The following is a 144,179-nucleotide window of genomic DNA, read 5'->3' as shown; positions in this document are numbered from 1 at the left end:
TTCTGGGATACCAAACAACATTGGACTCCTTCGACATTAATTGTATGGATAAAAATAACAGACATTTATCAAAATATCTTCTTTTATGTTTTACAGAAGAAAGTTAGTTTTGTCACACTGGTTTTGGAAGATGAGGGTGAGAAAATGGTGACAGTATTTTCATTCTTGGGTGAACTATCCCTTTAAGGACTGTGTGCAAATCATGAACCAAAAGTCAAGTAAATATATTGAAATATATTGATTTTCTTTTCCATAATATTTTATTTGAATATATATATCTGTGCTTTGGTAAATTTTTTACCCTAGTAATGGTCTTTAAGATGATGCAATAGGTAATGGTGTATGAACATGAAATGAATCGGTAATCACCGGTATATAATGCCTTTGCACCAGACCACCTTCACCAGCTCAGCTGTTACTTCCTCTTCCTGATCCAGCAAATCAGGACTCACAGTGTCATATCTCCACCTGAACATCACATGGTCGATTTTGGGGATGACATATTTATTTGGGGATTAAATATTAGCCAAATTAGATTCATCCGTAAATAAAGCCAAAGACAGAGAGAGATGAGATGAGACTGTATGTTGTGTTGTTTGGAGTTCCTCACCTGTGCTGATGAGGAGAGGGACATTTTAAAGGCAATGGTTTGGGAAGATGAGTCTTCAGCCCTGTTTGAGATGTTTGTCTATCTTCGCTATTTGTTAAACCTTTTCTACCTGGCCCATTGATAGTATTTATTTGAGTTTTTTGTGATTCCCAATGCTTGACAGCCAATGACAGAGGATAGCACCACATCTGTGGGTAAAGCACTCGGGAATACTGCTGGATCACTCTGGTGTACACATGCACCTTTTCAAACTTCAAGCTTGTTGATTCCTGTCTTTCCATATTGGGGGCTTTTCCGACTGACCCAGGATGGTCCAACCAAGCACCAGCTGAGGAGGTTAAACCCTTAACCGTGGCAGATTTGAATGACGAGCCACTTAATAAACATGTGCTTTTGTGTTGGTGACCTTGAAGCTGCAAATACTGCGACTCTACTTCATTTTGGCTGGACCGACAGATAAACTCCACCGTGAACTCTTCTCCAGAAGAGGAAAGAACCAGTTCAGCATGTCCATCAACAGAGCAAACTGTGATCTCTCCATGCGACCCAGTGGTGCAAGAGTCAGACCCTGGCCACTCAACCTCAGTTATGGCACTGTTGAACTTCTGAAAATGAGCATTTGGTTAAGCAAATAAGCATAAATGAGAAATTAAGCTGGATTTACATGATTTCAGTAATAAAAAGTAAACCTTTACTACAGCTTTAGGATAGTCTAACCTTGTTGAATTCCACTGTTATGAGCTCTTCAGGCAAATATGGATGAGTTGCATACTTGTTTCTGAATTCCAAAGCATTCACTACCAGTGCCTAAACAAGAGAGAAAACAAATAAGTGATTTAATTTTATACTGTGCATCCATATTAACAGCAGTAAAATACTTAAGACAAACAAAAGACAGCTCATGGATGGATGAACGGATGGATTTGGTATAACAGCAGATAGATAGATAGATAGATAGATAGATAGATAGATAGATAGATAGATAGATAGATAGATAGATAGATAGATAGATAGATAGATAGATAGATAGATAGATAGATAGATAGATAGATAGATAGATAGATAGATAGATAGATAGCAATGCAACAGTCAGACACAACACGTTTAGCATTACAAATGGCAGTTTTGATAGTTATACAGATGAAAGGGTGATATGTGTACCTTATACTCGCTGATGGCGAATCTTGTTCTCTGTCTGACTCTCTCTCTGGGCTGTAGCGGGTGTGCAGAGGGTGACAAGTGTTTCTCTATCATGAATTCAGATCCGCAGGGTGAGAGCTGAAGTCTGCACCCGTCTGCGTAATACACATCCACAGACTCATCCACATACATGACCATAAACCTAACCGAACACATGACTCACTCAACATGACACTGAAAACGCTACGGCTGGAACTCAAAACAATTTACATAATTATTTGACTGCGACAGTCTAAACATAAACACTAACAATCACTGAAGAGACACAAACAAACTCCACAGGCGCGAGTCAAATTGCGCTGTCCGATTCCCAAATAGATCGTTCTTGGGAGTCGGATCTTTTGAATGAATCGACAGAACTGGTTTACAATCCCGGGACTGGGAGTGAAGAGAGGATTTCACTTTATGGGACGAAATATAAGTTAAGTAAATACCCGAAAAGCAGAAATGTTACAAATAAAACGTATAGGAAATTTACTATTTGATTGTATGACTCGGTTCAAATAAATAGCATTACATCAAAATGTGGAAGTCAAAAGTTTTCATGTAGATTTGAATTATTTTTAAAAGCTATATCAAACTGAAGTGCGCAACGAAATTACAACACTTAACACTGATTAAACTTGCTCGAAAAAAAACATCATAAACATGTGTTCTTAGATTAGACTTTATTGCAACGTCAGGATGTCATGGACCAAATAATCGCCGAATCGTTTTTTGATTCATTACTTTGACATGACTCTTCAAAAGAACCGATTTGCAGAAATGAATCGGACTGTCCATAGTTGCCATGTAAATTTTCGCGGTTTATGAAGAGAACGACGCTTATTGGATGAACCACTTCTTCTACAGTACTCATAAATCTGTGCGCTCTGTTGTCGCCCCCTTGGTGCAATGTTTTAACCTGAGTTATGAATATGGAATAAGATTTTATTTAGATATATGATTTTCTATCTTTTTCATTATTTTCGTGTGAAATATTCACCACTTTTTTGCATTATAATTGCATTTAAATAAACGTTTTCATTAAAAAAAAAAGTTTACTGAATATCAGTATAATTTTGTTTTCTTTGTAAATCATCATCAGTTTTACAAAAGCCAAATAAAGGGTCATAGTTAATGTTATATTGTATAATACATTGGCGTAAAATATACTTTCATTCACTGGTCTGCAACTGAGGACACCATGCATGAAAGATTTAACAGATTGCAAAACAAGTTGGACGGCATCTCATCTAACAGTCCATTAGCTAAAAAAAATACAGGACTAACAAAAACTGCTCAGTTCTGACCAACAGAAACGCAAAGAGACAGTGTATTAATAAAGATTTATTGCAGGCAAACAATGCAGCAAATAATATTTACAGCTATATTAAAATAAACATTCCTTTATCTGGGATCCATGAGATGTTGGTGATGAGAAAACCTCTGTAAATCACAGTGGCGGATGAATCTGTGTAAATCCCCAAACCTGTACTGAGCTTTTCCTCTGATTTGACACGCTTATTTAACATATGTGGAAAATGTATCCCTGCATTCAAAAAACCAAACAGACTTTAAAGTTGGGGTTCCTCTTTTCCTCACAAACATGTGAATAAATTGAAAGTAGAACTCTAAGAAAAGATTCGAGGAGAATCTGTGAAAGGAAGAACAGTAGTTTTGTTTTCTTAAAACGTTTTCGTCTTACTGTCTGTGCTCTGTAACTTTATATGGCAAAGCCTTGAGGAGTAAAACACAAACCGATGCGTCCCGCCTCATTTCTCCTACATTTACTGAGCAGTTAATCTGCAAACAAACCACACGTACACGATGATGCTACTCTTCGGCTCATATTAAAATCTCACTGCAAACTTTTTTTTTTGAGGTGGGGGGGGATGTTTGATAAATCAGAACACGCATAAAATAAACCTCACATCCCAAATGCCAAACCAATGGCTTTTTTGATGGCCTGACGGACTTGCAAATTATACTGCATTTCAACTAAACGGTAATCCCAGCCATAAATCCAGCGACGTTGTAGCCAAGAAGTGCTTGTTGAGAAATGAAACGAGAATCAACCGAAATGTTCTTGGTTCCTCCCACTCTGAAACATTCCAGCTGGTCGGGTAATGTGTTAACATGATAACCTCACAGTCTCTCATTTCTTTCTTTTTGCGTCCGACTCCATGCAAAACTTCTCAAACGCCTCCTCGATCTCTGGATCCATTTCATCATCGTCATCACAGGAACTGAAACGGATGGAACAGTGAAAGCTTAGATATTTATTTACATGGCTTTTTATTTGTGCATTCTCACGTCTAAGCTCCACCCTCCTGTCCTGAGGATGGAGAAATCGAAGCAAAGCTGATTTGTAAATTGGAATATTCTTGGTCACTTAAGCATCTCTTAAAACATATTTATTTTCAAAAGTTTTTGATTAAAGACTGTGTTTTTATATGTGCTTACATGTTACTAAAATATAAAGTTCCTTATTGATTTGTGAGTCTGTGTGGAAAGCACATTGGTCAACAGCTGTTGTTTTTAATAGTGCTATATAAATAAATTGTCATTGTCATTAAAAGGCGTCATCAGCTGCGCTCGAGGGATCTGCCCTTGTGCTGTTAAAATTTGGTTATTTAAAGCTGCAGTCCGCAACTTTTGGCGCTCTAGCGATTAAAGGATTAGTTCACTTTTAAAAAAAACTTTTGCTGATAATTTACTCACCCCCATGTCATCCAAGTTGTCCATGTCTTTCTTTCTTCAGTCGAAAAGAAATTAAGGTTTTTGATGAAAACATTCCAGGATTTTTCTCCATATAATGCACTTTACTGGGCAGCAAACGGTCCAAGGTCCAAAAGACAGTTTCAGTGCAAACTGCAAACTGTTCAAAGGGCTTTAAACGATTCCAGACGACGAATAATGGTCTTATCAAGCGAAACGATCGGTCATTTCAAAAATAAATAAAGTTTAAGTTTTATAAGCTCAAATGCTCGCCTTGCTCTGTTCTGTGATGCACGTTCGTGACTCTCCTGTTCGAACTCGTTCATCAAAATGAACAAACCTTTTTTTGAGTCATTTGATTCATTTAACGACCAAAATCAACGAATTGACTCGGAAAAAGATTTGTTCATTTTGATGAACGAGTTCGAACAGGAGAGTCACACAGAACAGAGAAAGGCGAGCATGTGAGCTTATTAAACTTAAACGTTGTTATTTATTTTTTAAATGAGCGATCGTTTCGCTTGATAAGACCATTATTCATTGTCTGGTGTCGTTTAAAGCCATTTGAACAGTTTGCAGTTTGCACTGAAACTGTCTTTTGGACCTTGGACCGTTTGCTGCCCAGTAAAGTGCATTATATGGAGAAAAATCCTGGAATGTTTTCATCAAAAACCTTAATTTCTTTTCGACTGAAGAAAGAAAGAAAGACATGGACATCTTGGATCATGGGGGTGAGTAAATTATCAGCAAAAGTTTTTTTAAAAGTGAACTACTCCTTTAATAAACAGAACTGTATGCGTCTTGCGGATGAACATTGTTGTAGCAGGAGCTCCTTCTCTCTGTTTATGTCCATGACAGGTACTGGGCTACTCCCCAGCGGTACGACCCGAACCAGTCTAAAATACTCTGAATACAAACATTTATTATATTATACATTTTATTATTAAATATTATATTACTATAAAAGTATGCCCATAAATGACTGAGTATATAAAGTTGTTTCCGCTGTTATCAGGAAAAAAAATACAAGTGATTGTGCAGATCGCCTCGCGCACACACACATATCAGTTCTAGCATTGCTAACTTGACATTGCAGCCTGTTCATTATCAAAATAAAATACAGTCAAACAAACATATAAAAAAATGACACTGCTCACCTTAAATAGTGACCACCGCCTCACTGTGCTGTTATGCCAAGCACATTTCTGCACACGTGAGGGATGATGTTTTATGTGGATATTGGAATGCTAGTGAAGTAAAAAGCCTAGTTTACATAATAAATAATAATTTAGCATCCAAATACATCCCGAATATGGAATCATTTGGATTTGTTGCGCAATGACAGAGTTTTGCTTTAAATGGATTCATTTTGGCTTGAAGTTTAAATAAGCTAGCTACTTTTATTTTGTATTCTTGTTCAGTTCTGAATAAAGTTAAATTTACAGGATTTATCACGGAGTGAGGGGAACTAAAATAGTCTTTAGCTATGTTTATAATGTTTGTTAACATTTAGCTTTATTTACCGGTATTTCACATTAATGCAATAATAAAATGACTTTTCTCTCATAGAAAGCCAATTTTATATGTATAGGCATTTTTTAAAACGTACAGCAAACATTTTCAAAAAATCTTGAAAAATGACTTTTTAAACCGTTTAACTGATAGTATTAATAGTCGGTTAACCAGTTGATTTAGACAACTGCACACATGTATTATTAATTATCAATATAAGATTGAATGACTGCACTATGAACTATACATTTTTATTATGTTCATGGATTCCTTCATAGTAAGAGCCTTACTGCAACAACACTATTTTCTGTCGTAATGTCTCCTGCATGCGTGTAGAGTACGCGGGGGATGTGGGAGACGTGTCTTTGTTAAAGACCCTAAAGGCACATGTGCATCTGTTCATGGCTCATCCAATGGGCTGAAGACTACGCTGAATATGACTGGCAGGTGTTGCTAAGCCCTCCTCTCTCCCTGGACTGCTGACTTCACTCAAATTTGCTCTTTGACTCCACCAAGCATCATTGTGATGAGGACAATTACTGGAGTTTGAGCAGAGGGGATGATCACACCAGGGTTATTATAGTAATAACTAAAACCATAAAAAAAACTTTTGCTATTTGAAATAAAATTAAATTTAAAGGGATAGTTCACCCAAAAATGAAAATTCTGTCAGTAATTACTCACCCTCATGTTGTTCCAACCCCGTAAGACTTTCGTTCATCTTCGGAACACAAATTAAGATATTTTTGATTAAATCTGAGAGCTGGATCACTCCTCCATAGGCTTCTTAAGGGATCGAAACTGGCCGGCCCAAAAGTTATGAAAGACATCGTTAAAATAGTCCGAGTGACTACAGTGGCTCAACCTTAAGTTTATCACGCGACGAGAATACTTTTTGTGCGTAAAAAACAAACAAAAATAACGACTTTATTCAACTATTCATTTCTTTCTCTGTTGGCCTTGAGATTTCACGCAGTGGAACTGCGCAAAGCTTCTAGGTTGTACGTTGAAATGAATAGTTGAATAAAGTTGTTATTTTTGTTCGTTTTTTACACACAAAAAGTATTCTCGTCGCGTGATAAACTTAAGGTTGAGCCACTGTAGTCACTCGGACTATTTTAACGATGTCTTTCAAAACTTTTGGGCCGGCCAGTTTCGATCCCTTAAGAAGCCTATGGAGGAGTGATCCAGCTCTCAGATTTAATCAAAAATATCTTAATTTGTGTTTCGAAGATGAACGAAAGTCTTACGGGGTTGGAACAACATGAGGGTGAGTAATTACTGACAGAATTTTCATTTTTGGGTGAACTAACCCTTTAACTGAAATAAATTAATATTTAATAAATATAAAAATATATATATTTATGATTTCAGTGGCAAAACATTTCTCGTTTTCATTTAGTTTAACTTGACTAAAATAAAATAAATAGCTGAAAATAAATAAAAATTATATAGACACTTTTTTATGTCAATGATATTAAAATAACACTAGGCCACGCTAACTGCTGCTGCTGGCCTCACTATCCTCTCAGAATCACTAAATTACTAAGTTAAGTTGTGCATTAAACAGACAGTTTTTGAACATAAATATACAAACATCTACTCACGATTCATTTCCATTCTCTTCATATGCATCAGGGAAGTAGTCTTCTCTGTCTAGAATCTCCTGATATTTTTCTGAGTATTCTGTGGTGAAAGAAAAAAGGACAAACAACACTTTAACATGCTCATTGTTTCTGCCTAAATTAATACATGATGTTAGCTTAACTGTATGATTTGTATTATCTTAGAACTGTACATTTCTGCCATATATCAGTCACCACAGATTACTCTTAATTTACAATTAGAAATTACAATGTATTTTTTGTAAAGCTGCTTTGAAACGTTATGCATTGTGAAAAGCGCAAAACAAATAAATGTGAATCGAATTGAATGTTAACAAAGTAGTAGAATCCTGTCAAAAACATATCATATTTTAAACCAAATATATAAAATAAAAAAAATTGAGAAAATTGAGAGAAAATTCAACCAGTATGAGCATTGTGGCATTTGTCATAACAAACGAAATACATTTCTCATTACCCTAATGCAAAAAAAAAAAAAAGCTCAAGTATTTAGAAAGCCTTAAATTGATCATGGCTGCTGAAAATTCATCTTTGCCATCACAGGAATAAATTACATTCAAAAATATATTCAAAAAGAAAACAGTTATTTTAGAAGACTTCTTTTTTTTTTTTTTTTTACATGAAACATTTTAACTGAAAAACAAAATAATTTTAGTCTAATGAAGTAAAAAATGACAACAAGACAGTAATTATTATTAATCTAAAAAACTCCAAAAACGTTATGTTAATGAGAATTTGGTATACTATACATTTTTATATTTATATAAAAATATGTAAAAAAAAAAAAAATGCATGTATTAATTATTTTTTTGGACTCGAACATGGTTTTGTGATATTCAGCCACTTGATGACGTCTGTCCACGTGTCATACCAGCAGACAACACTCACCAGGATCTGCTGCTGTGAAAGGCGTCCCATCCGCTGTGTAGAAGGTTGGTTCATTCTGAGGACATAAACATGAGACACACACAGTGAGAGAGGCTCTCTGGAGATACTGTCATTGAGTACTTTTTTAAAGAAATTAATTAGTTAATTAAAACTCAGCTTTGCCATGACAGGAATAAATTACATTTTAAAATATAATCAAATAGAAAACCGTTATTTTAAATCGTAATACTATTTCACAATATTATTGTTTTCACTGCATTTTTTTATCAAACAAATGCAGCCTATGGGAGCATAACAGACTGTCACAGATGACATATTTTACTCCAAAACCTCATTATGTGCATCTGAATGAATTTGATTTCTTGTGCATATACACACCATAAAGTAGTTGGGGTCATTGTCAGGTGTAGCATCACTGGACACAGCGGCTGTGTGAACTCGCCCCCAGTTACTGGACTGTAACTCCACCAGTTTCAATAGCATCTGTCTGACGTCTCTACAAAAGCACAGATACAATAGACTTCTCAATAACACAACTGAACTGCTCTCATCAATATAAAGGCTATTCACACTGACAGTCATATGCAGCAACAAAGCAACTAGAAGTTGAGTTTCTATTGTCATGAGCAACAATAACAACTGAAAAGATGTGCAAGTGTACAGTCAGGGATGACCAATGTGAGTGCAGACAGTGCTGTTCATAAACCTCAACACTACATACATTCAGTAGTGACCATAACTGATGTCCGGAGGGGGTATTTGTACTTTTCATTGACCCAACTGGTCCGATTACTATGGAAGCTTGTTTCCGCCACTGAATAAAAAAATAATAATTGCGACTTTTTATCTCACAATTGCGAGATATGAAGTCAAAATTGTGAGAAATAAAGTCGCAATTGCGAGAAAAAAGACAGAATTTAGACTTTTTATCTCACAATTGCGAGTTTATATCTTGAAATTCTGACATCTTTTCTCAGAATTGTGAGAATTGCGAGGGCGAGTTATCAGGCCAATTCTAAGGAAAAAAAAGACTAACTTTTGTCTCCTCAGAATAGTTTATATCTCACAATTCTGACTTTACAACACGCAATTGCGACTTTATATCACGCAATTCTGACTTTATATCTCGTAATTGCAACTTTATATCACGCAATTCTGACTTTATATCTCGTAATTGCAACTTTATATCACGCAATTCTGACTTTATATCTCGTAATTGCAACTTTATATCACGCAATTCTGACTTTATATCTCGTAATTGCAACTTTATATCACGCAATTCTGACTTTATATCTCGTAATTGCAACTTTATATCACGCAATTCTGACTTTATATCTCGTAATTGCAACTTTATATCACGCAATTCTGACTTTATATCTCGCAATTGCAACTTTATATCACGCAATTCTGACTTTATATCTCGTAATTCTGAGATGTAAACTCGCAATTGTGAGAAAAAAAGTCAGAATTGTGAGATAAAAAGTCGCAAAACACTAAAGAACCAACCTGACAAAACTATTAGGCAAAAAAGGAAAATGACAGCTACAGGTTTTTATTTTACCATGTAAAAAACAAAAAGCATAGATTGACTACACAATTAATTACAGTTATTATTATTTCATTGGTTCTCTCTTGGTTTTGCAAGTGTTCATAATTTCTTTGCATGACAGCCTGGCAAAAAATTCTGTTGGTACAATTATGTTGCGTTATCACAAATAAAACAAATGACTTCAAACCCAACAATCCAATATGCTTACAAATTTATAATTCATTTAAAAAAATTAAACAAAGAGTGAAGATGTCAACATTTCTAAGCAGGACATCACTTTTGGCTACTACTCTATATACTAAATCCTCTGTTGCCCGACTCACTCACCGGCTGCATTTGGCGTCCAACAAAATTTCTTCAATCTTCTTGATGATCTCACTCATGTCCGACTGCCCTTTCTCCTTCCATGTGTCATCCAGAATGGAGCCGCTCAGCTTGTCGGATCAGTACAGTAAAACAATGCAAGTCAGCGCCAATAGCTTAGTAGTGCCTTATTATCTGAGGATTGATTAAATTAAAGGTATTATTCCATTTCAGCGTTTTAATTTGTCTAGAAATTTCAAGGTCTTTGTTTACATCAGGATTACTGTCACTAATGACCTTAAGTTGAGTCCTGAGATCACTTGATGACTCCTGCAGAGTATTGGCTCTACTGAATCTCACATTTACTGCAGTTACACTGTATAAGAACAGAAATATTTCACACCTTGAGTAATCTGACAGCACAAATTAGATTTGGGTCATCTGGGTGAGAGAATAATGTGTTCAAAAGCTCCTTTAGCGCTCCCAGTAAGACATTAGCTCGTCCTGGTGTGTCTTTCCCACTTTTCACCTGAAAAACATTAAAGAATTGATATTTAAAATTGTAGCAGTTCATATTTTGGGCAACTGAATAAATGAACCGCTACATTTGAATAACCAGCTACAAATATGAAAGACATTGAAAAGACAAAACTTGACATTTGAATTCAAGCAGATATATATGACAGGTTTTATATGCTTGATTATGCAAAGGAATAGACAAAGGGTTTTAATTGGTTTAGGCTTTAGCATTATTTGCTAAAGCCTATAAGCATTTATAATTTGCTCAGACGTAGCAGGTCAAGCTCTGCCCTGGGGTTTATTTAGTAAGGATGAACGGCTGATTGTACCAGGGTTAGTTAAATTAACTAAATTTAACTAGACTAAAACTTTTTTAAATGGTTAACTGAATAAAAAAAAGAAAAAAAAAGATAATAAAAACAAATAAGAGATGAAAAAATTTAACTAACTGAAAAGGAGAAATAAGTTTAACTGAAATAAGTTGAAGTTGAAGTACAAAAATGACTAACCGGAAATAAATAAAAACAAACTTAACTTAGATAAAAATACATTTAAACTAAATAGTAATATTTAAAAATAATATAAATAAACTGTCCATTATCTATATTTAATCATTTTGCAGATGCTTCTATCCAAAGAGACTTATAAATGAGGATAGTTTATTAGACAGATATATAAAAACGGAGATATATAATTCTGACTCGTCATTATATAGTAAATATAGTAGTAGTATAGATTTGAATGCCAGCATCTGATCTTGCATAAATAAATAAATAAAATTAAAAACAAACAAAAAGAAAAATACAGTAGCTAAGATTATGTATGATAAAAATGTAAAACTTTCAGGGATATCTTACTGTCCTTTAGTGTTGTCACAATACTGGAATTTCTAACTTCGATACGATACCTTGAAAAGTATCGATATTTGATATTTTCAATATCACGGGGAAAAATAACGCTGCATATACTCATACAGATTTTTTTTTTTTTTTTTTTTTTATTGAAAGTCTTGGCATTAAAAAATGTCCTCATGTTGAGATCACTTTATATGATGAAGCTTTTAAGCTTTTTCATATATAAACGTTGATCAATTACAATTATCTCACAAATATTTTCTAACTCAATGTATCTGTTTTTACAATGGGATAATTTTGTTGCAATAGCTTCACAAAGCACAAGGAAGCTTGATTTCAAATGATAAATTGAATTTAAAAAAGACAAGTAAACAGTAATAAAATAAGAACAAATAAACATTACTAACAATATCACAAATACATTTTTTTGGTGTGTGTTTGCCGTCATTCCCTCAGCCATTGTATTAGAAACATGGACAAACCATTTTAATGTTAAAATTGTTTTATTAAAAAAATTAAACCAACGGTTGGGTTTGTCCATGTTAATGGCTGGGTTTGTCCATATTTGACCCAAACTTGGGTTGAATCAACCCAACACTTTTTAGTGTTTACTGACAAGGTAATATAACACAATATATAGAGTTCTGAATGTACATTACATTTTATTTAAATTTACTAGACTTGCGATGTTGATAACTGCGCATCATCACAGTATATAAAAAGGGTACATTGGTTATTAGACTGTATTCCAGAGAGCTGTGTAATAACCATATTTGTCATATTTTGTGGCAAGAAATGAAAAGCATTGGTTGTGAACTGACCTCCAGGTTAAGGTAAAGCTCCCCCAGAAACAGCACATATGAGTGAAACTTTTTCTGGGTCTCCTGATCTCCTCTCATGGACTGCTCCCTCCGCTCATACTCAGTTCGACACCTACACAAACACCACAGAATGGAGTTTAAGGATTAATGAAACTTACAAAAATTTGAGTAAACAAAACTGAAAGTAAAGGCTAAGATAGAAAAAGGAAGAAATCAGTGACTTATCAGTGATATTATTTAAAAGGGACACTATGTAACTTTTTTTTATTCAAAATTAATAATATTTTAAATAACGCGTCAATAAATTATCAATGCTTCTTACGAAATGTGTTTTTGTCTTACAAATTATTGTGTGCATCTGTTTTAAACAAACGACGAACAGAGGAGAGTCTGCTGGCAAAAAGAGAGCGTGACCGAGCTCGTATTAAAACAAGAATCAACATTGGCTTGGCTTTTCGAAAAATGCGAGTACTGACGAATTTGAAACGTTGTAAAAGTGACACAGAGAGGATGGTGTTTTTATCACTCAACAGGTGAGTAAGGTGTTTAATTGGACAGATAAATGGCCATATGTATCTCTCTAACAGAGTTCATTGTAAAGCATTATCTATTGTGAAGGCTCATTTCATTATGGTTGTTGTAGCTGTGCTGGAATTTATTTTCAAGGAAGTAACGTGTCAATTAATGGGTAAAGACACAGTAACGTCTTCAGATAGTCAGCTTGAGATCCTTTCCATCTAAACTGGTTTGATCTCTTAAGTCTAGTAGTGAATGTTTTATGAGCAGTATGATAATCATATTCATCCTCACAGTCAGAGCTGAAGCACAACCAAAACAATGTTCTTCTGCAAAATGCATGAAGTTTTGTTTTTTAACCGCTAGAGGGAAAAAAGTTACATATTTTACCGTGTTAGGAGGCTTTTTTTATGGTTTACCTCATCAGCAGCAGCTGTCGGAAGTTACCATTGGGTGGAGTGAGACGGATGTGATGAGAGAGATGGTTACAGAGCCGCGCACCAGTGTAGGCGAAGTTAGGGAGAGACGTGGACTGTGGAAAGCAAATGCATGATTTGAGATTTACCAATAACAAAATTTAATATAACTGATTATCCATAATATAAAAATACCCAAGGTGTTACAGAGGCCGTCTCAGGTTACATGCATGCTTTTTCAACAGAACACACAATGAGCATGCAAAACTAAATAAAAAAAAGACACAATTTAGAGTAAAATTCATGCAGCTTTTTGTCATTTTTATTTCATATTATTCACATTTGTGTCCACTTGATAAATGCATGCGTGTGTGTATATATATATATATATATATATATATATATATATATATATATATATAAACCCGGAAACATTGGAAACATTACTGTTTTTATTGTTTTTAAAAGAAGTCTCTTATGCTCATCAAGCCTGCATTTATTTGACCAAGAAATACAGAAAAAAACTAATATTGTGAAATAATATTACAATTTAAAATAATGGTTTTCCATTTCAATATACTTTAAAATAGTAAAATGACTAAATGTAAATGTAAAATGAAAATGTAAAATATAATTTATTTCTGTGATGCAAAGCTGAATTTTCAGCATCATTACTCCAGTCTTCACTGTCACATGATCCTTCAGAAATCAGTCTAAAATGCTGATTTGATACAGTAGTGTATATTGTTACAAAAGATATAATTGAAAATGCATTTGGAAAATATAACTTAGTATGGTACCAAAGTCAAAAAGTTTGGTATGAAGTCAACCCTAATTTTGATAGTTCACTCAAATTTGATGATGCTTATGGAACAACATGAGGGAGAGTAAATGATAACGAAAAATGCATTTTCAGAACTATTCCTTTAGGATGCGCTCTTTGACAGGATACCACACAGATCCATTCTGAAAAACTCATCACAAGCACACCTGTACGTAGATGAGCTCTACGAGCTCCTGCAGTATCTCCTCTGTAGTGACCCAGCTGTTCAGTGTGTCTGTGATATACTCGATTTCTGACTCAAAGGACCCCGGAGACGAGTTCAGATGGCTTACAAAATCCTGAACTAATTCAGCCAGTGAGGGCTCAGCGTAGTTTCCTTCAGCCTCATCCGAATACACATCTTCCTATAGAGAGAGAATATTAGACTAACATCCGGGTAAAGAATTATTATTATTTTTTTAAAAGAGCCACATAGACTCACTTGGAATGATGCATAACATCCTGGGACAAACTCAGCTGCGGCAGCAGACAGTTTGGAGTTTTTCACCAGTGCATCTGTAACACTGCTGCTATTGTGTCCTGAATTAGAAAGTACAGGGGATCCACTGCTGTCTGAAAGATGAAGCAATGACCACCTTAATTAATCCATTTAACATTTTTAGTTACAACATGACTATTCTAAAACTTGGGAAATAATAATAATAAAGACTTGTAGTGTAGATGCAAAAGGAACTCCATAAAGATGACTTCTCCACTCAGGTCAAATGACAGATTTGGCCAGATTAACCATCTCGCCCACTAACTCCTGGTGACCGTTTAACCAGCTTTATTTCGAAGACTGCAATAATCTATCTATCTATCTGATCTGTCTGTCTGTCCGTCCATCGGTCTATCTTTCTATCCATGCATCCATCCATCATCTATCTACCCATATATCTATCTATCCATGCATCCATCTGTCTATCTATCCATGCATCCATCCATCCATCCATCATCTACCTATCCATACATCTATCTATCCGCTGTATATCTAACTTCCTATCCATCTGTCTGTCTTTCTATCCATCTATCTATCTATCCATCTATCCATCTATCTATCTATCTATCTATCTATCTATCTATCTATCTATCCATGCATCCATCTGTCTGTCTGTTCATGCATCATCTGTCTGTCTGTCCGTCCATCCATCTGTCTATCTATCCATGCATCCATCTGTCTGTCTGTCTGTCTGTCTGTCCATGCATCATCTGTCTAACCATGCATCATCTGTCTGTCTGTCTCTGTCCGTCTATCTATCTATCTATGTGTCTGTCTATCTATCTATCTGTCTCTGTCTATCCTTCTATCTATCTATCTATCTATCCATTTATCTATATCTATCTATCTATATCTATGCACCTATCCATCTATTCATTCTTTTATCCATCAACTTCTATCCATTGAATATATCGAACTTTGCATCCTTCTGCGTATATCCATCCATATATCCATTTATGAATCTATCTGATTGTCTGTCTGTCTATATATATATATATATAGGCAACTCTACTGAAATTGTAAAAATAAGCTTTACATTGTCAAAACATTATTAACCTCAGACATTTACACAAACATGGACAAGCATATTCAGGTATCTCTACTGGCATTGTAATAAAAAAGCTTTGCTCTGCCAAAGCATTAGTCTATAAATCTATATTATAAGCATATACATACAAACATATTTACACCCATATAAATATAAATACATATATCAGTCTGTATACAAGTCAAATCATGATAATCCACATCTAAACAGTGATTAGCATTAACTGCCGTCGATTCGAGTCAGTCATTCACAGGCTAATTAAGCCACATGTTCTGCTTTGTTTAACCGAGGCTGACTCAAATAGAGGACTAGACAAAAAAGACAAAGAAATGTGCGAATATATTCCCCTCAAAAGCCTCTGACACAGTTAGCTACTTCACAGAGGAGGTTATTAGCGGACTAGCATGTCAGCTAGCAGTGAACTTCACTTCACCTGAGATGCCGTCCGACACCGGAGGAGTCGTTCGCGGTTGTCTGAGCGGCTCTCCCGGGTTAAACTGCGAACTTCTCCATGCATCTCCAGCCTCGGATGAGGAGGAGGAGGATGGTGTGCTGTTGTTGTTGTACATAATCTTCTTCTCGCTGATCTTCTCTGTCCCGTCAGGCGTCAGACACGAATAGACACACGGATCAGATCTCAGGAGGCCGCTGAACACTAACGTTACAGACACAGACAGCTTTAATCTACAGTCTGCTTCTCACTTTCATGTTTACTATTTCTGTGTCTGGCATCTGGCCCTAGCCTAGTCTATAAAAGAACTAATCACTTCCTCAGTCATTCTCCAGAAATACCTGCTCATCAGAGGAGCACTGCCATCTATTGGCAATTTAAAAAAAGCATCCTAGTAAAGATAAAAAAAAAAAAAAAAAAAAAAAAAAAAAAAATTATTGAACAATATCAATTTACAAAACCAAATAGGGAACAATACAATACCTATTACAAAATATACACTTTTCCAATCATATCTCCATCCTAAATTTCCATGTGTATATATCACATAGGCTACAACAAACAAAACAACATTCATTAAGCATTGTAGAGGTGCAAGAAAAATAAAATAAATAAATACAGGTTTAAATCTTACCAAAATTAAAAGGAAAAAGACTCATACATGGATTTATACAATTCTCCAAGGGTCATGCTGCTAGTAAAGATGTTGCAGTAAATCATGTCTTTTCAAATGTAGGGCATTTTAAGCTTTAAGCATGATTACACTACACTTTATGATTACACTTCCGACGAAAATACCACAATTATTATGTATTTATTATTGTTATGTATTTTCCATAAATAGGGTACAAAGTTGGTCCTACATTTTTTTAAAGAAAGCATTTTTCTTTAACAACAAATGAACAGTGAAAAAAAAGTTGCTCAACCTTCATTTTATGAGGTTTATCACTTTTAGTGTGTTACAGTGGACATACATACAATTTAAAACAAAAGATTATAAAACTTTACATTAAACACAATGTCACTCAGCTAGTTTGGCACCAAATATTTTGTAGCAGTGTTATTTTAGTATTATTTATATACTATTATAATATTTATAATAGTATGATTTTTTTGTTCTATTTAGCTTTATTTTTATTTCAGTGTTGGTTTTAATAATTATTAAGGTTATTTCAGTTAGTTTACAAGGCAACATTTATCATTTTCTTTTTTTGTTGATTAACCAATACAATGCGTGTCAAAAATGTATCAAATGTAACAAATTATTTCCATCATGCATTAGAAAGGGTCCAAATAATGTCATCTCTTAAGTGTGACAATTTTAATTAAAGTTGCACACAAAACATTGGATGCAGCTAAATATTGTTGGTCATTAAAATATTTGAATATTGTTTTTAACAATTACTTTTTAAATTATAAGAATCTTTTTTACAACAGTTAATTTAATATCAATTTACAGTTGAGAGTAAAACACAAATATTTGATGGCATGGTCCAAATCTACTTATCTGACCGTTATCAGTTTGTAGCCATTCATTGTAGTAAATGAAGAGATGTCACACCGATCACAAGTTCAGTATGTACTTGTTCAGTATGTATGTGTACATGCTAACCCGATTCACTTTTTTGCGTTAGTTGTACAAAATTGTAAATGTCTGATCTGTGGATCTGCATATAATTTTTCTATGTTTACTGTGTACTTCTTTGTCTTGTAAATTACATGTGTAACTTATGTTTTTTGTACCTCGACACTTTTTATCTTGGCCAGGTCTCCATTGTAAACGAGAAAGTGTTCTCAATGTGCTTACCTGGTTAAATCAAGGTTAAATGAAAAAAGTATGGAGTACCTCAAGGCTCAATACTAGGACCATTGCTTTTCACCCTGTACATGCTACCCTTGAGAGATATCATTACGAAGCATGGCATTAGTTTTCACTGTTATGCTTTTAATTGGAACACAACCAAATTCATTTTCAATTACTGATGGATCCATCTATCCATCTAATTATTCAGCCATTCTCCATTTATCCAACTATGCATGGATTTACACCATTTAAAATACTGTACAGTATTAAACATTTATTTTATAGCTTTTACAGTGTAACTGAAACACAGCACGTCATTTTCAATTACTGCCACACACATACAGTAAAAACACTGAAACCACATATAAAGAATAAAATACCTTTTAGTATTCCACGTTTTGCTTTTACAAAAATTGTATCATGCAAGTAATCACACAAAGGCAAATAATACAGATATCTGAAACAAAAACAATTTCTCTCTTTACACTGGCTGATTTCTCTGAACAGAACAGCTGATCTTGAGCCGTTCATTAAAATCTCAGAATTATGATGACCAGGGCCAAAGTTTGGACCGCATAGGACAAACAGCAACCCGTCCTGTATTCATCACAGTTCCATAACATTATTGTCCAATTATTTCCCATCATCTCCCTGCTGCCCTCCTTTCTTTTTTTTATTCTTTTGTTGCGGCTGTGTTTTGGTTTTCTTAGTGGCCGGCTGATCTTGTGTCTCTTCTCCTCCTTGCTGTTTCCTTTTCTTGTTTTTCTTCTTCTTGTTCTTCTTCTTCTTTCCCTCTCCTGACACTCCTTCAGGGGTTTCTGTGGAGGCTGGTGTTTCTTTCCCCTCCAGTACCACGGGCTTCTTGCGGTTCTTGCGTTTCTTCGTCTCAGGAAGGAAGCCCTTCTTCTTCTTTGTGTTCTCTTCTGTCTGCTTTTCCTCAACAACTTTCTTCACCTTTACCATCTTTGGTTTTCTACATAAAGAGAAGGAGCATAGAGACATTGAATACAGGTTCATTATCAGATGGGCGGTACTAGCAATATAGCTACATTTTCTAGAACTTCTTTACTTTGATTACTTAAAAACATATTTGAAAGGAACACCATCTATTAGATTATTATTGTCTATTTTTATTTGTAACATGGACACAAATCAAGAGATGATTATTCATGGCAAACAAATTATGTATGATTATGTACACACACATACATGCATGTATATATATATATATATACCGTATTTTCCGCACTATACAGCGCACCGGATTATAAGGCGCACCTTCAATAAATGACCTATTTTAGAACATTTTTCATATATAGGGCGCACCGGATTATAAGGCGCATAAGATACTGCAGTCAAACGTTTGACTGGGTTTGCGTTATACATCCACTAGATGTCAACAAATGTCAACAAAACAGTCAGATAAAGTCAAACCTTATTAAGCGTTCTGACAACTCCGTTCACTCCCATGGTAACGTTGTTCAAACGTTAAAAAGGAAAACTCCGGTCAATTTTAACATTGAGCTCATTTTTTGTAAATTTGGAGTGCTGTCAGTACAGATAACAACGACAAAAACCGGTGTTGCCTACACCTAGTGATGTTAGGTCTGACACCGACGCTCCGAAGCTTGCTTCAAACTCGATCGGTCCTTGCAATGAACCACTGCTTCGGAGCTTGTATCATTACGTCACTAGTCACGTGAAAATGACGTCTGAAGCAAACACACTGGTTCACTCCTGTAGTGAACCACCTGACTGCTTTGACAGCCCGATCCAGTGTTGACAGATTTGAAACCTGGCGGCTGTATTTCTTATAAAAGTGAAGCCAAACCATGGCAACACCGTGGGTTGTAGTAGTCAGTGTTTGGATTGGCGTTATTGTTGAGGAGAGTGGATTTTATTTTTTATTATTAATTAGAGAACATATGAACATTGTTACATAAAAACATGCATCAAAGACAGAAACTTCAAAAACCCTCTGCTACATTATACAAGTACAACCAGTTACACAAGCACCTCCTTTTCAACATACAAAAATATCAGTCCCACCAGTTAAGTTATAGAGTTCTGCTTCCCACAGCTAAACAAGATAAAGCTTTCACACATGATGCTGCCCTGCTAAAAAAAAAAACTATAGAAAACATTACAGAAATTCTATTGGATTTAATGGTTTACATTATGGAATTTTATTGGTTTTCATAGGAATTTTATTGGTTGTAATGGTAATTATAGTGATCTCTGTGGGTCTCTACTGATATGTGTTGGGTTATTGGTAGGGGCATTAAATCCTAATGGAATATGTCCCAAACACACTACAAAAAAGAAATTCTTTTATTTTATTCTTTTATTTATTCTTTTATATTTTATTCTATTATCATTTTAATAGAAACCATTAGAATTTCTGTGATGGTTTCCAACTTTTTTTAAGCTGGTCTGATCTTCTGTCTTTGTCTAAAGAAATAATTACACACACACATTATGCTTAATGTTTTATTATCAAGGTGAACACATGAAATTCATCAGTATCTGTAAAATTCACCTACATAAATGAGTTTCACAGCACTAACACTGTTTCAGCTTTGATCGCCTCGGTAAACACGTAATAAACGGGGCGTTAACATAAGCCTACTGGCATTTTATGGTTGTCAGCTTTGTTGCATTACATTTACTTCACCAGGAGATGGTGCTGCAATTTCTCTCTGAATGAAGCTTCGAGTAATGAACCATTTTCGACACAATTGTATCAGAAAGCAATAATGCTTCGAAACGCTTCATTTGGCCATCACTACCTACACCCACCGTGTTATCCTCTTTAAAATTTGCACCCTGTTAACTTAAACGGGACAAGTTTTAAACCTGCTTTTAGCCTCTATAACAACCTTAATGTGTCATTACAAGTGCACAGCCATGTGAGTGAACACGGTGAATCTGACTGCACATACCCGTATTTTCTTCCTGTTTTCGGTCGAAGTCCACAGTAGGCGATTGTCGAGTGCGCGCGCGATCATTGGTAGCTAACTAAGCAACAGTGGAGACTCGGACTGTCAGCCGATGACAGTGCTTTGTGGTGTTCTGAGAATATCAGCTCAAATGGATAGTTCATCCGAATCAGATGTTGAACACACGGAGGAGGTTTGATCGCGCGGGCGCGAACTCGACAATCGACTACTGTGGACTTCGACCGAAAACAGGAAGTAAATACGGGTATGTGAGCCGGCTGAATAAAGAGATGATTCCTGCCTTCGTGAAAGCTCGGATCCCAGTTGAGACTGATATATCAGCCTGGGCATCTACGATCCATTGGCAGATAGTGGCGTAAGTCGCCCGGCGCTGTCTCCCCGTCTTGGTGAACGTGTGTTCACCATCCATATATAAGGCGCTCCGGATTATAAGGCGCACTGTCGTTTTTTGAGAAAATTAAAGGCTTTTAAGTGCGCCTTATAGTGCGGAAAATACGGTATGCTCAAAATTAGAATCCCAAAAAAATTTTTGTAATGTGACTCACAGAATGCCAAATAATTTCATCACGCTCCAGTACGTGTCCTCCAGCTTCCCTGGTTTCTGCAGGATTCCTTCTGCGTTCATGGACTTGAGAATATTCTGAAGGGGCTCCAGGTTAACTTGCATCTTCTGCTCAGAAAGAAACAAAATTCCCTTTTCACAAATCACAACTGAATTGACGTAAGCAAGCACAAGGTTTAGTAAAAACAGTGATTCATTACCTGTTGGTGAATGGTTTTGACAAGGTGCTGACAGAGCTCCAGCACCTTCACCATCTTTTCATGAACCGTTTTGTTCTTACACTGTACATTTTCAAAACTCTGGAAGATAAGGATTATTTATTAGTAATATGCACATGTTCCCTCAAGAGCACTCAAGGAAAGCGTCTTGGTCAAAATGGTAAACATTAATGTATAGTGAATAAACAACTTTACTATTTTGTAGATATATTTACTTTGTTGAAAAATTACAGCCTTCTACAAGCCATTACCTTAATGTATTAATCATTCAAAAACAGTAATTTTAAATAATGCTTGTTATTCTGCAATAAATAAAAAATACATAAAAAATAATTACACTACCGTTCAAAAGTTTGGGGTCAGTAAGTTTATTTTTTTTGTTTTGAAAAATTACTTTCATTTAGCAAAGAGTCATTATATTGATTAAAAATGACAGTAAAGACGCTCACATTATTGATGATGATTAATAAAAAAAAAATTATTGACCATTAAATCATCATATTAGAATGATTTCTGAAGAATCATGCGACACTGAAGACTGGAGTTATGATGTTGAAAAATCAGCTTTGATCACAGGAATAAATGATTTTTTTAAATATATTTAAATAGAAAACAGTTATTTTAAATTGTAATAATATTCCACAATATTACAGATTTTACTGTATTTTTGATCAAATAAATTCAGCCTTGTTGAGCATAAAAGACTTAATTCAAAAAACAATAATCCTACTGACCCCAGATTTCTGAATGGTAGTGTATTCAGTTCTTATTGGATTTCACTGGAATAGGTGGAAAACATTGATATTTTAGTACCATGACACACTTGTATGTTAAGGCTACAGACACTCTCAACTGTTAAAACATTTTGCATTTTGAGAAATTCAAGCTAAGAGCTGAAGGAAGCCTACATTTGCGAGCTGATCCGCAACTTTCTGATGCAGCTCAGTTGTCTGGACATCAGACATCAGGTTCTTCACTTCTTTAGTCTGCAGGGCCTGCAGCACCATGACACATGCCTGACCCTGAAAAAAACATTGAACAATAACAATCAATTATAATTCAATTACCTAGTAAATAATCATACTTCAATATTCTTAGGTTTCTTTTTACCTGCTGATGTTCCCTCAGTCCTCCTGTGATGTTCTCCACAGCTATGTCCAACAGGTTCACACACAACACCTTCAAACACATCACAAATTATCACTTAAGAGTTTTCACGAGATAGAGACTATATTTCTAAATTCTTTTTGAGTGGTGTTTTCCAGTGTAAGGTGTTCAATCAAAGTTTAATTCTTTGAACAATTCCCCTTATCAAGTATGAGCAATAGCAATAGTGATGTTTGTTGGCCTTATCAAATCTCATTAATAATGAGCCGTCTACGTTTAAATAGGGCTGAACAATTAATCAGAATAAAATCAAAATATCGCTTATTGTGATTATCATATCATAAAAGCTGTGATTTAAGTAACTAAATACATTTCAATTTCACAGTGAAGCTTGGGTTGCTTATATGTGCATCTGGGAACGTATTATGTGTTACAATTTCACCAGATTGAAGCGCTTAAAAAATTGCTGCCAACTAAGGAAAAGCTTTAAGGCCTCCATGTGGAAGATGAGCAAGAGGGCGATTTGAAAAAAGACTGTAGAAAGAGAGATGGCTGAGAGACATTACAAAAGAGAAAAGCTCAGAGGAATTTCACTGGAAAAAGAAGGGTTACGGATCAGGAATTTATTTGCTATGATAAAATAGACTCTTGCCTTGTGAGTTTGTGCATTTTGGGGATAGAGCAAGGAAAGAGAGTGGTGTGTTTGTTTGAGTTGATTTTAAATATCAACAGTGTATCTAAGAACTCGCTTACTGCACCTTTAACCATACAATTGATATTTACTATTGAAGCGGTTTAGACTCACAGGGAACCTGATGAAGAGGTCGCTGAACATGGCTCCAGTGAAAGGGCTTTTCCTTCTCGTCATGAAAGACGTCAGCGCACTCCTGAAGCAAGTTGTGACCCTCTCAACATCCACTTTACCCATAAACTTTGCCTGCAATTAGCACAAAGTTATTCCATCAAGCTCAGTACTTGGAGATTAGCAACGCTTTATCAATTTGAGATTGTAGATTACCTCTGACGGTGCGTTTGTCGAGCCCTGTTCGCCGCTCACAACGCCTCTCAACACCTTCAGCAAGTAAAGACCAGCACTACAAAACAATAACGTAATTTGAACACATAAATATATTAACAATAAACATAAATGAGAGTTTGTATACAACAGATAGAAGTTTCGCCTGCAATATGTGAATAAGCATCAATATCCAGAAGTCATTACCTGAAGTAGTATAGACACACAGACGAGTCTGTCAGTTTCTGGGCTCGACCAATCAGACGCTCAAACATTTCATGAAGCTCCGCCTCTCGCCCATCAACTTCCCTGCAGTAATACTTGCCACGACAGAGTCGGTTCCTGCCAATCAGAGACAGAGCGACAAACTATAAGAACTGCATGTAAAATAAGTAAGCGAATCTCAAACCAATTAAGCAACATAAAACTGAAAAAAAATATATATATAAATATTTTAAGTTGAAGTACGAAAACTCCTGAAACTCAATTAAAGCTATATATATATATATATTGATGAATAAAAACAACAAAAGCACATAAAATTTCTAAAACTTAAAAGGTAGGGTAGGAAATGTTTTTCATAAACACCTTTTGCTATACTGGCTCTATAATACACTCTTCACATTCTGAGAGCAATCTATTATAGAAGTGGTCTTAATATTGAAAAATGTACATATATCTTCTGTGGAAGTCACAGGACCAAAAAATGTTCGTCCAATCATTGTGTCCGGTCCAATGCTATGTAGAGTTGTAGACGCAGTCATCGACCGGCAAAAACAAACAGCAGCCGCCTTTTACAGTTCCTCCTGAACCAAAACAACGAGCTTATGCTGTGTTCATGACATCATAACCGTAATTATGAGATGGCAACCCGTGACGTTCACATCCTCAGATTCGGATTTATGCATTTCTGTGTCAACACTATCAACACTGAAATGAATCTGCAGCAGTAAGGTGGTACAACTAGAGCTCTGTAAGTTGTTAACGTTCATTATTATTCTGTTATGAGCTTTGAGACATGGGGTAATTTAACTTTGCAGACTCTACTGTGTGTGTTCATGTGTTTTGAAGGAGGCATGGCTTTGGTGACGCTCTGAAGGGAGGGTGGGATCTCATGCTTTCAAAGCTTGCTTGCTATTGCTAGACTCTCTGAAATTGCCTACCCTACCTTTAAACAAAAGTATACAAAAAAACAAAAACAAATAAAAGCTAATTCAAAATATAAATAAATACTATAATAGTAAATAATACCACAATAACACTGCTCACCTGAAGATGTCTGCGGCCTTGCGCAGGTAGTCCTGTTCCTGTTGGCTGGTTTCAGAGCTCATCCCGTTCTCGATCACACTAAGCAGCGGTTCCACCATCCCAAGAACCAGAGCACTGCTTCCCTGTTTGTTCAAGAACATCTCCACCATGTCCAGTACCTGAAAATAACACCCCAAATTACTTGAATTATCCACTGAGAGAGAAAACCTGCATATTTCAACTACATATTTTTTCAAAATCGACAAGTCACTAATCAGTCTAATGATTGGGCTGGTTTCAGTTTCACCTGACCCCAATCGGTCATTTTTACAGAATGATTTTTAAAAAACCTGATAGATGCAATACAACAGCCATAAGACATCTGTGTGACTATATATGGCTGCAGCAGCGGAGTATATATATTTATATACTGCAGCAGCAGATTATATATATATATATATATATATATATATATATATTAGGGCTGTAGTCAACCAAAGAAATCCTTAGTCGACCAAAGTCTTGTCCTGCGCAACGATTAGTCGACTAAAAAAAAAAAAAAAAAAAAAAAAAAAAAAGACGCGATGTTTTGATTTACATTTTTTTTAAACAATTGTCAGAGCATTTATAAAACAACAACGAAAAAACATCAAAAATACATAAACTATAATAATAATACAATTCGTTGAAAATTAAGTGATTTTTTTTAACTGCAAAAAGTGGAGCTCTGTCCTAGGTCTATAGACGGTTTCATCGAACGCATGCGCGTTGCCCGGGTAACGCGCTGGCCCGAAGTTAACTTCCGGTCTGTGTTTGTTAACCGGTAATATCATAATATCATTCTCTGGTAATATGGCGCCGACTACAAACGCAGTGAAAATTAAGGTGATGAGTAGACTGAAGTTGGGCTTAGGTTGTTGTGTTGTGGGATGCAACCTGAGGCTCTGGGACAAATACCTTATCAAAAATAAAAAATGTCGGTTTCCTAAAAACGAAGGGAGACGGCGAGCGTGGATCACCGCTGTGCGATGAGAGGCTTGGCAGCCAGGCAAGAATTCAAGGATCTGTAGCACTCACTTCGTTACAGGTAACAAACTCATGATAAGCAACAGATAATTATGGACAGGGGCGTAGGAATGAGCTTAACATTGGGGGGGACCAGGGTTGATTTTAGGATTTTCATTTTAGGGAGGCTCAGCCCCCAATGAGAATACGCAGGGGTTTTTCTTGGCTCAAAACGAGGAGGAAGACATGAAATCCTGATCATGTACGTATTTATAAGATAATTTGAATTTTATTTTTCACATAGGCCTACCATATAGGCAGTTATTCCCACTGTATTTTTGTGGATGTAGCCCAGTACCTCTAGGGGGGTCCGGGGGCATGCACCCCCGGAAGAAAATTTTGTACATTTTAAAGATAAATTCATTAATCTGGTGCACTTTGAGTCATCCAAATCCACTGTTGAAAATAAATAATCCACCCGCCAATCGACGATCTATGTTCGTGCCTGCGCGCGCACGCTACGCGGTCGAGCACAGTCTCTGTCTCGCACGCTCACTCTAGATTCCGGGAGATTTTAACTAATTTGCGGTATATCTAGTCGATCACGAGTGGCTCAACAGGGAGATCTATAGATAAACTCATCTTTCAGGCATTTGACCGACCGGGTTGACACTTCTGCGTGAGAAATCGGGGGGTGGCGTGTAAAAACCAATCAAATACGTGTGTCTCACGGCCAATGCGTGAGAGTTGGCAAATATTTTTGTCTTTCGCGGTGTCATTTTTGGGTGGGACAAATGCGACTGTCTCCAATATTGGGGGGGACACGTCCCCCCCGTCCCCCCCGGTTCCTACGCCAGTGATTATGGAAGCTTGTTTCCGCCACTGAAGAAAAAATAATAATAATAATAGCGACTTTTTATCTCACAATTGCGAGATAAGAAGTCAGAATTGTGAGAAATAAAGTTGCAATTCTGAGAAATAAAGTCGCAATTGCGAGGAAAAAAAGACAGAATTGACTTTTTATCTCACAATTCTGACTTTTTTCTCACAAAAAGTCTATGATGAACTCTGTTGTTATTGACTCTACCGGAAGTTAAGTTTGGGCCACAAAAGCGCAGTAACGTTTGTTTATGTTGTTGCCATTGAAACCGTCTATAGTAACAGTCACAATCGCGCACCTGACCACACCACACGCTACAAAAAATATAACTGCTATCTGCCACAATGAAAAATCCTAACAAAAGCTCTCGTTTATAGACGGTTTCAACGGCAACAACATAAACAAACGTTACTGCGCATGCGCGCTTTTGTGGCCCAAACTTAACTTCCGGTAGAGTCAATAACAACAGAGTTCATCATAGACTTTTTGTGAGAAAAAAGTCAGAATTGTGAGATAAAAAGTTAATTCTGTCTTTTTTTCCTCGCAATTGCGACTTTATTTCTCAGAATTGCAACTTTATTTCTCACAATTCTGACTTCTTATCTCGCAATTGTGAGATAAAAAGTCGCAATTATTATTATTATTTCTTCAGTGGCGGAAACAAGCTTCCATAATTATCTGTTGCTTATCATGAGTTTGTTACCTGTAACGAAGTGAGTGCTACAGATCCTTGAATTCTTGCCTGGCTGCCAAGCCTCTCATCGCACAGCGGTGATCCACGCTCGCCGTCTCCCTTCGTTTTTAGGAAACCGACATTTTTTTTTTTTGATAAGGTATTTGTCCCAGAGCCTCAGGTTCAGAGGTGTAACGTTAGTGGTAAAAAAAGAGGTGGGTAAACTATAAATTCTGGTGGACCACGACGTGGTCACCCGGTAAGGTGGGCCACTGCCTACCGGTGTATGTGTATCCTGATGACATTGCTATATAGGGAGGGCTCGACATTAAGCCTTTTCATACGCTTAATCTGTCATTCACTTGTCCGAGTAAAAAAGTTTCTCGTCCGGATTTTTTATTATTATTATTTTTATTCTGAAACAATATATTCTCATCAGTGTTCAATCACCTTTGATATTTAAATCGGCATATTATAATATCTGCACCTTTAAAGGGCATCCCCTCCCCCAATCTTATTAAATTTATGCTTCATCTTTCATTTTAAATTCCTAAATTTGATCAATAAATTCAATTATTTCGATTAATAAGACACTATAGGGCTGATCAAATTAAATCATTTACACTGAAAAATTCCAATTGCATAAAATAATGTTATGAAATTGATTTAAATTTACAAATAAGAAACGTTGGACAGAATGATCTACTTTTAAACATAACACGAAACCGCCAGTAGGTGGCGGCAGGCGACCGTCTTAATGAGCGAGTCATTGATTCATTCATTCAAACGATTTGTTCAAACGGTTGATTCATTCAAGAATGAGACAGATGTTTACGAATGGGTCATTGAATCTTTGACTCAATCGATTCCTTCAAAATGCTGAATCATTCAGTAATGAAAACAGGTCGAGTGTTCCTGTGAGATGCGCCGTGGTTCTGCTGTGATTTTTGTTTGGAACTATTTTCGCTGCTGAAATAGAACAAAAACAGCCAATATTGCATCTAAAATGTAAGTGACTTAATTTTAACTGTTTATTGAACTGTTGTAGGAAATCAATGTCACATTTTCAATCGTGATGGTGTTCAGGAAAAATAATTGAGGTTGCTTAACATATGTAAAAAATATAAAAACTCCACATTTAGATTTTTTATAGGCAGTATATTGTTAACTGAGTGTGTGTGTGCGCTCATTTGTGTAGATTTCTCCTCGAGAGGCTGCGCGAGCATAAACAGCGCAACCTTACCGTCAGTAAAAGTCAACAACACTGACAGTAATGCAGCGCAATATGAAAGAGTTCGTCTTAGGTTTAACAACCTATGAAACTAGTAATGAACAATATAAAACTAAAACGACATAAGCTTAATTTATAGCTATTTAGAGGAGGATAAACGCAATTTAGAGGTGGATAAACGCACTTTGGAGGTGGGTAAACGCTATTTCCGAATATTGGGAGGTGCGTAAACGGCGTTTACGTGCGTTTAGCCTCCACTACATCCCTGCTCAGGTTGCATCCCACAACACAACAACCTAAGCCCAACTTCAGTCTACTCATCACCTTAATTTTCACTGCGTTTGTAGTCGGCGCCATATTACCAGAGAATGATATTATGATATTACCGGTTAACAAACACAGACCGGAAGTTAACTTCGGGCCAGCGCGTAACCCCGGCAACGCGCGTGCGTTCGATGAAACCGTCTATACAGGCTGTATATTCTTCTTTACTTTCAAAGCTATGGGTTAACTTTTGTCCAGCTGATCTAGGACTTTTAAAACAAGCACACAAAAAAACCCAAAGAGCCTAAAAAACAATCCTAATAATAATAGGCTGTATTGTAGGACCGTAAATAGGTTTATTTTCATTTTGTTACATTATTTAGGCTATTTTTAAAATGCGTCAAGTGTACAAATAAAAACAAAAACATATCAAGGAAACACAATCTATTGAGTCAGCATGATAAAGCCGTTAAAGGGACTGCTCACGTCTTTTGCGCGCTCAAGTTCCATTTCAAATGTAGGCGCGCGGTGTGCACGCTCATGATGGAAGCAACGCGGTCGCGGTGCGACGCGCTCTTTTTTTCCAAGTGCGTCCACGCCGCATCGAGATAAAAACATATAGTCTATAAAAACATAAAAACCGATATATCCCTTACTGAGCACGTATATAACATACACTCACCGGCCACTTTATTAGGTACCCCATGCTAGTAACGGGTTGGACCCCCTTTTGCCTTCAGAACTGCCTCAATTCTTCGTGGCATAGATTCAACAAGGTGCTGGAAGCATTCCTCAGGGAGTTTGGTCCATATTGACATGATGGCATCACACAGTTGCCGCAGATTTGTCGGCTGCACATCCATGATGCGAATCTCCCGTTCCACCACATCCCAAAGATGCTCTATTGGGTTGAGATCTGGTGACTGTGGAGGCCATTTTAGTACAGTGAACTCATTGTCATGTTCAAGAAACCAATTTGAAATGATTAGAGCTTTGTGACATGGTGGAAGTAGCCATCAGAGGATGGGTACATGGTGGCCATAAAGGGATGGACATGGTCAGAAACAATGCTCAGGTAGGCCGTGGCATTTAAACGATGCCCAATTGGCACTAAGGGGCCTAAAGTGTGCCAGGAAAACATCCCCCACACCATTACACCACCACCACCAGCCTGCACAGTGGTAACAAGGCATGATGGTTCCATGTTCTCATTCTGTTTACGCCAAATTCTGACTCTAACATCTGAATGTCTCAACAGAAATCGAGACTCATCAGACCAGGCAACATTTTTCCAGTCTTCAACTGTTCAATTTTGGTGAGTTCTTGCAAATTGTAGCCTCTTTTTCCTATTTGTAGTGGAGATGAGTGGTACCCGGTGGAGTCTTCTGCTGTTGTAGCCCATCCGCCTCAAGGTTGTGCGTGTTGTGGCTTCACAAATGCTTTGCTGCATACCTCGGTTGTAACGAGTGGTTATTTCAGTCACTGTTGCCCTTCTATCAGCTCGAACCAGTCTGGCCATTCTCCTCTGACCTCTGGCATCAACAAGGCATTTCCGCCCACAGAACTGCCGCTCACTGGATGTTTTTTCTTTTTCGGACCATTCTCTGTAAACCCTAGAGATGGTTGTGCGTGAAAATCCCAGTAGATTAGCAGTTTCTGAAATACTCAGACCAGCCCTTCTGGCACCAACAATCATGCCACGTTCAAAGTCACTCAAATCAACTTTCTTCCCCATACTGATGCTCGGTTTGAACTGCAGGAGATTGTCTTGACCATGTCTACATGCCTAAATGCACTGAGTTGCCGCCATGTGATTGGCTGCTTAGAAATTAAGTGTTAACGAGCAGTTGGACAGGTGTACCTAATAAAGTGGCCGGTGAGTGTACATACACACATAATAATACATATATAAATACATGTTTTATTTTTTAAAGCATAAAACTAATTTGTTCTATACAAGCAGAGAAGAACTACTGCTAAAACAATACATAATCTTCAAGACACATAGATAAAATTAGATAAGGATAAGATAACAAAATCCAGTATATATTTATAGATGAGACAGAGCCCAATGGGCAAGACATACTTTAATCTTGAAGTCCCGCACGAGGACCTTTTCCTTGCTGATTCTGTCCTTCTCGTCTTTCTTGGCCTGGATCCTCATCTGCTGCTCCAGAAAGAGAGAAGACAGGCTTCCGTCCAGCTTCATCATCGCCGCATCATCAAGATCCTCATCATCACTGCCATCCTGTTCAGTGGCCTAAATGAGAACAGGACATCTGCTACTGTTGCTCCACACATGTAGTTATTTTTGTTTAAATTGTGAATGAGTTATAAAACAGAAAGTGAGCAGAGAGCGCTCCCTTTATAATCACTGACTAAGCTCGGCACATTTGCAGAACCTCGCTTTATGATCAATGAAGTTGCCTACACTGTGCAATGCGTTTTTAGCAGTACTGAGTGGATGCGTCACTGAATAACTTAAACGCCATTGATTGGTCATTGCGTTCCTGTGTCTGTGATTGGCTGCAAGGTTAAAAACGTTGTAAATAGAAACCTTTGAAGCTCTTCACAGAGCGCTCACACACACTGGATTACTGTCTTCATAAACTAAACTTTAAATACACAATATTACAAAATGTTATATCGTCAGAAAAGATATTGCAATAATATCTGTGATATTCATTGTATCGCCCAGGCCTACGTTTTAGTAGTGAAAATTCATTCATTTGTTCATACCAGAGCATTCTGACCCTGCAGGACCTTCATCAGCTCCAATCGGAAGTTCTGATCAACCTCTCCTCCTTCCTCCATGGCATCATCATCATCATCATCATCATCATCATCATCTGAGGAATCAGAACCCTCTTCATCCTGATGTAATAAAAAAAAAAAGAGGCGAGAAAATGTTTTAATTTGCAGATTTTTTTGGTTTGATGCGATAAATATTCATGTTGATCAGTCTCACCTCCTCTTCTTCCTCTTCTTCGTCATCTAGCTCTTCCTCATCTTTTTGTTTTCTCTTTTTGTCTTTCCCATCAGTAACCACAACACCACTTTCATCCTCATCCTTGTTAGGGTCCAGAACCTAAAAATCAACAAGAAATCGAAACAGACCCCATTTACTTTCTTAATAAATTCTCTGCATCTTGTTCTGCACAGATAATCACAAGTACTCGGATGAGGAAATGTAGAATTAACCAATAAAAAAAAAATCAGTTTAACATCCACGATACAATCAAATCCTTTTAAAGTAAAGCCCCGCCCTACATTATTTCCTGCAGAATATTCACTCAGAAACACATCACATTATGTAAGCTAAATGCATTGTGGGTCAAATTAAAAATGTAAAGTTATGAAATCTGTTTATTATAAATGACACTAGCTAGCAAAGACAATGAAGCAGCTCTTTTAAAGCTACAATTAAAACAAACTATTAAAATTGGGTCACACTTTTTTGCCTCAAACTCTTAATTACTGCTTATTAATAGTTAGTAAGGTAGTTGTTAAGTTTGGGTATTGGATGTGCTTAAAGGGATAGTTCACGCAAAAATGAAAATTCTGTCATAATTTACTCACCCTCATGTCGTTCGAAACCTGTATGAGTTTCTTTCTTCTGTTGAACACAAAAGAAGATATTTTGAAGAATCTTGGTAACCAGATGATGTTAGCCCTCGACTTCCATAGTATTTTTTTTTTTCTTACTATGAACGTTAATGACTACCTTTAACTGTTTGATTACCAACATTCTTCAAAATATCTTCTTTTGTGTTCAACAGAAGAAAGTTTTGGAACAACATGAGTATTATGTTTATTTTTAGGTGAACTATCCCTTTAAGGGATATAGAATATTGTCATGCAGAATAATAATATGTGCTTTATAAGTACTAATAAACAGCTAATATCCTAGTAATACACAAGCAACTACTTGGTGAGAATAGGACCCTAAACTAAAGTGTTACCAAAAGGTGTTTTTGCTAATTTAAATAAAGATGAATTAAAAGATAAATTAAATAAAAAACGCTTTAAAAAAAAGATAAATGTTGCCTATAGAATAATATAACAATAAGTAAGATATATGTAATAAGTAATATAACAAATAAAATAAAAAGTAATAAAATTACTCAAATAAATAGAAATGAAAACTAAATAGAAATATAAACAAAACGAATAAAATGTCAAAACCACATAAAAACTCAAATTAAAATAAAGCTAGTTCAAAAATATGGATAAATACTATAATAGTATATAAATAATACAAGAGTAAAAAAGTGCTGTTCATTAGTCAAAAGTCTCTTACATTCAGGATGGAGCTGAGAGCTCCTTGGGTGAGGTGAGGGCAGATACGGTTAAACACCGCTTTACACACAAAACGAATGAGTCGACTGGGCTGAGACAGGAGTGACAACAGGATCTCAACAACCACCTCCACCCAGTGCGGCTCCTCCTCCGAGCCCTTGCCACCTGTAATACACACACACCATTAGTGCATAAACACAACAAGCACAATGAACAAACACACAGGAATTATTGATCACAAATCAATAACAGAAGCCGAAACAATGGCCGTATTTCATTAACTGCATTGAACTGCTCCAACTTACTCGCTTTCTTCTTTTTGGATTTCTTAGCTTGAGCTTTCTCCATGCAAGTCCGCAAATCATTCAACAGTTCCAAACTTTCTTCTGGAGCCTGGAGCGAGGAAAGAACATCAACACTTCTGTCAGGATCACTAAATATAGGCAGTAAAATCTATACTTTCTGAAATCAGTCCACAATCATTCTGTTTGGTTTATCTGGAACAGGAATGTAAAGCACAAGATCTTTTATTGTACTCAATATCCCAAAACAATTTTCAAGCAGCAAAATGAATATGTATTAACAAAAAAGAGCTTCCCATGCACAACAAGGATATAGAAAATAATTAACAGATGAATAAATCATTAATATAGTGGCCGCTTGAAAGTGTCAGTTGCGTAGCTTTTAAATTTTATTGCTTAAACAAATTTTTTATTTGTTCACCAGCATGTCACGTGACAATTAATCGACATCAGAGAAACATGAACGTGAATGTGTTGTTAAAGGCACACTGTGGAACTTTTCAACCTTTATAATATATTACCAAAACCCATTGAGATGGTACATCGACTTACAATAGGTTGAATGACACGTCTGCCGAAGCCTGAAGGTGTCTGTATCGCTTTTACTAGCACTATGTAACTTCGGGTTTCGGGTAGGAACCCGAGCACAAAAAGAACTACAAAATTCGACCGCTTTACGGCATACGTCACTTCCCCCACCACCCCAACTTCCTCAAATTCTAACGTGAGAGCTCAACTCGCGTTTGATTGCCGGCGTCTGTATGTTGTCGTCATGGCTGAATCAACAGCTACTCGGAAGAAAGCAAAGATTTTGTCAGAGGAGACCAAAAAAAGAAAAAGGGAGAGTTTAAAATAAACATCGGCATAAAAGTGTATATAATGTAATATTTACTGCGAATTCGTGTAACAAAACTGATATAAGTCACAACATACTGCCGTATACAAATGTAAATGTTTTTTTTTTTTTTCAGCTCATATATGTTTGTATTTGTGTAAAAGGAAAAACAAACTGAAGACTACAAATAACGGAAATATGTAGTGAGTTATATCAGTTTTGTTACACGATTTCCCGACTACTCGATTTCATCTCCAACCCATTGCAAAGAGATCCTGAAGACGTTAATTGTTTGCTTCAGGTGTGTTTGATTAGGGTTGGAGATGAACTGTGCAGGACAGACGATCGGCAGGAGCAGGATTGGGCAACCCTTGTCAATGCGACTTACCTGATCAGACATTGTTTTCTGCGTATGCTACTTTTATTCAATTTGTTTTCTTTATAGGATTTATATTATTAATCTTATATTTATATTAATATTTTGGTCAGTAGTGAATCGATTAACTTTCTCCAACATACAAATCAAATGCCGTCTGCACACACATAAAGACACGGGAGGTTGACCGGTTGACTGTTTGTTGACTTTTGCGACAATGCTGCGGCGCTTGTGGCCTCTAGGGGCACTAGACGTGAAAATTACAGGTCGAGCGCACCCTAGTGGCCAAAAGTTCCACAGTGTGCCTTTAAATATTAACTAAAAATATATTTTTCATCAAGGGGGATTGGGTGACAAAAACGTTTGGGAACTCCTGATCTAATACACCAGGCGTTTTTTAAGCCAGAAAGATTCAAACCTTGAACATCTGAACCCCAACGAGAAGGAAGAGGTGCTGGAACGCTGTGTGTTCAGGTGAAGAAGACTTCTTTGCTTTTTTCCCCAAGGCTTCCACTGATTCCAGCATACTGAAAACACACACACACAGACAGAACACAAACTCACTAAAAGCACCTCGCTTTTGTTTGCATTTAATCGCTCATATTGTGGAAAACAGCTTTTTTCTTTATATTATAAGTAGTGTTTTATAGGATACGTCACCTGTCCCAGCCCCGTCTCTGCTCTGAACTGAAGGTCTGAACGCTCTGAACGTGTTTGCTCTGGTTGAGGAGCATGGCGGCGTACTGCACCACACAGTAAATCCACATGGTTCCGTCTGCTTTAACACCCAGAATCCTCCTGGGTTTCAGTCCCTCCACCTCAGGCGAATCTCCTAACGCAGCCATTGTGTTCAGGCCCTGCAGAAGACTGGAGGAGATGGAGTATATGTACATTCATTTAATTTAAAGGTGCAGTATGTAATATTGAAAGCTAGTGGTTGAACTGGGTACTGCAGTCGAAATTATAAATATTGGAAAAAGTTGTTTCGCCCGCGACAATCACCGTAAACTGATTTATCAGCATTTTTATATGACTCCGGGAATAGAGCTGTTTAGATGGATGGCGATAATCTATTTTTTTATTAAACATGCTATGGTATTTTTATGCTTTACTACAATACAAAAAAAAAAAAACATACAGCACCATTAATTTAAATACATTTATTAATTTAATTAACATTTAGAAAAAAAAGAAAGAAAAAAAATGCTCTTTATGACGACTTATTAATTTCCAAAATTGTATTTAATTCCGATATTGCCTTTTTATTGGTTATCACAGCCATAATTACTGGCATCAGCAAATCACTCATTTGGAACAAGACTAACATAGCCAGAGGTACATAACATTGGAAGAGTTCTAGACAATTAAACGTACTAATAAACCATGTATGGTGAAGAACTGAACTCAGACCTGTAGAAGGCTGCAGAGAGGGTGGCTCGTGTTTGTTGATCTATGGGCACTGAAAAGGCTTGCACGGTCTCAGGGACTTCTGGGGTGGGTTTCTTCACATCAAAGAAGCCGTGGAAGAAAATAAACCTACAGGAGAAAGATAAAACATTACAATACCATCCATTCATGCCAGGTGGAGACCACTGGTGAAATATAAATATAAAATATAAATATACCTAGCCATTTTCATGACGAGATCCTCCTGTTTCTTAATCTGATGGTTTTCCACAATGAAAGTGAGGCGTGGAACGATCCATTTACGAAACCTGGCAACACAGCTGTCACTCCTACAGAATGAGGTCAAATAGAAGAAATATGAAACTGACATAAGGAAAATGCCTGAACGCAAACAAAAAATAAATAAAATTACCCTTGAATTGAAAATTAACATTGATACAAAAACTATCAAATAAATTGTTAAAACAAATAATTTCACTTCATTTATTTAATTAATAATAACAACAATAATAATAAATATATGCTATTTTAAACAAATAAAAACTATTACTGTTATTAAGTATAATATTTAAATTTGATAAAAAAAATACTATTATTACAGTTAACTAAAACTGAAACTATTAAAATTGGTTTCTGTTAATTGAAATAAAATACAAAATTAGATTAAAAAAATTATAACACGGCGACATAAGTACTAAAACTGAAATGTAGTAGAAATATTAAATAAACTAATAAAAATATCAAAAGAACAACAAAACTACTAAAACTAAAATAAAAGCTGAAAATATCAAAATAAAAGCTAATTCAAAATAATAGTATATAAATAATACTTAAATACATCACTTCTGCTTTGTCGAAGTTGAAGCTTCTAATCTTAATTCTTGTAAAACACAGTGTAAACTCACTCTGGTCCAGACTCTTGGTTTCCTTTCTGTCTGCGGGTGCTGAAGTCCAGACACTGGTCCAGCTGTGGCTTGCAGAACGCCTCCATTAGCCACTCCACGTACCGCTCCAGCGCCGCCGGAACCATGTGCTCCAGAACCTTCCAGTAGGACGGGACCACTGGGTAGCCCTGGTTGGTGAGCTGGGTGAAGCTGAGCATCACTGCAAACTGTTTGTCAGCGTCAGGGCAGCCCTGCATGAACTCGCTCACGTACTTCTCCATTTCCGGAGCAAACTTGAATCGGTCTGGCAACTGAAGGGGGAGACGAGCAATAAACATACAATCTGATGACACAAGGAATGCAGGGCTCTCAAGTTTTAAAGACAGGCAAGAGTGACTTTATTTAGTGCTTATAAAATTATTAAGCCTATTTGGAGAGAGAGATGATTATAATGTGACAATATGTCAGTCATCGTGTGATAACGAAAATATAACTAGGCCTAGAGTACTTGTTCTGAGCAGGTGTTGTCAGTGGACAGGCTGTAAAACTGTTGGCTAAATTACAGACACTCATGAAAAACTGATCCTAATTATCTGGGAAACATTCTCTAACAGCCGTCAAGTTGTCATTGTTTGTGTCAAACAAGTTGAACATTTTTTGTAACATTAAAACAGGAGATCATGACTTATCTTGAATCTTACCCAGCTACAATAGTGCTATTTTCTGATTGGCTATTGTGTAACCCCTTTCTTTTTTTTGATTGGCTGATAAGTGGCAGGCTCGACTAAGAACTCCATAGTGAGAGCGGCACGGCCTGATAAAATTTGGGCGCAGCGGAATATTAAATATATTATAAATAGTTTTTCAGCGTGAGAAATACAATGTGTGGCGGGAGAGCGTGACAAAAGACCGAAATGAGTGACTATCACGCTGAATGCGTGACACTTAAGAGCCCTGAGGAATGGAACACAAACTTATTATAGAGCTGGACGATTAATCGTTAAGAGATTGAACTCTTGATTCAAACACCCACGTTAGCTTATTCCTAAATGACAACGATGTCTATTCGCCCCAGCGGAACATTCAAATCAGTACGCAAAAAATCCTGTAGACTGTATGCAAAAATTAAGGAAAACCTTTTCCGTTTTTAGTACATTGTTGTCGTTTAAACGTACCCTAAGATTGCATCAATTACATCATTACACAAGTAGGTATTGACAAGTAACTGTTCAAAAAAAATTATTTGTCATTGAATGTGAAGTGAAGTCTTTATGATCATTGAATGATTTATTCAATTGCTTTAAAATAATTAAAATCTACTGATTTTCCTCTTTAAAGTAAAAATAGTGGATGTCATCCATCACATGAAAGATATACATAACCAAACATAAAGACAGACCTGTGCGGACAGTATGTGTTCACCGTAATGTCTCATCACATCACCGGACAACACAAACTCAAGCTGAGGGATTGACAGCAGAGGCAAGGATGCTGCCAGCAACCGGAAACTCAAATAACTGAGAGAGAGAGAGAGAGAGAGAGAGAGAGAGAGAGAGAGAGAGAGAGAGAGAGAGAGAGAGAGAGAGAGAGAGAGAGAGAGAGAGAGAGAGAGAGAGAGAGAGAGAGACTATTATTCAAGTCAATTCAATTATTTAACTTAAACTACATTTTAAATAAATAAAATTAATCAACAATTTAACACACAAAAAACATATATATAAATTAGTGCTGGGCCGTTATCGGCGTTAACGTGCTGCGTTAACGTGAGACTCTTATCGGGCGATAAAAAAAATATCGCCGTTAATCAAAGTTGGGTTGGGATCATAAATAGCTTTTTCGAATATCGTTATATTTTCGCGCAATTCTAATGTGTAGTATGACGCCGCGCCTTCTGTCACAGATCGCGCAGTAGGGTATTTTCCTGTCAGGGACACAAGGTGTACTTTTACTTTGTTACGTTGGGCGACGTTCCTCTCGTTACTTTATTTTAATGCAATACGTTGTTAAATGAGTTTATTCCAAGCGCGCTGTGTCCTTTGTATGGGCATGAGCGATGCTCATTTACAAATGAATCACTCTTTTGAGTCGATTCTGTTCAAAGACTTCATCAAACAGGTTGTCAGATGATCTGTCTAAATCGGTTCGCGAATCAGTTGATCTGTTCAGTTCCTCGCGCACTGAATCGTCTGAAGCGCTTTCAATTCACACTCGGAGTCGAAACAGGAAGATTTAAGAGCATCAAGAGCGTTGGATGAAGTGGCCGATCTACAGTCTAGTCTAGTGAATGCAAATGCATCATATTTTTGTGAAGATCTTTAATAGTTGAACATCTTCGTAAGCTGTCTGTGAATGAATGATTCCACAGGACGATACATTCGATTTCATTTCATTCAGGTAATACATTGTGTGTGTATTGCGCAGTGGCATAATCACACGAATAGTTTACATTGATTGAAACTAATTTGTTTAAAAATGAGGCTATTGCAGTAACAAGGCAGGTTCACATAAAATTCTTATGACATATGATGACATTATTTTTTGATCTAACGAGCATTGGCGATGCAAAAACGGACTGTCGTGCGTATTGTTTTTCTTCTTCTTCCAATTAGCCTACTATGTTAAAAAAAAAGGACGAAAACATGTTACTTGTTCAATTAATAAACAGTTTGTTTGATGACAAATCGCTAAAGATGAAATTGGCCTCCCTTTCTGTCATTGCGTTTTTGTTTTGTTTTTTGTTTTTAACGATATTCGACTTTTGCTCCTCGATTGTCGAATGGCATTTTTGGCAGAAATGCACATCCCTACGCAAGGCAAACTATTCTCAAAGACTTACTTTTAGTCATTATTTGGGTAGCACACATATTCTGAATGCCTTCGGGAAAATTCAAATGAGCCATTTTAATCTAGATTAATTTCAATATTAATCTAGATTAATCTAGATTAAAAAAATTAATCTATGCCCACCTCTAATATAAATACAATTAAACTACATTTTTAATAAATAAACATGCATACATAAAAATGTCAAGCGAGCAGGGCAAATACATTCCCAACAATACAAAAATGTTATTATTATTTATTATTATTATTATTATTATATATATATATTATTATATATATATACATTATTATTATGCAGTTGGTTGATTTGAAGAACAGTCGACACCAACCCAGATCTTGAAAACATTCTAGGCTGTTTCTCCCAAAAGCATCATAAGCCTAAGTTGATCGTATTGGTGGCAATTGTTCTACGATCATTTTAGGCTTAATAATGCTTTTGGTAAACGCAGCCAACACATTTACATTAAAAAAGGATGCATTTGCATATCAATATGAGTCATAATAAATTACGTGTAAAATAACCTTTCATCACATGAAGTGAGGCGTGTCCATATCTGGCTGCATATTAAACAAACTAAAACCAGCAGGTTACGCTTTGACTACACATGTAAAACTCACTGTGTGGGTCCAGGCATCTCTGACATCATGCCTCTGATGATGGCATCAGTCCAGAACATCTCGAAGTTATCCTCTCGCAGAGACGCCTGCAGCAAGTCCAGAGCGACCGGGGGCAGAATGTTCTCCTTCTTCACAGAGCGAGCGGCCATCTTTAAAACCTCCACTAACCTGGGAGTGCACATCAACGATATTAACACAACAATAAAGCACACAAAATACGAGCATGTTGTCAACCTTCCTAGCCTGACTTCGTCATACTCATATTCTAGTCAGAATGTGAGTCTGATACTGCTCCATAGGGCTTTGATTATGAGGCGTGTCTTAACCGAACCAGGAATAAAAAAAACTCTGCACTCAATTGGATAGACCTACAACCAATCAGAGCAACGCAGTAAGTGTTTTTTTTATGAGCTACGCAAAGTTAACAGAACTCAACTGCACGCACGCTGGAAGAAGTAAAATAATGAGTGTTGCTTCTTTTACTTGGTCCTCCATGAGTGCGACCAAAGGGCTTTCATTGCGTCCCATCTTCTTAGTGACCATCGGAGCCAGCTGATAAATTAAACTTTTGCCGAATCCCGTAGGAAGGACGGCAAACACATCTTTCTGATCAACAAATGCCTTGATTGCAGTTCTCTGTTCGTCTTTTAAAATGAATGCGCTGTCGATTTCTTTTACGACAGACGCGATAGCGGAAACTATACATCTCAATTCTCCAGCTGCAGTCATCTCTGAGGGAAACCAGTTTAACCCAAGCGCTCTTTGATAACGTGATGATTACGTAACTGCAGATCATCTGTCCATCATCGTATAAAGCCCGCCCTGGCAATTTGATTGGCCCGACTAATTCTGAACCGATCATAATTACTCCTCAATGGATCGAGTCCAGACCGAACTTCCCGACCAAAAAATGTTGTGGGCGGGGTTCGGGCTGGCATCCAGGCTACAACCTTCCATGTGTAAAACAACATTTTAGCTCTTTCAAATAGAATCAACACAAAAAATAAATAAATAATAAATTATATTATAAATTAATTAAACAATTAAACCACATCTTAAAGATCTCATTTAAAGGCGGCGTATGTGATTTCCTTTTTTGACCATTTTTTCAAAATCCTATTCCTAACCCACTTACAGCCACTGAGTTAGAAGCGCTGAAATGAAAATTAAGCAAGTTAATCATCTGTGGAACGGGCAGGACTCTAAAAACTCCAGCCAATCATTTCCAAGACCACCTAGAATCATTGGACAATCAGTGCGTCAATCAAACGGTCGTACCATCCCCCCTCCCCCCATCCCATCCCCCTCGCGCGCGCGTGTCCTCTTCATGCGCATACTCAAAGCTCGTGACCCAGTCACAGTAAGTGCAAGTCGCCCCGGTACAGAGAGAGAGAGAGAGAGAGTAAGTGCATGATTGCGCGTCCATGTTCTTCGAATGGGTGGAGTCAGGGCCAGCGTTGGAGGAAAGAAGGTAGGACCTTTTGAGTTGTGTATTTTCAAAATCTGCCGGCCGTTTTGCAAATCAAAAAACTTTTTTTTTCTTTCTTTTTTTGCATATTGAAAAATCTCTGAAATTAAAGGCAAAACAACACGTATAGAGAAAGCAAGTAGAAAAGGTGAATTCGACACACTCACTTGGGCATGTTCTCTTTAGTAATGACTGTTGTGGTTCCCAATATTTTCTTGAGTTTTTTGGGCTTGAGCACCGAGGGGAACTTGTGCAGGGCCACTAGGAGGAGCTCCAGCTGCTCGGGGGTCTGGAGGGCAGAGGTCAGGTCAGACTGTAGGGCGCTCAAGAGCACCTCTTCAAACACATCCTTCGAAGTCTAAACAACAAAACACAGCGCAGATTAAACATAACATGTAATATATGCATTCTATTAGTAGTGTGTATAATGTACACTACCGTTCAAAAGTTTGGGGTCGGTACGATTTTAAATACTTTTAAAAGAATTCTCTTCTGCTAACCATGGCTGCGCTTATTTGATTAAAAATACAACAAAAATCAGTTATAGTATTAAATATTATTCCAGTGTAAATCAGCTGTTTTCTGTGTGAATATATAGTAAAGTGTAATTTATTCCTGTGATCAAAGCTGAATTTTCAGCATCACCAGTGTCAGTGTCTTCAGTGTCAAATGATCCTTCACAAATCAGTATAATATGAGGATTTGATGCTCAAGAAACATTTATTATTATTATCAATGTTGAAACAGTTGTTGGTCTGTCAGTTGTACAGTTTTTTTTTTTTTTTTTTTAGGATTCTTTGATGAATAGGAAGTTCAAAAGAACAGCATTTGTTTGAAATAGAATCTTTTGTAACATTATAAATGTCTTTACTGTCACTTTCGATCAAATTAAGTATTGATTTCTTTCCTCCAAAAAATAAAAATAAAATTCTCACTGACCCCAAACTTTTGAACGATAGTGTATATAATACAAATGAATAGTATTAGTATTAACATTTCGGTAACACTTTACAATAAGGTTCATTTATTAAACATTAGTTAATGTATTAACTAACATGAACTAACCATGAGCAATACATTTGTTACTGTTTTTGTAAATCTTTGTTAACGTTAGTTAATACAAATCCAGCTGTTCATTGTTTGTTCATGTTAGTTCACAGTGCATTAACTAATGACAACAAGATTTTAATAAAGTATTAGTAAATGTTGAAATTAACATTAGCAAAGATTAACAAATGCTTAAGAAGTATTGTTCATTCTTAGTTAATGTTAACTAATGAACCTAATTGTAAAGTGTTACCGACATTTCTATATTAATTTGTATAATAATAATACTTTTTATAATTATTGTTTTAATATGAATATTGTTTAAAATAATATTATAATTATAAGTGTATTATTAATGCTATAGATATTTGTACTGCTATTGGGGAGCCCAAAAGCACCTCTTCAAGAGCTATTATATTCAACTGCAATTTACTTCCTTTCCAGATATAATATTTACACTCAAATAAAAGCTGAAATGTTTGTATACAACTCAGTTGCACATAAACACTTCATCCTGGCAAATTTATTCAAACATACATATATAATTACCAGTAAATAAGCTGTTGTCTAGTGTTTTTAATAGCTAGCGGAACTGTGGGCACAGAATGACTTTTCTGAGTTATGCAACATTAAGTGATATTGTGCACAAGCCGTTTTATTGACGTCTTTCGCAGATGAAACGCATATTGAGTGATTGCATGAGACGTGATACGGATTTCGGTAAGTTGTACGTTATCTTTCAACATACTTTCTGATATTCATGCATGTTTTTCGAGATATGACTTGTATTAAAGTGGAAGAAAAGACTCATGTTTGAACTGAGGCGCTACAGCGATCTGTCACGTCACATTTAAGAGAGTCAACTCAAACTTCACTGTTTGAATTTCGTGATAAAATGGACAGAATTTGAAAGCTGAGACTTTGTTTCTTATCAGAAGTAACCGAGCACAAAGCTCTTTGCGATTACTGGATGAGAGACTTGCTACAAATAATGGGAGCTTTAATCGGCCGATACCGCTTATTGGCCAATACATGATTAGGATTACTTTAATGATGTATTTACTACCTTTCTGGGGCTTAAAAGTGTCAGTTGCGTAGCTGTGGGACAGAAATCTCTCAGATTTCATTAAAAGATCTTTATTTGTGTTCCGAAGATGAAAAAGTCTTACGGGTTTGGGCGAGTAAATGATGTCACAATGTCATTAATCACCTCTGACAGGATGTCGACCATGGTTTTCCTGGGCAGGTCTCTCAGGTGTTCTCTGTACTGCGACAGACTCTGGAGGACCTGGACACACTCCAGCATGACCTGCGGATCCTGAGAGGTGATGAGAGACAGAAAAAGATCATGAACACAAATGATTGTTTATATCCATCCCAAATAATATGCAAATTAAGAATTAGTGATGTAACACCATCCTCAGCGTCTCTCTCACCTTATGCAGACGTGTGGACTGAGACAGCGCGAGCACCCCGAAGAAATTCCCAAATGCTGCACTTCTGATGAATTTCTGTTAAAAGAATTAAAGCACGACAAGATCGGTGATCGTGATTATGATAGATTGATGATTAAGATAATAAAATATGGACTAATGAGGGTTCCACGCTAAAAAAAAAAACACTCACCTTTTTGGCTGTCTTGAGGTTGTGCTTTTCTTTGACGCAGTCTAGTGTGGATTTCAGCGAGATCTCCTCAAATACACTCAGCAGCTTCAGACAAGAAACAATAACAGTCAATTTCATAACTAATGACTGCTATATAAGGAAAAACATGAAGATAAAACTTGAATGGCTAAAAATACCTGAGCGAGAGCCACACTGTATCCTGATCGAGCATCTTCTCTTGTGTGAGAAAGTCCATCCACTAGTCTCTTCAGTGAATACTTCAACTCATCCGCCTAGAAGAAAGTACAGAACAGAAACAGAGGAAACATATAAATACACACCATCAGCTGGAATCCACTGACTTTATCACACAAGGTCATTTGATCTGTTTTACATTCTTCAATTAGGAGCATTTTTGAAAACATATGTGGGTATCGAATAGATAATGGATGGATGGATGATTTTAAATTGATAAGGTAGATAGAGACAAACAGGTGGATGGATTTTAGATATATTTTAGATTGATGTATGGATGATAGATAGGCTAGATGGATTTTAGATTTAGATACAGAAGGATAGATGGATGGAAGGAATGATTTTAGATAGATAGATAGATAGATAGATAGATAGATAGATAGATAGATAGATAGATAGATAGATAGATAGAAATACGTGACAGAATAGGAAGTCTTCATATTTGTCATAGAGCAACAAACTAAAACCATTTTAACACTCTAAATAATGGGAAAATGTGATATATTTAAACCGTGAAACTCGATTTTTTCTTCTTTCTCTTTAAATCATCTTGTCTGGAGTCTGTGGACATTAAAGTTTTCATAAATAAAAAATCCCCCATATTCAACAGCCCTATGAAACCCACGTGTTTTCACGTCAACAACCAAACCTGAACGGATCACAGTATGCAGGTAATGACAGCTTATTACATCGGGTGATAAAACAGCACTAACAACCAACTCTAGCTAAGAATAGTATTGATCAACAGTGATCAGCCAATATTAATATGACCATTCACTTCATACCTTCTCGCTCTGCTTCAGGTGTTCAATCAGATCCTCTATCGCTTTGAGGCGGATGTCTCGCTCGGGTTTCGCGATGTCCCAGAAATAATCCAGAAACTCTCGGTTCTGTTTGAGAATGCCTTTAGCATCGGTAACTTTGGGTCGCACGGTGTTGTTCTCGATCTCTCCCATCTCTCCCTGCATCACTGCAACCATCATGAGAGTGAGTGTGGCGCACACGTGTGGGGAGGTCGCCACGACGTTTTCTTCCGGGGTTAACTTCCGCGCCGTGAATTCAAAATAAAAGTCTCAATCCAGAAACTGAACAATACAAGCTTTATTCTCCCAAACTAAATAATAAAGGTCAGGAATCGGAAACCTTTTGTTATTTTTATAATTATTTTATTTTTAAATTAAAAAATAGTTTACTTAAATAATGCCACAAAAGCATCTCTTTAAAACAGAGCTGTTATAGTATAAATGTTATTTTATTCCCAGTTTTTTATGATATATTACCAATATAATTTAGCATTTTTATATACAATTATATATGAATATTATTACAATACTATTAAAATTTAAAAATGTAACCAAATTGCAATATCTTTATATAACATAATTGATTTTAAAATATTTAAACTATTAAAGTAAGATAAATATTACATAAATAATGCCTATATTTTGTGATAAAATGAATTGTATACTTTTTTTCTGTTTTATGTAATATAACCAATATAACTTGGTATTTTGTTTTTGTTTCTGTTGTTATTTAATTTAGATATACAGTCTGCAATGAAATTCTAATGGACAACTGCCTTATTTATGTATGTATGTATGTATTCATTTATTTATTTTTACAAAAGTTTGGATACAATAATATTATACATTAAAAATGTAACCAATTATAATATCTTTATATAATATCATTTTAAATAAGATAAATTAGCCTACATAACTTCTGCCTAATTTTGTAAATAATTTTATTATCAGTATTATTGTATCCTATAATAAATACAGATGTATATATAATAAATATATTATTTATATGTAGATTACAAATATATAATATAATATGTAATAATAATATTATGTTTTAATACATACAATATTTTATATATTTTAATCTATACATATATAAAATACATTTTAATACATCTAAAAAAAAAAGTCAAACTGCTGAAGTTAATCCACTTAAAAAGCATTATAGCCTTTTCTTTAAATTTCCATTAATGACTGCTGACAGTCAGATGATACACTTTTTTTAACCGGAATGTCAAGACAGATTTGGGTGTGATGTCTGATGACAGCAGGAGTGATTCAGAGAACCTCACACACACGCTCGGCCCCAGACTGAAGCAGCATGGCAGAAGGGCCCGGGCCCCTATAAACCAGGCCTGACCCCCCCATAAGGCTTCAGTGGGCCAGGCCGGCCTCCCCACCCGAGTCACTGGGAAGAAACCATTAACACCCTGTGTGTCAGAGTCGGCCGCTCCACATACGCATTCATTAAGACTCGCCCCAAGTCTTTTTCCACTTGTTTCTTCAAGCTGGATCACATTATTTGAGTGAGCGCCTTTCGCTCCCCCAATTATCCAGAACTATTTAGATAAAAGATAGCAGGATTCAGTTCCCGTTACTGAATGTTTTTTTTGTCTGTAAAGGACACGGAAACAACTGCTTTTGCAAGTGGATGCAATAGATAGGTGTGAAACTAAACAAATGATTTGATGGAGTCAAGGAGCGAGTGGAAAATGTAATGGTTAGTGTGTTTAACTTTGTTTTGTATGTGCGTCAGTTAAGCCAAACTTCTCTCTGGGCTGTTGTAAGTGTTGTTGTGACCAAACAGCATCCACGACGGTAATGATTTCCAACTGTTATTACGGGAAATTCAATCATCCCACTGCATATCTTTACCATTAAAAGATACATTATTATAATGCAAAAATAAAATAAAATCCCTCACTCACACTGCTGTAAATGATTTAAATGTAAAATGTTTATAGATTGCATTGATATTTTTGTATTATTTACATACTATTTCACTTTTATTTGTATATTTTCAGTTTTTTTTTTTTTGTAATTTTAGTTTAATTTTTAGTCATTTTATTGTATGTGCTTTTGTTATTTTTATTAATTTGTTATTTTTTATTAATTAATTAATGTCATTTATTAGTTCATGCAAACTTTATATGTACATTTACATTTTTTAGGTTTTTTAACAATTTTTCATACTTTTATTTATTTCCATTTTATAAAAAAAAAATATTATCCATTATTATCTATTTTTCGCTTTTATTATTATATTTTCCATTGTTATTTTAGTAAATTTTCTCTGAATTTTCTTGTATGTGCTTTTGTCATTTTCATTAATTTATGTAATTTATTAATTCATGTGATTTTTATTTATGTCTTTTTGTTTGGTTTAATTTTAAAAAAATTATGTGGAACCCTCATTAGTCCACATTTTACTATCCTAATCATCAAAGTTTTTATTTATTTCCATTTTATTTATTAATTTTAGTGCTTCATCTTATTTTCCAAGACAACATTTCTCATTTTCATTTAGTTTAATGTTAATATTTATTACATAGAATATTTATATTTCAGTGAATGAAAATATTTTTAATAGTTTTAACATTAATAACCCTGAGGGGGACTTTAATTTACAGTAATTTTGTAATAAATGACTGGATTAAGAAGAGTCTAAAGAGAATTACTAATATGAATAATGGTAATTTTTTTTAATGAAACTTGTGCTTAATTATCAGGAAAATTTAAATATGTTTTATTTACTTTTCAAATATTTCTTTTGATTTTGGGTTGACACCCACATTTCTGCTTGTTATTCCTCCAGTCTGGGACGTGAACATGAAACACGGCACAAGCTGCTCTGCAGGAGGATAACAAAATAGATTTTATTTCACAGAAAGAGGTTATCCATTTGATATGCTTTTAATATGTTTTTTAGAGTATTTTATTTAAATACAATACAAATAAATAATATAGTTATTTCAAAGCAGTCCAAAACTGAAGATACAAATTCCCCGTATACTGTACATCCCCACTATCTTTCCCCAGCCTTCAGAGCCGCTCCTACAAGATCTTCATGTCCATTAGAAATAAATGATCTTAGAAATATAATCCTATTCAGGAGAGCTTGAAGGAAACTCTTGCACACATAATCCACAATAACAGATCACTGGAATAACGCACAATGGAAATGAAACATTCATGCTCTTTTGAGAATGTTGACCACTTAATTTCAGCTGGCGTGAGCATAAAGTTATAATGAAGGAGCAAAGCAAAGAGAGGCGCGTGCGGACAAAGTGTCTCTCTCCATCCCGTCAGCATTGCGTCACAAATGTCACAGCATTATGGGTAAGAAGTGTGTAGCTGTGTTCTTCCTGCGGGTTTTTCTCCCACGCAGAGACCTTCCATGAGCGCTCAGACCTACAAACATCTGTCGTTTCTTGTTCCTCCACTCGGCGGATGCGTATGTGTTATACCCGTTCTCCTCGATGCGCTCCTTCAGACGGCAGTTTACACCATAGTTCCTCTGAAATGCAAGAAACGAAGAGTTGATTACCTTTCCTGCGAGGAAAACCAGGCCATAGTCACGCTGGTGTTTGAAACATGCTGGTCCAACATCAGCTCTGACCGAATAACCATTTAAATCTCATTCTCAATCACTTATCGCTTTATCATACGTGGTTAAAGGGTTAGTTCACCCAAAAATGAAAATTATGTCATGAATGACTCGCCCTCATCTTCATCTCTAGACCTCCGTTCATCTTCGGAACACAGTTTAAGATATTTAAAGCAGCGTCTTACGTCAGCGGCGGCACTGAACGCGGATCCACAACAGAACCAGAATACACACACACACACACACCAGACACACGTCAGCAGCGTCTTACGTCAGCAGCGTCACTGAACGCGGATCCACAACAGAACCAGAATACACACACACACACACACACCAGACACACGTCAGCAGCGTCTTACGTCAGCAGCGGCACTGAACGCGGATCCACAACAGAACCAGAATACACACACACACACACACACACACACACACCAGACACACGTCAGCAGCGTCTTACGTCAGCAGCGGCACTGAACGCGGATCCACAACAGAACCAGAATACACACACACACACACACACACACACACACCAGACACACGTCAGCAGCGTCTTACGTCAGCAGCGGCACTGAACGCGGATCCACAACAGAACCAGAATACACACACACACACACACACACACACACACCAGACACACGTCAGCAGCGTCTTACGTCAGCAGCGGCACTGAACGCGGATCCACAACAGAACCGGAAGACAAAACAATGCTGAATAAAGTCGTAGTTTTTGTTATTTTTGGACCAAAATGTATTTTCGATGCTTCAAAACATTGTAACTAACCCACTGATGTCACATGGACTACTTTGATGATGTCTTTATTTCCTTTCTGGACAAGGACAGTATACCGTACATACATTTTCAATGGAGGGACAGAAAGCTCTCGGACTAAATCTAAAATATCTTAAACTGTGTTCCGAAGATGAAGGTCTTACGGGGTTGAGACGACATTAGGGAGAGTCATTAATGACATCATTTTCATTTTTGGGTGAACTAACCCTTTAAGTCTATCACATGTTAAAGGTGATGTGTGTTTATTGTATTGAATACTAAAATAAGTGAGCTATTTGTACATTCTCCCTAAAAAAAGCATTGGCTGCATCTTAAATCGCATACTTCCCTACTATATAGTAGGTGAAAAAAACAGTATACGACAAAATAAGTATGTCTGAATTCGCAGTGTTCATAAAAGAGTAGGCAAAAAGTACCCGGATGACCTTCTACTTCCAGCGAGATTCTGAAGTGTGTATATGATGGACACTTTACTATCCCATGAGGCCACGGGAGAGGATTTGTGAATGACTGGTCACATGATAGTGACAGCATGGCGGATGTAGTACGTCCGGATTACATTCATACTACACACACTGACATACCATACTTTTTAGCGGTCGTGAAGTAATTACTTATTCAAAATAAGTATCTACTCAAGAGCGTGTGGGATTTCGGACGCAGCCTTTGACCCGTCTGACACAGCAACACTGACTCAACCAATGGCGTGAGTTTGGGGCGGGGCTACGTGTTTGTTTGACCAATGACAGACAGGGCTGCAGAAATTACACACAACACCTTATTTTTTTTAGCCTAAAACAAGGGTTTTCAAACTTGTTGGTGTTATGGACCCGAAGATATGAAGATTCCTTTGTAGAACTCCTAAAATATAAGCTATATATTTTCATGTATAAAGCCCTATTTATACTGGGATAAATAACAATAATAATAGTATGTTTCAAATATTATATTTCTATTAAGTAACAGAAATGTCAACTATGTAAATAAATTGTCTGACAATATAATTAAATATTAATTAATAAATCGAATTAATTTAATTATGAAAATAATTTAATAAATTATTCATTGATAGTCTTTTTTAATTTAATTGTATTTAATTGTATTTAATTGTATTTTATTTAGGCCTATTTAATTTAATTGTAGGACTATTTAATTTAATTTGATTTTATTGTAGGCCTATTTAATTTAATTAAATTAAATTTAATTTAATTGTAGGCCTATTTAATTTAATTTAATTTAATTTAATTTAATTTAATTTAATTTAATTTAATTTAATTTAATTTAATTTAATTTAATTTAATTTAATTTAATTTAATTTAATTTTCCAACAGCACCCACTTGAGTCTCCCTAAAGATCCCCATAACCCCATAGTTTTAACTCCAGGTGTATTTTGCTGGAGATTTGGTGCAGGACACTCACCGCTCCGTACAGTTCTCCTCTCTTACTGAGGGCCAGGTAAAGGTTACTGCCGAGACCTTTGACGGCAACGATCCCAACATCCACTGACGTGATCTCCAAAATACCTGAAACACACAACACATTAACAGTTAATACAGAGGCTTTCATGTGAAACTGAGCTGCTTAAATTAGTTTTTATATTACTATTTAGGTTTAATTTGAACTATTTTTAAAACCATGTTTAGTTTTAGTTCAGTTTTAGCTTGCAACAACCTTTTCTTCGGCAATTGTAAAAACATTATTTAAATTATTCAGTTTTTGCTTTAAAACCTCAATAAGGAAAAAAAATTGGGGGAACAAACCAAAGGATGTGTGCATCTGCGTGTTTCTGTGAAGAGGTCAGAGGGGAAATTGCAGTTTTGTTTGACCTTTGCTCACTGGCAGGTTTTAATTCAGTTGTCAACACACACACACACACTGACGCTGGTTATCAGACTGTGATAACCTCAGTGGCAGCGAGTGTGAACCCTGGGGCTGTAGTTGCGGGGGGTTTGTCCGGCTGCTCTTTGATCAGAGTAAAAGTGTGGAAAGATGCTTCTATCATGACAGTTGTGTCCCCCCCCCCACCCACACACACACACACACACACACACACACACCCCACGAAAAGGAACACTGGGTGTGCACAGGATACATGCTTCCTCAGTTCAGACACACAGATCTAAAAACACTCCTGTTCACTTTATCCACTGAGTCTGGGTTGTGTTACATGTGATCATGAGCACATCACTATCAGTCAATATTTGTGTTTTTCTTAATTGTGGATATCAGTTTGATTAGGCTGATGCTGATGGATGCAGATCATCAGAGGAAAATCAACTCTGTCCTGCAACTTTGTTTTGTTTATATACACATATTACTGAATAATACTGAATTAATGAATAATGATTATGAATTTATCTTTTAAATATGACAGATAAAATTAACATTAAATATAATAAATTGTAAATACACAATTGTAATTTATAATATTCAATATTCATTTTATCCAGGATTTATATTTAAAGGATAAAATAATATATATTCAGTATTTATTTTGGGGGAAATCAGAGGTCTAACTATGAAAATGAAATGAAGGAATTTAAAAAAAATATATATTATGACATTATATAATGTCATAACCTAATGATAATTGTTTGGCCAAATTTTCTCTAATTATATGTCAGGATTTCTCCATTTGTTCTCCCTTTAATCCCCCTGATGTTTATGAGAAACAATTGAGATATTAAAGAGAACTCATTTGTGATTATTTTTGTGATTATCAATAAGCAGTTATCCGTTTTCAACTGTATATTGTCTAATTTCACTTGTGTATTTCACTTGTTGTTTCATACATACAATTCTAGAACGTTAGTGGGTTTAAAAAAAACTTTTATTTATTATTTATTTATTTGCAATCAATTGGTTTTCGGCCATAACATAAAAAAAAAATTAAAACAACAACAGCGAGCGAATATGTCCGCAGGTAGCGTTCGCACTCCTCTATCCGTGTTTGTGTGTGTGTGTGTGTGTGTGTGTGTGTGTGTGTGTGTGTGTGTGTGTGTGTGTGAAGTGGCTCCATTGGGGTCTCGGGTTGCAGGTATCAAGTGAGACGGTAAAACTATCTGAGTGCTCTGTGTCCTCTCAGCGCTGGGATGAAAGCATGAAAGGAAGGAATGACACAGACAGGATGACAGTGAGACGGATTAGAGAAGCTTCAATGATCAGTGATCAAAGATGAGAGCGACACCAGGCAGAAGCCTACTGCAAAAAGCTAAATGAAGCTCCCACACACACACACACACACACACACGCACACACACACACACACACACACACACACACACACACACACACACGTTTACTTAGCTAACTAAATGGGGAGATTCCACAGACGTAATGGTTTTTATACTGTACAAACTGCATATTCTCTCCCTTACACTAACCCTACTACATCACACAAACCTTTCTGCATTTTTACAATTTTAAAAAACCTTTAATTACTTTATTTTTTATACCAGATTTACAAATGAGGACGTCCCTTTTGGAGATTTTGTCAGGTTTTGGTCACCTCTGGGTACAAATTTGTCCCCAAAATATAGAATCCCTCCTAGTCAAAAAAGTAATAAGTAGGCTGATGCTTAAATACATGCTAGAAAATGTTATAAATTGTGGTTACATATGAAGTGCTTTATACAAAACTACTTTTTATGGAGGATTTTGAGAGGAGAGCAAAAGAAAAGCAGCCAATAAATGTCCATCATACCAGGGTTTTTAGTTAACTAAAATTAAAAGCATATGTTAACTGAAATAAAATGTATACAAAATTAAACTTATTTTATTTTAGCTAGTTGGCATGGAAACTTTTCTCAGTTTCATTTAGTTTTCATTGATGTACTTAAATAACTAAAACTAAAACTGAAAAATGAATAAAAAAGCCATTAAAATGGCAAAAACAGACAACCAAATTGGGGAAAAGTAAAAATAAAATTGAATTCAAACAATTAATAAAAACTGTAATAGGCTATGTCAATAACATCATAATGTTTAAAAAGCATCCCAAGATGCACCTCATAAAGTTGGATGATGATGAATGGCAGGAACGTCCTGATTTTGCCGAGACGTTCCTGGGTCAACATATTTTGTTGATCCTGGAACAACATTCCTGTCCGAAAATTACCCTATCCATAACGTATCCCTAAAATCAGAGGGAAAAGATAGGCACCTAACCCTGGTTGTAACCCTAAACTTGACATAAACTGTAAACCTTTCCCTCAAATCTGATTGGTTGATTGGAATCAACAGGATCAACAAAGATTTTGTCTTGGTGAAGTCTTGGAGTTGCAGAGCTAGAATCTAGTCAGAGAAGAAGCTCAAATAACAGTTTTTGCATGTTTTGGTCCCTATTTATTTCCCATACCTCAATTTGTGTAATTTCACAGTTTTGATGACTGCACTATTATACTAAAATGAACAAAAACAGCACTAATTTCTACACAGAGCCTCACTTTGAAGTTCCATATCAGTGAGGCCACACTTAAGAGAGATGGGAGAACAAGCCAAGCCATTACAGTAAATGTGTTTGTAATCCCACCTCCATTGAACGCATACGGGCCAAACACCTGCGAGAGCGACCGACCGCGAGTTCGCCCTCAGCACATGTCGAGCAGCGCACCAGGAGGTCAACTTTAAACGGGGTCTCTGTCTTTGCACGCGGTTGTTCTCCCTCGCGCGTCATGCTCTCCTGCACGTTACTAAACGCCGCGTCTTTGGCTTGCAGTTGTTTGCGCAGACGTGCATTTTCCACAGCGCTCTGCCAAAACTGCCCGTGTTTTTTTGTGCCGGGATGATGATGTCTGGTGCCTAAATAAAGCTAAATAAACAGTTGTATTTTCTGAGATTACAAAACAGCATTGCAGCAGTCATTGCATCATGCCTATTTGTCAGTGATATGGAGGCGCTTGCGTTGGTTTTATTGTGTTGGTGGAGTTGTGAAGGCATCTGTGGCGCACATGGCAGTGATCTCGCACCGTACTGGTGGTCTCCTGTACGTCCGGCTAATGCCTGAAGCGTCCCGACTGCTTCCTGAGACAACTACACTGAGGATGTTTGAAGACATGATAGCAGACGCAACAAATAAACCCTGTCATCGCTGATATTTAGTCTTTAGAAAAAAGGAATACACAACTGGGCTAAATAAGTCCTTCAAAGAAAGCCAGTATTCAATAAAACATGCACATATGAACATAAAATATGTATACGTTGAAAAAACAACAACAACAAAAACATGGTATTTCTATGCTACTCCAATGCATTTCAAAAAATACCATGCGTACGCTGTAAAACTTGGTTTTTCAAAGTTGTAAATAAGACTACTGGAGTATGTTTTACATGACAAAACTATTTCAGTCTTTCTACTTCATAATTTCATATTCAATTTGTTACTTAATAGAGTGCAGGTATGATGTCAGAACCCGGAAGACTAATTCGCCGCTGGCTCCTTCAAGATTTTCAAGTTTTATAATGGGGTTTTTCGATTTATTTGACTATACTTTGACGTTTCCCTGTTTACACCTGGTGTTTTAATCCGTCTCTTTTGTCCACTTCCAACCACTTTTGATTTCTTCGAGGGGAGGGTCTATGGGCGGGGAAATGTATGGACTTTTTCAGATATTTCGATCTTATTGACTAAATAAGCTCAGCTCAAGCAACTTACATATGAAAGCGAGAGAATACGAAAAACACACGGAGATCATCAGGTTTCATTTCTGCTCTGACAGCCATAAGACCAGCCGAACACTGTGAGTGTGTGTTAGAAATCATGAAATGATGAGAGAACATTGTGATTGGTATGTTTTTCCTCTTCAAAACAAACTTGGGTCTTCAGCCGACAGTTTAAATCCCGTCTGGCTAGAGCTCTTCCCATGTTACTCATTAGTTCAGTAGACGGTCTTTTGTAGTTGTTTGAACACATTCGATCACATGAGCGTTTACACTACGAAAGCAATCTGAACGAATGCGTTTTCGACTTCCTCTACAAGTGGTCAAAAGTAGATAAGCTCAAAGCGTTTTAGACCCGTTTACAGCTGTGTTTACCATCGTCCACTTGTGATCCGATCGACCAAAACACATCTTAATACCAGGTGTAAACGGGATCTTAGTTGGAAGTTAATCTAATGTTTGATAACGTTACAACTGCACTCACTACTTTAGATGATATACAAAAGTCACATTGGTAACACTTTATATTGATGGTCCCCCTTTTAGACATTCTGTTGGCTCTAAGTAACGTTGCACATCAACTCACTCTCATTAAAGTACCGTATTAGTAGACTGTCTGCTCAATATCTGCTAACACTTTACTTTGTTGGTCCCCCAACATATATTCTACTGACCATACTACATGTCAACTTATTCTACTAACCCTAATCCCTTATTCTACAAAACCTAACTATACCCTTTCAGTCTACTAATACTGAACTAGTACTCTAATGAGAGTTAGTTGACATATAGCTGCAACATTACTTATGTCAAAATAATGTCTAAAGGGAACCATTAAAATAAAGTGTAACCCTAACGTTCCCATTATACTTGCAAAATGATCAAATCCGCTTAATGTTTTCTCCAAAACTCACATAAACAAGACAAAAACGCCTTTGAAACAAACATTCAGTAAACATCACTGTCTGTTTGTTTTGCTAATTGGCCTTTTTAGCATGTTTAGTTAGCATGAGCCCTTATTAGCATCAAACCCTGTTCCAGTCAGACAGACAGCAGACTTCTGCTTTATCAAACAGGATCAGGATACACGTGGGACAGCTTTACACCGGAATCCACATAAAAGCTCATAAATCTGTTGGGAGTCTCTCACAAGGACAGAACAGACGCTGAGTTAAACACCCCCACTGCGCTATAATCATCAGTCTGATTCAATTCCACAAGACTTTTACGTACAATTCAATTTGCCATACTCAATGTAGGGCACGTCCTGATTTCGCCAAGTTAGACGCGTTCCTGGGTCAATATATCTTGTTGATCCTGGAACAACATTCCTGTCCGTTAAAATAATCCTAAACATATCCCTACCCCTTAACCTAACCCCATAACCTATCAGAGGAAGGTGAATAACACTGATGTAAGCACCTAATGCCGAGTTCAGACTGCACGATTTTAGCCCCGATTTTGGCTCGCCGACAGGTTTTGAGAAATCGCCGACAAATGTCCGAAATCACAGGCAAATCGGTGCTCGTTCACGCGAATGACAATCACGCAGTGTGAATGAGCAAAGACGCGATCTGAGAGAATCGCCGACAAGTCGCTGACGCCCGTGAGATATTTGGCATGCTAAATATCTGGACCTGTCGGCGATTCACAATCCTGCTGTGTGAATGTGTTCTGACTGAAAACTACATCGGCGATGACCTAATATTGGGAGTTATAGACCAGAATATCAGTATTTTAATAGATAGGCCTATATTAACAATTATATCAAACAGAAACAAAGCACAAACGTTTGCATGACCAGCAGCAACAGCAGGACATTTGCAAAATTATTTATTTACCCCCAACTCTCTTTGCAAAACACAGTCCTTGCTCCCCTCGTCTTCCCAACCATTTCCTGCATAAACTGTTTTTTTCTTTTCTTTTTCATTTTCGCTACAAATCAGTGCACATACAATTTGTAGGCTATCATTTTTAATAACAAATTCAGTGTCGCGCGAGAACTCCGGTCTCACGCACGCGTGACCTTCCGTTATTTCCTATCACTCGCGTTTGTTTGGTTGTGAAACGTAGTTTGCGGACCAGGCAGAAGTTGTCGGCTTTTTTTTCTTTTGTAAAGTCATGCAGTGTGAAACCTCCTGTCGCCGATCCATCGTGCAGTGTGAACACAGCAGCAACTGAATGTTACCCCAGATAGTCATGCAGTGTGAAAACAACAGTGACCCGATTATTTTGAAAATCGTGCAGTCTGAACTCGGCATAACCCTGTTTGTAAACCTAAACTTGTCCCTCAAATCTGATTGGTTGATTGGAATGTTGTTTCAGGATTTACAAAGATGCTGATGTACTTGGTGAAATCAAGTTATGCCAATATAGGACAACAGCAAAGTTGACCTTTTTTCAAAAATGTTGCCCTTTTTTTTTTGCGTAGAACAAATAATGCTAAAATTTATTGTGAGATATTCATATCTAACCATTTTCTAGTAAAATTACCATTGGTGTTGTGGATGTACATATGCTTTTTTCTTCAGACAAAAAATTTGAATGTGCTGTTGGTTAAAATCAACATGAAACCTTTTATTGTTATTTTACTTGCGTAATGTGACATATTTTTGAACGTGAAACAGGACAAAAATAAGTAAATAAATGACAGTAAAAGTAAATAAAACTGATTGAACCAAATTTTCATTGGATTATTATGCACTGATGAATCATACAGGAGCATGATGTTGATTTAAGGTTGCTATATGGATTTTTTTTACTTGATGTGACTCTTAACTGCTTTTGATAACATAATGTAATCAGATTGTATTATATTTTCAGATGCAAATTATTCCTGTGATGCAAATCTGAATTTTCATCATCGTTACTCCAGTCTTCAGTCACAAGATCCTTCAGAAATCATTATAATATGATGATGTTTCTGGATTATTTGATGAATAGAAAGCTTAAAAGAACAGCATTCATTTGAAATAGAAATATTTTGTAGCCTACCATTATAAATGTCTTTACTGTCACTTTTAATCAATTTAATGTGTTCATGCTGAATAAAAGCATATATTTCTTCCTGACCCCAAACTTTTGAATGGTATATAGTGTACATAATTTATTTATTTATTTTACACTTTTGTCGTGATATTTCTTTTAGCATTACATTACTCTAATGACCTGCATCTAACATAGAAGATACGTTTTTGACATGAGCTGTTCTGCATCATGGTCATCAGAATGATGTCACACCCCTCACAGACCCTTTGTTTCTGTTTTTCCCAGCTAACGGTGTCTTTTCAAACGCGTGACATCATTCAGAAGCTCCTCAAAGGCCAGTGTTTCCCAAATCATGTCTTGCCTCAGGACAGCATCACTACTGCAGTATCCATTTCCACCAACACTGGATCTGTGCTAGAAAGACTAGTGTAATTTCACCCGCGGAGGATTATTCTTTTGTCGGAGGCCATTCGCTGAATGTGAAAGACGCTCACCTTTGATGTGTCGCTGGTGATATTCACATCACGCCATTCATGAAACTCTAACAGTAGCCGCTCTGTTTCTCACTCGGACGTATCCGCGATGTTCAGGATGTCATGCACTACATGCGTGTTGATCAAATATGTTCAAAATATGTCAAAATGTAAAATCTTACAGCAGTAAAAGAAAAGCCCAAGCTTTTATCAACCATTAAAAAAATCCAAAAATGTACATGGTTGAAAATGCTTTGGGCAAAAAGTACACTGTAAAAAATATTTTAGCAATTTAGTTATTTCAACTTATTTTTTTGTGTAGAGATAACTAGATTGTCCAGACAACAAGAAATTTTAAGTTTTCTTGTCCTCAACTTATCGAAATAAGTTAGTTAAACTAAAAAAAAAACCATGCAAAAAGATAACACAAAATAATGAGTTAAGTTCTTTTACAGTGTAGTTACAAAAGATTTCTATTTCAAATAAATCCCATTACTTTGAACTTTCTATTCATCAAAGAATTTTCTCTTTGTTACGGTTTCTGCAGAAATATTAAGCAGCACAACTGTTTTCAACATTGATACTAACAAGAAAGGTTTTGAGTTTGAATGATTTCTGAAGGATCATGTGACACTGAAGACTGGAGTAATAATGCTGAAAATTCAGCTTTTCATCACAGGAATAAATGCAAAAAATATTCAAATAGAAAACTTATTTTAAATTGTTTTTACTGTATTTGTGGTCAAATCAATGCGGCCTTGATGAGCATAAGAGTCTTCTTTAAAAACGTTAAAAGTATTTCACCCCAAACTTTTGAAAAGTATTGTTTCCTGCTTCTCAAATAGTTCAACAGTGAATCAGATTTGCTCAAGATACTAAACCTGCAATCAAAAGTCAGAGATCTCAATATGAATTCTCATCAAATTCAGCTGAGGGCTAAAGAGGGCACAACTCTGTACTCTTACTGTGTGTCAACAATTGTTTCATTTGTGTCTATTTTTACTTCTAGGATAAACATCTGAGATGAAGTCGATATCTTCGAGCAGTAACATTGTCCTCTGGGATTACATGTTGATCACTGTCACATTTGTTTTGCTCGTTCTCACCATTAAGAAACTTTAACCGAATGTGATGTTTCAGTCTCTCATGAGGCTCTTTAGGGCTAGTTAAAGTTGAGAGCAGTTAAGTGAGAACATGTGTATTACTGCTGCTGTTTCCAACACATGTACACACACACACACACACACACAGAGTAACATGTGTCACCCCTATAGACATAAGAGCAAGCAGCTGTGCTGTACACCGCTTAAATTAGCTACTCTCTTATGAATAAATGAGTTGTTAAATTTAAAAGGACAGCACATAGCTTTTGAGAGATACATGTATGCTTTTAGTTAAACACTAAAATGTTTTTTTTTAAGGCACACTTGCTTATAAAAACACATAAAACTAGAGCTTACTCATGCAAAACACGCTGCCACAATGCTGAGGTGTTACATGTGCTTGATAGTGCACTGCTGATGTACTGAGTAATTGCTAGGATGATCTGAGTGGTTGTTAGTGGGTTGCTAGGATGTTCTGAGTGATTGTTCGGGGGTTGCTAGGATGTTCTGAGTGGTTGCTATGTTCTGAGTGATTGTTAGGGGGGTGCTAGGATGTTCTGAGTGTTTGCTTGGTGGCTGCTATGTGCTGAGTGATTGTTAGGTGGTTGCTATGTTCTGAGTGATTGTTAGGGGGTTTCTAGGATGTTCTGAGTGATTGATAGGTGGTTGCTATGTTCTGAGTGATTGTTAGGGGGTTGCTATGATGTTCTGGGTTGCTATGTTCTGAGTGATTGTTATGTGATTGCTAGAATGTTCCGAGTGGTTGCTAGGTGGTTGCTATGTTCTGAGTGATTGTTAGGGGGTTGCTAGGATGTTCTGAGTGATTGCTAGGTGGTTGCTATATTCTGAGTGATTGTTAGGGGGTTGCTATGATGTTCTAAGTCGTTGCTATAGGTGGTTGCTATGTTCTGAGTGTTTGTTAGGTGATTGCTAGAATGTTCTGAGTGGTTGCTAGGAGGTTGGATGTTCTGAGTGATTGTTAGGGGGTTGCTAGGATGTTCTAAGTGGTTGTTAGGATGTTCTAAGTGGGTAGACAAGTGGTTACAATAGCATTTTGAACGGTTGCTAGGTGTTTACTAGGATGTTAAGAGTGGTATCTGGGTAGTTGTAATTTGTTTTCTGAGTGGTTGCTAGGGTGTTCTGGGTGGTTGTCAATATAGCTTGAGTCCTTCCTTCAGTGTAAGTCTGTTTTTTCCAAATTTTGAATTTTATCACCCAGCAAGAGAAAATAGTCTGATCACCTGATGATTGCTGATGTTTCAATTCACAGCTTGGTGTGGATTTGTGTATTCTGGTTGAGTGTTTTGTGTCTGTTGTTTTATCACAGATGAGGCTATCAGAAGGAAACTGACACGCACACACACACACACACAGAGATCTGACAGACATTTCCTCTCAACGCCTGATCACCTCTGAGGGCTTGATTACATGTTTACACAGTCAGATGTCACAGTGATGTCTGATGCTACACAAACACACATTGCCCTCTAACAGGGACAACTCAAACACCCGGTACATTTCCATACTGATCTCTAATGACCTAAAAACATTACAATTAAAGAGTGCAGTTTCTTAAAAGTGTTTTTTTTACAGAAGAAGCTAAGGAGGTTGTCAAAATATGTTCTTCATATCAACCTTTTATTGCTCAAGAGACTCCTGTATGTTTCATTTAAAGGGATAGTTCACTCCAAAATTTTAATTCTGTCATTACTCACCCTCATGTCGTTCCAAACCCGTAAGACTTTCGTTCATCTTCGGAACACAAATGATGAAATCTGAGAGCTTTCTGTCCCTCCATTGCTATACACAACTGACACTTTGACGCTTCAAAACGTTTATAAAGAGATTGTTAAACTAATAGTCAAATAGACTGTAAAATGAATGTGGAGCAGCTCATGGAAGAATTTGATGAGAAATATTTAAGATCTCAGACTTTTGATGGCAGTCTGTGGTATCTTGTACACTTTGAGACATTGTGGAGATCTCTTCTGAAACTCACAGGAGAAACAAATGAGACCTTAAAAAGAAAGTTTGATTAGAATCACCAGACAAAAACAACCACACGCTTCTGAACCGAGATGCCCAGCGTCTTTGAAGGAAGGGATGTCAGTGTGAGACACCACACACACACACACACACACACACACACACAGAGGAAACAGGAAGACCCTTATCTGCACATGGGCTCCATGAGCAATGGCTAATTAACTTGTTCTTTGTAAAACACCAAAAACATATTTTGCATTTCACTGATGGGCTCATTATACATGAAACGAACCAAAAACTATCTAATCACAGACACTTGAGTCTATTATGGACATATAGCCGCATTGAAAGCACAAGCGTAACCCTTAATCACATTATAAGGGATGTGTTTCCTCTGCTGCGTCAGGGGAAACATTTACGGCAATATGTGGGTTAATTGCTCTCAGATTTCTGGGTGTCAGCAGGACACAATTACGCATTTAAAAGTTTATTACAGCCAATAGCACCATTCTTTAATGGCCCATTTATTGTGTTTGTTTTATTAGAGCAGCTAATTTCATTTATGGGGTTTAAATATTAGTATTATTATTCTTGTGTGGTTCATTAAGATAGAACAGCCATTACCCCTGATTTCACATCAGGTGTTTTGCTTATGTCTACAAATTTGCTAACAATTACATAAAAAAAGTAATTAACAAAATATTGCAGCATAATAATTCAACATTCACCTAGAACTGTCCTAAAACTTTTGATTCATATGTGAATGCACATGCGGTAATCTAAAAACGATTTAATTTAATGATAAAAGTATTTATAACGTGTTATAATATTCTTATTCATAAACTGATTATAAATAAATCTGGATTTTAAAATTAATTTCATGTCACATTCAATATTTTTGCCCAATGACATAATCCAGAAACACTTCATAATAACTTCCTTAAATAAATAGAACTAACATTATTGAATATATATATATATATATATATATATACACACACACATTCAACTTTATTTATATTCATATTTTTTAAATAGCCTATCAACTAGCCTGATCTGAACGGCTGTATATTAGGCAATTAATTAAGTTATTCTAAATGGGTTTAAAACTATACCGAATTAATTTAATTCTTATTATAATTATTCACATTATAATAGAATTGTTATTGCTAAATAATAATTCAGTTTATAACTTCCATAGGATAGTAGCCTATAGCCTAGATGTAGCCAATTCAAACATTTTAAATGTATTTTAAAACTATAAACTATGCCTTTAAACTTGAATAATAGCTATATTCTCTTAACAGACTAGTTGAAGTACAAATTCTAATGTTCACAGAGACGTTATTAAATTTCACATCACGATATTTTTGTTCGGCCATTAGCGACGTGATCCTGAATAAACCGCGCGTATTCTGAGGTAACTCACTGTAGGGATCGTCTTTTCTCTTGGTGCCGTTGACTCTCCCGTCTTTCCCGATCCTAAGGAAGAACTTCTGGAAGGAGAAGAGTTTCCTCTGGCGCACGTCTCCCTGGAGGTGCACGTAACTGCGCACATGCCGGCCTGAGGTGGAGGTGGATGAGGATGAAGAAGAAGATGAAGAGTTGTCGACCCTGAGCGCCTTCTGCACGGGACATGCGCGGCCACAGCTGACGGAGACCACGAGAAGATACACGACACACACCGACCAGCATGCAGACACACTCTTACTCACTGTCCATCTCCTCATGGTACTCCTCCTGGAACATGCTGCTCAGTGAACGTGCATGGATGCCTCTCGCTCCAGAGAACTCCACAGAAGACCACTGAAGAAACCATGAAGTTGTGGAATTAGGCTGAGCTGCAAGTCTGTGAAGCTTCTGATGGTGAGATAGAGCAGTTTAGTAATCCCATTTGGGAACCATTATCATTGCAAAACTCATCCTCAAAACGACCCTGTTCCTGGCATCCTGTCTCCTGATGTGATCTCCTACCTCCAGGATGGTCTTAGAAATGCTGCTGTCTCTCTCTCTCTCGGTTCCTCACCCTCCCTACCCCTGTCTGTCATTCTACGTCCCTGCCTCCATTCTCACACTCTGCCCCTCCTTGCTGAATTCCCAAAGTGCAGGGTTTGTCTGATAGGGCTTTTGTGAATGGCTGTTATCTGGAGCTCTTTGATAGTGGACTAGGAAAAGAGGACAGACGCTTGAAAAGATGAACAAACCTAACCAGAGGCCACTCTTGATTGGTCCCATCTGACGATAAGAAGCTCTTGGTTTGATAAAGTTTGGGAATCATCATGTTTTGTTTTTTTCCTTTCGTCGTGGATCATGTCCCTTTCACCTCGTATATGATATCCCGAGGCATCTGAACAGTCAAGACATTGGTTTTGTCTGTTACACATTACATGTCATTATTATTCTGCGGAACAGGTTTATGAATTTATTACTTTATCAGAGCCACAGGCATTGAATTAAGAAAAGCAAGCGATATAGTTCAAAAAGTCAAAAACGTTAAAAAAGTTCTAAATGGTCATCAAAACAAAACATTTAAATTACAGAAAGATTCTAAAAGCTTCTTTTGCTGTTTAAAGATAAGTAAAATAATCAGACACAATGTACTGTGTTAATGAAGGAATTTTATGTGTGCATTTTTCACAGGTGTTTTACCTGTATTTTCCCCCAAACCCTAACCCTACCCATAAGTTATCCCGCATTCTCATCCTTTGGCGTCATATAGGTGACGCCATATGACATTTCGTCGAAATCTTACGCACATGGCATCCTTTAGCGTAAATATAACACGCACTGTTATGGGTAGGTTTTGGTCTGGGGTAGGGTACGGTTATGACGCCTTGGGATCTGCGTCTCATATTCACGCTAAACGATGCCATGTGCGTTGGATTTAGACGCGCGTCACCTAAAGGATGCCATGTGCGTAAGATTTCAACGAAATGTCCAAAGCGTCACATGTATGACGCCAAAGGATGAGAACGGGCTGGTTATCCCTAAAATCAGAGGGAAATGATAGTGAATAACACTGATGTAGAAGCACCTAACCTTGGTTGTAAGCATAAATGACATAAACTCTAAACTTTTCCCTCAAATCTGATTGGTTGATTGGAACGTTGATCCAGGAACATGTTGTACTTGTACAGTTCACTCAAAAAGAAACCACACTTGCTCCAAACCACTTTCATTCTTCAGTTGAACGAAAAACAAAATGTTTTGAATAATAATTACGCTGCTCTTGTCCACATAGTGACGGTTCATAGTGAGCGTGCTTAAAAACAACAACATAAAAACAGCATAAACTTGACATATAACACTCATAGATTTAAGAGCTTCAGCAGAGAAAAACATTTACTGTAAATGTTGGTCTGTTTCATACACAAAAGCCATTATATGACTTTAAACGAAAAGTAAATAATGGCAATCGTTTTCAACAGTGTTGGTGGGAACACATTACAAGTAAAGCGAGTTACGTAATCCGATTACTTTTTCAAGTAATGCATTATTTTTAAATGTACAAACAAAAATATCTGAGCAGATTCACTATTTGTTACGATGGTGGTTGAAGCACGGAGAAAGCAGGATCCACATGCAGTACACTTTATTAAATAAACTGAAAACTTCACAAAGACTCAGACTCAGAACAGGAACAGGGCATCCAACATTAACAGTAACAATACAAGAACTCACAAAGACTGGACTGAAACACAGGGCTTAAATACTAGGGCAAACGAGCTGAACAAGATAACAAGGGGGCGTGGTTAACCGGGGACACCTGGGAAGACTAATAGACATAATGGGGAACTGCTAAAACAAGAAATGACAGGGGAACACAGACTGACATTACAACATAGCCCCCCCCCCTCAATGGGCGGCTCCCGACGCCCATCAAAACAAAAACAAAAAACAGACATTTCAGGAGGGTGGTGGAGCGGAGGCGGTCCTGGGGGAGGGATGGAGGGCCAGGTCCGCACGGGGAACAGGACCAGGGCCTTGCAATGGTGGGCCAGGAACGTGGGCGGACCTGGGCCATGGGACGTGGAAGGAGCTGGCTGCGCAGGCGACCAGGGCGGAGCAGGCTGCGCAGGCGACCAGGGTGGACTAGGTAGTTCGGGCGGCCACGGCGGCGAAGACCCTTCCGGCGGCCACGGCGGCCACGGCGGCGAAGACCCCTCGGGCGGCCACGGCGGCGAAGACCCCTCGGGCGGCCACGGCGGCGAAGACCCCTCGGGCGGCCACGGCGGCGAAGACCCCTCGGGCGGCCACGGCGGCGAAGACCCCTCGGGCGGCCACGGCGGCGAAGACCCCTCGGGCGGCCACGGCGGCGAAGACCCCTCGGGCGGCCAAGGCGGCGAAGACCCTTCGGGCGGCCACGGCGGTGAAGACCCTTTGGGTGGCCATGGCGGTGAAGACCCCTCGGGCGGCCACGGCGGCGAAGACCCCTCGGGCGGCCACGGCGGCGAAGACCCCTCGGGCGGCCACGGCGGCGAAGACCCTTCGGGCGGCCACGGCAGTGAAGACCCTTCGGGTGGCCATGGCGGTGAAGACCCCTCGGGCGGCCACGGTGGTGAAGACCCTTCGGGCGGCCACGGCGGTGAAGACCCTTCGGGCGGCCATGGTGGAGAGGACCCTGCGGCCGGCCATGGCGGAGAAGACCGTTCGGGCGGCCATGGCGGTGCGGCCTTCACAGTCCCATCCAGGGTCCTACTGCCCCCCCCCAAAATTTTCTTAGGGGCAGCCATGGGGTCATCTGCAGGAACAGACACCGGCGCAGGATCAGCGGGCTCTGGCGCAGGATCAGCGGGCTCTAGCCCAGGATCAGCGGGCTCTGGCGCAGGATCAGCGGGCTCTGGCGCAGGATCAGCGGGCTCTGGCGCAGGATCAGCGGACACCGGCTCAAGTGTGTGCATAGCCCACACACACCACATGGCTGTGGCCATAATGGCCAGTGTTGCGGTCACTGAGGGCTCAGGCGGCGCATGCGTGGCGTGATCAGTCTCTGGCTGGGCAGACGTGACGTGAACGGTCTCTGGCTGGGCAGACGTGACGTGAACGGTCTCTGGCTGAGCAGACGTGACGTGAACGGTCTCTGGCTGGGCAGAAGTGGGCTGGACGGTCTCTGGCTGGACGGTCTCTGGCTGGACGGTCTCTGGCTGGACGTGGCTGACGTGAAGCTCTGGCTGGACGGTCTCTGGCTGGACGTGGCTGACATGAAGCTCTGGCTGGACATGGCTGACGTGAAGCTCTGGCAGGACGTGGCTGACGTGAAGCTCTGGCTGGACGTGGCTGACGTGAAGCTCTGGCTGGACGTGGCTGACGTGAAGCTCTGGCTGGACGTGGCTGACGTGAAGCTCTGGCTGGACGTGGCTGACGTGAAGCTCTGGCTCAGCAGGCGGGACGGTCTGGACGAAACGAGTCCCAAGCAGGTTAGCCTTTTTGGCAACCCGTGCTGACCTCAGCGGGGGATCGGCCACGCTGGACACCAGACGGCTATAGATCGATCTGGTGGGAGGCTTGATAATGGGAGTGACGTAAAGACCAGACTGAAGGGATACTACTGGTTGATGGAGTTTCTTCTCCATGTCCACAGCAAACGACGAATCGCTCAGGAAAAGTGCCAGGTCGATATACCGTTCTAGCGTCCAGTCGGTATAGTCATCTGGCATCATAAGAGCGATGCCCTCGTCTAGTCCGCTCCGGAACAGCTCTATAAGCTGGACGTCGTCTAGGGACGCTAAATGGCAGCAAGCCCAGAAGTCCTTCACATACCTTACTATGGGCTGGCCATCTTGTGACATTGACAACAGGTATCTCCTTAGGGCCTGGTTGTTTGTGACTACTGGATCCATAGTTTCGGTGAGTTCTTCTGTTACGATGGTGGTTGAAGCACGGAGAAAGCAGGATCCACATGCAGTACACTTTATTAAATAAACTGAAAACTTCACAAAGACTCAGACTCAGAACAGGAACAGGGCATCCAACATTAACAGTAACAATACAAGAACTCACAAAGACTGGACTGAAACACAGGGCTTAAATACTAGGGCAAACGAGCTGAACAAGATAACAAGGGGGCGTGGTTAACCGGGGACACCTGGGAAGACTAATAGACATAATGGGGAACTGCTAAAACAAGAAATGACAGGGGAACACAGACTGACATTACAACACTATTCCTCAAAATGAATAAAAACAGTGAAATGCAAACTCAGAATATTACACAAACCTGCAATAATTAAATGTTGAATAATACAAATATGTATTTAATCTCACTTTATTATCCAATGAAACCATACCAATAAGCAAAAAATCACATTTGTTTCATTTAAATTTTTTTTTTTTTATTGTATAGTGTTGAACTTTCTTCTCCTGCGTCCAGAATGGCAGCGCAGCTGAAAGCTTTGTTTGAGCTCTTTACTGTACAGCCATGAATTTGCATTTCCTTTATCATTTGTCCTTTTGGTGTGAAAGAGCCTTTACATTTGCCAAAATATAACTTTTTGGTTATTAAAAAACAAACAAGAAAGCCCAGCCCAGGTGAGAAAAAATGACACAAAAGTAACGCAACACATTACTTTCCATTAAAAGTAACTAAGTAACACAATTAGTTACTTTTTAGGGAGTAACACAATATTGGAACACACTTTTAAAAGTAACTTTCCCCAACAAACCAAGTCATATGAACAACATTTATGCTGTTTTTATAGTGTCTTGTACGGAAGCGTATTGCATTCACTTGAGGAAAAAAATCTACTCTGTTTTTCTGAATTAACGAGTTAATTATCTCAGAATTACGAGACCATTTTTCATGGAAAAAAGTTTTTGCTCTGTTTTTCTGAATTAACGAGTTAATATCTCAGAATTATGAGATATTTTTTCATGAAAAAAAAAAGGTTTTGCTGTTTTTCTAAATTAACGAGTTAATATCTCAGAATTACGAGATCATTTTTCATGGAAAAAAAGTTTTTGCTCTGTTTTTCTGAATTAATGACTTAATTATCTCAAAGTAACTCATTAATTCATAAAAAATTAGTGAAAAAATGTTTTTTTTTTAAGAAAAATGTATCTCATAATTCTGAGATATTAACTCGTTAATTCAGAAAAACAGAGCAAAAACTTTTTTTCCATGAAAAATTCTCTCGTAATTCTGAGATATTAACTTGTTAATTCAGAAAAACAGAGCAAAACCTTTTTTTTTTTCATGAAAAATGATCTCGTAATTCTAACTCGTTAATTCAGAAAAACCGAGCAAAAACTTTTTTTCCATGAAAAATTATCTCGTAATTCTGCACTCTAAAAAATGCTGGGTGGTTTCATATTTTTTATAAAATTCTTAACCCAACGTTTGGGTTTGTCCATATTTGACCCAAAATTGGGTTAAAACAACCAACCATTTTTAGAGTGTGAGATAATTAACTCATTAATTCAGAAAAGATTTTTTTTCCTCAAGTGAATGCAATACGCTTCCATAGTCTTGGACTTTTTAAACATACGAACTGACAAAAAAAAGAACAAAAAGTAAATAATGATAATCGTTTTCAAGTAAACTATTCTTCTACACTCATTTATCATCTAAAATGAGCCCAATCTAAGACTGTTCTATTGCCTTTCTATTTACAAATATTTGTTGCTCTGTATAATCTCTTAAAAACAAGAATTCAACTCCATTCCAGCCCTCAGCTGAGTGGAAAAGTTGTGTGATTTCTACACGGATCGCATTGATCCCACCACCCAACAGCTTTTTATGGAGTATTGATGAACTGAAATGTGTTGCCAGTGTGGTTTGGTTTATCTGCTCAAACATCACTATCTTATCTGCATTTCCTGTTTTTCCCCCCTAAAAGCCTTTGCTGGATTCTTCACTGGAAATGAGGTTGACTTGTTCCCCTTCTTACCACACCAATAATGTGTTTATTTTTTCTTGAAAATGCAATCATAAAAAGTAATAGTGCCGTAAACCTTATGCAGTCCTAGTCACACATTCCTGCATTTTTAACATGCAGTGAGTGTGTAACATGCTTCCCTTTCTGTGAGGCTTTGTTTTCGTAACCCAAGGATAAAACTCAAATAAAGTCCAATGCTGTATGCAATCTCACAGTCATGGATTTGATTTGAAAAACGTGCAATAGTCAGGGCATTTGAAATGTGGCCTCTCCCATCTCCTTTTCGGGCCACATGTAATATAAGGAAGATTTAGAGGACTTGTGCGGAAGCTTGAGTTTTATCTTTCTCTGTGCTCTGGGTTTTAACGGTTAGTTTTATCTCAGTATCTATCTCACGGTAATGTCCCGCAAATCCAAGCGTAGAGTTAGAAACAGCAGTTACTCGAGTTCCAGTGGGAGACTTGCATCAAATAACACCACTTACAAAGAACATTGAATGACAGCACAACATGTTTGTTTTATGACATAGCTAAAAATTAAATACATAGTAGTGGCCAAAAATGAACATCTTCACCCTTTATTTAAATATTATTAAAAGTAAACCTTTCCTCAAAAAGACATGATTTAAATGGGACATGTAGTGCAAAATTCACTTTTAAATTGTTTTTGGATTTGAAAAATCCATCCAGTATTTGTTGGCACCGCATCATCAGGCCCCGCCCACGACTGGCGGAGGAATCTGCCGTATTAGCTTAGCTCCTCCCCTTGAGTGCGACTCAGTCCGCCATGTTTGTTTATCTCCTCGCCAGAGCATTTAAAGGGATAGTTCACTTTGACATGAATTTTTGGTATGTTTTAGCTTACCTCAAGGGCATCCAAGATGTAGGTGTCTTTGTTTCCGCAGTAGTTTCAATTTTGATATTTTTAGGTCAAGATGGCCTAAGACACGAAACGAGCGGTTTGTGTGAGAAAACGAACTGTATTTATATCGTTTTTACCTCTTGTAAACACAGCCACGTCCAAGTGATCTGATGGCGCCGGTGTTGTGCCGAATTTCGACCCCCGCCAAATTATTACCCCCCTAGCATTGGTAGGTTTAGGATTAGCTGTGGGGGAGGAGGAGTTAGGATTAGGGGCGGGGTTGGGATTAGGCAATCAGGTACTGACTTCAACGAGGGGGGTAATAATTTGGCAGGGGGTCGAAATTCGGCACAACACTGGCGATTCTGTCTTTTCCGGCACACGCGCGAGAGATCACTTCCGGCGCTTGCCGGAAAAGACCGAAGCGCCCGCGCCCGCGCCCTCAGATCACTTGGACGTGGCTGTGTTTACAAGAGGTAAAAACGATATAAATACTGTTCGTTTTCTCACACAAACCGCTCGTTTCGTGTCTTAGGCCATCAATGTGTACTTACATTTACGAGTCATTAAATCATGTTTAATTTGGACTTCTCTGTGCATGCTCTTTGAGGTGGTGACCATAGACCTGCATTATATGACTGACAGACAAGAACGGTTTGACCTAAAAATATCAAAATTGAAACTACTGCGGAAACAAAGACACCTACATCTTGGATGCCCTTGAGGTAAGCTAAAACATACCAAAAATTAATTTCAAAGTGAACTATCCCTTTAACAGCAGCATTGAATAAGACATTTATTCTTATTAAAGCTATTAAAGTTATTCAATCAAGAGCAGTGAGTCATTTTCTGTTTTTCTTTTGTTGTTTGATTCATAACAGCATATAGCAGTAGGTACTGTATATTACGGTATACACATGCGATTTATTTCCCTGTTTACATTCACAGACATAACCGACTGTGTTTATGTGAACTTCATGTGTTTTTGACATAACCTTGTGTGTATTTGATAGTTTAAGCGCAATAAGAGGTGAAAGTTGTCACTGCAAGACTTAGTACTACATTTTTGCACATATACATTTTTTTTGTATAGCTGTTCACAAAATGTTGTTTTAAATGTGGCAATATCAGAATCCAGTGTGAACAGATCATGGTCCTGGACTGAACCACATGTGTAAAAGAACTATAAAAAGACGTCACGCAGCACGCTGTCATACGGGGGTTAACATGGAGAATATTAAAGTAAGCGACTACAAGTTCCTTTATAGGCAAGGCAAGGCAAGTTTATTTATATAGCACATTTCATACACAATGGCAATTCAAAGTGCTTTACAAAGAGGAAATTAAAATAATCAAAACAAATAAGAATAATTAAGACAGTTTAGAATAAAAAATCTAATAAAGTAGTACTGGTCCACCCCTATCTGAGATGGAAGAGATTGAGCAGGTTTGATCTACTGCCAAAGTCAGGGAATTTAAGCGCAGGCAATATAAAAAACAAAGTAAGCAGAGTTTTTAAACATTTATGATACGAGGCCTCATGTTTTGCTTGTATGTAGCCGTCACTGTAATACATATGAGCTCTGACACATGTCCTTCCACTGACTACCTTTCGCAACTGCCTTGATAACGTCGGGTGTGTCAAATCTGACTCCCACGAGTGCAGAATTGTGACAAATGTTGACCTAGAGTGACGTAAATGTCGCATGAATTCCGATATGACTGTGCAGACTGAGGTCGCATTACAAAACATCTGACCTGTATCGGTTCAGGACCACATGTGGTGGTGGCACAAATCAGAATTGAAAAGATCAGATTCCATGTGGTTTGTGCGGTTCACACTGCCATGAAAAAAAAAAAAAAAAAAGATCTGAGTCACATGTGAGCGGATTTGAGTCACATTTACCTGCAGTCTGAAAGTAGCCTTAGTTTAAAAGTCTGACAGCCAGCTTTCTGTGCACGTGCGCCCAGAAAAACATCTTTTTGAAGTTATGGCTTTAAAACACATGCATGCAAATATTAAACTTTCATGATGACGAAGAACTGCAATGTCACGTGACCGTGAGATTAAAATGTTTTGTTTGTTTTTGGCAGAGTATCTGAGGCACGAGCTGTTAAGGCACAACACTATTCCAGATAGGGGGGCGGGAACCAGCGGCTCATTTACATTTAAAGATACATGCACGAAAAAAAGCATGTTTTTGCTTCAAATTAGAAAACGGGGATTTATAACATGGTACAATAAATGAAACTTGGTGAAACTTGGTGACACCTGAGACTTATTTTACATCTTGTAAAAAGGGGCATAATAGGTCCCTGTTAAGGTGTCATCCATGTTTGTAGCATAAGCATTCAAGTTATACACCAAAGTTTAAAACTTAGAGTTAGGTCATTTGAATCTGGCTCTGAAATCTCTCTCTTTGAACGCTGTTCGTTTTGGTCTATTCTGGCCCTGAGCAGTTTTGCCAGTCACTGAATGTAAATATTTGATGAGGCGAGTGTCCACTGAAGGTGTCGGGGTGTCGGTTTGCAGTGATGGTTTCTTGTTTTCCTGCTTCTGGACATGCAATCATTGATCAGTTGACCTGAACTTACATCATCTGTAAAATAACAGATATAAAATAAACTCATCCTAACCCAAGTCAGCCTGTAAACTCTCTAATTTAACACTGAATTGAACCCGTCGACTCTACAAGCGCTGTGTGGTCATGATATTGCAGTGCGTGACGTGCCACCATTCGGTCCAAGGTGTAAAGCTAGACAAGTTAACTAATATTATGGAGTGATCTGCTTTTAGTTTAATCAGGACCATTGAATCAGGTCTCTCGCTCTGACTGGATGTCTGAATTATTTAGCGGTACACAGGAAAGGGAAGTCCCACGCTGCCATTCAAGAGTCTGTATTTGGACCTCTTTTGCTGGAAGCACATTACGGTAATTATATAACTGAGCTATGAAGCTCACTATGAAGTGCATGAAATCTAGGGCACTAACATGGTGTGACAGTGCTGACAAATGTGATCGTGACCTAGCTGACAGTGCTGTGGTGCCAAGTGGGTTTCAAGTTATAAGGGATAGAAGAACCTGCCAAATCTGGCCTAATTTAACCCGACCTCTGTAATGGAGCCTGATTCGGCATGGTTTGGATTGCAGAGTCGCCTCTTCCCATTTTACGGTGACCTGAAAAAGTGTTGGTAAAGAACAAACAGTGGGTGAGTGGCAGGCTACATTTATAGTGTACCAAGTTTCTTAATGCCACAATATTTCTGCAGGTCCTGTCTAAACCTCTGGACGTTAAGAGTTACCAATACTTACATCGGGACCGAAGGTCTGAAGACACACCAAATTTGTATTTAGGCCATGGACCTGTTGTTCAAAAGTAATTGGATTGGATCAAATCTTGAAAATGGGTCGTTCAAAAGAATTAGAAAAAAGATTCTGAATTACCGTACAAAAAACAATCGTGTTTTTTTTTTCTGGATCAAACCATCAGTGAGTTCTTCAAAGCCTTTTAGTAAGATTGGGATACCTTTGATCCAAAAAACAAAACGAAATGGGATTATCCTGATCTCAGCACACGGGTAAAAGGTATCCCAATCTGAATTTATTTAATTAAAAATGCAGCAAAAGCAATAATATTGTGAAATATCATTACAATTTAAAATTACAGTGTTCTATTTGAATACACTTACATTACATAAAATGTAATGTATCCCTGTGATCAAAGCTGTATTTTCAGCATCATTACTCCAGTCGTCAGTGTCACATGAATCATGATCCTTCAGAAATCATTCCTTTAATTAAAAAAAAAATCTTATAATGATGAATAGAAAGTTCAAAATAACACCATTTATTTGAAATAACATTTTTATAATATAATATCCATAATAGCCCTTTTATTTAAAGGTGCATTGCGCAACTTTTCATGTTAAAAATACCTGTTTTTCTATCCTATACATGCTTAAAGAACTGCCTGATGGGCTGAATGAGCCCTTCTCTGCGCACTGAGATTGGCTCTATAATCCTGTACAGTAAAATATATAAGAGGGATTCGGGCTCGAATTTGAGACTGGGCGTGACGTCATGCGCGTTCACGCTCACCAGGCTATGTCTCGCAGGTTTGTGTATTCGCCGGCGACGCCATTCTCCGCATCAGCGAAGACAACTCGTGCGTCAAAGGTAGAAGATGGATTCAAAGAGACCGGCTCGTAGTCCATTCCAAACCCCAACGCAAACTCCACGTAAAGCAAAGAAAAGAAAATTTTTGTCTAGTGCCACCAAAAGGTCCAAATTTTAGTCCAAAGGTAGTTCTGCAAAAACTCAGAGACTTGCGTTTTGCACCTTTAATTAATAATTATAATGAATTATTTAGAAATTAACATTTTTAGAAAATATTTTCAACACTGAATAATAAAGGTACACTAACTTGTTCAAAATTAACTAAATTTATAAGTCAGTACATCATCAATCCTTCTTCCGAAACGTGTTTTTGTTACTCTTTTGTTACGTCTCACTCCTTGTCAGTGTCTCGTCATATCCGTAAACAGAGTAAAGTTGCTCCGGCTACTTTGACGTGTGTCTGGTGTGAGAGTGGCAGAGGTTAGTTGTCAGAACGAGCGAGAAAGTTTTTTACATGGAGCCGCTAAATCTCCAAGCTCAGGTGAATCTCCCGTTTTAAACAAACGCCGAACAGAGGAGAGTCTGCTGGGGAAAAGAGAGCGCGACAGAGCTCGTAATAAAACAAGAATCAACATTGGCTTGGCTTTTCGGAGATGGCGAGAACTGAGGGATTTGAAATGTAAAAGCGATGCAAAGATGGTGTTTTTATCACTCAAAAGGTGAGTAAAGTGTTTTGTTGAACAGATAAATGGCCACATGTATCTCTCTAACAGAGTTCACTGTAAAGCATTATCTAATGTGAAGGCTCATTTCATTATGGTTGTTGTAGCTGTGCTGGAATTTATTTTCAAGGAAGTACCGTGTCTATTAATAGGTAAAGATACAGTAACGTCTTCAGATAGTCAGCTTGAGATCCTTTCTATCTAAACTGGTTATATCTCTTAAGTCTAGTAGTGAATGTTTTATGAGAATTATGATAATCATATTCATCCTCACAGTCAGAGCTGAAGCACAACCAAAACAATGTTCTTCTGCAAAATGCATGCAGTTTTGTTTTTAACCGCTAGAGGGCCAAAAGTTACATAGTGTACTTTTAAATATACACTGAACAAAATTATAAACGCAACACTTTTGTTTTTGCCCCCATTTTTCATGAGCTGAACTCAAAGATCTACACAAAAGGCCTATTTCTCTTAAATATTGTTCACAAATCTGTCTAAATCTGTGTTAGTGAGCACTTCTCCTTTGCTGAGATAATCCATCCACCTCACAGGTGTGGCATATCAAGATGCTGATTAGACAGCAGGATTATTGCACAGGTGTGCCTTAGGCTGGCCACAGTAAAAGGCCACTCTAAAATGTGCAGTTTTACTGTATTGGGGGGACCGATTTGACAGATTTTTTAACTATATTTGAGAGAAATAGGCCTTTTGTGTAAATAGAAAAAGTCTGATCTTTGAGTTCAGCTCATGAAAAAAGTGTTGCGTTTATAATTTTGTTCAGTGTATTTGCAATCAACATTTATCTTTCAATTTGTCATCTTGGATTTTTTTTTTTAACTGAGCTGGTCACAATGGATCCAAGGATGTAGACTTTAAAAATGTTGTTGCCTACAGTACTTTTTACAGAACTGCCAGAGGGTCAAGCAAATGCCATTGAAATGAATGGAAATATTAAGGGTATTAAACAGATCTTTAAGGGCAGCTCGCTAGGTTTGGGAACAGAGCTTGGATCTCAGAATGATCTGAAAGCAATCAGGCAAATCATCAAACAACAGGCGAAAGATCTTGCACGCATCCTGACTGCATTTATTGATGATCATATATCAGCAGTACAGATGAGCAGTATAAAACGTTCAGGCCTGTTTTAAAGGCCAAAGAGGATTGACCTGCAACACCTCCATCCTCAGTGTAATGTGCATTTAACTTGTTAACAATGTCTTAAACGCTTGAATCTTCACAAGCACCGAGCACCAACAGTTTACAGCACCACGAGGCTCCCATGAGCCACACGAATACAATAAGTTTGATCCATATTTTCATATGACTGTAAATAAAATACATGAACTAGAAAACCCTACCACAAATACAGTGCAGATAACCCAAATCTATCTTATATTCTGTGTAACAACTTATAAAAAATCTAGTTACGGTTGTGTTTAAAAAAAAATTAAAATAAAAATAGTTGTATGGAAACTAAACTAGACCAAAATCTTTTATAAACCCAAAAATATGATGCTGCTGGCTCCTTTGGAACTGTACCTGAAATATTTTACTTGCATTTCATCACAATACTAAAGATGATTCACTGGATGACAAGAACTATTTTAAAAACATCCAGTATTAAGGGTTGGAGAATGAAGTTACAAATACATACTGCTTAAAGTACCATTTCTCTTCTTTTAAAACAGCATGTTACTTGCTTTTTTGCATTTTTGTTACTTTACAGTCATTGACTTTTTGTGTTTTTTGGTGCATTTAGAATTATGAATCTTTTGTTTATAGCAGGTAAAATAAACAGCTTAAATGAAAAGCTTTTCTAATAGTATTCACCGAATGAAAACGAATAATCAACAAAAGTAGCAGAGGAAAAAAAAGTGTTAAAATTCTCAGTTTATGATGTTAGTGATGTTATTTGCTTGGTGAAGCCATTTTTGCAAATGTACAAAACAAAAAACAAACCCCAACATTTTGGGTTAATCTGTTAAAAATTCTGCATAAACTGATTCACACATTCAATAATTATTGTATTACAGGGTTTCTGAGGATCTTATAAAGGTCTTGAAGAGGCTTAATTTGCGCTTACACAAATGAAGGTCTTAAATCTTATTTTGTCATTTTGCATCTCCAGTAAATGCATCTTAATTTGCACTGGAAAAAGACAAAAATATGAAGAAGAATTTTTTTTTTGCAGTGTGAGTCAAAGATATTTCCATATTCTAGATGGTTGAGAGCACAGGTTTTCAAGCTACTTTTTTGTAAAAATGAATTAAAAAGTTATGTCTGATATCTGTTGGAAGTTGTATTTTCAAACTCTGAACCGTTGCAAATAGAACTCAGTGTGTTTCTCCAGTAGAAAACATATTGGCGTATTGTGTTCCTTTCAATTTATTCCTTAAATTTTCTTTACTTTAGTCTTAAAAATGTGTTTTTAAAAAGTCTTAAATTCACATTTATTAAACCTGCGGAAACCCTATATTAACATTAGGTTTGTGCAAAATAAGTTCATAAAACTACACTCATTTAAGAACTGCTGGTTCACACAAAACACGTTTTTGCGGTTAAATGCTTTAAAAATCAAGTATTTTAAAAGTTGAACTACTTTTAACTTGAGGGGTGCATTTTTACAATGGCGTGTCATGAGTGAGATGCGAACGCAAAGGTTAAACTCGTCCTTTTAGCTCGTGTTCACATAGAAAAACAATGGAAAAGCACCGCAGTGGAATGGAAAAACACGTTCCCCTTATACTGTGAAAACGTTAATGTTCATCAGACAGTGGTCACATGACACATCAGATAAAAACTACTGTTTTTAATGAATAACCTGAATATTAGTCTGTACGTCCAAAAGGTTTGCTCCCTTCATGGCAGTTTCAACTGATCCATGATTTTTAAATAATGGCTCTGTAAAAACAGGTGTCGTCTTGCTACTGTATGTGTTCAACCAGTTCTTGACTGGTAAACCTGTCAAAACACACCTTTTTGGGTTTAAAAGAATGACATAATTTTCAAAAATGAGTGCAAAAAACAATATATAGGTTACCTGTCTAACTGATGATGAATCCTGTAACTACAGCTTGATGTGTCCGGATGCATTTCATGACGCACTTTGAAAAAAAAAAATGGAGGGAAACATGCCCAGGATCCTTTGTTCAAGTAAAAACCTCATATTTTCATATATTTGAGAGGGACGTCTGCATTTCTAGAGCACCGTGAACCCTGCCTTCAGCAAGTCCAGTAGTTTGATGAGATGACCCAAGCCTGACCTCTGCAAGTGTTACATCATACAAGTGACACAACACTGCTTGCGGATGGAGCGCAGGGAGCAGCGACCCAGCAGCTTGAGCTTCTCACAGAAACGTGTCGACATGCTGTTTTTCTTGCAAACCAGACCTGCAAAGAAGAGAAGAAAAACAACAAAAATATTTAAAGGGGCTTTAATATAAAACTAATCTATAAAGACATGGAGCAGCACATTAAAATAAGTGATCCATGGTGGCACACTGTTTTCCACAATGTCTTGGGTAAAGAGATCAATTTTTGGTCTCTTACACAAAAAAAGATTTCATACAGTACAATGGCACACGTAAGCCATATATACAAATGTATAAATAGAATTCCATTGCATTAGATAGCAAAACATTAAACCAAATAACTTATTTTACAGAAAGAAGGCACACTTTTGAAGCAAAGCATTTTTCACTAAAATAACATGTTGACAACACTGTAAACTTTCTGGAGTGACAAATGCATTTAGGGTGTTCACACTTGTAGTTCGCTACCCTTGGTTCGTTTGGTACGGACCGGAAAAAACCCCTAAAACATTTAGTCCTGGTTCGCTTAGCGTTCACATTAAACCTAAAGGCACAGGGATATGTTCACAAGCTGGTTGGTCGGCTTTTATGACATGGAATTTACCGAACATCCAAAACAATGCTGCTGGGATACATGCTTGTTGTATGTGTGTAGCTACATGATGGTATTTTGACCAGCTGAGAACTCGTGAAGAGCTTATAAATGTGTAAAGGAGTCAAAACAGCGGCAGGAATCCCTCCGTCACACACACACATGAAGATCTGCTGCGAGGAGACGCGGTTCTGATGCCTGTACCGAACTGTGATGGACAACATCGCGACTATGATGAGAAAAAACAGGTATGCTTGAGCATTCTCTCCTTTTTAGGGTTGCATCTTGTGACATCATGCTCCATTTTTGGTTTGTTTATATGTCTTTGGTCCGTGTTGCGTTCATATTGTATTCAATCCGCATCAGAGTTGGTTTGGAAGCGGAGCGAGACCCATCTTTTCAGCGTCTCGGTCCGCTTGTTTGGTACACCAGTGTTCAGATGACAGCGCTCACACTTATTTAAATGAACTGCACTAACAGAGCAATTGGTTCATTTTAATCTAACCAAACATGAGAGTGAATAGAGGAGTGAATATCCGTGTGTGTGTGTGTGTGTGTACGGAACACGACTCACTTCCAAAATGACAGATGATAGATAGTAACCATAGCAATGTTCTGGAGTCTTTTGTGTTTGGTATCAGCTATTTTTTTGACTGAAAAGTAATATCACAGACTTTAATAACAAAGTGTTCTGTAATTTTAAATAAACCACAGTCTACGGAGGCATCATGTTTTGTTTATGTTTGTAAGGCTTGAAGTGTTGCCATGTACACTTATTATACACGTTTTGAGACTTGTTAACGCTTGGCTCATAAAGCGATCCAGTTTATGGAGTTAATAAAGTAGGCAGATGCAGGTCGCAATATTTAGGTCTTGTTTTCAATAGAAAGCATTTAACTGCAGTGTATACGTGGCCAGTGTTAGTGGATCATGCTGATATAGTTAATGTAATTAACTAAACCTGTGGTTCCTCTGTTTGGGAACTTGTTTGAGAAAAACTGACTTCATACATCCACTAAAAAATCAACAAAACACCAGCTGATTAAAAGACACTGAGCAAAAATGATGAAGAGAAAATAAGAGTGAAGAGAATATCTTGCAGTATTTGTTTGATATTTTTTGTGACATTCAGGCAGTGTCACATTCAGTGTCCAAGTACATTTAGGGGCCACTTTATGTTAATCATAAATGATGAAATAAACAGGACGGGATATTACATAACTGAGTTTACCTAAATCAGTTTTACACTCCTCTGGGTTGCAGTTCTTCACACTGTCAGGTTTATTGTTATTCGCACACAGTGACGTCTTTTCTTCCTCGCCGGATTCCTGGTTCACGCACCTCACCGCTCTCTTCTGAACCCCTCCACCACAACTTCTGGAGCACTGTCAATCAATAAAAACCGTGATGACATCATGGATGCACAGGGAGGGCCGTATGCCAACTTTTGTCCAATAAAATGCTCTCTAGACTAACAACGTCCCACCCACATGATCATAAATACCACATACTTCAGACTAGGAATAACAAGTCGCAAATCATGGGTTGTAAATTACTTAACTAATGTTAACAAAAGGAACCTTTTTGTAAAGTGTTACTGAAGTCTCTTATTCTCACCAAGGCTGCATTTATTTAATCAAAATTACAGTAAAAACAGTTATACTGTGAAATATTATTATTACAACTTAAAATGACTATTTTCTATGTAGATATATTTTAAATGTAATTTATTCCTGTGATCAAATCTGAATTTTCAGCATCATTACTCCAGTCTTCAGTGTCACATGATCCTTCAGAAATCATTATAATATGGTGATTTGCTGCTCATGAAACATTTCTTATAATTATTATTATTGTAAGGCCTAACCAGCAGAGGGAGCTCTCACCGGAATACTGACTGTGATCCACGCCCTCTTCTTCTACACTCATTTCCTGTTTGCCTGCCTATTTATTCAGAGACCATGCTTTCACTCGTCGCGAAGTATTGCCAGTTTACACTGCCTTACCAAGCGTTATTGTCTACTCTCTACTGCCTGTCTGCCTGTGTATGATTCTGCCTGATTCTCTGCCTTACGATTCCTGGATTACCCCTTTGTATTGGTTGCCTGTTTGGACTGATGTTACTGCTTGGACCCCTTGCCTGCTTCCTGACTTATGCCTTTTGGATCTCCCTATTGGATGTGAAACTTTCTGACAGTCACGTTTGTTCATATCCACTGCCTGCCTTCTCTCAACTGCTAAGGGTGAATCTCACAAATAAACTCCCGCAAATGGATTCTCACTCTGCCTCTGCATCTTCATTACAGAATACTTCGCCTCCTTTGAGTCCAGCGGAAGTTACTAATTTGCAAGCAGCATTTGCTTATCAGAGCGAGATGTTAAAGGGCTACCAAGAACAACTCGCTAAACTCCAGTCAGCCAATGAACATCTGACTCATTACATCCACTCTCTTCCACCATCCACACCAAAGACGGTAAATTTTGCACTTCCTGAGAAGTTTGATGGTTCTGCCGAACAATGTAAGGGCTTTGTTCGTCAAGTCCAGCTTTACTTTGAACACCAAGGGGAAAAGCTTGAAACTGAAAGGAAGAGATGTGCGTTTTTAATGACACTGTTGACAGGTAAAGCGATCGACTGGGCTGCCGCTGTTTGGGACTCTGATTCACGATTCCGAGGTTCAGTGGACTATTTCATTCAACAACTCCGTGAAGTGTTCGAATACCCTGCTGGAGGTAAGGATATATCCACGCAAATAATCCACATCACACAAGGTAACCGCACTGCGGCTGACTACGCTATTGAGTTCAGGACACTAGCTGCACAGAGTGGCTGGAATGATGTTGCGTTAAAAGCCATGTTTCAACGCAGCCTCAATCCCGAGTTACAAACTGAACTAGCCTGTAAGGGGGAAGAAACCTCCTTTTCCGAATTTGTCACTCTCGCCATCAAAGTCGACAATCTCATGAGACAAGCCCCAACACGCAAGAAAAGCAGGGGAGAGCCACCCCGTTTTCTACCCCCCATCACAACAAGACATGATCCGCATGACGAGCCAATGCAACTTAACGTCTCCCGGCTCTCGGAAGGAGAGAGAGAGAGACGCCGGCAACATCAGTTGTGTTTTTACTGCGGTGAAGCAGGTCATCGCAGTCTCGGATGTCCACACAAAACCATCCCCACTCCGAGGGTAAATATCGAACATCTCTCCCTACTCAGTAATAAATCACTTACCTTACCTATCACTCTGAAGTTTGACACCATGTCTTTTGAATTGACAGCGTTGATTGACTCTGGAGCCGCTCTGAATCTTATCAATAAGGACATCATCACAAAGTACAACATCCCCGTTCAGCCATGTAAACCACCCATCAAGATCAAGTCCATTGACGACACGCTCATTGGAGAGGGAATCACTCATCAAACCACTACTATCACTCTCAAAGTCGGCTTGCTTCATCTGGAATCTATCTCGCTGTATGTCGTTGACTCCCCCAAACACCAAGTCGTTCTAGGACATCCCTGGCTATCTATCCACGATCCAGATATCTCCTGGCACCATGGTGAGTTAACTCATTGGTCCCCGTTTTGTCTAAGCAACTGCATCCCCACAACGCCACTGCCTTGTCACACCACCAGCATTGAGAGCCCTGACACCAAGAAAACCGTGAACATCCCTGCTGTTTATCACCATCTCTCTGAAGTTTTCAGCAAAACCAAAGCTACACAGTTACCACCACACCGACCATGGGACTGCGCTATCGATCTCCTTCCCCACGCCATGCCACCCACCTGCAAAGTTTATCCCCTTACTCGGACCGAAAGTGAATCTATGGAGGAGTACATCACAGAGGCTCTGGACTCAGGTTTTATCCGTCCGTCTGTCTCTCCAGCCGCTGCTGGATTCTTCTTCGTTGAGAAGAAGGATGGAGGGTTAAGACCATGCATTGACTACCGGAGACTCAATAATTTAACGGTTAAGTTTCGTTACCCCTTACCTCTAGTACCTTCTGCCCTGGAACAGCTGCGGGAAGCCACCATTTTTACAAAATTAGACTTAAGAAGCGCCTATAACTTAATCCGAATCAAGGAGGGTGACGAGTGGAAAACTGCGTTCCACACCACTAGGGGGCACTACGAATACCAGGTTATGCCTTATGGACTTTCTAACTCACCTGCCATCTTCCAATCATTCATCAATGAAATTTTCAAGGATCTCCTGAATCAGTTTGTAGTGGCATATATTGATGACATTCTCATTTACTCCAAGTCTGAAACAGAACATATCAACCATGTGAAAGTGGTTCTCTCGAGATTACTCAAGAATCATCTCTACGTCAAGGCAGAGAAATGTGAATTCCATGTCAACCAAACCACCTTTTTAGGATATCACATCAATCATCATGGCGTTAAAATGGATGAAGTCAAGGTATTAGCAGTCACGGAATGGCCCCAACCCACAACAATCAAGGAGTTACAAAGATTCCTAGGCTTCGCAAATTTCTACAGACGTTTCATCCGCAACTACAGCACCGTGGCAGCACCTCTAACATCACTTCTGAAGGGTAAACCCACAAAACTTAAGTGGCACCAAGAGGCAACCCAAGCATTTGTCACCCTCAAGGAAAGATTCACGTCAGCCCCCATTCTGAAACACCCCGACCCCAGTATACCCTTCATCGTCGAAGTGGATGCTTCTGACTGCGGAATTGGAGCTGTACTCTCACAGAGACACGGTCAACCAGGCAAAGTTCATCCTTGTGCATTCTTCTCTAGAAAACTAACAGCTGCAGAACGAAATTATGATGTGGGGAACAAGGAACTGCTATCTATGAAGGCCGCCATCGAGGAGTGGCGACACTGGTTGGAGGGGGCAATTCACCCTTTTCAAATCATCACCGATCACAAAAATCTGGAGTACATCAAGGGTGCCAAACGCCTCAACTCACGTCAGGCTCGATGGGCTCTGTTTTTTACTCGCTTCCAATTCACCGTGGCCTATCGACCAGGCAGTCAGAACGGTAAAGCAGATGCACTTTCTAGACGACATGACCTTCCTACAAGAACCAACACCTCTGAATCCATCCTTCCTCATTCCATTATCCTAGCTCCTATTTCATGGGATATCATGGAGGAATTGCGTCAGGAACAACAACTTGAACCACAACCTGCTAACTGTCCCCCTGACAAGGAGTATGTTCCGCAAAATCTGCGTCCACGCATTACGCAATGGGTCCACACTTCCCTTAGTGCAGGCCACCCCGGCATTTCTCGCACCATCCATCTCATACAAAATTCATTTTGGTGGCCTACCATGACACAGGAGATCACCGCTTATGTCAAATCTTGTCAAGTCTGCGCCCAGTCTAAAACCCCCAAAGAATCACCCTCAGGTCTTCTGCAACCACTACCCATTCCACAACGACCATGGTCCCATCTATCCATAGACTTTGTGACGGATCTCCCTTCATCCAACCATTTCACGACTATTCTCGTAATCATCGACCGGTTCTCCAAATCCTGCCGCTTAATACCACTAAAGGGACTACCCACTGCCATGGAAACGGCCCAAGCCTTATTCAACCACGTCTTCAGAGTATATGGTCTTCCGGAGGATATCGTCAGCGATAGAGGCACACAATTCACTTCCCAGGTCTGGAGAGCTTTCTGCAAACAGTTAGATATCAATGTGAGTCTCACATCAGGTTATCATCCCCAAGCCAATGGCCAAGTTGAACGCCTTAACCAGGAAATCGGCAGGTATTTACGAACCTACTGCAGTCGGGAGCAACATCGCTGGTCAGAATTCCTACCCTGGGCCGAATATGCTCAGAACTCCCTCACACACACATCTACCGGCTTGACCCCCTTCCAGTGCGTCCTGGGGTTCCAACCTCCCTTGTTCCCGTGGTCGGGCGAACCCTCTTCTGTCCCTGCAGTGGATGAATGGATTCAACGTAGTGAAAGGGTGTGGGACAGTGCACACGTCCGTCTCCAGCGGGCCGTCAGAACACAGGAGTTCCAGGCCAACAGACGACGTCGCCCACATCCTCCCTATCAACCAGGACAACAAGTCTGGCTCTCGACTAAGAACATCAAGCTCAAGCTGCCCAGTAGGAAGCTCAGTCCTAGGTACGTTGGCCCTTTTAAAATTCTCAAAAGAATAAATGAAGTCACTTACCGATTAGAGCTTCCTACTAACTACCGCATATCTCCCTCCTTCCATGTTTCTCTCCTCAAACCGGTCCACCCGAATGCTTACCCTGTCCATGAGAACCCAGAACCACCACCTCCACTGGACATAGATGGTACTCCTGCGTATCTTGTCAATCAGTTACTGGACTCTAGACGAAGAGAGGGTCGGCTCCAATATCTGGTGGACTGGGAGGGTTATGGACCCGAGGAGAGATCGTGGGTAGCTGCCCAGAACATTTGTGACCCGTCCCTCATAGAGGACTATCATCGAGCCAGACCTGACCGACCAGCACCTAGACCACGGGGACGGCCGCGTCGAGCTCCAGGAGTCGCTCCTAGAGGGAGGGGTTCTGTAAGGCCTAACCAGCAGAGGGAGCTCTCACCGGAATACTGACTGTGATCCACGCCCTCTTCTTCTACACTCATTTCCTGTTTGCCTGCCTATTTATTCAGAGACCATGCTTTCACTCGTCGCGAAGTATTGCCAGTTTACACTGCCTTACCAAGCGTTATTGTCTACTCTCTACTGCCTGTCTGCCTGTGTATGATTCTGCCTGATTCTCTGCCTTACGATTCCTGGATTACCCCTTTGTATTGGTTGCCTGTTTGGACTGATGTTACTGCTTGGACCCCTTGCCTGCTTCCTGACTTATGCCTTTTGGATCTCCCTATTGGATGTGAAACTTTCTGACAGTCACGTTTGTTCATATCCACTGCCTGCCTTCTCTCAACTGCTAAGGGTGAATCTCACAAATAAACTCCCGCAAATGGATTCTCACTCTGCCTCTGCATCTTCATTACAATTATTGATGAAAAAGTTGTGCTTCATATTTTTAGAACAGAATTTATTTGAATTAGATTTTTTTTTAAACATCAAAAATTTCTTTAGTGTCTCTTTTGATCAGTTTAAACAAAATCAGCTTTATTCACCAAGTGTGCGCAAAACACAAGGAATTTGTTGTGTTTTTTTTATGCATCCATGCTGAATTAAGGCATTAATTAAAAACGAATAATATTACTAATAGTGCATCAACACATTGGATTCATCATGATCTCAAGCCAAACCCACATTTACTCTTTTCTTGAATGAAGAGTGAGGTCTGTGCAGTGTGTTACCTGAGCCCAGGCTTCAGTCTCCCAGCCGGTGCAGGGCTGCAGACGACAGGACTCAGTGCTGGTGGGTTTGAGCGTGACGTTACAGCGCTGATACTCGGGGCAGTGCACAAGTCTTTCCTTCACTCCCTCCCCACAACTTTTAGAGCACTGTCAATCACAGATGAAGAACATTTATCTAGACTAGACATGTGTTGATATTTGGTATAATATATCATAGTAACATCGTGCATGAACATGCATGGTATTGTTATTGTGGGCACTTCAAAATACAGTGAATAATTCTTTATGTAAAGGATAATCCATGGCTAGCTGTTGTTAAAATGTAACAATTTTAATGCACCACGTGGAGGCAAAGAACCACCCGATGCAAAGTTGTGAGTTTAATTCCCAAAACAGCGATGTTACCCCCTCATTGATGAGAAATGTACTGTAGCGATTCAGTAGCGAATATATTTTATTAATAGTAGTGTTGATAACAACTGTGCTCCTGAATGTTTCTGTGTGAGAAGCGTGATCTCCGAGTGATCTGTGTGCGCTTCAATGAAAGCAGTGCATTAATATAGAACAGTGATTAAACTGACTGAACTACCTGTGTAATAAACGGTTTTAATGCACACCTTCCAGCCAATCAGAATCGAGTATTCAGACAGACCATACGCACAACCGGCACATCCGGGAACAACTGTCAATTTCGTCCCCGCCCCTTTTTGGAGGAAAACAAACTAGACTTCCCATAGACTTCAATACAAAATAACGGCGAAAACCAATGTCCGTACACAGCCGACAGGAGTAAATAACTTAAGAAATCACTTATATAAAACATGTCAAGTAATTATATGTCCACCCTGCCTGCCATAGAGCGTAAAAGATACATACACAAACTTAATTTGTTCAATTTAAAAACATGTCCGTTTATTCTCCCAGCCTCAAATTGGTGTAACAACCCCACCCAGTGAGGTTATATATATTATAATGTATATTATAAGACAAAATATATACATTTAAAGACGTTTACTTTCAAAAACGAAGTAAAATCATTCACTGGCTTACCATATGGTGACTCGATGAAGTACGATACGAGTAAATGTCAGGGTAAGACCATAGAAAGTAAAAGAAAGACACCTCTGGCCACTGGGTGGGGTTGTTACACCAATTTGACACTGGGAGAATGAAGGGACATGTTTTTAAATTGACCAAATTAAGTTTGTGTATGTATCTTTTACGCTCTATGGCAGGCAGGGTGGACATATAATTACTTGACATGTTTAATCTTAATGATTTCTTAAGCTATTCACGCCTTTCGGCTGTGTACGGACGTTGTTTTGTGACGCTATTTTGTATTGAAGTCTATGGGAAGTCTAGTTTATTTCCCCCAAAAGTGGGCATGAATCTGTTCAGAGACATTCTATGACGTAGCGCCGGTTGTGCGTATGGTATAGTTTAGAATCCATTTTTAGAATCAAGCTAGTTCTGGCAGGTCATGTCAGTCAAGCTCTCATCAGCTGACTCTCAGCTCATCCACGTCTACCTATAGAAATGCGATGCCTATGACAGCATCCCTACATATAAGGTCCATTCAGTGTTATGAGCAGATTTTTATCACGTTGCTCAGTTGTGAATTACCCTCCTCCATCCCCAGCTCCTCCTCTCGTCCAGTCAGAACTCGGCCTTCTGATATTCCTCTTGGAATCAGACTAATTTTTCTTGAATCATGTTGTACATTAAATCACTGAACATTAATAATATCTGAGATACATTTATGTTGGTTCTGTTCTGTTTATCACTGCTCTCAATGCTCTTATCAATGCTAGGCTGCATGGATGCGCAGGGAGTTCTTGCCCAGAACAGAACCACACCGCCAATCCAAACTGTATGCTAATTGTCAATCATCTTTGACGATAATGGTCCTGACGGAAATACTTTTCCATCAGTCGGTTAAAATGTACAACTTTGCGTGTGTGCTGCTTCAGAGGCATGTATTCTCCAATGTAAACAAGCCCAACACGCATGAGAAGCATGGCGGAACGAGTCAGGCAGTTTGACGCTTCAAAAAGTTCATAAAGAGATGGTAAAACTAATCGATATGAATTGAGCGCTTTAGTACAACATTTCTGAAGAGATTAAATCGCTTTCTATGATGAACAGATTGAATTTAGGCTTTTATTTACATATAAACATTGATCAGCACACATAAACAGAACATCAACTGAACCTGCTTAATGCATGTGAACAAACCAAATTGGTTCTTTCTGAAGCTCAAACGTGATGCGTAACACGAGAATGAACCTCATTGGTTCTCACACGCCAAGCAAACATGTTTGAGCTTCCGTTTACCACAACTGTGTGAGTTGATGAATGTTTAGATGTGAATAAAAGCCTTAACTCAATCTGCCCATTATATAAAGCAATCAAGTTTCTTCAGAAAATTTTGGACCCAACCGATTAATTCATATGGATTAGTTTCACGGTCTCTTTATGAACTTTTTGAAGCGTCAAAGTGTCAGTTGTGTAGCTGTCAATGGAGGGACAGAAAGCTCTCAGATTTCATCAAAAAGATTTTCAATTGTGTTCCGAAGATGAACGAAAGTCTTATAAACTATATTTATTAAACTTAAAGGGCATATTGCAGGTTAGAGGACCCAACGAGTCAATGTATAGAAAAACAGTAGTAATTAGATTTTCTTTAAAATATACTTATTAATACGTTACATTGGCTTCTGGAGTCGTTTTTGTGAGAGAATTTTACTTCCGCATCTGAAAATGGGCGTGACGGGCGTGACGTAACGGGCGGGAGAGCGGTCGATTCAAACCATTCAAACAACAGGAAAACAATGGATCGCAATGACATTTCGGACTCGAGAGAGCAGGGACAGGCCAGGATTAATGTTAGACAGAACAACGGTCAGAGGAGACGCACATTATTGTAAAAGTATTATTATAAAACATCTTGTGTGGAGTGAGTGTGCGCAGCCGCAGTTTATTGCATCACTTAATCGCATGTATTTTTGATTAGCCTAGCTGTCAGACACTGAGTAAACATTAAAAGAACAGGCCTATTCAATCTTCCCTGGATGTTTTTTTAAGAAGAAATTAAATAATAGCAATCAGGAGAATGGAAGCAGCAATAAAAAAATGAGGACTGTAGTGCTGTCGGCAAAACATTATACCACTGCAATAAAAACTGCACTGCAACAAAAAGGTAAGGCATATGTGTTTTTATATTTAATGCTGTTCACTGTGAGTTTTAATTAATAGTGTAATAGAGTTAATAGTGCATCGTTCATTCTGTTTGGTAAAATGTGAGGTGAATATCGATTATTACCATCGTATCAGTTAATAGCAAAGCTATTATTGGTCATCTAGGAGTATTGGATTTTACCAATAACAGAATAAACTATATAAGCTTTGATCAGGCGCGTATGTCATGCTCATTATATCCGTCCAGACTAACGTAACGTGATATAACTTAGCTCATCGAGAGACAGATAGATATTTTTATTCCTGATATACACGTTTTTGTTCCTCAGATCTGGTGTACGCTACACACGATCGCGTTTTTCGAAGCCGATGCGGAAGAGAAATCCTGTCTCTACAGCTGCACACACCGCACACAGGCACGATAGACAGCACCGTCCCTTTTCTTGTTAGGAAACCTGACTCGATGTCCTGACAGGCCGGAGCTTTTGCAACCTCCACAAACACAATAATTTACCATGATGACGATGATAAATTAAAATATAAAAACTACCGAAAACAGTGATTCACGACCGCTCTTACTGACTTTTTTTTTTTAATTCGATGCCACAAAAACAAGAGGTTTTACATATTCACAATATCACATTAACATTAGCTGCCAGGAAATAAAAAACACAAAAAAAGTTTTACATAAAATCCTGTGCTTTCAAAGCATTACATGTTTTCATTGCTTTTTTGTTTTTAGTTAGTTTGTTCCAAAAGATGTACATATAATGTGAAGTCATTTATAAAACGTGAAAAAAAGCCCAATTCTTTTTATGTATATGGTATTTTCCTAATAAAACAAATAACTGTATAATATGTTGTTCTTTACATTCCAAATTGTCATTCTGAGTATAAAAAAGCAAATTTACCCGCTCGTACTGAATACAAACCTATCTGCGCTGCTGAGGCTCCCTCCCTCTGGTGACGTAAAATGACGCGATGTTGAAAAAAAAAAAAGGTTTTTACGAGCAGTCAAAGAAACGCTCACTTTATCTACTAAATTTGTGCCCTTATGTCGTTTTAAAACATTTTAAATCCTGCATTACCTTGTCATATGGTATTTTCATACAAGGTTATATATTAATTTAGGGTTTTTTTTAACCTGCAATATGTTCTTTAAACATTTTTACATTTGAATCTGGACTAAAACATGCCCTAGATGGGGAGTGAAAACACTTAAATAATAATTACTTAGTATTGTTTTATTGTATTCAAATGTAAAAAAAAAAAATGTTATAAGAAAAAAGTTATTTAACTCTTACAGTTTGTAACTTAATTGAATAAAAGCTTCAGCAATTATCATGATATGAAATGTTGATACCGTCACATGCATTATCTAGAGACTAGACAGTTTTCTGCAATGTAACATAAGTATTGTAATCCTCAGTTTAGTACCTCTCCCCAGGGCGAGTTGGTCCACTGCAGGCAGGGCCGGCTGGTGCAGGGCAGACTGCTGGGGGGTTTGTTTGAAAGAGCCTGACAGTGAAACGGCCTCAATGGACGTCCGCTCTGGGTGTCGATGCACTGCACTTCTCGATGCTTCATATCAGTCACACAGCCTTCAGGACACTAAAGAGAGGGAGATCTCACAGTTCAGAACAGCATACAGTAGTTAAGGTTTAATTCGTTTGGAAACGTGGCTTTACCTTGGTCCAGTTACCACTCCTCCAGATGGCGCAGGGTCGCAGGTTGCATCGTCGGGCAGGTTCTGGCTTCTTCACACTGGCACAATCTTCCTCACGCTCTGAGCTGCAGGTTACGGACCGCCATACCGCTCCGAGACCACACGAAGTGGAGCACTGAAGAAAAAAAACACATTAGAGACTAGAGTGAGTGCATTATTAGTACTGCATGACTGCATTTTATTTCCTCAGATGGACGTGGGTAACTCTAGTGATTCAAGCGTAAATAAACAGGTACACTAGTTTGGGGGTCAATGTAAGTATAATTTTTCTTTAAAAAAATTTTTTTTTAATACTTTTATTCTTAAAATGATCAAAAGTGACAGTGAAGACTTCTATTCATCAAAAAATCCTGCAAAAAAAAGTCTTGTTTTCTCAGAAATATATCAAAATTGAGTTTGTGCTTAAAACAAGAAAAAAATCATTTCCAACGGGGTAAGAAAACTAAAATTGATTCAAAAAGAAAAAATAATTACCAATGGGGGAAAAAACTAAAACTTTTTTTAGCAGATTCCCCCCTCCCCCCATTTTAGGCATAAACTCACTTAATATTTATATATAATCATCATGTCATTTTGCTTCTCATGTAAATATATCTTGATTCAAGAATATTTAGATATTTCTACTAGGGGTTGAACGACTTCAGATTTTTTTAAGTCGACTGTTATGACATCAAAGTCGAGTCGACGTCGACTAGTCGATGACGTCATTCATAAAAACACAAGAGATGGGACTGCTTTGCAACATGCCACAATTTGCAATTAATTAACAGAAAATTATACAGATGCTGACAGACAGCTCATAATGGGGCCGTTTACACCTGGTCACTTCATGTTTTTTTACTGATCTGATTTATCAAAACGATGCCATTTAGCCTACACCTGGTCACATAAATATGTTTTCGCAAAACAGATATAAATCCGATCTTCAAACAACGCGCTATGCAGATTTAACGGAGTTCACGTCACCGAAAGCAACAATAATGAGCTGCATTTTATTGATCATCAGCTAATTTCAAAATCAAAGACCGCAATAAGAGAGACAGCACTGGTAAGATCATTTCTGTTTCTTTACTTTTAATGAAGATGATTGTGTGTTAAGCGTCTGCGACTTACTTTCACTTTGATTTGCGATAGTTTGCACGTTGGCTTGATGAATAGATGCTCGAGCTGCTCATATGCGGCGATGCGCGTTGCCATAGCTTCATCGCTATAATACGCTCTCACACGTTTATTTTTAGCATTGTTGGGAGAAGTCCAGTTTCAAAAACCAGATGCATTTACACTTGTCCAGTTTCGTCTGTTAAGCGGCCCAGACCTCCTCCTGAGGCGGTTTGAGCGATCGGATTTAAATCCGTCTCGAGTGCGTTTCGGAGGGCATTTACACCTGGTCTTTTCACGATCGGATAGCTATCAGATCACAGAAACACATGAAGTGCCCTGGTGAAAACAGCCCGCAGTTACATCATCATTTAGGATGAAAAGAAAAGGAAAAAAAGCTATAAATTCACATCTGTGCCTTAGTGATGCGCAGATCCAAGTAATACAAAATAATATTCCAATTAACTGCGGGTGAATTAGCTACATCATTAATATGTTTAAATAAATGAAAAAAAAATGTTTTAATGATTTTAATAAAGATACTGAACTCTCATTTCCGGTAGTGAGCGTGCGTCATGCTTTTACTTTCGTTTTCAACAATATCTAGTGTTAGGTTAGGAAAGTATTTACACACATTTGATGTACCAATGCTGCTTTCTTGCTGCAATTACCCTCTGGGCTCTTCATCTGTTGTCGTCTGCAACATGTTAGTATTAAAAGTAGCGCAATCATGTGTCACATGATCATCGCGACTAGTCGACGTCAAGCTTAAAGCGTCGCGGTGTTTCATTAAGGTCGACTAATCGACTAGTCGGTTCAACCCCTAATTTCTACTGAAAAACAAGACAAAAATACTGAGGAAGAAATTCATGCCATTCAAAGTCTAAAACCTAAACCTTTAACACTATTATTTTTATGCAACACAAGCATTGCTATTTCTTTCTGGAAATGCACATCTAGTTATAATTATTTGCAGATAATGCAACAAGAGGCAGATGATCACCTTAGACATGGACTAATTAAGTTTTCATTCTTACATCACTCCAGTTGCCAACTTCCCAAAATGCACTCCTTCTGATGGGATCTCGTGCATTCAGGTTCCCATAGTCATCATCGGTGGTGTTCGCCGTCTCCGGCCTCTGCCTAAAAGCTTTAGGCGCCTTGCCTTTGTTGGGACCTTTCGGTGTTTGTGAGGCCTTCCTGAGTATCTTCACTGTAGGAAAAGTTGCTTGGGGACTTTGAGTATTTAAATGTGGCACTTTGGGTTTTGGGGTGGTATTTAGTTCAAATGGGCTTGTTTTAGTGCATTGATGTGTTGTGAGATCAATGTATTGGGTTCTACTGGTAGAGGTTGGTTTTGTTGTGTCAATGATAGTATGCATTGGTGCTCGGGTTGTGGTTGGTCGGACAGTGGATGTGGGGACTTCTTCAGGAGTGCTGGTAAACATATCATCCACACGTGCTCTTTCTTCTCCGGTTGGATCTTCTACTATGTAATCATAACCCGTTGTGTAGCTTTTATCCGGAGGCTGCAGGTCTGTGCTTCCCTCCTCGTCCTCAGGAGCTCCCCGGTCTTTAGTATTTGAGGGACCCGCTCCCCGACCATCATTGTCTTTGTGACCATCCCTCACCAAGATAAAGTCTCGGTCATCTTCATGGATGATGTCAGATGTTGTGGATGTTGGGGAAGTGTTGGTGTGTGTTGTAATGGGAGTAGAGGTGTTTGGAGGCACGATAGTGGTGCTATATCCTGGTGTTTGGGTCCCGGGGGCCTGCGTTGGGGTTTTAGGAGGGACTCTAGGTCGGAATTGTGGTCTGCAGCTCTGGAGGTTACAGAAGTTTGTGGAACGAGGTCGACTGGAAGGGTTGCACTGGCTGGGTTGTTTTGCAACGCACTTGACTGTTCTGGACTGTATTCCTCCATTACAAGACAGAGAGCACTGCGGGATGACAATCATATATTCCAGTAATACACAAATGAAATAGTATGACAATGCAACTAATTACTACGCAAAAGCAGTGGTGGACAGTAACGAAGTAAATGTAATTCGTTACTGTACTTAAGTAGCTTTTTTGCGTATCTGTACTTTACTCAAGTATTTAAATTTTGAGAGACTTTTACTTTAACTCCACTACATTTCAAAGTCAAATATCTTACTTTTTACTCTACTACATTTTCAAAATCAGTCTTTCCTTCTTATTTATGAGTGGATAAAAACGTAACTGGTCGAACGAGCCACCAATCAGCGCGCACGCTTTGTTTTGAACTTGCCTTGGCGGTATCTACCGGTATCTACTAAGCGCGAACCAGAGCCGTCAAATGAGAGTTGTGAACATAGATGTGACAGTGATCTCGCCGCCGCGCGGTCACGTTATTCGTGTAGGCTAGCTCTCAATAGTTCCAAACAAATCGCGTTGACAATGATTTTAAGCGGGACAGAGAGCAGCAGCTATTTGCAGCAATTATCGGTAACTATTGACGCATAATGTACATTTCTTACGTTGCCACTAAAATTACTTGCATCTAATAGCTTTTTTTTCTGGGGAGTAGCCTAGCAGAAACACTGCATTAATAAATTTTTGTGTTTAATTTCGGAGGGAAATTGGCTGCTCCCATAACATAGCATATAGAATGTATATAAATGTATGTGTACGCGCGCGCGCATGTGTGTGTGAATATATATGTGTGTGTGTATATATATATATATATATATATATATATTAGGGCTGTCAAATGATTAATCATGATTAATCACATCCAAAATAAAAGTTTTTTTACATAATATATGTGGGTGCACTGTGTATAATTATTTTGTATATATATATAAATACACACACATGCATGTATATTTAAGAAAAAAATATTATTTATATATAAAATATTTATATTTATATATAATATAAATTATATATAAATCTATATACAGTATATACATGAAAATATTTCTTAAATATACACAAGCATGTGTGTGTATTTATATATATAAAATAATTATACACAGTGCACCCACATATATTATGTAAAAAAAAACTTTTATTTTGGATGTGAATAATCACATATATATTTAATGGCGTTGTGCAGGTTTATGTGAATGTATCATAACATTAAGATGTTAATAATTATGACCATAGGCACTGGAGAAAAATATATACAGTAAATACTCTAAATGTTTTATACCTTATGGGAACAGTCCCCTTCCCTCCAAAATTAAACACACAAAATATTAATTCAATTCAAATATATATACATACAGTGTATATATATATATATATATATATATATATATATATATATATATCAGACTAATTAATGTCATTTTTTTAATAGACTGGTGTGCCAAGAGTGACATTAGTCTTCACTTAGACTGAGTTAAGCAAGAGTCTTGTGACAAATTATAATAGGACATTATAGCCATAAAAAAAATCAAAGTATACATTTGGTAGGCAAATACTTTTGTACTTTTACTCAAGTGAATGTTTAAAGGCAGCACTTCTACTTTTACTTGAGTAATATTTTACCTTGAGAATCTTTACTTTTACTCAAGTACATGGTATGTGTACTTCGTCCACCACTGGGCAAAAGTAATATAAATATGTGCATGCATGAATGAGATTTGACAGGCAAAAGATTTTCATTGAAAAATACAACAACTTGAACTTCGGTCTTGTCCTCATCCAAAGCTATTGCATGACTTCAGAAGACTTGGAATAAATGCACATCCATCCATATCTATCTATCTATCTATCTATCTATCTATCTATCTATCTATCTATCTATCTATCTATCTATCTATCTATCTATCTATCTATCTATCTATCTATCTATCTATCTATCTATCTATCTATCTATCTATCTATCTATCTATCTATCTATCTATCTATCTATCTATCTATCTATCTATCTATCTATCTATCTATCTATCTATCTAATTCATCCACTATCCATCCATCCATCCATATCCATTCATCCACTATCTATCTATCCATCCATCCATATCCATTCATCCATCCATCCATCCATCCATCTATCTATCTATCTACAAGCACATATAAATACACCAGTTTTTTGATACTTTAGTCATGATTTGACTTTTACTGTGATTTTTGGCCTTTTAAAGTAAAAGTAAAAGTCAAAATGAGGGTAAAAGTTTTTCTTTAAATCCTGAACAATTCCAAACAATCCACAAAACATGCAACTGATGCGGAGACCTTAAGGGACATGGTGATGGAAAAAATATGAGATGGTCGGAAAAATTATATTTCAGTGCTAAAATTTTGCGAGCGAACACAAAAGCATTGATATATAATTACCATTTCCATTTTTTTGCAATTCCCATGTCCCTTTAGGGGCACTTATAAGAGCTCTTACATAAAGAACATTAATCAGGTTAATTTGCAATAAAACAGCCCACCTCACTCCAGTTCCCCACAGTCCATTCTGACCCACACGGTACATCTCGGTTGCAAGGTAACACAGTTTTGGATTTGGGCAGCTGCTTACAGTCCCCAGGGTGCAGAACGCGTTCCTCTCCGGCCACCGTACGCACACACAGTATGGTGCGCTTTCTCACTCCGGTGGGACCGCATGTAGCCGAGCATGTCTGCCATCCTCCCAGCCACCACCTGAAGTCAGCAAGGGTTTAGGCCAGTGTATCTCAACCTTTTTGACTTCAATGCCCCCCATAGACCTTAGCCAGGTAAGATGCCATATTAAATTTAACACGGATGAAAATGAGGCTGTGAGGGATAGACTTACAGCCAGAGGAGCCCCTAAAGGGACATGGTGAAGAGAAAAAATATGAGATGGGAGGAAAAATGATTTGGCAATGCTTTTGCATTCTCTCCCCTGAGAAACTTCTTTCTTGGGGGAACGCAAAAACATTTTCCTCCCATCTCATATTTTTTTCCACTCTGTGGCTCCGTAACAGCCTTTACAATTGCGTACACTGAATAAATATCCTATATCATGTAATTTTTACAACTACATTTTTACAAGCTGAATAAACACTATGTTTTTAACCACAGTACAATCCATTGAACGCAATGTATTCTATCCCTCACTGCCTTGTTTTCATTCCTTTCCAAAAATATGGCGCTACCCTGATTAAGGTCTATTATCCACAACAATATTTGAAGGCCCCCCCACTCACAATTTCTCCCCAATAAAATATTTTAGTGCTTGGCATAACTATAAAGATGTATATTCAGTATAAAAATAACCAAATACTAATAAATATCTAGATTTTTTGTTGTTTTAGCTTATTTAATGAATAATGAGACATGCTGTATTATGGGATACAGTTATCAGAACAGTATACTCTGCTGTCTAATGTCGTAGGTTCTTTGGTTATTCGAAGCGTACAGAAAAGCTGCATACTATGCACAGTAAACATACCACACACTGCAGAAATAATAAATAAGATGGGTATGGTGGTGTACTGTACATTCTTAACACATAGCCATTATTTATACATTACCGTACCTCGCAGGGCAGTCCATGTTCTTGCACTTGCGATGCTTGTCATCAGGACGGGTACTGGGGTCACATAGTGTTTCTTCAACCACGCCAACCTCTGCCTCGAAACAGCGCACAGGTTGATGCTGCTCACCTATACAGAGAGAAAAAAAATCAGACCTATCAGCTTTTAAAGATATCTAAATGATGGGAGAACATTACAAACAACAACAAACCCAGTAACTACTGCGATTCAATTGTTTGGAACCAAAAAAAAAGTCAATTTAAGTATGGACTGTAATGAAAAGTAAAGAAAATCTCCATACCAAGCCCACAGGTGGTGCTGCAGTCAGTCCATGCTCCGTATTTCCAGATATATTCAGGTTCCAGAATATCGTTCCCCAGCGGGCGACTCCTCTTAATGGTGTACTCATACTTGACACCAGGATTCAGCTCTTGGAACAACAACTGAACATTTCAAATTAAAACAAAAACATCTATCATTTAATTGCAGTATTCAAGAAATCATCTTGTTCTGCAAGTGCCGCCAGTCTAAGACGCAACGGCTTTATTTGTCATGCTATTTTTCATGCTTTCTCACATAAATCATTTCAGAAGAAGAGTGATAAATAAAAAACACTCTTTGTGCCTGCCCCGATTATGAAATGGTTTTTCACCAGAGAATTGAATTAAATCAAAATCCGGTATTCTAACAAAAATGCTTTCTGGGCAAATTGGTCATTAAACCAATAATGTAGGTTCACTACAATTGATTTCCAAAGTAAAGCCACATACTCTTTACTCAATGTGTTAATACAAACAAAAATTGCATTTCCAGTTGTGTTTTTAAATGAAAGTCGATGTGGCAAAGCAAAGCAAAGCTCAAGAATAAAAGCCAAAATACACACTGTTTTGAACGTATACAACAGGAATTAAATTGTAAATGGCGTCACAATTTTATGTAGCCCTATCAATCATGTATGAGAATGGTGCTATAAAATCATTTGCCAATCTTTTTCTGTTCTCATAAAGGGATGTGATGCAACGATCCATAAACACTATTTTAATTATTATTATTTAATTGTTGTTTTTTAGCTTTACATTTCCTTACTACAACTTACTTTCAGGATTTCTTGAACTTCTTTAAATGTAAGTGCACATTTTTTCTTTGTTTTTATAAACCTGATGGTGTCTTTAGAGTTTAAAGGATATTGAACCTAGAAAATTCCTTTGGTACATGTGCATTTAGGCAGATCAAGTGTTTACATGCGTGAGGGTACCTGGATCCGGACAGGTTCAGTTGTTGGTCCTGCAGAGGTGAGATTCTCCATATTTCCGCTCCGCTCGTAGTAAAACTTTGTGCCACCTGCCTCATACTCTCCGTTCCACTGAATGATGTAATTCCCATTGAGGTAATACTCATCTGAATCAGCCGCTCGGATCGCAAGGAAATTCCCAGCCTCTTCTACTTCCTGTATGAAGATATCCCGAGCTCCCTTAGGAATCAAAACCAGGTCCATGTAACCTAAATCACATGATCTCACTTATAAACCATATAAGACATCATTCAAACATTGGAGTTTCAACAAAAGTACATTCATCTGGACATATATCATTTAATTTATCATTTGTTAAATGTAATTTAATCTCTAAAATATAGAAATATACATATAAATATATAACTCATGTGTGCTACACACCAAATCCATCTAGCTTCACAAAGTTCTCCTTCACCGTCTCACAAGTGGATCCGTCACCGAGACAAACGCCACAGCTGTCCTCTTTAGCATTAGAATTAATGCCAAAATCACAACCCACCTCCTGGAGAAAGATTACACAAACACACACACACACACACACACACACAATATAGTTGTTCTCTATGGCACAAAAACATAATTTACTTTTCTCATAACATGACAGGTCAATATTAGGAGACAAAAAAAGGCATGTGCTGTTGACCAACCAATTTATGTATTCGTAAAAACAATAATTAAAGGCATAATTCACTCAAAAATGACATGTTTATGAAACAAATATGTCTCATATATCTCATATAAAACGTTTTATGTCGTTCCAGACCTGTATGACTGGCTTTCCTAAGGCAGAACAGTGAGTATGAAGACAGAATTTAAATTGTTGGATGAAATATTCCTTTAAGGTTGATTTACCTGTAAATGGACATGTAGGTGACACATCTGGATAATATATACTACTGTTCAAAAGTTTGGGGTCAGCAAGATTATTATTATTTTTTTGTGTGTGTGAAAGAAATTAAATACTTTTATTCAGCAAGGATGCATCACATTAATCAAAAGTGACAAAGACATCTAGATTGTTATAAATATTTCTAAAGGAAAATATATATTTCACAATATTACTGTTTTTGATCAAATAATTGCAGCCTTGCTGAGCATGTTTTTGTTGTTGAATAAAATAAAATAAAAATCTTACCAACCCTAAACTTTTGAATGGTAGTGCATACAGTTCAAAATGAAGCTGAAAAGAACATTGAACAAGAATAATGAAGAAAAAATGTTGTTAGTGAAGCTTGTGCAGCACAGATGCATCTTTGATCATTTAATATGTAATGACATTCAGACATGTGAAAGTGTCACAAAATACTTTGTTACACACTGATATACACAGCTGTAAAACATCAATACACAAGCACAATTGGGTTGAGTAAGACATACCCAGCCACACTACCTTGCACACACCATTGACACAGACGTTCCTGCTGTTGTTGATCATGAAGCAGGGCGTCCCGTCTGTGACCGCATCCAACATCTTCTCAGAAAAGTCCTCATCCACAGGCTTGCAGTGTAACTCGCATGGACGCGCTGTGAGAGAGAGACAGGCCTGCTATTTACTGTGTGATACAGACAGTGAAGAATAAATTCCTTTATCCTAATACATTTAATATCATGGAAAGTACCAAAAAGTACCATGATATAACCTAGAACTATGTACTGTTCAAAGTTTGAGGTCAGTGAGATTTTATTTAATGTTTTTTAAAGAAGGCTGCATTATTTGATTAAAAATACAGTAAAAACAGTAATATTGTGAAATATTATTACAATATAAAACAAGTGTTTTCTATGGTCGTGTATTTTAAAATGTAAATTATTCCTGTGATCAAAGCTGAATTTTCAGCATCATTACTCCAGTCTTCAGTGTCACATGATCCTTCAGAAATCATTCTAATATGCTGATTTGATTCTCAATAAACAATTTTTACTATTATAAATGTTATGCGGCTTTATATTTTTGTGGAAAACATGACACGATTTTTTCAGGATCCTTTATCCTGAATATAAAGGTCAAAGTAACCGCATTTATTTGAACTATAAATCTTTTGTAACATTATAAATGTCTTTACTGTCACTTTGGATCAATTTAATGTGTCCATGCTGAATAAAAAAATATATATAAAAAAAATCTTACTGACTCCAAAACTTTTGAACAGTAGTTTAGGCATAGATACTATTCTATACCATCGTACACCCTGCCACAGAACTTTTTTTTTTTTTTGTAAATCTAAATCTAAGTTACCAAAAGACTCATATAAAGTTTATAATTAATAGATATTGTTACCATGCAAACATCAAATAGTCTTTAGGCTATAATCTACAATCCCAAATTCCTGCTGTGCTCCAACTGCTTAAACAGAGCAAACAACAATGACTAAACATTTGTGTCAGGAACCCACACACCTCTAAAGCTGGCTAATAAAAGTGGGGCATTCTTGAAAGTGAACCAACAAACTCTATAAAACTGTAAGCAGCCACGTGTAAGGAGTTTTATGTTAATGTCAACAGGCCTCGACCCGCCGCAGTGTCTTGGCTCAGCTGTTCAGTTGTAGAGAGCACATGTTTTCATTTCTCAAGTCTTCAGGGTAACAAACATTAATAGCGCCACAGTTCTGTAGAAAGCTGTGTTTATTCAAAGAGCTCTTGAGAAGAAATATGTTCAAAGAAGCAGGGATGGTGGCTCACAGGCCCCAAAACAGTCAATTAGGCCACATGCTATGGCCTACAAAAAAATATTTTGAATAAGCTTTCAAATTTCTGAAACAGATCCTCGTCATGACCCATGAAATCGTTTTTAATCTAAGTATATTAGTTTTGATGCCGTCAATATGCTAATGTGCTAATAAAAGTTAAGATATATAAACAATAGTGAATATTTGGGGTAAGATTTTATAATATTACAAAATATTTCTATTTCAAATAAATGCTGATCTTTTGAACTTTCAATTCATTTAAAGAATCCTGAAAAAATGCATCATGGTTTTCATAAAAATATTAAGCAGCACAACTGTGTCCAACATGGATAATAATAAGAAATGTTTCTTGAGCAGCAAATCAGCATATTAAAATGATTTCTGAAGGATCATGTGACACTGAAAATTCAGCTTTGATCACAGGAATAAATTACATTTGAAAATATATTCAAATAGAAAACAGTTTATTTCACAATATTACAATTTCTGGGGTATTTTTTATCAAATAAATGCAGCAAATAAATGACCCCAAACTTTTTAACGGTAGTGTATTTTCTCTTGACCACAAATATTGATCTTGTCCCATGCATATACACATTTGAATGGAATATTTTGATGCATGTGATCTTACAGGTCGCCGCAACAGGGATCCACTCGTAGAGTTCATTGTGGTAAGGCACAGTGTTAAATTCACTGCACTGCATCTCTCTAAAGGAGGGCTGTTTTCTGGCACACGGCTTCGTGTTGCAAATCCTGTAGCGCTTCCGCTCACCCGTACAATATTTCCCTCCAAACTCAGGTCTGTACATAGAAACAAAAATCATGCTACAGATCATATGTTCGGCAAAATATACAAGGACAGACTGAGAAGGGGGAGGAATTGAAATGGGGAGAAAAAAAAAGAGACAGTGGTTATTTAAAGTTAAAAATGTAAGACGCTAGTGAATTTATGACAGCACTAAAAAGGCAGCAGCAGTTCGCAAAATAGGTACAGGTGTGCCCTCTTGTGTTTTCTGCTGGTAGTACAGAAGATAATATGCAGAAATACATGAACACACTGTCAGGATAGCATACAACAACCACTGTACTTATTTATGCAGTACGTTTATTGTAGCCAGTATGTAAATTCTCTGACTATCCCCCCAATAATGGCTCAATACATTTACAAAAAGTGCAGTATATAACAAGCACACTGCACACAGAATACTATATCCCAGAATACAATGCACCCGACTTGACCTTTGATTTCACGTGACAAATAAATATTAGATTTTTTAACTTTTTATGAAATCAATATACATATTTATATGTATATATACACACACAAATACATTAACGTTCAAAAGGTTCTTTAATATTTTTGAAAGAAGTTTATGCTCACAAATGATGCATTTATTTGATCGGTAACACTTTACACTTTACCGTTTGATCAAACATACAGTAAAAACAGTAATAATGTACAATATTATTGCTATTTAAAATAACTGTTTTCTATTTGAATATATTTTAAAATCTACATTATTCCTGTGATCAAAGCTGAATTTTCAATTTTCAGCATCATTACTCCAGTCTTCAGTGTCACATGATCCTTCAGAAATCATTCTAATATGCTGATCTGGACACTTTTGATCAACTTCTGATATTGTCATTTTTGATTAAGTTAATGCACCCTTTCTGAATAAAACAAATTTCTTTTAAAAAAATCCTCCTGACCACAAAACATGAATGAATGAAAGAAAAGCACTGAGGAATAATGGTACTTAGGCTTGTTGCATTCCCTGTCTGCGGACTGGACGCCGGCTCCACAGGTCCGAGAGCAGAAGGACCAGGTGCTCCAGGGGCCCCACCCTCCATGCACCGTTTCCGGTAACTTCCCTACGATGACACACTCACCAGAGATACACCACTGACACACACAGATACACGAGTAAATATATGGTGATACAAAAAACCACTTCTCTCTACATGTAAATCTCTCCTACCTTCTCAGGTCCGCACTTGGTTCCGTCGACTGGCGAGTCCAGTTTGGAGCGGCACGTCCCATTTATAGAGCACCACAGAATTTGACACACGTTCTGGAACCAAAAGGGACAGAATTATTTACTTGACAACCTGAAGATCCCCTTTCGTTATTTGAGACAAGAAAATCCATTATACTTAAAAAAAAAAAAAAAAAAAATCAAAGTAATATTGTAATGAATACATCTTAAACTCTAAACTTTATCTGTGTCCTTTACACAGATACAATATATTCACCTCAGAATATATATTCCCCTCAGCTTGTAAAAACAAGCAAATGTTACAACTTTTTGAACAAACACCGAAAGCATTAAACTCTGGTGTAAAAGCACCAGAAAAAGTATGCAAGAAAAAATATAACAATATTAAATATAAAAAAAAATATAGAAAAAATATTTTCCACTCAGCTTGTAAAAACAAGCAAAAGTAAAACTTTTTGAACAAACACCGAAAGCATTAAATTCTGGTGTAAAAGCACAAAATTGCAGCTTATTGAAGAGAGGCATGAAATTATTTTATTATTTAAGTGAATTTTTCTGAAATTTATTTTTCTGAAAATCTGACAATATTTTGATTGAAAACTCTTGCCTAGGGAAAAATAAAATGTCCAAAAACATTCCACAATGTCCCAATCCAAATCTAGGGACCTAAATACCACAGACACTTGGGCATAGACTCCTTTAAACAGAGGCAATAAAAAACCACCAGGAACATCTATAGCAATCCACTAAAATCCGCCTAGCAACCACAATGCAACACCCTGCAATCCACCCAGAACATACTAGTATAACGGTGGTGACTTTTGCATGGTAAATACTCCTCTTTTTTATATAGCGCTTTTCACAGTAGATAGTGTTTCAAAGCATACAGAAAATTACAATGTTAATGTTTAAGATTTTCAGGCCTTATAGTTGCATAGCAGATTAGAGCTGGGCAATAATAGTTGCTAGGTCTGAAATAGCACACTATAAAGTAGTAGATGCAACATTTGGTCTGAAACTTAATTTGCGACCGTTAAAAAAGTATGTTTTATATAGTATGAATGTGTGTAGTATGAATTAAATCCGGACGTACTACATTCGCCATGTTGACATTGTCATGTGACCTAAGCCGTTGGTTGTGTTGCTTCACTTCCATTCACAAACCCTCTCCCGTGGCCTCATGGGATAGTAAAGTGTCCATCTAATGCACATTCCAGAATCTCACCAGAAGTACTAGGTCATTCGGGTATTTTTCGCCAACTGTTTTATGAATACTATGAATCCGGACACATTACTCGGCTCACATCGGCTGCCATCGGAGGATGCATTACAAGGTAGGAAGGCATCAAGGTACGTTTGAATCCAATGTTAGCTTCACTTCTTATCTCCTGAGATACCTTCATCTGATCGAGTTTTAAAGGCAGCATAGATGTATCCTTCCCTGCCTTTGATATCCCCCAATCCTGTGCTTTCCATTCTGTGACAGTTGAGCTAGAAAAATAAAGATGGCGTCTAAAAGTTTCGGTTGATGGTCAGTTTGTGTGCAAAATAACCTTATTTTACTTCATTCAGGAAAGAAATTGAGGTTTATATTGATTCACTCCGATTTTCTATGAAGCAAAAAGCAATTAAAACATTGAAAATTTGTAATTGCTTTAATATCTTCATATAAATTAGCAATAGCCCCCTAGTGTGAAAGTCTTTGTTATATATATGTTGTATGTCAATGATGTATACACAAGTGTTTGTACAAACTTTGTTGATAATAAAAAATAAAAATAAAAAAATAAATAAAATCTTCTGTGCTCAGTGTACATAGATAGTTGTCAACTACTTTTATACTCTATTTTGTATTATTTTTCCTCTCTCGGTCTCTCTAATCTTTATATACTTTATTTTATATTTTTTTCTCTTTCTTATATTTTTTTTGCGTTTTATAATGTTGTTATGTGGATAATTAAAATACATTTAAAAAAAAAAAAGTTTGTGTGCAAATTACTATTGTAGTAATTAAATATTTGCTTAGTTTTCACCAAAGCTTGCTCCATTTTGCTGTCGATCATTAAATCGTCCACAATCAGTTTCGTGAAGTACCTTTGTGCGCAAACGCTGCCCATTAAGTCACTACCAGCTGCCTAAGTTTTCGGACACAGCCATACTGTTTTTTGCCTACTATAAAGTATGGAAGTTGGCGTATTCGGACGCAGCGATAGTTTACAATTTGCGACGTACAGGCAATCAAGCAATTGAGATTTGCTAAATAGTATATATTGCCCTTAGTGAGTAAACTGTATTTATGTGGATAAAATTGGACATACTTATACATTCAACTTTGTATAAAGAGCTGGATGATAATAATATAAATGAATGATTATGTATTTATGTAGATGTTAAACTTGATTTGATCCTGGTCCTTGCCCTTTCTATTTATCTTGTTTTTTGAACAATGCACTCCTTACATCCACTTCTGAGCAGAAGGTGGCGTTGGGCCCGTACTGCAGCTGGCACTGGTGCTGGGGTGTGTATCGCACTCCAGGTGCCGCCCCCGGGGTGCTGAGGCCCTTCTTAGACGGACGGTCATCCAGACAGAAACCCCAACCACGACTGAGCAGGTGAAGATAACAGAGCTTTATGAATGAAGATCATAGTCTGGAATACTCAAAAGTTAGTGGTAAGACGTAAGATATAAAGCATGCAATTACATGTTCCTGTACAAGAGAGCGTGTTCTCACTCGAGAAAGCGGGTTATGTACTCCTTGCTGCAGGAGGACCAGGTGAGAGGAGAGGAGTCGTAGTGGAGCTGGCGGGACATGATGAAGGGATGTCTCCCCACTAACTCACAGTCATTCCCTTGACCGTCATGTTGGATTCCGAAACTACAAAAAAACAAGGCGAATCACTCCTTAAATCACTCAACACCTTTTGGGAATATTCGAATTAAATGACCCATCATACCACTGATCAGCTCTACCAAACTTGGATGTCTTTTTCCAGTAATAAACAAACACTGTTAAGTTGTTTTGATTGATACTGTGAAGCAGCTTTGATACAATCTGTATTGTGAAAAGTGCTATATAAATATATTTGACTTGACTTGACTTGACCTTTTATCCCTTCAAATGTACACTACTGTCTAAGATTTGTTTAATTTTTTTACTTTTAAGCTCACCAAGGCTGCATTTATTTGATCAAAAACACAGTAAAGACAATATTACAATTTAAAATAATTGTTTTCTATTTAGATATGTTGTAATTTATTCCTGTGATCTGAATTTTCAGCATCATTACTCCAGTCTTCAGTGTCACATGATCCTTCAGAAATCATTCTAATATGATGATTTGCTGCTCAAGAAACATTTCTTATTATTATCAATGTTGATAACAGTTGTGCAGTTTTCACATTTTTTGTGGAAACTATGATACATTTTTTTTCAGGATACTTTGATGATTAGAAAGGACAAAAGAACAGCATTTATTTGAAATAGAAATTATTTTACAAAAGCACTTTTGATCTATCTCTGTCGCATATTTAGTTTGTGTGTTCATGTTTAGAGTTGGTTGTTCTGTTCCTGATTTTGTTCCTGTTCCTGAGATTCTGTTTTGTGGAGATTTGAGTTTATTTCCAAATAAAGACTGCTGAATTTAGATCCTGTTTCATCTCTCCTGCAACCAACACTGACAATATAATGAATCCTTGATAAAAAAAATTTGGGTCTAAAGGAAGAGACAAATGTATTTCTTTACAGTTCACCTACAGTGACCTTTCCAAATGCACCAATGACACCATTTGATCGAAACGTACCTGTGTCCAAGCTCATGAGCGATGGTGAAAGCGACCGGTAGCCCTGAGTCCTCGTTGATATTGCAGGAGCGATGTGGCTGGCACATGCCTGACAGGTGAGACAAGCCTAGCGTCTCACACGGCTGATTCATGCCTGCGCAGATATCCTTCCTGAGAGCAGAGATCACATCGGGTCAGACACAAAAGAGCACAACAGCTGCTTTGATTCATTTTATAGGCTACTAAAGTTGTGCTGCAGGGGAAAAACTGCTGAAGAAGAGTTATGGTCTTGGGTTGAATTGTTTGCCATTTATGTTAAGCATGCATGAGCTCTGGAGATGATGAGGTCATTCCATCTGTGGAGCTCTGGGTGGAAAAGAGAGCTTTTAGGGACAGTTAATAGCTCAGACACAGACAGCTCCATTACTGTAACCAAGAAACTGACATTTATGATAATAAATGAGAGTGAGCGAGTTCATGTGTATGTTTGACATCACTTTACCCCTTGATAATTGGATTATGTTTCTTACTAGGTAGCTGTATATGTGCAATTGTTTCAGTGGTGCATTCTACTGTATTTAGGTCAGCAATATTAAATATAGCAATATTAAATAATTTCATGGACTTGAATAAATTTAGATATTATTTGGATCATTTAGATACTGACAACTGGGAATACATTTTACAGGCATAAGAATGAATATATGCATATGTACTGTTGATAATTATATATTCATATATGCATCTCAGGTGTTTTTAATTTCATATACTGTATATACACACATGTGTGTGCACGCAAAATAAAACAACAATGCACAGACATCAGAATATATATTGTTTTTGCTCACCAAGGCCGCATTTATTTTGGGGGGAAAATATGTATAAATATGTAGTAACAATTATTATAAAATTATTATTTTATTTAAAATAACTTTTCCATTTAAATTTTTTTTTTTAAATGTAATTTTAAAAATAAAATTAAAAATTAAAAATTAAAGCTAATTCAAAATATATATAAAAAAATCTATAATGGTATATAAGTACTACTAAAATAACCATATATAATATAATAAAATAAAATAAAATATAATATAATATAATATAATATAATTAGGGCTGTCAAATGATTAATCACGATTAATCACATCCAAAATAAAAGTTTTTTTTACATAATATATGTGGGTGCACTGTGTATAATTATTTTGTATATATATAAATACACACACATGCATGTACACTCACCGGCCACTTTATTAGGTACCCCATGCTAGTAACGGGTTGGACCCCCTTTTGCCTTCAGAACTGCCTCAATTCTTCGTGGCATAGATTCAACAAGGTGCTGGAAGCATTCCTCAGGGAGTTTGGTCCATATTGACATGATGGCATCACACAGTTGCCGCAGATTTGTCGGCTGCACATCCATGATGCGAATCTCCCGTTCCACCACATCCCAAAGATGCTCTATTGGGTTGAGATCTGGTGACTGTGGAGGCCATTTTAGTACAGTGAACTCATTGTCATGTTCAAGAAACCAATTTGAAATGATTAGAGCTTTGTGACATGGTGGAAGTAGCCATCAGAGGATGGGTACATGGTGGCCATAAAGGGATGGACATGGTCAGAAACAATGCTCAGGTAGGCCGTGGCATTTAAACGATGCCCAATTGGCACTAAGGGGCCTAAAGTGTGCCAGGAAAACATCCCCCACACCATTACACCACCACCACCAGCCTGCACAGTGGTAACAAGGCATGATGGTTCCATGTTCTCATTCTGTTTACGCCAAATTCTGACTCTACCATCTGAATGTCTCAACAGAAATCGAGACTCATCAGACCAGGCAACATTTTTCCAGTCTTCAACTGTTCAATTTTGGTGAGCTCTTGCAAATTGTAGCCTCTTTTTCTTATTTGTAGTGGAGATGAGTGGTACCCGGTGGAGTCTTCTGCTGTTGTAGCCCATCCGCCTCAAGGTTGTGCGTGTTGTGGCTTCACAAATGCTTTGCTGCATACCTCGGTTGTAACGAGTGGTTATTTCAGTCACTGTTGCCCTTCTATCAGCTCGAACCAGTCTGGCCATTCTCCTCTGACCTCTGGCATCAACAAGGCATTTCCGCCCACAGAACTGCCGCTCACTGGATGTTTTTTCTTTTTCGGACCATTCTCTGTAAACCCTAGAGATGGTTGTGCGTGAAAATCCCAGTAGATTAGCAGTTTCTGAAATACTCAGACCAGCCCTTCTGGCACCAACAATCATGCCACGTTCAAAGTCACTCAAATCACCTTTCTTCCCCATACTGATGCTCGGTTTGAACTGCAGGAGATTGTCTTGACCATGTCTACATGCCTAAATGCACTGAGTTGCCGCCATGTGATTGGCTGCTTAGAAATTAAGTGTTAACGAGCAGTTGGACAGGTGTACCTAATAAAGTGACCGGTGAGTGTATATTTAAGAAAAAATATAATTTATATATAAAATATTTATATTTATATATAATATAAATTATATATAAATCTATATACAGTATATACATGAAAATATTTCTTAAATATATACAAGCATGTGTGTGTATTTATATATATAAAATAATTATACACAATGCACCCACATATATTATGTAAAAAAAACCTTTTATTTTGGATGTGATTAATCACGATTAATCATTTGACAGCCCTAAATATAATATAATATAATCATTTTTACCACAACTGATGTCTTTATTGTCATTATTATACAATTTTTTATACTATTGTCTTTATTATACTTTACTGTCTGAAGATTTCAAGGTACCATCCACCTGTAAAGAAATGTTGAAATCACTGCAATAAAAACCTAGATAAAAAAGATATTAAATATATAGGGTATGAAAAATATAAAAGATATAAAAGATAATAAATAAATAAAAATATCTATAAATATAAAAGACATTAGCAGTGTGTTTACCGTGTGATGAGTATAGCAACATCATGGTGTGCAGGATGAGTGTCACTTTGAGGATTGAGGTTTTTCTGCCATGTACAGAAGCTGTTGAGAGTCGTATCAGCGTGGTGAGCGATCTTCAGCCCTTTCTGAAACCACACAAAAGTCCAAACTAATTTTATTTCTATGGTGTCCAGTAACCCTGCTGAAAAAAACCCTATGTTATTCATTGATGTCTATGTATAACCAGCCTTATCTGACCAGCACTAATCAGTTTGGCAAAATAAATCTATAAATATCTAAACAAATGTATATGTACTTCCTCTCTCTGTAGCAGAATGAGCCGGACCAATATGATATGGACTGCGTTACCGATGCTGGCATCGTGAAAAATTCCAGCCACCTGCAAGAAAGTAATGCAAAATATTTACATAGGAAAGTAAGAGGTGCAATCGAAGGGAACACAGTTTAAGATATTTTAGATTTAGTCAGCAGCGTCTTACGTCAGCAGCGTCACTGAACGCGGATCCACAACAGAACCGGAAGACAATACAATGCTGAATAAAGTCGTAGTTTTTGTTATTTTTGGACCAAAATGTATTTTCGATGCTTCAAAACATTCTAACTAACCCACTGATGTCACATGGACTACTTTGATGAAGTCTTTATTTCCTTTCTGGACAAGGACAGTATACCGTACATACATTTTCAAAGGAGGGACAGAAAACTCTCGGACTAAATCTAAAATATCTTAAACTGTGTTCCGAAGATGAATGGAGGTCTTACGGGCTTGGAACGACATGAGGGTGAGGTAGTAATGACAGAATTTTCATTTTTGGGTGAACTAACCCTTTAAAACTGAATCACTTACCATGTTCATGATGGTAAAGATGTAGGACTCAACGTTTCCACTTCCGTGGTACTCCACGAGTTTGGAGTCGCCCACCACCATGGTCTCCACCCAGCGCTCTTTGCTGATGGAGCGAGGGGAGATCCTCCGAGGTCGACTCCATTCGTCACTGCGATCCCCACCCTGCTGTTCCTGCTCCCAGCGCTCTCTCTCCTGCTCCACCTGTTGGGAATACTTGGAGCCATCTGCACAAACACAGACAAATTCTGCTCATGCAACACAGTTTACAATGATTAAAAAATGTAGGCCTGGTTTCACAGACAAGGCTTAGATTAAGCCAGGATTAGTTTAATTAGGACACTTAAGTAGCTTTTATAAACGTGCCTTAGAAAAAAAAAACATTACTGGTGTGCATCTTGAGACAAAACAATTCCAGAGACATATTTTAAGATACGTCAGTGCAAGTTGCTTTGAGTTAAAACAGCTCAGACATGCATTTTAGTCTGGGACTAGACTTCAGCCGTGTCTGTGAAACCGGGCAGTAGTTTCCCAAAGTATTATTTGGTGAAACACCATATAGAAATTATGCATCTAACATAATCAAATATATGTCTTGTTTCTCTGACCTTTGACACCGCAGGGACTATAGTGAACACTGTGTGCGTCAGTGCTGCGTCGCCGCCTGAGAGCGCTCCAGGTTAAACTCCGGTAGATCACATGTGGGCGTCGAGGATGAGTGACATTTGGGGTGAGGCCAAGGACCGGCTCGATCAATAACGGCCCCTCCGGTAAATTTAACAGCCCTCTCTATAAGTAAAAAAACAACAACACACTTAGTCATAAATCATAACAGATGTCATTTATACTAGCCTACCGTTTACATTTTTGGGGGAAGTCCTTTAAAAAAAACCCTTAATGAATACTTTTATTCACCATGGATGCATTAAATTAATCAAAAGTGGCAGAAAAGACATTTATCATGTTGCAAAATATTTGCATTTCACATTTCGACTTTCAGAAAATTAAGCAGTACAACGGTTTTCAACATCGATAATAATTAGAAATGTTTTAATCACATATTAGAATGATTTCTAAAGGGTCGTGTGACTGATGCGGAAAAGTCAGCTTTGCATCACAGGTGTAAATTACATTTGATATATTATATATTTGATATAATATAAAAAAAAAAAAAAAAAAAGTTTAATTTGTAACATATATTTCACAATATTACTGTATTTTTGGTCAAATAAATGCAGCCTTCATGAGCATAAAGGCCAGTTCACACCAAGGGCTATAATGATAACGATAAAGATATAGTTCTAATGAATAAAAAAGAATAGAAGAATCCACATCACAACTATAATGACAACGGCACAGAGAAATTATCTTGTTGGAATCAAAACATTGACAGCCAATCAGAATCCTTGATCATTTAAAGTGTCTGATGACAAAACTGCAGCAAGCTTAGAATAAACAGAACGATATCGTCCGCTGGTGTGGACGCTAATATAGTAATTGTTATCTTTATACTTATCGTTCTTGGTGTGAACGGGCTTTAAGAGGCGTCTTTCAAAAATATTTAAAAATATTACCAAATATTTCAACGGTCTTGTGTTTTGAGCCTCTAAAGTTCAAAACTCGCCACCATGATGTAGGAGTAACATTGTATCTGTAACAGTTTATGATTGTCTTTATGAATTAGGGTCTGTGTTCATTGCTCAAAAGCAAAAGAGCCTATCCTGTATCTACTGTATGATTTAGGGGTCCCATGGGTTCACACTTTGTCAATGTAAATCTATGGTAATTTAACTCTCCACAACAAGCCACTCAATGAGGTGTCATTCATGTCTGTAGCCCAAACAGTGTGGGTTGTGTTACGCATTAACTGTTAACATTTTGGGATTAGGGAAGGGTTTGTTCAAATGGTTTAAAGTAGTTTGTACTGTAATGACACTTCAGGTGTCAGGTCTCATTAGATCTGTTGGAACTCTGCAGAATGCAGGGAATGTATTTTACCTGTCACACTCCCGCTGTTTGTTAATTTTCCCTGCAAGTTCTTGCCAGTCCTGACATTTTCTCCACACTGCGGGGGCTTTAGTAGGATTATTAGAACGTGTCACGTGCACATGCTAAAACACAGCACGAACGCATTATAACCGTTAAATGCCACACATCCGTGCAGTTTGACATGCAAGTGTTAAATTGAGTTCAATCCTATTTGCACCTTTAAGATATATATATATATATACAATACCTTTCAAAAAGATTTTTAATGTTTTAATGCTCACCAAGGCTGCAGTTAATTGAACAAAAATAGTCAAAACTGTACTATTGTGAAATATAGCAAATTATAATTACTGTTTTCTAGTTGAATATATTTAAAAATGTAATTTATTCCTGTGATTGTGATATAAATCAGAATTTTCAGCATCATAACTCCAGTCTTCAGTGTCACATGATTCTTCAGAAATCATTCTAATATGCTGATTTGCTGCTCAATAATTTTTATTATTATTATCAATGTAGAAAACAGCTGTGCTGCTTAATCTTTTGGTGGAAACTGTGATAAAAAAAATGTCAGGATGCTTTGAAATTTTCAGCATTTATTTGAAATTTTATTGAATTCGTGTATGTTATAAAAGTCTTTACTGTCTTTACTTTTATCAATTTAACTCAATCCTAAGCACCATTGCTATTAGAGTTTTTCACAAACTTTAACCCCAACTGTTAAACTCACATTTTAAGGGTCAGATCAGGTTGCATGTTAACTTTTTAGATTGTTCTTAAAGTGTGATTGTCTGTATGTCTTGGACTCTTAACGCTTCAACCTGCGAGATTTAATTGGGCAAACAACACATCTCTGAAACGTGCAATTTTTCTCTTATCGCCATTCATTCTTGGAGCTGCAGTGAAGTCCCAGCTTCACCGCCCAGCTGAATGAATCAGTCCCACGGGCCAAAAACAGGTGTGTATGCATGTGTGTGTGTGTGTGTTCATTACAAACTAAATAAACTGTGACCAGAAAAACATTCCAAATGTTTCGAAACTGGGCTGCATGTAATGCAAAACAGATACTGGGATTTGTGAAAAGACCATGAATTCTCCAGGGGGCTGGAGACACAGTCATAATATTGACTCAGCCATGTCGATCATCCACAGAGTCTAAACAATACTAACCCCTGCAACACACACAACGGTGTTGTACAGGTATGGCGTGAGAAGCACTCTTACACATCTCCTCAAATGAAAGAAAAATCCCAAATGAGATCTGTTTAGTGTCTCACTTGCTTCTCTTAGACAATATAAAAGTATAGATTTGTTTACGTCTCAGATTTTTCTCCTGAGAAAAGAACCCAATCTCACGTTTCTCCTCTAGAGTTTCAGAAGAGATCTCAAACTCGGCTCAGATTTGCCAAGTTACCAAAGTTTGGCATTAAAAACCAGACATCTCAATATGAACTCAAACATTTCTCATTGAATACTTCCAAAACCAAATAATCTGAGCTGCCAAATACTCTTACTATATGTCAACAAGTGTCTTATTTGTGTTCTATTTTCTATAATTCTAATTTTTTTCTCTCTTAATATCTGGGACACAGTTAAAACATTATTTATCTAGAAAGTGAAACGGCAGAGCAATATACGTTTTTTCTGGATCCTATAGCCAAAACAAATCATTAATTTAAATCTTCATGCTAATCTTCAGTAAATTATCATATGATGATATTCTTTGAAGTATCTATGGTATATGAATATGGAAATCATTCTGTACCAATATATTTAAAGTACTGTGATACTGAACAGTACACAGAATATAATACATTAATAATTAATAACATATAATAATTATATATATATATACACTCACCTAAAGGATTATTAGGAACACCTGTTCAATTTCTCATTAATGCAATTATCTAATCAACCAATCACATGGCAGTTGCTTCAACACATTTAGGGGTGTGGTCCTGGTCAAGACAATCTCCTGAACTCCAAACTGAATATCAGAATGGGAAAGAAAGGTGATTTAAGCAATTTTGAGCGTGGCATGGTTGTTGGTGCCAGACAACGTCTGAGTATTTCACAATCTGCTCAGTTACTGGGATTTTCACGCACAACCATTTCTAGGGTTTACAAAGAATGGTGTGAAAAGGGAAAAACATCCAGTATGCGGCAGTCCTGTGGGCGAAAATGCCTTGTTGATGCTAGAGGTCAGAGGAGAATGGGCCGACTGATTCAAGCTGATAGAAGAGCAACTTTGACTGAAACAACCACTCGTTACAACCGAGGTATGCAGCAAAGCATTTGTGAAGCCACAACACGCACAACCTTGAGGCGGATGGGCTACAACAGCAGAAGACCCCACCGGGTACCACTCATCTCCACTACAAATAGGAAAAAGAGGCTACAATTTGCAAGAGCTCACCAAAATTGGACAGTTGAAGAATGGAAAAATGTTGCCTGGTCTGATGAGTCTCGATTTCTGTTGAGACATTCAGATGGTAAAGTCAGAATTTGGAGTAAACAGAATGAGAACATGGATCCATCATGCCTTGTTACCACTGTGCAGGCTGGTGGTGGTGGTGTAATGGTGTGGGGGATGTTTTCTTGGCACACTTTAGGCCCCTTAGTGCCAATTGGGCATCGTTTAAATGCCACGGCCTACCTGAGCATTGTTTCTGACCATGTCCATCCCTTTATGGTCACCATGTACCCATCCTCTGATGGCTACTTCCAGCAGGATAACGCACCATGTCACAAAGCTCGAATCATTTCAAATTGGTTTCTTGAACATGACAATGAGTTCACTGTACTAAAATGGCCCCCACAGTCACCAGATCTCAACCCAATAGAGCATCTTTGGGATGTGGTGGAACGGGAGCTTCGTGCCCTGGATGTGCATCCCACAAATCTCCATCAACTGCAAGATGCTTTCCTATCAATATGGGCCAACATTTCTAAAGAATGCTTTCAGCACCTTGTTGAATCAATGCCACGTAGAATGAAGCAGTTCTGAAGGCGAAAGGGGGTCAAACACAGTATTAGTATGGTGTTTCTAATAATCCTTTAGGTGAGTGTATATTAGGGGTGTGAAACGATTAAATTGCATCCAAAATAAAAGTTTGTGTTTACATAATATATGTGTGTGTACTGTGTATAAATATTTTGTATATATAAATACACACACATGCATGTATATATATTTAAGAAATATTTGCATGTATATACTGTATATATATATATATAGTTTATATTATATAGAAATATAAATATTTTTAATATAAACACATTTTTCTTAAATATATACTGTACATGCATGTGTGTGTATTTATATATACAAAATAATTATATACAGTACACACATATATTATGTAAACACAAACTTTTATTTTGGATGCGATTAATCGTTTCACAGCCCTAATATATATATATATATATATATATATATATATATATATATATATATATATAGAGAGAGAGAGAGAGAGAGAGAGAGAGAGAGAGAGAGAGAGAGAGAGAAAGAGAGAGAGTATATGCACACACATACAAAATATAATACAATCGCCATTTCATTTTACTGCCAAAGTACTTTACACGAGCACATAAGACATTTCATTCCATCTCTTTTTTTGTGGGCCAGTCCTCTTTCTCTCTCCTCATCTGCTCCTCACAGCAGAAATGTGAGCTTTGGTGTCAGGGGGCATTGTGAAAACAAAAGCTGAACTGCTAAATACAGAAGCCATGTGTGTGTTGCCCGGCTTCCAGAGTTCCTGCAGGTTTGGGTAGGACTTCAAACAGGATATATACAGCCTATGTACAGGACTATAAACTATAGTATTGTCCTTCAAAACCAGCCATACATCCTCTGGAGGGCGGGAAGAATGTATGGATCTAATGACTAATGCAGAGCGGGTCAGTGACGGGTCGTTTGGTTGATCTGTAACTGCTCTGGTTTTAAATAAAAGTTGAACATAAATGGTGTCAAGAGAGTTCAGAGCTAATGTGTTTTTCGCAAGGACCATAAAACAAACAGTAAACAGTCTTAAAGTTCAGTTTATCATGCAAAAGAAATGCACCACATTACTAAAATACTTTGTCCATTCCTATATTTATGTGTGAGACGACTAGAAGTATAAACACTATGGCTCTGTACTACTTTCAAGATCAAAAGTTTGGATCAGTATCTTTTCTTTTTTTTTTCTTCAGCAAGGACAAATTAATAGTAAAGACATTTTTGATGTTACAAAATATTTCTATTTTAAATAAATGCCGTTCTTTAGAACTTTATGCTCATGATAAATGAAAAAAAAATTCTGGTTTTCACAAAAAATATTAAGCAGCACAACATGTTTTCAACATCGATAATAATCAGAAATGTTTCTTGAGCAGCAAATCAGCATATTAGAATGATTTCTGAAGGATCATGTGACACTGAAGACTGGAGTAAAGATGCTGAAAATTCAGCTTTGAATCACAGGAATAAATTACATTTTAAAATTAAACTTTTGAACACTATTGTATTGTTTGAGTGGTTCAAAATGTCAACTTCTGGCTGAACCAAAGGCGTCAGTTTATCCTTGTTTGGAGAAAAAAAAAAAGAGTTACAAAAAACAGAAAAAAATTACAGAATGATGACAGAATTTCTATTTTTGGGTAAACTATTCCTTCAAAAACTACAGAAAACTTTCCACAAGCCCTGCAATGTTGAACGTGTAGTTTTTGGCCTCTTCTCCACCACTAAATGCATTGCTTAAAACATTAGCACATTGTTTTTTTGTGCTGTAGTGCATAAATGCTCTGTACTGATCATTTGCTCCTCATTATATTTTAGTTTGGTCACAAGTAATCCTGACTTTGTCTGCTTTAAAAGCAAAAGCACCTGGCATCGTCTCAATAACTTGTACAGCAGTTTTATAGAGGTCTATATGTCTGTTATTTATTTTCTGCTGAGTCTCTGAGGAGTGAATGCATGAAAGTGAATGGAATGCGAGTGTAATAGCACCCGAGACTGAGCGAGAGAAGGTTTTTAGGGGAAGATAACATGAGAACGGAATGAAGCGCTGTTGATTGACCTTAGGAGGAGCATGCATGCTCAGGCAGTGACTGACAGACAGAGACAGCATTTACTGCAAGTACTGCATGCATACTTCTGCAAATTATGCATGCACAGTCCAGAACTCTTTCCTGTGCTTTCACCGACAATCGATTCCCTCTGCCTCTCCTCTTTTCCCTGTTTGCAACTTCTTGTTCAATTGCCAAGTCAGAATGAGTCATGTTATGTGCTGACACACTGACCTGGTTACAGTTCTTCTCAAGTTCCCTGCTTTTTATGAGCGTCCACTTCGAATAACAGACTACTATTGGATCTTATTACACGGGTCTCTGGAACTGCTAATTCTGATTGGTCAATCGTGGCATTCTGCAGTGAAATATGGTTGTCAGACACAATCGCCTTCTTAGATTTAAAATAATTTAAACTCAGATCAATGGTTCATGTCCATTTGTATATCTATTTGGTAATAGTGGGATGATCTACAGTCCGACGGTCATTATTGGAAAATATAAACTCTTTGATATCTACTCTGCTGAACACTCAGTCGGCCCACACGCTGATTTTTCTTTGTAGAGTCACTCTGAGGGCTAAACACTGACTTCTTTTTGCAAACAAAACAGGGGCCAAAGAGTTAAGAGTCTAACAGGCCAGTCGATGTCGCTCCAGACAGTCTGGGACCGCCAGGTTTACGGGAGCTTTTCACTAGCTGTTTGGATATTGTTAACTAAGACTAAAACTCGTTTTCGTTAATTAAAATAAATATAAAAATAAGGTGAAACGCTTAAACTTAAAAAAATATATATTAGAAATATTGAAATTTTATGTTTAAGTTGAAGTTTTTTTGTTTTTTTTTAATGAATACTTTATTACTGAATTACTAAAATAAAGATATAATTGTATATTGCCCGGTTTCACAGATAAGGCTTAGATTAAGCCAGGATTAGGCCCTTAGTTCAGTAGGACATTTAAATAGCTTTTATAAACGTGCCTTAGAAAAAAAACATTACTGCTGTGCATCTTGAGACAAAACAATGCCACTGACATATTTTAAGATACGTCAATGGAAGTTGCTTTCAGTTAAAACAGCTCAGACATGCATTTTAGTCTGGACTAGACTTAGTCATCTGTGAAACCAGTGGCTTAAATAATACTGAAATAACATTGTTTACTAGTGGACTCTGAAAGAAACAGTCAGATTAATTTAAAATACATGAAACTGCATTAGCAACCCATTCTACTTCCATAAGGTGGCAGATTTCAGAGATAACAGAATATTCCAAATAAAAATGTAAGGCTGGACAAGAACTCGGTAAAATAATTTTTCAAAATTTGTAAAACTATGATAATTTGGGAATAGGACGACAGATAATGTCAGGCTTAAGGGAGAGTTTAAGATCCTTGCCATTGTCGCCTTTGGCTTGCTTAGTTGGGGACACTTAATATTCAGAAATATTATTGATATGACTGCACTGACACAATTGGATGAGAACTGAACTGAGCTGGACAATGACATCATTGCTTTCTCCAAAACTGCTTTATAGATGAATTGAACTCATTCCATAATTGACTTTACACTGAATCAACACTGAACTGATTTCAACTGAATAATGACTGTTTACTAGTGTCTTTTAGAGCCGATTTACTGTAGAGTTTAATTCTGTTGGCATCACTGAATCATTACTTTCCTGTTTATCACTGTAAAGCTGCTTTGACACAATCTGTATCGTATAAAGCGCTACATACCGTAAATAAATTAGACTTCACTTGAGTTGTTCAGAGAAAAAATGGCTTTCTTTAAAATGTGCAGTGATTAATTGTTCAGAATTAGATCAGGAATATCCGTTAAGAAAGTAATAAGGTCAATTGAAATTTTATGTTGACTTTAACAGCTGATGACAATATCAGCACTACTTCACACATGTGAATTTACACCAGGGGCCATTTGCACTTTTAAGACTAGTCTAAGCAGTGTATGCAACAGACCCCAGAAATGAACTGCATGATATACATTAAACAATTGACAGATTAAGTCAGATATTTCTCACCAGTCCCTCACAGGTGCTGATAGCGGCGGTCCGGATAACACTTGGCATGTTATCAACCGTTACTGTGCCAAGAAGGTGACAGGCACCGTTCCCAGATGTTTGTGGCCACTTTTCCATTAAACTCCCATTGTGTCTCTCCAACACATATTCATTAGCGAAGAGGTTGTCATTGGTGGTTAGATTGAGAGTGTACTCCCGACCTTTGTAGTTGAGTTTGTAATACACCCGCTTCTCCGCTGAATTTAGGTCCCTCTTATGTCGCATGTTAGTGAAGTGATGTGATAAAGCGTATGAGATGAATTTTCCATTCGCGTCCACTTTTTCTGGGTGATCCACATAAAATTCAGAGTGTTGCTTGATGAAGAGATCTACGAATGAATGAAAACAAGACAGTTCAATTAAATACTTTCAATTTTTCAGTTCAAGTACATATTACAGCAGATAATCATTTCTGGAGCTACCAGAGAATAAGGGCACATCTCACAAAAAAGCACCAAAAAATATAGCTTATTTCAGTCATATTTCACCATAAAATTAAATGGAAAAAAAGAGAGAATGAATAAACAAATAATTTACATTTAGCAAAAAGACTAGGACCTTTAGGACCATTAAATCTTTTTGCATCTTTTCGACATTTTATTAAATATTTTTATTCAATTATAATATTATTTCATTCGTTATACATATATATATATATATATATATTGTATCAATACACACACACACACACACATATATATATATAGTCAGATATTTCTCACCAGTCCATATTGTAGTATCACCAGTGCATTTCTTTACAGTCTCTCACCAGTGTATATATATAGTGACATTCTTAAAAAAAAAACTAAAAACAAATGACATAGAAAATAGATAGACAATGTGTGCATTTTAATTCTCCTAAATTCCTTTAATATCAAAATACTTTGGTATATACAGTATAAAATGTTCTTCTGATAGGGTGAAATATAAACCTATAGGCATTGATTCATTCAAACCATTTTAACCATTCAGAGAGTGACGTCATCCAAACCACAATTAATGATTACCTTAGATCCTTACCTATAATTCTATATCACTGTCCTCTTCATGTCAGACATCATAAAACAGTCAAAATGACTGATGAAAGAGTTGATGAAGGCCTACCAAGTAGCTACCTTTTACTGCAGTGAACAGATGTGCAAGTTTCTCCAAATACATAGCTATACAAGATTGAGAATGTTATTGAAGTAAAATAAAATCCTTTGTAACTGAATCATTCATACATAAAAGGGTTAGGCCTAAATGTGCTTTTATAGAATGAGATTATGTAAAGTTCAGGACTCCATAAACAGAAATATGGACTTTGCAGCAGCTGACCAGTGACCACTCGCCTCAGTGAAACACTTGACATATCATTAGGACTTACCAGCTGCTTCTTTAAATAAAACAGCCTAAAAGCTGAAGTAAAATATGCTTGAACACAACTGTATAATTCTTATGCATGAAAACACAAACCTTGTTCTGTGTCTGGAAAGAGGTAGTCCGGTTCAGAGCTCTTGACGTGGCTCGCAGCCAGAAAAAAAACACAATTAAACCGCAAAATCGCGACGCTGACCCGACTTGGCATGTTTCTGCAACGCAAAATTAAAAGGGTAACGTTAAATAAACGCTCTGCGGCATTGAAGCCGAAGAACTAGTTAAAGTCAGTCCTGAGGGGAGTTTCTGGTGAAAGCAGGAGACCTCTGGGAGAAGGAAAGTGAACAGAGAATGAAGGAATATGATGTGGAGTGGGAGGAGAGATTCCAGTGACTGACTTTCCTCCTGTTTCCACGCACAGGAGGAGAGGAGATCTGATCGCCACAGGACAATAAAAACAACGAGCTGCAGGAGTGAAGGGAGCTGTAGCCTACATAGCTTTTTATTTTTCAAATATTTTTTTGACTGTAGCCTACAAGTTGCTTATCCATAAGAAAATCTTGGTGCAACCCAGATTTTGGTACGTGTCTTAAGTAAGGGATAATGTACGGCAGGGCCGGACTGGGACCAAAATTCGGCCCTGGCATTTGTGGTTTTCACCGGCCCAACTAATTGATGACGTTAAAAAACGCCCCCAGAATCTGAACATTTTTCCCACTGAGACACACCATACAAGGCAGCAATTTAGGCGCATTTCCATTACAGATTTGAGCAAAACTTTTGCGATTTTTTCTAAATGTCGATAAAAAACTATTGCGAAATGACGGCGTTTCCATTAACTGATGTTATGCGATACAACGTCCTTTTTTTTTCTCTCGCGATAAGTCATTTAGACATCATGGCAACGGGTCTATCAGCCACCACCACACTAGACATTATTATTATTATTAATGGAATGAGACGTGGTGTGTTATCCAAGCATTAATGGCAGGGAAAGACGCATACTGCTAAGGAGTTTCTGGGTGTTTCTCTCTCATTTCTGCCCCGAGGTCTTGATTGTGGCATTTCTTTGAGGTTTAGAATCCAGTATTCCTGAAGCCTAATTATTGTTTATTTTATGAATTTAATAAAGAACTCTGTCCAAACGGTCAGTGTACATTTGTGTCCATTCGTTTTTCCTTTTTTAACCCGTATTGCAAAACGAAAAATGAACGGTGATTTTTTAATTTAAAATGCAAAGTTAACCAGCAATTTTTTTTTAAATTTGAACTGTACACAAATGCTGTGCAAAAATAATAATATATCGACTAAATTTCAGATGTTTCTTTGACTTTTTGCCCCTTTATTAAACATTTAAAATATTCACAACTTAATACGAAAAAAATGTAGATTTTAATGGTTTTCTAAGGGCAAATTAGAACCTGGAAATTATATTTTTCCCGCAGTGCTGAATGAGAAGAGCCATATTTATGTCTCTGGAACCACAAGGTGATTTAGGTGAGTTATAGGCTAATGATAATAAATCTGTCTGAAAAAATAACGAGGCATTTTAATTGTTTATTAATAAACTATTGTTTTCTAAATCAGTGTCGGCTAAAAACATATCTTCATCTCCGCTGAGGCGCGCCGCGCGAATGCACCTTTAGAGAGAAATACACCTTTCATAAGGATTACATCATCAGAATGTATTAGCTTTCGATTCGAATTTGTTCGTTTTAAAGTGGACACTTCAAGCTTTAGCCTAGGCTTTACTTTGTTTCAGTTCTCGCGCTCCAGTTCACGGAGATCATGAAAGCGCGCATGATTGTTTTATTTTATTTTACAAAAGCACAACGTTTTCTTGTTATTGTGAGTTTACACAAATAAAATCATAGTGGCGAATAATGTATTATTATTTTCTGTATGACCAGAAATTATAGAGTAGGCCTATTTTAAGTTGTTTCTACTGTTGATAGGAAAAAGCAAGTGTTCGCGGCCGCGCCTCCGTGCCATGCGCGCTCAGCAAACACTTGGATATGCGTCAAAATCTTGTGTTTATTTGTGATAATCTTAGCCCTGTATTATTATTGTCTAACCATTATGAATGACATTTGACGAATTGCTTTGTTCCTTTTTTTGGATAAAAGCGTCTTCTAAATATGTAGCCTAATAACTGTTATAATAATGATGATATTTATTAGCCTATTATTTGCGTATATCACGGACCCCAAACACACCGCGTCTTCAGGTGACTGTAAATGCGCAAAAACTGTTTCCATTGCAGTTTTGCGAAATATTCCTTTTTCGAATTGCCTGAAAAACCTCCTCATGCGAGCGTAAAAACTTTTTTGCGATAAAGGTGCAGCAACGTGGTCAGCTCGGCCCAAAACAATAGAAAATCACACCGGCCCTTCTGGCATGTGCCAGAATTGCCAGATGGCCAATCCGGGCCTGATGTACGGTCAGCTGGTCATTATTCCTCAGTGGTTTATTTTGCGATAATGACCAGGGCTTTACTCCACGGGCTGCTCACCAAAATTCGTTGATATGAAATATTGATTTGTTTTTAAGTTTGTTTATAATTTTACAAGCTACAGCAACAAATAGGCCTTAAACAATGCGGACGTGTTTAACCGCTGCGCTCGCCGTCTCTCGCAAACGCTCAAATTAAAAGTATAGCTTTTAAAGACCCACTGAAGAAACAGAAAGACAGGACAGGACACATCGAACAGCTCCTCCCCTTTTTTAAATAGCCAATAGCATAGCATTTCTTTTAGCACAGCTTGACCTGGATAAAGCTGCAGTTTTATCCTAATTTCTAAACGTTTCTCCTCCTAATCTCCTCCATATCGCTATAAAATATAGCATTCTGTGTAGAATTCAAATGAGCCCAATATGTTTTGTAGTCTGCCCCGACTTGTGCATGATCCGCTCTATGCTATTGCTGCAACGGTTTCACACAGCAATCACGGTAAATTACCGTAAAATTGCCAGAACGACTTTACCGGTAAATTCAAAAATGTGCTGTTCACACAAGCAACAGCGTTCTGGCTTTTTACCGGCAACAGATCATTCACACATCAGTTCCAAAATACCGGTAAACTCTGTGATGATGTCATTAACCGGAAGCACGGGGACAAGATGAGATTGGCTAAAATTCGGGACGGTTTTCGGATGGGGGTGGTCTATACCACCCCTCCCGTTACCTGAAGATACGCTTTTGCTTTTTAGCGGCGTGTTGGGGTTCCGGTACACCAGCCATGTCAACGAAACGAATGAATTAAAATGAGCTTATCAATGCATATCTAAATTCGCGCCTATACGGTATTGTACAGTTTTATGTTTTATCAGACAATAACTACTCAAGATTTTGCTTTAGTATAATTTTCGGGACAATTAGGACCGGATTCGGGATTCGGGACAACAGCTTAGATTTCGGGACTGTCACAAATTTTTCGGGACGTCTGGTCACCCTAACCAGTGACCTCTAAAGTTGTTGACTCATCCGCCCGGACGAGGAGAAACGCTTTTGTTTCGGTATCACTCCAATTTGAAGACATTATTTTGTAAACAGTGCTGAGTAAACGCATCATTGCGTCATGATTTTATGAATGGCCCAGAGGCCAGAGCCATTGCTCTTTCAACGGCTTCTCATTGGCCCGAATCACTTCTTACGTCAGCGCGCTCTGACCTCGTACGTGCAAAATACCGGTAATCTTCATTCCGCGTTAACACAGCGCATTTACCAGTAATTTACTGGTAATGTTAAAAAATCCCTTACTGGTAAATTGCCGGAACCAATTTACCGGTATATTTGAAAAGGTCCTGTTCACACATGATCTTTTACTAGTAATTTACAGGTAATTTACCAGTAGGCTACTGTATGTGTGAAAGGGGCTAATAATGTGAAACCAGACTTCATTCGCCCCAATGGAAAGCATATTTACAGTCTGAATTGTTCCCTATCCCCTATTTAGAGCGTTATGTGCCATTCACCATGTAGAAAATAGTAAATGTGTGAACAGCATGATGTCATCAAAATCATTGATCCATCCCAGACATGCAACATAGTGTCGGCCCAGATCCGGGCCACATCTGGTACATGTGGATTCCCTTTCCACTGTGTGCAATATCTTTGTGAACGACCATAAAAATTCAAGACGTAGGGCAGTGGGATGAAAAAAAACTTGAGCTTGACGCATTTTTAGAATGCCGTTTTCATACATGAGGCGAGAGCGTCCGCATGTTTACATAAAAAAACCCAATAAAATGAAGGGTTCTGTGTGAACGCCGTTTCTAGTGTAAAAAAGCGCTAAAAATATTACAGTAATGTAACACTGAAGTCCTCTGAGTACTTTTTTGAGTCACCCTTTTGTGTTATTTCAGCTACCCGTACGAGCGGTATACCGTGTAGCAGCGAATTTAAGGAAATATCTGACCGCTGGATGGCGCTATTGACCAATTAGAATCAAGTATTCCAGAGTGAATCGTGACAGTTTAAAAACCTCTAGCATTGCTGTGCTGTTTGAGCAACGGGACGGGATAAGTCACATTTTGCTCATGTGGTAAATCTAAATTTGTAAATTTGGTACACAGTAACATTTTGACTTAAATTGAACTTATATTCAAAGGCAAATCTCCTTTCTCCTGTTTTAAAGCATATCCTTTTATAGGGAAAGAAAACTATTTTGGGCTAGTTCCTTTGTCTCATCTTGATATGGTTATTTAATTAAAGACTGTCTAATTTTAGAGAAGATTACATATCCATATGGATCACACATGCTATCACACCCCAGCCAAAATTGCTCTGTTGTTGCAGATTTTATTTCCCATCCCACTAGCTGCAAAAATGTGATTAAAAATGGTGATTTAAGGTGACTAGAAGTTGCATCCCCTAAAATGTTGACGTTCCCTTACAATTTGGAAATTTGGGATTCAAAATATTATTTAGACAGTAAGTTTTGGGATACTGAAAAAAAATGAAAAACAGAGACGCAATATTATTGCTTCTATTATTATTAATTAATAGTTAAAGGTGCAGTGTGTGGTTTTTAGCGGCATCTAGTGGTGAGGTTGCGAATTGCAACCAACAAAACAAAACGGTGGCCGACAGGAAAAGATGTCGTCGTCTGGAGACAGCAGAGAGTAGCAATGAGGTTTCTTTACAAAGATAAATTAAGAAATTAGGTTTACTTAATTATTCAGTAAAAACTATATGCTATTGCGAATATTATTGTTACTTGTTCACAGTGCCGCTGCTAGCCATTTTGGTGCCCTAAGCATAATTCCTTTATGATGCCCCCCCGCCCCCCCTAAAAAAAAAACATTTTCATTTAGGATTTTCATTTAGGGGGGCTAAGCCCCCAATGAGGGTATGATTTATAAAAAAATTAAAAAGCTAAAAAGTAACACTTTAGATTAGGGTCTAATGCTTACTATTAACTAGTTTCATTACCATGCAATGGCATGGTTTTATAATCACTGGGATCCCGAATTTGAGGCAGGTTAGTTAGGGGTGTTCGGGGGAAATTTTGGATTTTTCTGAACTACAGATGTGCATTTTAAGATGTTGTGAAGGCAAAAAAAAAAAAAAAAATTCGATAACAACAGCTTTAAAACCATGTCAGTGGGCAGCTGATTATTTTTCTCTCCTCATCAGCATCACACTCTTTTTCTCTTTGTTTTTATCTTGCCCTGTCTCTTCCCCCCCTAAAGTTGGCTTTTTTATTTTACTAAAGGTTACAATTTGTATTTTATTCTCAATATGTACACATTCATTATAAATCCTGTGCCTAACATGATGAAAACGGCTTTGTTCATGTTTCTTGTCCCCTCACAATGACAGTAGCCTAAACTATTACACTAGGCTACATGTTACATAGGCCTATTTTCAGTTAAAAATGGCGAAATTAGACAAAACTATATTAGTTTGCCTAATTATTTTTTGTCATTCGTTTAACATTTATGACCTAAAAAAAACTGTCAAATAAATAAAGTTAAGTTTAGCTACTTACATCTTATCTCGCACTTGACCGTACACTGAAGCGTCGAGTTCGCGCTCAGCGTCTGTGAACATAAAGCCCGCCTACTTTGATTTGATTGGTCATTTCAAATATTCTGACATTGACGAGCAGTGACAGACCAATGAGGCTCAGAAGAACACACACATGAACACACACACACACACACACCCTGTCCTGTGTTTCTGACGTGCTCTCTGTCTCTGCTCGGCGCCGCTGCGGAATGAAGAGGAAGAACGCGCTGAGTCTGATTATAACAAGAAGTTTGATGATTGGTTTTTCATTAGGCTATTTTTGGTGCCCCCTCAGCACTTGGTGCCCTACGCACAGCGCGTGATGCGCGTGGTGGGAGCGGCGGCGCTGCTTGTTCATCATTGTGTCAGTATTTTATTCACTGACTTTACCTAGCTTCCTTGCACGAAGAACAACATTAACGAAACGCGTTTGTCCGTTTTGGGGCTACTGTAGAAACATGTCGGCGCATTTCAATGTAAGGGGACCCGCGGTGTATGTAGATAGAAATGGCTCATTCTAAGGTAATAAAAACATAACGGTTCATTGGCTAAGGTCTTTATACACCACTGAAAACATGATATTGCATTTCTGTCATAATATCCTCCTAAATATTACACAATGCACCTTTAATAATAGTTAATGTTTTTAATATTGTCTATAGACTACAAATATTGTTGGCTTGGTGACAAATGGCTAATATATTCCTCTATTGTAAGTTGATTAAAAAAGTGTCTGCTAAATGCATGAATGTAAATTCACATATTATATGTTAAAACATATTAATATATTCTAACCAGCTGTTGATGTTGAGAAAAGGTCCTGTCCCTGTCTACGACCTTTGTTTTTAACCCATCTCTGTGCATAAATGCACTACACATTATTTCCACAAGATGGCGCATTTTTCTTTCGTTGCTCTTGAACTTTGTTCTACATTTTACAGGTCTAGGATGTCTTCCAGCATTACTATTTCCCAATCACTCCGAGTAAAGGCTGCAGAAGTTCCTTAAACGGACTTTTAAACACCTCAGGTTACAGTCGCCATCATGCTAAGGGTCAGAGGAGTATGACATCGAGGGACATTCTCTGTAAAGCTGCTGAATTCAAGAAACCTGGTGAGTTTGAGCTTAATTCATTGAGAAAACAACAAAAGCTAATCTGACTGATTGGTTTGTGTTATATTGCTTTATGGCTTAAACTCCATGTTGCCTTGACTGACTTAAAAGAGAGAAATACAGATTTTTAAGACATTCAGGGCTATATCACATCATCAAAAGTCTGTTCCAATCAAGTTTATTACTATCATAAATGTTTATGCTTATTTTAAATAAACATTACTTTTATGTATCAACAGTTTTCTAAATGCTTTTAATTTGATTTTCCTCCCAGTGTTGTAGTGTACAGTGAAGTGGTGTGTGGTCATGGAGGGGTTTTGGGCTGCGTTTTTCCCTGTGCTGAGGATCTGGTTCACCAGTGTGGTGGTCCTGATAATGCTCCCTGCCATGTTTGGCATCTCTCTAGGCATCACAGAGACCTACATGAAGCTCCTTATCAAATCCTTAGAGGTGCGTAAGACCTGTGTTGCTATTGTTAACTATTAAAAAAACATTTTTTGTTAAAGGGATAGTTCACCCAAAAATTTAAACTCTGTCATTAATGGGTGAACTATCCCTTTAATTGTAATTAAAGCTGAAATAAAATATAAATATTAGATGAAAACTTAAACGAGAAGTTGCCTTGACAAGTAACTGGAATAACTTTAAGTTATAAGTATTATATATGTTATAGTTATATAAGTATAACAGTAAAATTAAGTCAATTTAAAAAAAATAAAAATAAAAACTACATAAAATAAAAAAATCAGATAACAAAATTACTAAATATTAAACTAAAATGGAAAGAAATTACCTACAATGAATGAAAGATACAAATATAAAAATAAAAGCGTTCAAAATATTAATAAAAGCTATAATAGCAAAATAACAAAATAACTCCGTAAGACTTACATATTTATAGACATATACATTAGTGGTATATTATATCCATGACCTTAAGATTTGAATATATATATATATTATATATATGAATTTATAAAGAAAGTATATTTTTAAGTGCTATATCTAGTCACATTTTCTTTTAATGACATAAAACTGTCATTATTTACTTTCTTAAAACACGGAATGTCTTAATGTGAACAATTGATTGTGCACATTACTCCAAAGAAAATAAGAAAAATCCATGTAACCCTTAATCAAAATGTTGTAACTTCCTCCACCAACTGAGACGACTTTCCTTTTTCTCACTGATGAAAGTTAAGCCGTACCGATTCACATTCTGTCTGGCTCCATTCTAGTATGTAACACCCAATTTTCCTCCTATCAGTTCCCAAAAGATAAAGTGTCATGCCCTACATTTGTTTCTATAATAGGGAAGTAAACGGTTTACAAAGGCATTCAATTCATGTTGATTGTGCTTGTCACCATTTTTAATCACTCTTTAGCTTTTCAAATGGTCGTCCTGCATTAAAAATAAAGTTCTGCTGTGGCAAATTATTTTAGAAAAGCACAAATTCTCTCTATTGATATGAGCTTTTCAAAATTTGCATATATATTAATTATACACAATTTAGACAAACTTTAAGATGTACAGCATGACACTCTAGAATAGTCCTTGACATGTTACATCTACCAGGACGCTACTCTATTACACACACTCACCAAGGGGAAATTAAACAATTTTGTTGACCAATGAACACTGTGGCATAATCAGATGGTGCTGTATTTCTTAAACTGAAATGTGCTGTATCATCATAAGTGATAAGTGCCCTTTGACTTAATGAATTGTGATTCATTATGCAAGTATGGAAGCCTAGTGTCAGAAGCAAATGGAATCATACAATATATATTAAGCTTTACTCTGTGTTTTTACAGTGGGCAACACACAGAATACAAAGAGCGAGTAGAGCAGAGGAAATACTGAAACATTCCGCATCAAATGGTGAGTTTACACACATAAGGCTTTTCACACTGTGCTTAACCACGGGTTATCATCGTTCTAAACACCGCTTTTAACCCCGGGTAAAGGAACATTTCACACTTGTAATTTATTAGCACTGCTTTTGCGATGTGTACCCCACCTCCGTGAAGTTGGCATGGGGTGGACAGTGATGTCACAGTTCCCGAATTTTATCTGTTGTTTCTAAGGAGGGGAAATAGATACAGTGTTCATTTTAACGACACAAACTGGCACAAATCGAGCACAAGCGAATGATACCGCGTTGAGTGATTTAGACGAAATAGGGTGGAGAGTGACGTCATAGCTCCCTAATTATATTTGTTAAATATGCGGAAGGAAAATAGTTACAGTGTTTGTTTTAACGGCACAAACCAATGGGACCAGTTTGGAGTGATTTGGACGACACGAGGTGGAGAGCGACGTCACACAACATCCCCAAAAAATAATGTTCAATATCTCAAACACCAAACCAGCACAAATCCGCACAAACATAGCACAAATGAATGGCATAGTTTTGGGGATTATTTTTTTTATGAGGTTCAAAAGCACAATCAAAGTGGTCCATATGACTTGTGTACTATATTCCAATTCAAATCTAGTGACAACAACTTGATGTCACATTGATGTCAAAGTTGTTGACGGGACATCATTGAAACAGAATGCAACTGAATAATGACAGTCTGCTTATCATTTTAATAGGATTATTGAGCATTTCTGCATTTCTTTCAATGGAAAAAGAGTTTCTGTCTTTTCTATTTCATTCCTCAGGTTCTTGTAAAAGTGGACATCTTTTATGCCTTTTAGTTTAGCTGCATGATGGCTGTTTTCCAAGACACAAGCAGAGCTTTGAGATCTCTTGGGTTCTCAGCTTATCTGTCTCCTCAAACAATCACGTGTTACACAACGATTACAGTTGCTCTTGCTCTCTCACACATTCGTGATGGACTTTAGTCTGTCTTTATCAGTTACACCTTCCATTAGATTTATGAATGCTCTTTATCAATACCTCACTGATCTTCACTGATTAATCAACATCTCAGCTGATGATAGCGTTACTGATTATACCCAGTTATAAAGCGTCTGACTGTGTCTGGTTTGAATGCGTTTCTTAAGATGGCACAGAATGGGCACTGGGTTCACTGTGCTTATGTACATAAAAGAGAAAAGTCTGTCATCATTTACTCATTTTGCTACAAACACGTGTGACTTTATTTCTTCCCTAGAATAGAAAAAAAGAGATGCTCACGTTGTTCTTTTCCATATAAGGAAAGTGAATGGACACAAACAGTTAAGACATTTATGATGTTACAAATGATTTCTATTCCAAATAAATGCTGTACTTTTGAACTTTCTATGCATCTAAATAAAAAAATGTATCACGGTTTCCACAAAAAATTTTGCAGCACAACTGTTTTCAATATTGATACTAATAAGAAATGTTTCTTGTTCACCAAATCGGCATATTAATGATGATTTCTGAAGGATCATGTGACACTGAAGACTGGAGTAATGATGCTGAAAATTCAGCTTTGCATCACAGGAATAAATTACACTTTAAAATACATTCAAATTGAAACCAGTTATTTTGAAATTGTAATAATATTTCACCAGCCTGACTTCGTCATACTCGTATTCTAGTCAGAATGTGAGTCTGATACTGCTCCATAGGGCTTTGATTATGAGGCGTGTCTTAACCGAACCAGGAAAAAAAAAATCTGCACTCAATTGGATAGACCTACAACCAATCAGAGCAACACAGTAAGTGTTTTTTTATGAGCTACGCAAATTGTCAACAGACCTCAACTGCACGCAAGCTGGAAGTAGTAGTAAAATAATGAGTGTCGCTTCTTTTACTTGGTCCTCCATGAGTGCGACCAAAGGAGAAACCACAACGACCACATCCCATCTTCTTAGTGACCATCGGAGCCAGCTGATAAGTTACACTTTTGCCGAATCCCGTAGGAAGGACGGCAAACACATCTTTCCGATCGACAAATGCCTTGATTGCAGTTCTCTGTTCGTCTTTTAAAATGAATGCGCTGTTGATTTCTTTTACAACAGACGCGATAGCTGAATCTATACATCTCAATTCTCCAGCTGCAGTCATCTCTCAGGGAAACCAGTTCAACCCAAGCGCTCTTTGATAACGTGATGATTACGTAACTGCAGATCATCTGTCCATCATCGTATAAAGCCCGCCCTGGCAATTTGATTGGCCCGACTAATTCTGAACCGATCATAATTACTCCTCAATGGATCGAGTCCAGACCGAACTTCCCGACCAAAAAATGTTGTGGGCGGGGTTCGGGCGTGCATCCAGGCTAATATTTCACAATATTACAGTTTGATCGAATAAATACAGTCAGTCATTGTTGAGCATTTCATTATAAAGTTAACCAGGACTTTTGTCTGTGTGACTCAGGTTTGATTCAGCGAGAAAATTCCTCTTTGGAGCAGGAGATTGAGGAGTTACGTCGGAACAGGCCAAAGTCGGCCGAGCGCGGAGACTTCACTCTGAGCGACGTCCTGTACTTCACCAGGACAGGCATCGAGAGCATAGTGGAAGACGATGTCACGCAGAGATTCACCTCAGAGGAGCTGGTGTCCTGGAACCTCCTCACCAGAACCAACAACAACTTCCAGTACATCTCTCTCAGGCTCTCTGTACTGTGGGGGGTTGGCGTGGTTGTGAGATACTGCATATTGCTTCCTCTACGGTAGTGTACCAATTCACTAATACTTTATACCTAGTACATTAGTGTTCAAAAGTTTGGGGTTTAAAGAAATTAATACTTTTTTCAGCAAGGAAAAAGGTTTTAAAATAAATGCTGTTCTTTTGAACTCTCTGTTCATCAAAGAATCCTATGAAAATGTATATCACAGTTTCCACAAAAATATTAAGCAGCACAACTGTTTTCAACATTGATAATAATCAGAAATGTTTCTTGAGCAGCAAATCAGCATGTTAGCATTTCTGAAGGATCATGTGACACTGAAGACTGGAGTAATGATGCTGAAAGTTTAGCTTTGCGTCACAGGAATAAATTGTTCATTTTAAAACATACTAAAATAGAAAACAGTTTTATTAAATTGTAATAATATTTCACAATATTACAGTTTTTACAGTATTATTTTTTAATCAAATAAATTCAGCCTTGGTGAACAGATAATACTTCTTTCAAAAACAATAAAAAAAAATCTTACAGACTACAAATCATTTAATGCTAGTGTATATATGTATATGTGTTCTTTTGTTGGCAGTATATAATGAAAATAATGAAATATTAATGAAAAAAGTCATTATTTTATTTAATTTCAATTCAGTTTGATTCAATTGTCATGTGTCCTTTTTTTAATAGTATAAACATGTATAGTATTTTTTTCCATGCATCTTTTTCATGCATCTGCTCTTCTGTTATTGTCTCAGGGTTACACTGGCAGCTATAGGGTTAAGCTGGTTGGTAATTGGCACAACAATGGTGGGATTCCTCCCTAATTTCAGGTAATGCTTTGGTTATGTTATCAGTCTTTTAAATGCGTGAATTATTCATGATTGCACTTAATCAAGTTGATGTCACTTCATGCTGAAGAGATCAGCATTATACACTCACCTAAAGGATTATTAGGAACACCTGTTCAATTTCTCATTAATGCAATTATCTAATCAACCAATCACATGGCAGTTGCTTCAATGCATTTAGGGGTGTGGTCCTAGTCAAGACAATCTCCTGAACTCCAAACTGAATGTCAGAATGGGAAAAAAAGGTGATTTAAGCAATTTTGAGCATGGCATGGTTGTTGGTGCCAGACGGGCCGGTCTGAGTATTTCACAATCTGCTCAGTTACTGGGATTTTCACGCACAACCATTTCTAGGGTTTACAAAGAATGGTGTGAAAAGGGAAAAACATCCAGTATGCGGCAGTCCTGTGGGCGAAAATGCCTTGTTGATGCTAGAGGTCAGAGGAGAATGGGCCGACTGATTCAAGCTGATAGAAGAGCAACTTTGACTGAAATAACCACTCGTTACAACCGAGGTATGCAGCAAAGCATTTGTGAAGCCACAACACGCACAACCTTGAGGCGGATGGGCTACAACAGCAGAAGACCCCACCGGGTACCACTCATCTCCACTACAAATAGGAAAAAGAGGCTACAATTTGCAAGAGCTCACCAAAATTGGACAGTTGAAGAATGGAAAAATGTTGCCTGGTCTGATGAGTCTCGATTTCTGTTGAGACATTCAGATGGTAGAGTCAGAATTTGGCGTAAACAGAATGAGAACATGGATCCATCATGCCTTGTTACCACTGTGCAGGCTGGTGGTGGTGGTGTAATGGTGTGGGGGATGTTTTCTTGGCACACTTTAGGCCCCTTAGTGCCAATTGGGCATCGTTTAAATGCCACGGCCTACCTGAGCATTGTTTCTGGCCATCTCCATCCCTTTAAGGCCACCATGTACCCATCCTCTGATGGCTACTTCCAGCAGGATAATGCACCATGTCACAAAGCTTGAATCATTTCAAATTGGTTTCTTGAACATGACAATGAGTTCACTGTACTAAAATGCCCCCCACAGTCACCAGATCTCAACCCAATAGAGCATCTTTGGGATGTGGTGGAACGGGAGCTTCGTGCCCTGGATGTGCATCCCACAAATCTCCATCAACTGCAAGATGCTATCCTATCAATATGGGCCAACATTTCTAAAGAATGCTTTCAGCACCTTGTTGAATAAATGCCACGTAGAATTAAGGCAGTTCTGAAGGCGAAAGGGGGTCAAGCACAGTATTAGTATGGTGTTCCTAATAATCCTTTAGGTGAGTGTATTATGTTCCCAGACTATATGTTTTGGGCACTGGTGTCTCCAACATGAGATAATGGTGTGCTGGTCTCCACTAGGCTTCTTAACCACACAACTTATGATCAAATGTCTAAATTTCCTAGACTACTTAGCCAACAACCAGTAAAAAAGAATATTTCTCCATTATTCAACTCAACCTGAGGCATCTACACCACTTGGATGTTTATTTAGCAAATGTGTTTATTTCCATGTAAATGACAAATGTCTATGCAGAATGATGAAAAATGCACCGTTTTAACAATGGGCATCTCATAATAAAACACCTGTTGAGCTCATTTATCCATAGTCTTTTTCTGTGTGTCCATTAAAGTGTTATTTAATCCTAATTCTATTCATTACAAACCTTTGTTGTTTCAGAGTGAAGGGTTGGTTGAGTGAACTAGTCCACGTGATGTGCTACAGGATCTGTGCAAGAGGCCTTTCAGCTACGATTCACTACCACAACAAGTGAGTTCAATGCTCCATTTGATGACAACCAGTCTAATCAAGTAACAATTATATGGTTTAGACTTGTACAGTGACACTGTGGCTCTGTTCTAAAAACCTGTTGAGCTGTTTTGTTGTCTACTTTCTACATAGTCAGCTGCCTTCTAAAGGGGCGGTCACACTACACTTTTCCTTCCATTGACTTCCATTCATACGCAAGCGAATGCTGGAGAAAGGAAGCACAAGCTCATGCGAAGATGTTTCTCATTTCGCTGTTCCAAAGTTCAATTTTGGTAAACTCTGACCTGCGAATTCGTATCACTTGGAAGAGGTCTGATTAATAGAAGATTGATACGCCACGGCATGTCCTCATAGCAGAATTTAAAAAATGCTAAATTTAAAGTGGCTATATTTAGAATTCAGAAACCCTTGTTATTAGCGACACCAGTGGCCGTTAAGTGAATTGCAGCCAGCAACTTAAGCCCAATTTATACTTAGCTACGGCGTAGGCTGTGTGTAGCGCGCGTATCCTTCGGCGTACCCTGACGTGCACCTCTCCAAAAGTGTAACAACGAGTCAATTCTACGCGGACGCAAGCGCTGTGATTGGCCTGTCAGAACCGCTCCCTCGGGTTTTCACATGCTCCCTCTGCATGTGTAATTGCGCGTCAACGCGGACAACGACGCAGAAGTATAAATGAAAACCAACACGTAGTCTATAGCGTAGAGGCTCCGGTATAGGTCTGACGCAGAAGTATAAATCAGCCTTTATTGTTCATGCCCACACGCATGCACACGTAACACACAAGAGACTGAACGTGATTTAATTCCCCGATATATTCACGGCGAAGTTTTTACTTTTCATTCTTTGCTTAGACCATTCATCTCCATGAAGAGCACATGTACCCAAATTACACGCTGCCATCTTTGCTTCATGTGCATTTCAAGAGACATTTTTTTAGCCAATCACCTGAGCTGGAAATGTCATGTGGCTGATCACTCTCTTTGAACTCCTTGCAGATGACACTGAGTAAACATTTACTATAATATAATGTTGTTTTTATGTTGCTTGCCTATTTATATTTTGTAAAAGTACAATGACTACTTTGGAATGGCTGTCAGTGAAGAAAATTGCTTTTTTACGCCCGTAATGGTGTAGTTGCAGCATCTACCACCAGGACCTAGTTGACGAACATCTGTATCGAATGTGTAAATTGTGTAAATTAAATGAGTCTAAGTGTGTAATCCTAATTCTTTTTTCAGACAGAACAGACCTAAGAGAGGAGGCATTTGTGTAGCTAATCACACTTCGCCAATTGATGTCGTTATTCTGGCTAATGACGGCTGTTACGCCATGGTGAGTGAGACAGAATTAAAACTTTATCTGTCTTAAATAATATCTTATTTTTTGTCTGCCTTTACAATGGATCCAAGAACCAATCTTCTACTCTTTTTTTGGCATATAGTGCTCAGGCCTGCACTTATATTTGCATGGGGTATACGAATGGGGTAAAATTTTGAGTGTATATGACTTGTATGAATATGACTCTGCTTTTCACATTAAGCAAACGGTACATTATGTAGTTTTTGGAGCTTGACATTTACAGAGTCACCTATCCAAAACCAAGTTTGGAGGGACACAAATACTTTTGGCAAAATTAGCCAGTATAAACTTATTTATTTTTGAGAAATTGTGAAAGCCATTTTAGAATACTTCAAATGTTTTGTTCTGCATTAAATTTTTAACAAAAAGTATTTATCCAGTAAAAATTATTTTTCGTTATTCATCAAATGAATATTTGATGTAATTTGCATTATCATTCATTATTTTCTTGTTTATCGCTGTGAACCAATCTGTATTGGATAAAGCGCTAAATAAATAGAGGAGACTTGACTTGATTAAAAAATATATAAAAAGAAAATACAGAAGATTAATGTTTTTCAATAATAACAACTGTTAATATTGTGGGCTACTGTGTTTGTTTTATTTGTCAGTATCAGCTAAATTAATTCATGTAAATAATGTGGTTTTTTTCATTATTCAATGTTTTGTGTGTGTGTGTGTGTGTGTGTGTGTGTGTCACCAAAATCATTTTAGAACCGCCGCTTTAGTCACATATAGGAATTAATTCTCTGCATGATTAGCGCTTTGTTCCAAAAGTGAAATGTTGTGAACAGACTCTTTTTTTTTCTTCTCTAACAGGTAGGGCAGGTTCATGGTGGTTTAATGGGAGTTGTCCAGCGCGCTATGGAGCGATCTTGCCCTCACATCTGGTTTGAGAGAGCAGAGATGAAAGACCGCCACCTGGTGACACAAAGGTAAAACAACAATAACAATGTTCTATTATTGTTAATCAAGTTCAAAGCACCACAAACGTTTCTTACAAAAAAATTTTTTTATGATTTTCAAACTTTCTACGTCTATTTCATTTCATCTTTCCTCTTCGTAAAACTATATATATGCATAAACTAATGCATATATTTCTCTACATACTCAAGAGACAAAATCCCTCCCTGTTCATGCTGGGTCATGTCTCTCTGAGTCAGCTGCTATGTGCCTCACAGCACAACAGAAACATGTTTCTTTAAAAACACCCAGTGTTCTGACATGCATTGACGACTCAAGCGGCATTGGAAATTACAGGCACACAAATATATTTTCATACATAATGATATCTAATGTAGACAACAATTTAATATTATTTCATGCAACAATTTAATATTATTTCATGCACAGTGATCTCATTGGGGTTTGTTGTCAGTCTGTTTCCTTGTGGTTCCAGATAATGCCGTTTTAAAGCAAGTAAGTTCAGTCCATGGCCATTTCAGTGGCGCCCCAGGCAGCTGTTTTACAGTCGTGTCAGCACAGCTCCAGTTTCTTGAATGAGAATTTCCAAAATTATTTGGACTAACTATATTTCATATTTTAAACATATTTTAAATAGTCAATCGAATCGGACAGCAATGCTATATATATATATATATTGCGCTGCTATGCTACTCCCTTCCCCACAACCAGGGGCAATTCTAGGATGTCAGTATTAAGGGGGCTCAGCCCCAATGAGGGCATGATTTAAGAAAAAAAAAAAAATATATATATTGTTTGGATACTAGGGTAGGCATGAACAATACAGCAGGTTCTACACTACCTATCAAGTCAATCCCTGAATATTGAATTAATTTCTAATCATTTTACATAACCAGCTAATATTCATTGAGTGGAGTGACAAACTTTATATAACTGTAATTGTCTAGATTGACAAGATGTGGGTAAAATATATATTTTAAAAGTGTTTAAAATATAAACACTTTTATTTTTTTAACTCTACATTTATGCAGTTAAATTAACTTTAACGAAGATCATTACATTTCTCATTTTCATTCATGGAGATGACATGGAAAATGTCCCATGCTTTAGTGCAGGATTTCTGTCACCTGGTGGAAAACACACTTTTCACCTGAAAATGATATGAAATGACCAATATAACCAGTAGATGGCTGAGGAGGACCACTCATTTGCCATTTCCACTCACTTTTATAGTTATTTTTATGTGTTTTGCGTTTGGATTTATTATAAAATGAATATTATAACAAATGTTTTGCAATTTTATTGCACTAAAGTATGAAGTATAGCAAGAAACCATCTTGAATTGCTCCCGCATCATATTATATAAACTGCATTTATGACAAAGAACTACACAGATGGAGATATCATAACAATCTATCACTAAATGCACACATGTTGTCCTGTTTAAGCGGGGCTGGGTGGGATTTTATTGGGGCTACAGCCCTCCTAAAATGGGCCTAGTGACGTCCCTGCCCACAACCCCACCCCGCACCCGCTCATCAACCTTGAGACAGGTCCGTGCCAAGGTCATGATCCGTCTCTGGGTATAGCTATTGCACATGCGTCAGTCTCAGGAAACTGCCATTTGTGCCACATTTGCATCACACTGCTGATTAAATTAACAGGAAACTGAAACTTAACTTTTTGTTAAGAAAATACAGAATTCTTCCCTCACTTAATTTTTATTAATATCAGTGTAATTCTGCTTGTAAATTTAATCTATATCAAATGTAATCTAAAGATGAATATAATAATATTATATTTGAGATAGTGACATTATCTTTAGGGTTAGATAATAATTAAATGAAATTCTAATAGGGATAATAATGAAATATGATTGAATATTTATAGATTATGTATGTATCTATTAAAAACAGCAGTTTGGCTCATTTCTTACATCCGCCATGTTACGTTTTCTTTCATTTATCAATTTTTCATGCATATTTCCATGAGTATCCTGTCTCCTCATCATATTGTCTCTGTTAACATAATGGCCTGCTCATCTTTCTTGTTTTCTCATCCTTCACAGGTTAAAAGATCACGTAAATGTCAAAACAAAGCTGCCAATACTCATCTTCCCTGAGGGTAAGTGCATAATGACAGTGAGGAACACACTGAGATACAGTTTCGGTCGTATTGCAGGTCCTGCTGTTTCTCTAAGCTTCTTAAGGTTGAAGTCTAATGTTTGCCCCTGCAGGAACTTGCATCAATAATACATCAGTAATGATGTTTAAGAAGGGAAGTTTTGAAATTGGAGGACCTATTTACCCCGTGGCTATAAAGGTAATATATCAGTACTTGTCTTTTATGCACATTACCCATTATAAAGGGAATTATAATGGGGTCATAAAATGTTATTTTAGGATCATTGAGATATTATTGTAGTTTTAATTAATATTTTGAATTGTTTTTTATTTTTTATACGCTACAGTATCATTTTAATTTTGAATAAAGTTTTAGTAATTTTGTTGAATGTTTTTGACATTTTTATTATTTTTTTAATGTCTATATTTTTATTTTTACTACATCAAGTTAAGCTAAATGAAAATGAGAAATCTTGCCTTAATATATATTTAAACACACAGAGAGACAAAGTGTGTATGTGTGTGTGTGTGCGCGTGTGTAAATATATAATTTATGTATACTTTTTAAATCTGTATCATTTAGTTTATTTCATATATAAAAAAAATCCTGTAGCATAATTAATAAAAATTATTAACTTACTAAAACACCTACTGTCTGTTTCACACACAATTTAAAATAAATTGGTAGTATACCGTTTTAATTCCAACAGAGTACTGTGTTTTGGTCACATGTTGCAATAATCTTCATAGTGTGTGTTTGTGAATTGGCCTACTGTGACCCTCATGCAATGTCTGTGTGTGTTATATATAGTACGACCCTCAGTTTGGAGATGCGTTTTGGAACAGCAGCAAATATAGCATGGTGAGCTATTTGCTGCGGATGATGACGAGCTGGGCGATAGTGTGTAGCGTCTGGTATCTGCCTCCAATGACACAGCAGGTGAGAGATCAAGCAGACAATTGTACAGTAGCTGACATCAGCTCCACAACTAGTGAGCTGCAGCGTTATTGTGCCACGATGCTGATGTGATTGATTACACCCTCACTGACTCATTTCCTGTGTGCACAGGAAGGGGAGGATGCTGTGCAGTTTGCCAACAGGGTGAAATCAACCATTGCACAACAAGGAGGTTTAGTGGACTTGGCCTGGTGTGTAAATGAGTTTTTCTTCAGCTGCCTTCCTAAATGAATTTAATATAAGTTAAATAAGCTATATTATGTCTTTAAGCCTTAATTTTGTAGTCTACTATATAGGTTTTCATGCTTGAATGTTCAAAATTTCACATATTTTACATTCTTGCAGCACCTCTCTTTCCAGTCTGTCAGTAATGCTCTCTTTAGTTCCTGTCTCTATGAAGCCTATCCTTTCTAAAAACACAATGTGCTCTGATTGGTCGGCTGGATCAGTGTGTTTTGAGTGGTTAACTGCGAGTTTCAACACACTACTAGCAACTCAATCAGGCCTCGGTCCATTGTTTGGCTTATGCCTTAGCCGGGAATTATTTAAAAGAGGAATATTATGACATGATTGTTTCTGGAAGTAAACTCAAGACTACAGTGGAGTTCAGAAACAGTGACACTGAAATAGAGAATAACTCTCCTTGGAGTGACTTGGTGCTTCGTAACTTTGCAGACCTTTCTCGTGCTCAAACAGCAACATTACACACTAAAGAAAGTTAAAAATGTAATAAAAAAATAAAAAAACGTAATAGGTCCTCTTTAAAGGTTTATGACTTTGTGTGTTTTTCCGTGTGTGTTTCACAGGGATGGCGGTCTGAAGAGGGGAAAGGTGAAGGATGCGCTCAAGGAACAACAGCAGAAGAAGTACAGCCACATGGTGGTGGGTGATGACAGCAGTGACTGAACACACACACACACACCAATGAACAAAGGGCTTGATATTCTCAGTCACCAATCACTGGAAATATGTCAACTTGTTGATAAACGAACAGGAGGGACTTTTTATACTGCTGCTATAATACAGTTTAAATATGTTAATTTAAAAAATAAATGGAAATACATTTTTTTAATGCAAATGCTATAGATCCCAGTGTCATATGGGCTTCACTGCTTTTCTGTGAAGAGTTTTATTTGGGTGAAAAAGCTTTTGTTTTATTGATACCAGTTTTCGAAAGTTCATTTTTGAAATTCAGAACATGTAAAAAGGACAAAATTGTAAATGCATGATTGGGGTTAATATTCAGTTCAGTGTATGCTAATTTATTTCTGAAATAAACTTTTGTGCTTTTTTAAAGTTTTGTTCTTGTCAGATATGTCTACTATCATGATTATTTGCTGGGGTCTCCACAGTCATGCTGAAAATAAAGGTCAAATTTGTGGGAATTTGTGAAATATATTTTTATTATATAATTAAAAACATTCTAGTTATGCTCAGCTGTAAATTATTTCATTTGCTAGATGTTCTTTGTGAAAGCAATCTTTGTAAAAAGGTTATTTTTAAATACATATATG

The 144,179-nt window shown here is 37.5% G+C and overlaps 6 protein-coding genes across 7 annotated transcripts in view; 1 reads left to right on the top strand and 5 right to left on the bottom strand.

Annotated features, from left to right (window-relative positions):
- The window catches only part of cunh5orf34 (chromosome unknown C5orf34 homolog), a 7,647-nt gene extending 5,543 nt beyond the window's left edge, over window positions 1-2,104 (bottom strand). For both annotated transcript variants that reach the window (XM_056254672.1, XM_056254673.1), the window contains exons 1-4: window positions 1,772-2,104; window positions 1,328-1,417; window positions 611-1,215; window positions 370-468 (exon numbers count right to left, since the gene is read on the bottom strand). In XM_056254672.1, coding sequence (XP_056110647.1) covers window positions 370-468; window positions 611-1,215; window positions 1,328-1,417; window positions 1,772-1,966 — 989 coding nt within the window. In that variant the 5' untranslated portion in view covers window positions 1,967-2,104. The remainder of the gene's footprint in view (window positions 1-369; window positions 469-610; window positions 1,216-1,327; window positions 1,418-1,771) is intronic.
- A 1,022-nt stretch (window positions 2,105-3,126) lies between these two features.
- Window positions 3,127-16,667, bottom strand: paip1 (poly(A) binding protein interacting protein 1). The gene is made up of 11 exons (XM_056254819.1): window positions 16,317-16,667; window positions 14,779-14,909; window positions 14,504-14,701; window positions 13,517-13,629; window positions 12,582-12,693; window positions 10,791-10,916; window positions 10,412-10,518; window positions 8,914-9,031; window positions 8,536-8,590; window positions 7,630-7,708; window positions 3,127-4,038 (listed from the first exon to the last, which is right to left on the bottom strand). The coding sequence occupies exons 1-11, from the start codon at window positions 16,450-16,452 to the stop codon at window positions 3,948-3,950; spliced, it is 1,266 nt and encodes a 421-aa protein (XP_056110794.1). The 5' UTR covers window positions 16,453-16,667; the 3' UTR covers window positions 3,127-3,947.
- Window positions 16,668-18,503: 1,836 nt separating this feature from the next.
- On the bottom strand, window positions 18,504-46,268 carry mybbp1a (MYB binding protein (P160) 1a). Its single transcript, XM_056254818.1, has 27 exons — window positions 46,027-46,268; window positions 45,184-45,279; window positions 45,008-45,091; window positions 44,818-44,892; window positions 44,592-44,699; window positions 42,502-42,692; window positions 40,867-41,034; window positions 38,804-38,921; window positions 37,426-37,715; window positions 36,739-36,849; window positions 36,524-36,649; window positions 35,774-35,980; window positions 35,532-35,640; window positions 33,906-33,993; window positions 33,602-33,765; window positions 32,270-32,389; window positions 32,041-32,175; window positions 31,388-31,561; window positions 25,270-25,427; window positions 24,208-24,342; window positions 24,004-24,079; window positions 23,791-23,922; window positions 22,989-23,057; window positions 22,787-22,900; window positions 21,861-21,959; window positions 21,644-21,768; window positions 18,504-19,111 (listed from the first exon to the last, which is right to left on the bottom strand). The coding sequence occupies exons 1-27, from the start codon at window positions 46,222-46,224 to the stop codon at window positions 18,772-18,774; spliced, it is 3,810 nt and encodes a 1,269-aa protein (XP_056110793.1). The 5' UTR covers window positions 46,225-46,268; the 3' UTR covers window positions 18,504-18,771.
- A 2,910-nt stretch (window positions 46,269-49,178) lies between these two features.
- Window positions 49,179-64,570, bottom strand: fgf10b (fibroblast growth factor 10b). Its single transcript, XM_056254817.1, has 3 exons — window positions 64,079-64,570; window positions 51,861-51,964; window positions 49,179-49,561 (listed from the first exon to the last, which is right to left on the bottom strand). Exons 1-3 carry the CDS (start codon window positions 64,377-64,379, stop codon window positions 49,370-49,372), a joined length of 597 nt encoding a protein of 198 aa, XP_056110792.1. The 5' UTR covers window positions 64,380-64,570; the 3' UTR covers window positions 49,179-49,369.
- A 14,656-nt stretch (window positions 64,571-79,226) lies between these two features.
- On the bottom strand, window positions 79,227-123,398 carry adamts12 (ADAM metallopeptidase with thrombospondin type 1 motif, 12). The gene is made up of 24 exons (XM_056254814.1): window positions 123,063-123,398; window positions 121,569-121,936; window positions 113,096-113,276; window positions 112,491-112,714; window positions 111,939-112,022; window positions 111,644-111,768; window positions 108,722-108,871; window positions 107,652-107,795; window positions 107,379-107,523; window positions 104,902-104,994; window positions 104,680-104,825; window positions 103,551-103,720; window positions 101,623-101,756; window positions 100,614-100,734; window positions 100,194-100,438; window positions 99,240-99,381; window positions 98,941-99,067; window positions 97,871-98,081; window positions 94,496-95,398; window positions 92,323-92,475; window positions 92,072-92,245; window positions 87,437-87,583; window positions 81,359-81,512; window positions 79,227-79,614 (listed from the first exon to the last, which is right to left on the bottom strand). Exons 1-24 carry the CDS (start codon window positions 123,172-123,174, stop codon window positions 79,499-79,501), a joined length of 4,569 nt encoding a protein of 1,522 aa, XP_056110789.1. The 5' UTR covers window positions 123,175-123,398; the 3' UTR covers window positions 79,227-79,498.
- A 6,532-nt stretch (window positions 123,399-129,930) lies between these two features.
- On the top strand, window positions 129,931-143,804 carry agpat9l (1-acylglycerol-3-phosphate O-acyltransferase 9, like). Its single transcript, XM_056254816.1, has 13 exons — window positions 129,931-130,089; window positions 130,364-130,539; window positions 131,905-131,971; window positions 134,412-134,706; window positions 135,417-135,491; window positions 137,209-137,298; window positions 138,540-138,633; window positions 139,480-139,595; window positions 141,653-141,708; window positions 141,821-141,906; window positions 142,519-142,647; window positions 142,777-142,856; window positions 143,472-143,804. The coding sequence occupies exons 2-13, from the start codon at window positions 130,396-130,398 to the stop codon at window positions 143,569-143,571; spliced, it is 1,332 nt and encodes a 443-aa protein (XP_056110791.1). The 5' UTR covers window positions 129,931-130,089; window positions 130,364-130,395; the 3' UTR covers window positions 143,572-143,804.
- The last annotated feature ends 375 nt before the right edge of the window (window positions 143,805-144,179 follow it).

The sequence above is a fragment of the Rhinichthys klamathensis genome, unplaced genomic scaffold (assembly GCF_029890125.1).
Source record: "Rhinichthys klamathensis goyatoka isolate OS25496 unplaced genomic scaffold, OSU_Roscu_1.1 h1tg000114l_1, whole genome shotgun sequence".
NCBI classification, from domain to species: Eukaryota; Metazoa; Chordata; class Actinopteri; order Cypriniformes; family Leuciscidae; genus Rhinichthys; species Rhinichthys klamathensis.
This window is presented reverse-complemented; position numbering and strand designations above follow the sequence as displayed.

Excerpts from the sequence above, each read along its gene's own strand:
- paip1 (XM_056254819.1), bottom strand. The coding sequence starts at position 16,452 with ATGTACAACAACAACAGCACACCATCCTCCTCCTCCTCATCCGAGGCT. Across the intron at positions 14,910-16,316 it reads GGTGTCGGACGGCATCTCAG|ACAGCAGTGGATCCCCTGTA; the intron begins GTGAAGTGAAGT and ends TTCATCTTTCAG. Across the intron at positions 10,519-10,790 it reads GTGCTGTCAGATTACTCAAG|CTGAGCGGCTCCATTCTGGA; the intron begins GTGTGAAATATT and ends TGATCCGACAAG.
- mybbp1a (XM_056254818.1), bottom strand. The coding sequence starts at position 46,224 with ATGATGGTTGCAGTGATGCAGGGAGAGATGGGAGAGATCGAGAACAAC. Across the intron at positions 44,893-45,007 it reads ACCTCAAGACAGCCAAAAAG|AAATTCATCAGAAGTGCAGC; the intron begins GTGAGTGTTTTT and ends TTCTTTTAACAG. Across the intron at positions 37,716-38,803 it reads AACACATACTGTCCGCACAG|TTGCCAGACCGATTCAAGTT; the intron begins GTCTGTCTTTAT and ends CTCCCCCTTCAG.
- fgf10b (XM_056254817.1), bottom strand. The coding sequence starts at position 64,379 with ATGAGGAGATGGACAGTGAGTAAGAGTGTGTCTGCATGCTGGTCGGTG. Across the intron at positions 51,965-64,078 it reads GAGAAAAGACGATCCCTACA|GTATTTTGGAGATCACGTCA; the intron begins GTGAGTTACCTC and ends TGTGTGTTTCAG. Across the intron at positions 49,562-51,860 it reads GAGGAGAACTGTACGGAGCG|AGGAACTATGGTGTAAACTG; the intron begins GTGAGTGTCCTG and ends CTTGCATTTCAG.
- adamts12 (XM_056254814.1), bottom strand. The coding sequence starts at position 123,174 with ATGCCAAGTCGGGTCAGCGTCGCGATTTTGCGGTTTAATTGTGTTTTT. Across the intron at positions 112,715-113,095 it reads TAGTCCCTGCGGTGTCAAAG|ATGGCTCCAAGTATTCCCAA; the intron begins GTCAGAGAAACA and ends GTGTTTGTGCAG. Across the intron at positions 98,082-98,940 it reads AACATGGACTGCCCTGCGAG|GTGGTGGCTGGGAGGATGGC; the intron begins GTACGGTAATGT and ends TGCTGACTTCAG.
- agpat9l (XM_056254816.1), top strand. The coding sequence starts at position 130,396 with ATGGAGGGGTTTTGGGCTGCGTTTTTCCCTGTGCTGAGGATCTGGTTC. Across the intron at positions 137,299-138,539 it reads ACGATTCACTACCACAACAA|ACAGAACAGACCTAAGAGAG; the intron begins GTGAGTTCAATG and ends TTCTTTTTTCAG. Across the intron at positions 142,648-142,776 it reads TGCCTCCAATGACACAGCAG|GAAGGGGAGGATGCTGTGCA; the intron begins GTGAGAGATCAA and ends CTGTGTGCACAG.